This window comes from Vulpes vulpes, chromosome 14, assembly GCF_048418805.1.
Source record: "Vulpes vulpes isolate BD-2025 chromosome 14, VulVul3, whole genome shotgun sequence".
Lineage (NCBI taxonomy): Eukaryota > Metazoa > Chordata > Mammalia > Carnivora > Canidae > Vulpes > Vulpes vulpes.
This window is the reverse complement of record NC_132793.1, coordinates 46,504,565-46,642,500: the sequence shown is the minus strand read 5'-3', so window position 1 is coordinate 46,642,500 and position 137,936 is coordinate 46,504,565. Positions and strand designations below refer to the sequence as shown.

General features: G+C 44.4%; 1 protein-coding gene and 2 long non-coding RNA genes across 4 annotated transcripts; all 3 read left to right on the top strand.

Moving 5' to 3' along the window:
- Positions 1 to 19,072: 19,072 nt before the first annotated feature.
- FOXA2 (forkhead box A2) lies at positions 19,073 to 23,375 on the top strand. Of its 2 annotated transcripts, none has more exons than XM_072736530.1 (3): positions 19,073 to 19,267; positions 20,273 to 20,342; positions 21,353 to 23,375. In XM_072736530.1, exons 2-3 carry the CDS (start codon positions 20,274 to 20,276, stop codon positions 22,661 to 22,663), a joined length of 1,380 nt encoding a protein of 459 aa, XP_072592631.1. In that variant the 5' UTR covers positions 19,073 to 19,267; position 20,273; the 3' UTR covers positions 22,664 to 23,375. The 2 variants fall into 2 exon arrangements, with proteins under 2 accessions (XP_072592631.1, XP_072592630.1); XM_072736529.1 differs by lacking the exon at positions 19,073 to 19,267 and adding an exon at positions 19,324 to 19,513.
- Positions 23,376 to 25,821: 2,446 nt separating this feature from the next.
- LOC140595410 (uncharacterized) lies at positions 25,822 to 36,998 on the top strand. The gene is made up of 2 exons (XR_011996995.1): positions 25,822 to 26,030; positions 36,792 to 36,998. It is a non-coding gene; the product is annotated as an uncharacterized lncRNA (long non-coding RNA).
- Positions 36,999 to 38,749: 1,751 nt separating this feature from the next.
- LOC140595411 (uncharacterized) lies at positions 38,750 to 95,465 on the top strand. The gene is made up of 6 exons (XR_011996996.1): positions 38,750 to 53,289; positions 54,626 to 54,800; positions 82,341 to 83,291; positions 85,445 to 85,911; positions 93,440 to 93,563; positions 93,686 to 95,465. It is a non-coding gene; the product is annotated as an uncharacterized lncRNA (long non-coding RNA).
- The last annotated feature ends 42,471 nt before the right edge of the window (positions 95,466 to 137,936 follow it).

Here is a 137,936-nt window from a genome sequence, read left to right as displayed (position 1 = left end):
CTTTGCCTCATGGTAAAGCTTATGCTACAGTTTTAAGGTCTGAATGTGTCTATCCTCATTCTTGATATGTTGTAATTGAAGATTCTGGAGTTTAAAATATTTTTTGTCTTCGCCAAAAACTTGGCTTTCAAAATAATTCCCTTGCTCAAGAAAGAGAGCTTCAAGCCTCAAAGTGGGTTAATGTCCACTTTGTTCTTCACTTTTGAGGCTCCAAGACTGGTACTTGGAATGGTAGATAGGCACTGTCTGGGAACTTGTCAGAAATGCAGAAGCTCAGACCCCCATGGACCTTCTGAATTAGAATGAGCCTTCGAATCACCATTGACCCCCAAATGATTAGTGTCCATAGTAAAGTTTGAACAGCATTGGTCTAGGAAAATCTCTTCCCTCATGGAATCACTTTCATAGTGAATGTATTGAAAAAGCATGTAATTTACAAGGGAACCAAGAAGGCACTGGTTTAATATTTTTGATAATAAAAGTCCATTCTTAGTCATCATGAACAGGTATGTGCCTTTGTGAAAAAACAAACCTTTGGGAAGAGCCAAATTCTTTCTATACCTGAAAAATGGTAGCTGGTTTATGGGAGGAGTTCTCAGACCCTTTTAACTTGAACTTTTCCATGCCTCTGAGTACCAGTGTGTAGGGCAGAGACTGTATCCTATGAGCTCATGTCACCTGGACAGTCTCTGATCATGTGTGTCCTCTCGGGGTTAAACTCCCGAGGCTCAGTGAAATTAACCAATTCACTCAGGGTCATCCAGCCCCTAAGAGACAGAGCTGGAGGCAGAGCTGGGTCATTGCAGTTGGGCATACGTCCAATGTCTTTCCCAAGCCGCTGAGAAGAAGAGAGCCAGTAAAAACCTTGTCTATCTGGTGTTAGAAATAACCACACACACACACACACACACACACACACACACACACACACACACAAAAAACCATAAATGCTTCCCTGAATCAGAACAATTGGGTCTTCTATATTACCTTCTGTGAGAGAGTAGGATTTGGCTCCATGATACCAACCTCAGATATTAGGATCCCTGTATCCATATGATGACAAGGAGGAGGACAAGGAAGAGGAAGAGGAAGGGGACATAATAACTAGTTAAGTGTCCAGTACTGGCAGAGTTATAATAACAATCTTAAAACATACATATCTCTGCTATCTTTTTTTCCTCCTGGAACAGACACCTGAGAAGCAGGTAGGTAGCACGTGAGACACAAAGCAAGACCTGCAGCTGTCTTGGATAATGTCACCTCTTAAAGCTTTTCAAAAAGACTTTCTTGGGAAAAATGCAGCTTGTATTGTAAGTGAGACCACTTTCAAATTCACTCAAAATCCATCCAGCTATTTCCACAACCTGTGATTAGCATCATATAGAAAACTATTACTGTATTTTATAGATTAATATGATTAATACAGAGAGCCATTACTGGATGCATGAAAGCCATGATCTCCACAATGCTTAGATAAAGAAATAACCATTATCTTCCTTGAGAGATGAAGAAACAGAGTCTCAAGGGGGCTAAGTAACCTGTCCAAGGTTATCCACCTCATAAGTGGTAAAATCAGAGACTCAAGTGAAGTTATTATTGATTCTAAAGCTCATGGTCTTTTCCACTACTTTCCATCAATTTAACTCTTCAACCAATGAAAACCTTTGATCTAGACCATCTAGATTGTATGTTAAGCCTCAGGGAAGAGCAGTCACTGGCAGAACCCAGAGGGAAAAGAACACCCAGTAGGGGACTGATGAGGGATCAGTGAGGACAGAGAGGCCGGAATCCCCAGACATCAAAGATGGTGACTAACAGAGAAGGTCCTGCCCACCATGTTGACACAGTTGCAGAGAAAAGGTGGTGCTGATGAATAAGGTTAAGCTAAAGCAAAGCTGAGGTTTTTCCCAGCCCCCATTCCAGCTCCTTACACACTCCTTTGAGAAACTGTGGTTTCAATATGCACTAGTGGTGTGCTTTCACCTTTTCTTGTAAAATTTTAAATAAACTCAACCATAGCTATTCCAGGTACTGAGAGTACGCTGCAGTTTTAGCACAGACCACGGAATATTTTATTTTATTTTATTTTATTTTATTTTATTTAAGATTTGTTTATTCATTCATGAGAGACACAGACAGAGAGAGAGAGGCAGAGACACAGGCAGAGGGAGAAGAAGGCTCCTCGCAGGGAGCCCGATGCAGGACTCAATCCCAGATCCCGGGATCACGACCTGAGTCGAAGGCAGGCGCCCAACCTCCGAGCCACCCAGGCGTCCCCACGGAACATTTTAATGTAGAGTTTCCTACCTATATGATGGCCAAAGATCCCCTTCTCATTTCATTTTCCAGCGCATTTTCACGCAAGTAAAAGTGTTGATCCATGTAATTGCCTACATAGAATCAGGAAAGGGATACCTCTGGGTTTTCGAACTCTTAAGAAAGAGGGTGCTCCCTGATAAATTGTTTAAGGGAGGGAACCAATCCCGCCACCCATCCCTCAATGAGCCGCCCGCACACACACTTGCCCACCTGTTGGTGTAGCCTGTAGCCGCTCACCTCCTTTCCTGCCCTCCCAAGTCCAACCACGACCGAGGCCTCTGCTCTGGTGCCTCACGATTGGCTGCTGCTCGGCAATGGCGTCCAATCAGCACATGGAGAAAAGACAGACCCTGCAGCAGACGCCAACAATTGAGATGAATACCAATTTCCCTGCGAAGACCCCTGGAGAATTCATTATGTGGGTTGTTCCTCTGAATGCTCCTTTAAACATGCAAATCCCTTCAGCACTGCCGTACTCATGGTTGAATAGAATATGAATCAAAGGCTCAGTCCTTTCTTTTTATGCTGAGATCATAAAGTCTGAAGCATCTCAAGCTTGTGTGTGTGGATTTTTTTTTTTTAAACCAAAGGAAGTTAAAGCTTTACTTATTATTCAGAACTGTCCAAAACGAGATTAGGAATTGGGAAGTTAGTCCTTCAGATGTTATCCAGATTTAAAAATTAAAATGATTAATGTCTAGAACATAAAACTCAATTTTAAGAAAGACCATTGGGATAGTGATAAAAATAAAGAGAGGGTGGAATTTCCAGATAAATTCTGAAGAGTCTTGGGGCTGATGCAAGGTCCCATTAACCTCATGGGGATCTAATCAAAGACTTTCTGTTAAAAGTAAATCTGAGACTCAGGGAGTGAGAGTTCTTGCAAGGACAGGTGAAATTCCATCAGTACTTTGTGGAAATGGCCCTGAAAATGGGATGTCCCTTCTCACACATAGTGGGAATTATCACAGACCCGGTTTTTACACAGAAGTGCTTAGGGTCGAATTATAAGAGGTTTCCTCTGTGATCTATAGTCTATTTGAGTCCCCAGTACATTGTACTTTCTGGTGCAGGGTTTAGGAAGCAGCTAGAGATCCAACCTTCGCTATGAGGATTTTTCATGGTGAGATAATTTTATCTTGAGTCCCCATTTACTACAAGTGAATCATCTCACCAGGAAATGAGAGGCAAGGCAATAGTTTACCTTCTATTTAATAGGGAACAAAGTTCACCATTACTCAATACTTCATCTGACTCTTACACCACTGAGTGTTGGAAATGCAGTTTTAGAATGTTTCTGCTCAAACTTGGCATTTCTACCTGCTTTCCTTGAAGTAATGAAAAGACCTTGTGGTTCAGTGAGCACTGCAGTGGAGGCATAATCCTGTTAACTCTCTAGTTGACACTGATCCCACTGTTCCTAAATGGTATCCCTAAAAAATAGAGAAATCACATAACTGAGTTCTAGTTCTGAAGCACTTTTCTGAGGAGCACATTTCATAGTTCCAGTGCTTGTTGGCAGAATATCATTTTTGGTGAATGCAGGTATACAATGCAGTATACAATTTTGAAGATTCAAATTTGGAAGGTTGATCCTATCTTGAAAGAGCTGGAGGGGACTCCTGACCACTCCACTCTTGGGAATGCAGTGCTGGGGGCCAGAGCATGTGATAACTGTTACTATTATTATATGTCTACTTGTCTCTCCCTTCCCTATCAGCCATTCTTAAACATATCTTTTGATAACTAAAATCAAGTCACATTGAAAATATATAATGATGATGAAGCAAGAGCTTCATTATCCTTGCTCTATGACTAGGACAAGGCCTCTAAAATCTTGGCACTAGGAAATGGAGACAGTAGAACTTAAACAGATGATGCCAGAACCCCAAATATATCCCCCTAAGCCCACCCTCCATCTGCCAGCATATGTTGGCTGCAGAATCCTACTTTCCCCACACAGGACTGAAAGTGCCTAGCGAATTAAGACTGCCCAGTAGCAGCCACTGTCAATCAGTGACTGACAGGACTTGGTGCATAAATACCCCAGCTCCCTCTCCCCTTGATAGGAAGAACCCTGAGGTCTTTGTTCTATTGTGCCTCCCAGGGTCCCCAGCAAGATTAAGCCTCAGTAACCCTTAGCAGTAACTAACTCAATGACATGCCCCTTATTGGCCACCTTCTTTTCCCAAACTCACTTCTGCACACCTTTCCAAATGTTTCCTGGACCAAGACATCCTGTTTGTACTCAAATGCTTGGATCTACTTCTGGGGGAACCAAAATGAAACATAGAACTTTTAACTCCCAGTCCTAAATTTTCATTTCACCTGATGCTTTCCTAGCTTTTTCATAATTCTGGAGTTTTCTGGAGAGATCATCAGAGGCCAGAGGTAGATCTCTCCTTCCAGAACCAGGCCATATCCATTACTGCATAGTAGAAACCAGAAAAAAAGTTAGTCCCAGAAGTGCAGCCTCCCCACTCAAATTAGTGCTGAGGCCTCCTAAGTGGTTCCATCAGCTGAGCTGGCTGAAGGCAGCCTCTAAATTGGAGCTTAACATGTGCCACGGTTATGAAGCATCAGTGGGATCAATGCCTGGTGTGGGGAAAGGAGTTAGGAGTGGAAAGGGGAGATATTGTTCCACCCCATAGGGAGCTCCAGAGCTAGTGTGGCCCTCAGATTTGTCTGGAATTGGGTTAAGACGGCTGGACCGTGGTGTTGGATGTGGACCACCCCAGGAAGGGCTGTGACCTCAAGGGAAGTCATCTCTGCAGATAAGGTGACCCCAAAGGGACTGATGGTTGATTAACCTATCCTTCTTTGACAAGGGCCAGCTGAGTAGTGATCCTGGGTCCCACCTCACTTTACCTTACTGAGAGAACAACTATTCCAAATCCTCAGTGACTCCTCATCCTCAAAGAAAGAGGTCAAACTCCTTAGCCTTCAGGTCCTCTGGCAATCCTCCTGTCTCCCACCAGCAACCTGTTTCTCCTAGGATGCTCTCAGCACTCCCTGTTGAGCCATGCCCACATCCTTGCACTGGTATTTCCCTCCAACTAGTGGAGCCCTTGGTTCCTTTAAGCCTGGGGAACAAACTCTTCCTCTTCCCCCAGGATTTGACTTAAATATTACCCCCTCAGACAGGAGGCATCTCAGCCTTCCCATCCAAGGAAGAGCAAATTGCTCTGTTCTTGGAGGTACATGGCCTGCTGCTGCAGCAACACATCTCATTGTGTTCAGTTTACTTCTGGCCTACTCTCCGCCCTGTAAACTCCTTGAAAACATTTATGGTGCCCATGAGCTGTGAACCCACAGACAAACTGGGTTTCAGTACATGTTTGTCCAATGCATTTTGGTAGAGCTTCCCCCAAAGCATGGATAAATGTGCCTTTAAATGAGAGCTAAGACTCCTGTCACAGTTAGTGTAGAAAAAGAATGAGGGTCTCATCAGGAGCCTTGAAATCACAGAATTGCAAGCAAGAGATGGGGAATTAGGTTCCATCACTGCTATCTCTGGCTGCAATCTAAAAGGAAGAGGCTCAGAGTAGAGACACTTGAGGAGCCTCTTGACTAGAATTGCTAGTATCTAACTGGTGCTCTTGGAAATATTTTAGCATAAGTTAAATACAAAAACAACATGGATACATTCTTCTTGCAAAAAAATTAAAATATTACAAATAAGGGCAAAGTATTTTTAACACCCTCACCCCAGTTCACACTTTTTCCTCCTCTGAAAAGTATGGTATAGATATTTCCAGATCCTCCATGCACTAGAATAGCATAGTTTTGCATGCATAAACTGACATGTACAAGAATATTCATTGTGGTACTCTCTGTAATAGCAAAGTTTTCAATTCTCCTGTAACATATATTGTTGATTACCTAGCCAGCTTCTCTCTTTCCATTTTTGCCATTTGATGTGGGGCTTTCAGCAAGCTTTTGCACCCGCTGTTCCATCTGAGCCTGTCCTTGGGCTCCAAGAGCCACTTGGTATGCTCCCACAGAGTTCCAAGTGCCTGGAAATGACCCAACCCCAGGAAGTACCTTAACCAAAGATGGGTGCAGGAGTGCAAACTCATACACTATAAAGTCTCCTGTGGAGTCAGGCTGCAGCTCCTGCCTCCATGGCTTTGCCTGAGATGGTTCCTTGCTAGTCTTCTCCTCTTTCCTTCCTCCCTTATCTGGGACCAATAGCTTAATAAATCACATGCACATGAGCTCTAGCCCTCCAGGCTCTGTTTCTGGGGGAGCTCACCTGAGACACCAGCAGTAGTAGATTGACTAAAGATGGGATAGATATACAGGAGATATATATATATATATATATATATATATATATATATATATCATACTGTAGTGAAAAATAAGAAGGTGTTGTGTATGTGTTAACATGGGAGGATCCCATATCCCCAAGACATACCTTTGTGTGAGGAAAGCTAATTAGAATATAATATGGATGTGCATGCTAAAATACCATTTCAGGAAAAGAATAACGCTGAGTAATGCTATAAGAAAGTTAACAAAGGCATAATTCTCCCCTCACACACTACCATGTCCTCTTGCTTTCTTTTTACCAGCCTGACTTCTACTGTTTTTCCAAGCAATGAGTAAAGCAGTTGCTGATCATGAGGACTTCTGATCCCACTCACCACCCAACCAGGTCCCATGGAAAAGGGCAGAATTTTCCATTACTAAGAGCAAGGTTTCCATTTTTTTTATGGAACAGGTAGCTATGTGGGTCAGCTTAAGAGAATGAGTTCTTTCAAGTTACCCCAAAAGAATCCAATTAGAAGTTTTTGCGCCTTTTGTTGTTGTTGTTGTTGTTGTTGTTTTGGTTTGTTTCTTATCTAATGGGTGGAAGTTGGCAAATATTCTATTCTATTCCAGAGCAAGTTGCTCACGCTGACCTGAAGCAGCTGGTAGGGGAAGAGTGGCAGTCTGGCAGTCGCAGCTGAGGATCCTTCTGTAAAAACGAATAAAGGAGGCTTCTGCCAGATTTGGGTCACTCAGAAGAACATCACTTGGGTGGAAGATGGTTTTATGGGTGGGAGAACAGCGTAGTATAGAGATGAAAGGAATGGGAAGGGACTCAGAGAGAATGGTGAGCAATATATCACCAAGAAGGTAAAAAGGGGAGTTGCAAAATCATTGGGAACTGAGGCCTTCTGGACTTCAGGAAGAGGGCAGGAAGGAAAAGGGGATGGGTTTAGGAATGGTTGAGGTTACTGTATGCACAACAAAAGAGATGCGATATTCAGCCTTCAAAGGGAGGGAAATCCATGAAATTAAGCCACCTGAAGCTTCAGACTGCTTGTCAGCTGAGGCACGCTCTTCAGCTTCTAGTTCTTTGCTACAATGAGTCCCAAGAGGACAGAACCCATTTGCTAAACCTGGAGCTGTCCTTGGACCAAAGCTAAGCATAACATTTACATCAGAGTGATCATTTCAAACAGACGGTATCATTTTCAACAAATACAGTTTTCTTTTAAGAGGTTTTTTTTTTTTTTTAAAGGTTTTTATTTGTTTATTCGTGAGAGACACAGAGAGAGGGGGGGCAGAGAAACAGGCAAAGGGAGAAGCAGGCTCCATGCAGGGAGCCCGATGTAGGACTTGATCCTAGGACCCCAGGATCATACCCTGGGCTGAAGGCAGTTGCTTAACCACTGAGCCACCCAGGTGCCCCTTAAGAGGTTTCTTTTTTATTACAGTTGAGAGGAGAGATTGTAAAACATTGAACTCTTCCCCCAGTGTGTTGCTGAAAAACCGCACAGGAGGAAAAGCAACTCTAATTGGTGTTCCCGATATACCAGGCAGCTGGCTAAGATGTCATTATGTGCCTCAACTGATTTCATCCTCACCAGGGAGGTGGCTTCTGCTATTCTCCGAGTTTTCCAGATGAGGAATCTGAAGTTTCTTTGAAGGGAGAGTTCTCAGGCCCCAGTATACCCAGTTTTTCAGGTTCCTGGATGAGAGCCTGCAGTAAGAAATGTATTTTCTATCCTGAAACATATATACACACATCAATAATGGAAACAGGTTTTTCAAAAGAACACATGTCTTGGCTATGTGAGATGCACTGAAAGATTCTATTCTATTCCTTTCCTTTATTTAATGATAGATTTAATGGAATAAATTGCTATCACAGCGTATTAATGGGCCCTCAATTGAAATTTGAAAAGCACTCGACTAGGATTTGTTGTAATCTGATTTGATCCCTCCAAAACCAGTCTTCCCAGGTCAAGTATGAGTTTAAAATTAATGTTGCATAGCTTCAGTCCTCTATTCTTCCATCTACCATCCACCCATCCATCCAACCACCATCCATTCATCTACCCAATAAACACATGTAGAAATTCAACCAATCTCTAGATTCTCTATCATAGGAACTGATGCTATCTAATCAATGCTCAGCTCCCAAATGGAAAAACTCAAATCATCAACCCATGCAAAGAATCAGAAAATGGCAGATACACACTTTAGAAATGTCCAACACAACAATTATAGATGGTTCCAGAGTTTATGTCTTTGGGCACAACCCCTCCCCCCACTAAACAAGAAAATCTTCCCTCAGACAATCAGTCGCAAAGACAAAGAAAATGTGTGAAGAAGATAAGTGGAAACGCTCACTGTGGCATTCTGAGACATCACTATTGGAGGTCTCACGCAGCAAAGAACAAGGATCGGAGATGTGAAGGAAACTGAAATCACACCATTCCCACAGCTCCCTCATTCTTGCCTCTGAATTTGTTGTGAGTCCTGCTAACCATGACCACAGGCTGTTTAAAATTACACCGTTTGCCTTATTTAATTTTCTTCTGCAGTCATAAATATTAATTAAGCTAAACCACAGAGCGCCTACATTTCGATCCTTTCACTTCCTGAGGTCCATAAGCAATTAAGACCCACAGCCATTTAAGTACTAGCTGGTTCTTCAGTCTACTTCGTGAATCCACTTTTTAATTTTTTTAATTAGGTCAGATTTACAAATATTAGTGGTTTCTCTTTTCTACCTAACTTCTCTTGGTCTGTGGATGTTCCCAACTTGAATCTCTTCTTGCAAATAGGATCTTCCAACAAACATGTTCATTTTCTCTAAAACAAGATAAGAAAAGTGTAATAAGAACCAGAAATATTTGTGTGTGGCCTGTCAGCTATCCAGTGACAAAACCGCACTTTTCAAGGCTTGTTCACTTAATAGTATTTAGTGACAAAAACAGAAGAGATGATTGCAAAAAATAAGGAAATGTAAAGGGCACGTGAAGGTCTTGTCCCAAACATCCCCAAGGGCCCAACTTCCAAGGGTGTCATTGTTACCAGTTTTATGTGTGGCCTTCAAATCGTTTCTATGCACAGAGACACTCGGGGTTTATTTTCACCAAAACTAAAGTCACCCATATCCTGCAACTATTTAACCCTTTGCCATAAATGTATATATGTTTTACATGATTTTAGAGAGATTTAAGTCATTCTGTATAAGAGCTGCATAACATTCCACAATTAAGTTGGGTTGATGTTTATTTAACCATATTCTTCTAGACTTTTGAGATTCAGTGTGTTGCAGGCACACACATGGTACCAGTAACTGGACACTATACGTGTGAGCATTTTCTTTCCTCCCAAGTTTTTGAGAACTGTTCCATCTCCCTAAAGGAAGGTCCATGGGGAAGGAAGAGAACATGATACCAGGAAACAGTTGAGATCTAGGTCAGAGGGCCTCGGGGTGGATGGGAGGGCTGGGGGACCAGGAATTGGTCCTCGGCATCTCTCACTCCTGAGACCACAGTAACAACTCAGATTTCTATCCCACACAGGCCTGCGTGTGACCCCTGAGCCTGATGCAAACCTTTTCACATCCACTCTATTCTCCCAGATTCATATCTTGGTGGGGAGGGACTCCGGGAGGAAACATGTAGAAAAAATTCTATATTCCTAAATTCAACATGTCAAGAGAGGGAAAAGAAAGAAACAACGAGGAAGAGGAGAGAAGGCTTCTCCCTCCTATTTATACTGTAAGGATCTGGGAGTGGGTCTCAGGGGTGAGGCACACAGGACTCCCACCAAGACCAGATGTTCCCCACATTAGCATCTACTTAGCACTTTATTTTGAAGACTTAAAGGAATGAATTCACCAGATTTCTCTCTCTTAAAGGGAAGAACTAAACTCTCAGGATATCAAAGCTATAGACCCATGCATGTAGACTACCTTAAAGAATATTATGCAGCCCTTATATTTCTTTACATGATCTAAAACAACATATCTGAGGTCAGCATCACACATTCCCATCCTTCGGGTTGATAGAGGCAGGCCTTGCAGTGACCGAGTAGCTGGGTGTGAAAGAGACAGCTGCGAAGCCAGTTTGTATTATATATCCAGTTCCAAGCAGCTTTATACAGTTCCCTCAGCAGCCTCACCATCACAACCCACACTGCTTTAAAATCAAACCCAGATTAACTACTTGGTCTAAAATTCTTACTGTGTTGACATTCATTCTCCATGTGCTTTTATAAATATGAGAGAAATAAGAAGAATTTGCTCACATAAAAAATATGTTCCCTCCCTTGAGCAGTTCCTACTTGGAAGGAAGGAGTCCTTTTCAGAATGAATGCCTTATTTAGGTTCACACAAGGGAAAGGTGATCTAAGCGCTAATTGTGAGTGCATATTGCAAATAGAATACACATTAAAGAAACATCCTGAATTTTTAAATTCCTCTCACCTTTGAGACTCCAAGTTTAAGTCCTAAACATTTCCTTTTTTTAATAAAGATTTTATTTATTTGTGAGAAACAGAGAGAGGCAGAGACATAGGCAGAGGGAGAAGCAGGCTCCCTGTGGGGAGCCAGATGTGGGACTGGATCCCAGGACCCAGGGATCATGACCTGAGCCAAAGGCAGACACTCAACCTCTGAGCCACCCAGGTGGCTAAATGTTTCCTATTGTATTATGAACACACATGAGTGGCAAAGCAAGGGAAACAGTGTGTTTCTTAATAGGGGGGATCCCTTTGGTGGTGTCTGTGGGTTCGGCTTTAATTACTTCTGGTCTTGTTTTTCTCCTGTGCTGGAGAGAAGTGTCTTGTCAGCATCGGATCAAACTCCATGGAAGAAAATCCCTCCTCTCAGTTACCATCATGAGAAGCCAAGGTCTTTTCCAGAAGGAGGACCTGCAAACCTCACTGGAAACTCAAACAGGAATCTCCTGTCACTTTCTCTCTCTCTGTTTCTCTCTCACCTTTCCATTTTGCTTCGTTCAAAATGCACGTTGGGATCAGCAAAGAGGTTGTGGGGTATCTGGGAAAAGGTAGTCTTGTCCCTTTTCCCTTTTAGGGCAAGACTCATGCTAAAGATCCACAGGGAAGCAAGACCAGCCTGGGTCCCATGGGACATCTTCCTTAGGAGGAGAAGTTAAGGGGCCTCGGTGGGCATTTGCTTGGAAAAAGCACAGTTTCCACATTGCAAACTGATCATAGGCACAGGTCCCCTCTCCCTCCCAACCAAACAGAGAGGTCCCTGTCTCCGGAAGACGTGTCCAAGCAGAGGAGGTGTGGGATCTGCTGGGGGTGGAGGGAGCTCTGTTTTGCCTACCACCTGTAGATACATTCTGACTCCTGTGAGCGGGGAAGGTGGACTCCAGGCTGCAGGGAGGGTCAGTGTGGCCACAGCCCAGTGAGGAGAGAACCATCAGAAGGTGAAGAAGGACTTACCACTTGTCATTTTATCGAGTCACATCCCTCCATCCTCCTCAGGACAGACCGCAGCTGAGTGAGGAACAGGCTTGCTCCATCCGTGGTGTTGGAGGGGACCTGCAACATGGCTTCACAGGGAAGTCTGTGGGCACGCAGACTCGGAGACCCTCCTCAGACCTACAGAATCAGAATCTGCATTTTAACAAGATTTCCAGGGGATTCCTATGCACATAAAAATTTGAGGGGCGGTCCCAGGCCTGGTTAATTACCATTGCTAAATTATGTTACCCTTCCCTGTAAAATAAAGCACCCACCTTTCAGGAAGCTCCACCATCCTCCCTCTGGAATTACTTTTGGAAGTAAAATCGACAATGAATACAGACGCGTCTGTGACAAACGCTTGGAGGCTGAAAGCTCTCTGCACCAACTGCTGGTCTCACATCCACAGGACGATGTTCTCAAGGTAGCACCCACTGCCAGTAGGAGCATCTCCCTTCCGCCTGCTCCTTCCTTTTTTTTTTAATATATTTTTTAAATTTTTATTTATTTATGATAGTCACAGAGAGAGAGACAGAGACAGAGACACAGGCAGAGGGAGAAGCAGGCTTCATGCACTGGAAGCCCGACGTGGGATTCGATCCCAAGTCTCCAGGATCCGTGGGATTCAATCCCAGGTCTCCAGGATCGCGCCCTGGGCCAAAGGCAGGCCCCAAACTGCTGCGCCACCCAGGGATCCCCATCGCCTGCTCCTTCCTTCCAAAATTGGAACCCCCTAGGATCTCATATTCTAGATAGATTGTAAAAGGTGGATTCATAACAGGTAATTCGAGCAACACATGGCTCCCATCTGGCTGCACTGTGGCTAAATCCATTCTGCTGGCATCATGCCGACTACTTCAGAGGACCAAGCCCTTGGTTTTTCCATCAATTCTGGATCTACACAGGCAGAACAGTTCGCCTTGGGCATCCATCCCTGCCAGTAGATAGACTGTTTCTGAAGGGTGAAATGTAAATGCCCACTTGGGATGGGATATTGGCACTGGAAAACCCCTGGGCCACAGCTAAAAGGAGGCATGAAAACATAAGGAAAACGGGTTCTGCTAGAATCTGTTGCAGAAGCAGCAGGAGAAAGTTAAAGGAAACGATCTCTAGGAGCACATGGTGTTGCCTACCTTGTTCAGGACCACATCCTCGCCATCTGGAATATAGTAAGTACTCATTAAAATAGTTGCCAAATGGACCAACAGATATAAACACCCCCCTCATTGTCACTGCCTGATATTGGAGCAAGTTATGCACAATTCTTTTATGTTTAGGCAGGGCCCCTGTATTATCTTAAGATGAGACGAGAAGCAAGCAACTTGTTCTGTTTTTGTTTTGGTTTTTTTTAAGATTTTATTTATTTATTCATGAGATACACAGAGAGAGGCAGAGACATAGGCAGAAGGAGAAGCAGGCTCCCTGAAAGGAGCCCAATGTAGGACATGATCCCAGGACCCCAGGATCATGCCCTGAGCCAAAGGCAGATGTTCGTTCAACTGCTGAGCCACCCAGGCATCCCAAGCAACTAGTTCCTAAGCATGATACTCCAACGCTAGGCCTTGCTAAGAGCTATGGATCTCCACGACTGTCACGTCCTGTCATATGCTTCATCCTCTCATACTTCCTGGAAGTATATTTGTTAATCCATACAAGTAAGAAGTAGCTCATAGATCTAATTCATCATTATCACCCTGTGTAGACAGTAGCTTCTTTGACATCAGCCATAGCAACTTTTTTCCTAGATCTGTCTTCTGAAGCAAGGGAAACAAAAGCAAAAATAAACTATGGGAACAACATCAAAATAAACAGCTTCTGCACCATGAAGGAAACAAAAGCAACAAAACTAAAAGGCAGCCTACAGAATAGAAGATATTTGCAAGCAACCTATCTGATAAAGGGTTAGTATTGAAAATATATAAATAACTTATCAACTCAACACCCAAAAAGGGAATAATCCAATTAAAAATAGTCAAAGACATGAACAGATATTTTTTCCAAAGAAGACATCCAGATGGCCAACTGACACATGGAAAGATACTCAACGTCACTTGTCATCAGGGAAATGTGAATCAAAATGACAGTGACATACCACCTCATACCTGTCAGAATGGCTAAAATAAAAAAACACAAAAAATAGCAGGTGTTGTTGGCAAGGAACCCTCATGCGCTATTGGTAGGAATGCAAACTGGAGCAGCCACTCTGGAAGACAGCATGGAGTTTCCTCGAAAAGTTAAAAATAGAGCTATCCTAGATTACACTACTGGGTATTTAACCAAAGAATACAAGAACACTCATTCAGAGGGATATAAGTATTCCTATAATTACAGCAGCATTATTTACAATAGCCAAATTACGGAAGCAGCCCAAGTGTCTATCAACTGATGAATGGATGGAGAAGATGTGGTTATATGTATACAATGAAATATTATTCAGCCATAAAAAGAATGAAATATTGCCATTTGCGACTACATGATGGAGCTAAAGTGTATTATGCTAAGTGAAATAAGTCACCTGGAGAAAGACAAATACCATATGATTTCACTCATATATGGAATTTAAGAAACAAAACAAATGAGGAGGGGGGGGAAACAGAGGGAGGCAATCTAAGAAACAGACTCATGACTACAGAGAACAAGCTTATGGTTACCAGAGGGGAGGTGATGGGGTAATGGGTTAAATAGGTGATGAGGATTAGGAGGGCACCTGTTGTGATGAGCACTGGATGTTGTATGGAAGTGTGAATCACTAATTGTGCACTTGAAACTAATATAACACTCTATATTAACTAACTGGTCTATGTTAACTAACTGGAATTAAAAACTTTTTTAAAAAAGAAAAAAATTATCTTCCTGTGTAGCAAAGGATTTCAAAGAAGAAATGCTCACTTAAGGTCTGTGACCAGCTCTTCAGGTTACTGCTTGCCTTTTTGGCAGGGATAACTGAGACTGCCTCCAAGAATAACATTCAAATATATGAAATAGCTCCCAAGGCCACAGATACAGATGCATCTAATTTAGGCACACCCTCAAAAAGGAGTTTATGCTCACTCACATTGACATCCTATTATTGCTACTAAAAGTTGTCATTTCTTTATTTTTATCTCTTCCAAGTATGTTAATTACCTACTATAATAGTCTCACATACCAGAAATGTGCTCAAAACTCAAGAATGGTGGAGAGGATGCTAAGTATATATCAGAAATATGTGTCGAACCCTGGACCCAAAAGGCAGAGTGCAGGCCTTTTCCACAGACCCACACAGAAGGAAGCAAAGTTGACAACTGCTCAACCCAACCACTGAGAAATTTCTCACCCAGAAAAGAACAACCCATAACTACACCAACTTCCCAACAGCAATCAAATTCCATGTGCACAGAGAGAGATCCAGGTGCCAAATTCATTCTAGTAACACCCCAAGGACTGTCTTCTTTCTTCTCCTGTTCCAGGCTAGGAAGTCACCATCTGTGGTTGGCATGAATATTTCTTCTCTTGTTCCCTCAATTCAAGGAAGAGCACTACCCACTTTCTGACACAGGTAAGAAAAAATGATATGATTTTGATTTTTGGAACTCAAACCTTTGGTCCATTTGAATGGCGGCTTCATTCATCTCTTTTTAAGTGTGAGAATTAAATGAATAGCTGTAAGTTAGCTTGCTAAAGTTTCCTACATCAAATCTTTTTTTTTTTTAAGATTTATTTATTTATTATAGACATAGAGAGAGAGAGAAGCAGAGACACAGGAGGAGAGAGAAGCAGGCTCCATGCCAGGAGCCCGATGTGGTACTCGATCCTGGGACTCCGGGATAGCGCCCTGGGCCAAAGGCAAGCACTAAACCACTGAGCCACCCAGGGATCCCCTCCAACATCAAATCTAATATTCTTATTATATATTTCACTTTAAGATAATAAAAAGCAACTATTAATAAAATAATGATATATAATGATATAAAATGATACAATTTTTCTGCAAATAAAATGCAGAAAATGCGTAGATTGAATGGATGACTCTACCACTCAAACACATCGTATTAGTATCATAATTATTTCATTTAATTTTATCATTTTTATTATTGCTTATTTCCCATCTTTTCCTGTGAATCTTGCCCAGGAGAGCAAGATTACACTGTATCCAGGTGCATTGTGTATTAAACTTATATGTTGTATTATGCTTTTTCCCCACTTTCATCAGCATGTTTCTGTGTTTTTTTCAGAAGAGGGGGACATGCTTAATCTTTCACATACATCTCCTTGATAACATATTCTTAGCTCATTACCTTTCCAACTGACCTCTCCATAAACAACTGGTGTTTGGGCCATCAAAGAACTATGAAAGCCAGCAAAAGAGTATCTGAGGCTGTGTTCAATACCAAATAGACTTGTTTTGATGGTCAGGCTGTTTTTAAATAAAATTTCAGAAATAACAAGCCACCTGTAGAAAGTGAAATAATTATCGTAACCTTTGGCACAACTGTATGCCTTTATGAAAACCTAAGATTCATCCTGAAAATTCCACTCTGAGAATAAGAAAGGAATGGGCGTCTGATTTCTGCCAACTCAAAAACGTAGTTAAAAGTAAAATGTGTATTTCCAGAGGACGTTGCTGAATCACCTTGCCATTTCCTCCGTCTTAATCTCCCCTTGTAGACCTGCGTGATAATGCCTGGGAGCAAGGCCTGCCCTGGACTAGTATTCTGGGAAGGGTTTCAGGAGTTGGCGTACTGATGAGCCACACAGCATCCCCGCCCCCTGCCCCCGCCCTTGGTATTTTGCAGGTTATTTCTTAGGGGAGCTGAGCTCTGGTTATGGATGCCCCCCCCCCCCAGGCTATCCCAGAGGGAGCTCCGGGCTGAAGGGGTTTTGCCAAGGGGGCGCAGGACGGTAGCGTCCTCTCCCTGGCAAGAGCTGAGGAGGCCCTGGTTTGAGCCCAAGTCCAATCCGCTAGGGCAGCATCCAGAACGAACACAGCACGCTACCCCCAAGCACTGCGGCCTTGCGCGGACACGCAGCAGCGCCGAACCAAAAGAAAGGAAAGCAAGGAGGCCACGGGCAAAGGGCCGCTTTGCAGGTCTCGGTCGTATCGGGGGAAGCATCTGGTTTCCACCCGTTACCCCGCGCACTTCTTCCTGGAGAGAAGTTCCCGGAGCCATCTACAGCCTTCCAGCCTGCGGCTCTCGCGCCGTAGGCTCTGAATAAACCTTTGGAAACCTAAGGTGCCCGGGAGGGCCGGGCTGTGCGCGGGGAGGTGGCGCCTCCAGAGACGTCCGCGCCGGGGGCCGAAAGCGGACCCCAGGCCGCGGGAACCCTCCGGCTTCTCGCCGTCGCCGATGCCGAGAGCGTCCTGCAGGCCGCCCTGGCCCTCCTGCGAGCGGCCCCGACCCGAGCCCTCCGCGCCTGCGAGCGCCAGGAGGTGCTTGGGGTTTGCGCAGAACTCCGGGGAACTCCACAGGAACGGCCGCTGCGTTAGGAGAGGCCCGGGAGGAAAGGTGCCTGGGCGCGCGGCTTCTGGGTTAGGAGCGCGCAGGGGTGAAGAGGGTTGGGTCCCGCCCAAGGACAGCGCAGCCGACAGGGGGCGCCCCGTCACTGCGGGAGCCGGCGCCGAGCGCTCCCGGGCGAGCCCCCCCTCCCGCCCCCCCCCCCCCCCCGCCCCCGACCACCAATTGCGGCGAGCACCTGCGAGCCTCGCTCTCAAGCTCGCTCTTTGGGGAGGTCGCGCTCCTTCCTCCCGCGGACCTCCTCTCCCGGCTCCGCTCGTTCCTTTTGCCCAGGGAATGATTTCTAAAACCGTATTTTCGATCAGGAGCAAAAAGAGAAAGGGAGGTGGAACACATACATGTACAGATTGGGTTCGAGCCCATGCACACCAGAAAGTTGTCCGGCTGTCCCTTCACAGCTTTGTCTGTTTGGACGGCTCTTTGCTACTGAACACGAGGAGCGCCTCTTGGGGGGAGTGTGTGTGTGTGTGTGGTTGCATTTCTACTCTGGGTCTATGTAGAAAGCTTTGAAAAACTTACCTTTTGAGCGTCAGTGCATACCCCGCTTTCCCAAACCCTGGGGAGAAAGATTAAATTGCTCCCTTTGTATTCTGAGGCGAGATGAGATGAGATGAGTAAGATGAGAGTTCTGCCTTCCTGAGCATGCTCCCCAGCCCAGCATGCACTGAGTGTGCCTGCACCCCACATCAGACTTTCCGGGTGCACCGGGCGGCCTGCCTCTCAGGGAACTCTGCGCTGCGCTAGGCTTTCAAAGCCCCAGACTTTGGCTTTGGGGGATCCTGCCCTGGCACTCGTTAGGGGTGGGTTTATTAACCCACTCGCTATGAACGGGTCAGTTTGCGGTTCAGCGCTGGGGTTGCTGCCTGAGACTGCATCTGGTTCAAAGCGATTCAGGCCTGAGACACCTGGGGTGAAGAGAAGGGGTGGCTTCCCTACCTGGACTGCTCTTGCTCCCTGTACTTCTAGCCTGGCCCTCACACAGACCTTCTGTTCTTGGTGTTCAGCTCAGTGCCTGCCACCTCACCTCCGTTTTCTGACACCAGTCCCATAACTTTGGACAGGTGGGCCACATATTATTTCCTACTTCTTTAGCTCTGAGATGGGGGCCACGGGGCTGGATGCTCATGGCCCAGCATGTTTTTAGAACCAAGAGAAGAGGTTCACATCGAACACCTGTAATACCCCAAACCCTGCAATCTGGGATCCCTGGGGTATTAGTAGGCGGCCCAGGACGGACGAAAATCTGCACCCCGAAGCTGGAGCAAAAGTAAGAAGGAAGTATATGGTTGCGGAACTTGTGATTCTTCTAAAAGAGCCCCTCAAGAAAGCAGAGAACGGAGGCTCTCCCCAAGTAAATTCCATGTGTCCCATTATTGATTCCTTTTTCCCCCTCTCTCGCCCTGCCTCACCTCCCACCTCTTGCCCTGTTTGTTTTAGTTACGAAATGCTGTGGGCACCTCGGTTGTGACTGCAAAGTAACCTTGAAACACGGCGTCCTGAATGTCAGAGACAAATAGTCTCCCAACCGTCGAGTGCAGCTGGCGGGGCCGAGCGCGCCCCGCGCTCTGCGCCCCCCCGCCCCGCCCCCGTCGGTCGTGGGAGGCCCGGCCCGGAGGAGGCGAGACCCGCGGCTGCGGGACCCCGAGAGCCCCGCACGCCAGCCGGAGCCGCTCCGGGTCTGAACTGTAACGGGGAGGGGCCTCCCCGGAGCAGCGGCAGGCGAGTTCCAGGTGTGTACACAGCTTTTCTAAATACGACGGTGCTTTGCAAATTGGCTCCGTCACCGTCCTGTCGTTCTGACAGGGAATGAGCACTGAGAATGAAGAACCCCGGGATGAGAAAATGGGGCATCTCCAAGGCTCTGCAAAGGGGCCACCGGGCGCTCTGGGACCGGGCGGGGGTCAGGGCTCGGGCCGCTCGCGGGGAGGAAGCCACCCAGGTGCCTCCTGCCACCGGCTCTCCCGGCGCGCGCCAGGGTAAGGGGGCTGGGGCGGGGAGCCCGCGCGCCCGCTCGCCCCCTCGCTCGGCCCGGTCCCGGTCCCGGTGCGGGGCGCGGCGGCAGTGGGGCGGGCGCCGGGCGCGGAGGGGCAGGTGCCGGGCGCCGGCCGAGGCTCCCTCTCACCTAGGTGTGAGCTGATTATTCAAATGGGCTGCCCCGGGTCTGGGGATTGGAGGCCGGCGCCGGCGCGCCGCGCTATATCACCAGCCGCCCACGTCACTGCGGCACTTGTCCGCTCCGCGGTCCACACCTCCTCCTCCTCTCCTCCTCCACCTCCTCCACCTCCGCCACCTCCTCCTGCTCCTCCTCCTCCTCCTCCTCCTCTCCACCTCCTCCCTCGCCCCCCCACCCGCCCCCGCGCCGCGCGCTTCCCGCCGCCTCGGGGCAGCTCGGCACTGCCAACCTCGGCCTCCGCCCGGCAGCCAGCGAGCGCGGCGGCGGCGGGCGGCTGGCGGCGGGCGCTCCCTGCCGCGGGACTCGGGGCCGGACCTCCTCGGGTCTCCGGGCCCCCTCCTCCCGTAGCTGACCCCTCCGGCCCATTCCAACTACCGCCTGCGGCCGGCGGAGGGAGAGAGAGGGAGTGGAGCCGGGGAAAGGGAGTGCGAGGAGAGAAGGAGGGAGGGGACGGTGCCTTGGCTGACTTTTTTTTTTTTAAGAGGGTGGGGGTGGGGGGGGGTGATTGCTGGTCGTTTGTTGTGGCTGTTAAATTTTAAACTGCCATGCACTCGGCTTCCAGTATGCTGGGAGCGGTGAAGATGGAAGGGCACGAGCCGTCCGACTGGAGCAGCTACTATGCCGAGCCGGAGGTAGGCACCCGCCTTTTCCAGGGGGAAGCAGGGTGGCGGCGTTCGCAGTTTCCCAGCCTCAGGACCGCTCCTCTTGCGGGCACCCGCCCCCCACCCCCAGCCGCTCTGGGCAGCCGCCTTTTCCACCCTCCTTCGACTCAAATGGGTCTCTTTTTTATACGACACACTGTTAGCCTTGAGATAATATTAACTTTGTGATCAAATATTGACTTGCGGCGCCTCCAAATCCTCTTCGTGGCCGAGCCACGCACTATCCTAACAGAGTTATGTTTGGCAGCGCGCGGCTGGGGAGGGGTGGGAGGTCGGCCGGCGAGGGGGTGGGGAGCTGGAGAGAAGGTGGGTAGGAGCTGGGGGCCGAGGTGGAAGCGGAGTCAAAGACTAGGAACAAAGAGAAAGAAAGTTTGTGGCTGCAAAGCCCAGCCGCGTGTAGCCCAGTTCTTGGTCTCCTCCCTGCCCCTCCGCTCGGAGCCTCCAGCCGGCCCCAGACTCCGCCGGGCACTGGGTTTCGGCTCCCCCGGGGCCAGAGATGGGGTCCCGGGGCGGGGTGGGGGGGCGGGTGAGCGGAGAGGACACCGGGACGATCTCCGCTTGGGGCCGCCGGGGCGCCCTGGGCTGGGACCCTCAGGTCGTTCACTAGGGTCGGAGGTGGCGTCCGAGGCCACGGCGCGGATTCGGGGTGCCGGCCGCAGTCGCGGAGAGAAGATGCGTTCGAGGGGCCTGGCCTAGGGGTGCTCCGGGGAACCCTGGCTTCCGAGTCGAAGCAGGGCGCAGAAGGGCTGGGTTCCGGCCGCAGGCAAACAGCAGCAGCCTGCTTGCCGCCGCCTCCAGGGCGATCCCGGCGCTCTCCGAGGCTGCGGCCCCCACGGCCCCGACGCGGACCGGGAGGGAAGGCTTCCCGGAGGGCTGCCCGGAGGCGGGGGCCCGGGCGGGCCTGGCGGGGGGGCGGGCGGGAGCGCGCGCTCGCCGTGGTGCTAACGCTGTGCGCCTCCCTCCCCGGGCTCTGTCCGCAGGGCTACTCCTCCGTGAGCAACATGAACGCCAGCCTGGGGATGAACGGCATGAACACGTACATGAGCATGTCCGCGGCCGCCATGGGCAGCGGCTCCGGCAACATGAGCGCCGGCTCCATGAACATGTCCTCGTACGTGGGCGCGGGCATGAGCCCGTCCCTGGCCGGCATGTCCCCCGGGGCGGGCGCCATGGCGAGCATGGGGGGCTCCGCCGGGGCGGCCGGCGTGGCGGGCATGGGGCCGCACCTGAGTCCCAGCCTGAGCCCTCTCGGGGGGCAGGCGGCCGGGGCCATGGGCGGCCTCGCCCCCTACGCCAACATGAACTCCATGAGCCCCATGTACGGGCAGGCGGGCCTGAGCCGCGCGCGCGACCCCAAGACGTACCGGCGCAGCTACACGCACGCCAAGCCGCCCTACTCCTACATCTCGCTCATCACCATGGCCATCCAGCAGAGCCCCAACAAGATGCTGACGCTCAGCGAGATCTACCAGTGGATCATGGACCTCTTCCCCTTCTACCGGCAGAACCAGCAGCGCTGGCAGAACTCCATCCGCCACTCGCTGTCCTTCAACGACTGCTTCCTCAAGGTGCCGCGCTCGCCCGACAAGCCCGGCAAGGGCTCCTTCTGGACCCTGCACCCCGACTCGGGCAACATGTTCGAGAACGGCTGCTACCTGCGCCGCCAGAAGCGCTTCAAGTGCGAGAAGCAGCTGGCCCTGAAGGAAGCCTCGGGGGCCGCGGGCGGGGGCAAGAAGGCGACAGCGGCGGCCCAGGCCTCGCAGGGTCAGCTCGGGGAGGCCGCCGGGCCGGCCTCTGAGACTGCGGCGGGCACCGAGTCGCCCCACTCGAGCGCCTCTCCGTGCCAGGAGCACAAGCGAGGGGCCCTGGGAGAGCTGAAGGGGACGCCGGCCGCGGCCCTGAGCCCCCCGGAGCCGGCGCCCTCGCCGGGGCAGCAGCAGCAGCAGCAGGCGGCCGCCCACCTGCTGGGCCCTCCCCACCACCCCGGCCTGCCGCCGGAGGCCCACCTTAAGCCGGAGCACCACTACGCCTTCAACCACCCCTTCTCCATCAACAACCTCATGTCCTCGGAGCAGCAGCACCACCACAGCCACCACCACCATCAACCGCACAAAATGGACCTCAAGGCCTATGAACAGGTGATGCACTACCCTGGCTACGGTTCCCCGATGCCGGGTAGCCTGGCCATGGGCCCGGTCACGAACAAAGCCGGCCTGGACGCATCGCCCCTGGCCGCAGACACCTCCTACTACCAGGGGGTGTACTCCCGGCCCATAATGAACTCCTCTTAAGAAGACCCCGACAGCGGGCTAGCCTGAGACAGGGACAAGAGAGAGGAAATGGGGCGGAGAGTTTGAAGAAGGGGTGTTGGAGAGATCCAAGGAAGAAGAAAACCATTACATCCCCACCCCCAGGACAGCAGTCTCCCCTCACCCTCTGCAGCTCTCCCTCCCAAATAGATGGGCCACACTGATATTATTCTATATAAGGAGGGAAGGCAAGAAGATAAACAGTCAAAACAAAAAACAAAAAAGAGGAAGAAAAGAGCAAAAAGCCTCCGATCTCCACTGCTGTGTAGACGCCTGCTTCTTTTAAGCATTTGCGAGTTCTGATTTTTCATTGTCATCTTTTCCTCCATTGCTGCTGTTGCAGGGAAGTCTTACTTTATTAAAACAACAACAACAACAAAACAGAAAACAAAACAAAACAAAAAAAACCCCACAAACTTTTGTGAGTGACTCAGTGTAAAACCATGTAGTTTTAACAGAGAAACAGAGTTGTACTATTGTTTAAAAAGAAAAAAAAAAAAGATGTAAGGGTCTGTTGTAAATGACCAAGAAAAAGAAAAAAAATGCATTCCCATTCTTGACACGGTGAAATCCAGGTCTCGGGTCTGATTAATTTATGGTTTCTGCGTGTTTTATTTATGGCTTATAAATGTGTGTTCTGGCTGGAAGCGCCAGAGTTCCACAAATCTATATTAAAGTGTTATTGCCAGTTTTACACCTTGAATCTTCAAGATTTTTTTTCCCTTTGCCTCATTTAAAAAATAAACAAGTCTAGATATTATTTAATGTGTGTGTGTGTGGGGGGGGGATCCTGGCTGGTTGCAGGTTTCATTTTCTTTTGGTGAAGGGGGGCATGACAGTTGTTTTAACAACATTTTATTATTAAAACTTTCAGACATACTGAAGTTGAACAGGTTTTACAGAACACACACATGTACCCATTGCCCAGATCCTACAGTTATTGTTTCACTATACTTCCATTGGTCAATTCAGGTTATTTTTTCTAAATGCATTTCAGATGCAATCAGGTACATTCAAAGTAAATTTCAGACATCAGTATACTTCCCCCTAAACACTTCAGCAAGCTCATCATTAAATAGAATTCAATATTGTTTATGATTACTTTTGGAGTTTTGAGTTTATCTTTACACACAATGAAACACACAGATCGGAGGTGGACCATTTCCTGGATTTGATGGAGGTTTATCTGTAAAGTCAGGAGATAACTATGTATCTTAATTTCCCATCTGGGCCACCTGAAGGTGCACTGTGGTTGATCTCTCTTGGGATCCTGGGGTAGGGGGTGAGGGCTAAGGGGTGGGGGGGGGCACTGACTGCTCGGAGGTGAAGTCTGGATTTTACTGTATTTCCAATCTTAGGCTTCCCTTCAAGTCGGTGAGCTCAGATTGGATTTGCAAATTCCTGATGCAGGATTTTCATCTCTGCCTCTCCTGCACCCCGTTACCCTCCTGCGGACCTGGGAACTCTGCCTGGATCCATTAGCCTCAGGCCTCTGCCTACACTCCCCTCCGCAGACCCAGCTGTAGCCAGAGAGCATGGAGGCTTCTGGGACCACCTCCTTCCCCTCCAGCACCAGATCTGGAGAAGCAAGACTTTCTCCCGGAACTGGTGTTTAAAGGGATCGCTCAAGGTGATGGTCCAAATCTCCTTTCTAAAATAAGGTATATTTGGGGATGAGGTGGAGATAAGAGGGTGTCTTGCACTGCTTGTCAAGTGATCCTGGCCAGTGGTGAGAACCCAGGGTCTGTGGATGTGCTTACTCCGCCCTCACCACAAACACCGATGTCTTGGACACGCTCAGTGAGCCCAGGTTAGGAAGCTAGGATTGCAGGGCCAAGGGTATAAGGAGGTGTCCTGGGAGCCTCAAAAGAAAAATACAAAAGTATGAAGACTCAGAATAAATTCTTACAAATCTTGCTGTGTCTTCCCACAGATGGCATAGACGCCCTAAGTAGGCAGCGGCCCAACTGGAGACCCCAGAGGGGAAGCGCAGCCTGGGCGCACAAAAGGTCCCGGCTTTGGCTCTGCCTGGGGCTTGTGTGGGCCTACAGGCTGGAGGGGCGAGGGCAGGAGCCAGTGTCTCCGTAGACTTAGGGATGTAGGATGCACAGCGAAATTACAGTGGGCAATGACTCTCCGCAGGCTTCTGAAGCCAGGACTTTTTGTCTCAAAGTTGCACGGCTCAGGACCCTGTTTTCAGGGACTAGGTTTTTGGGCTTGTTGAGTGTCCCAGGTTCATCCCAACCCTGGGGATCCCTTCGGGCTTCACCCTCTGCCACCTTTCGAGGTGTCTGCCCCCTCAAGCCCTGGCCTTCCCATAGTTTGAGAGTGTTTGCCCTCCCCTGGCCCCCCTCCCCACCAACCGTCTCCAAATCCCTTTTTAAGATGCCACATTGTCCCTGGAACACAAGGAAGAGAAATTGGGGCGGGGTGGCGGGGAACCGGAGGCCGCGGCCAGCAATCAGGCCCGTCTCTCCCCCCTGGCAAGGACACACACGTCGTGAGCCCGGCCTGAAATGTGTTTCATTATCACATAAAAGGCTCCCGTGGCGAAGGAGCCGAGAGGCAGGGCCGGGGGCCGAGTGGGGGACAATGGAGGCTGAAAGCGCTGCCCTAACCTGCTATGTTTCGTATCGCACGCCCATTGTGCGAGGGTCGTTTTAAACTACTTAGCGCTCCCCCCTCCACTGATCCCGGCCGATAAGATATAGTTCTGTCCGAATACATAAAAAGGATGTCGGGGAGCGGGGCGCTTTCGGAGGCTTTTCTGTGCTTCTTGTGTCTTTCACACACATCACCCCCGCCCGCCGCAGACCCCTCCCCCAGCCCCGCAGCCGTCTCCCGGCTCCCAGAACCCTCCGCCCGCTCTCCCCAACTCCTAGGTATTGTAGGGTGCGCCGTTTCTTTTTTCCCATCTCTGTCTCTTTTGCTTCCTTTTCCCTGCGCCGTCCGCGCGTCAGTTTAAGCAACCGTGATCTGTGAATAAACAAAGTCAGTAAACAACCGAAAAAAACATTCTAGATCCGAATTCCAGGAGGGTAAACTTTCCATGCCACGTCACACTTCAGCAAATTTGCACAGATATTATATTGCCTCCCCCTCCTTTATTATTCTTTTTTTTTTTTTTTTGCTAGGATCCCATTGTACTTAACTGAATTTTATAACGCTGATCGATATCTTGGTAAAATATTCATTTTTAAACTAGCGGGCAGTGAAATCTTTGCTTTGTGTGCTAAAGTCAACAGTCGCTCGGTTTGAGCTCAAATAAATGCGGAGATGCCTCGGCTCGGAGCAGTCGGCCGCCTCCCTCTGCGCGCTGGACGCTCCGCCGCCAGCCCGCCGCACTCAGGTAGGGAGCGCGCCCACTCGGGTCCGTGCCCAGATCCCGGGACAGCGTCTGCCCCCCGGGCCTATCCGCGCGCCGCCCCTCCCCCAGCCAGTCCGGCTCCCTTCCGAGAGCTCCGACCAGAGGGGCTGGGGGAAGACAGTGAGAGAGAGCTAAGTCGGGCAGAGAGCCGGGTTTGGGAGGGGGCCTCTTTCGCGGGGATTTCTGAGAACGAATGGCGTGGGTGGGTGGGGGGGCGAAGAGTTGCAAGCCGGTTCACTCCGGGTTCTGAGCAGAGTTTGGCGGTGCCCCGAGCTACAGGAAGCCCGCACAGGCTCCTGCAGCCCCGCTGCTGGGGATTCGATCCGAGGGCCGTGGGTTTCCCAGGGACAGTGAGAGGATGGGGGTTGGGGGCATGACTTGGCCTCAGAGTCTAGGGTGGGGGTAGCGGAGAGCGGCGTGCTGGTAGAGGGGCAGGGGAAGAGGCCCGAGGTGGCGATGCCCTTCCTCCGAGTGCCCGGAGCGAACCGGCTCCCGTCTGGTCTAGGCGTGTGCCCCAAGCCCGTTAAGCCGGGCAGCAGTGGGGGTCGCCGCCATCAGGCAGCAGGGCAGGGACGCGGCCTTCCTAAGAAAGGAGTAAACTTTCGTTCTTGCTGCGACAAGTGGCCGGTGCTCTTTACGCACAGGCGTGCACCGGGGCAGACAGGTTCGTTAGCCTCGGGGGAAAGCAGCGGGTCCGGGGAGCTGGGGGCTCGTGGGGGTGACAGAACCGGCCACTGGGCAATTTATCCTCCTTCTCCCGGAGGCTGGCCCGGGACAGGGGCGCGCTGCGGGGCGGGAGAACGGGAGTTTGGAGGGCCGGACAGAACCAACCGCATCTTTCTGCCGCCGGTGGGAAGGACGCTCGGAGCACTTGAAGTTCCAAGCCTGCCAGCTGAAACTGCAGGAACCTCGGTTTCCAGGGCAGGCTGTAGGGTACTGCGGAGTCGTCTCTCTTCTGGGGTATACCAGGTATTCCCCGGAATCTGCATTTCTTTAACAGAGCTAGACATCCGGCCTCCGAAATCCGCGCGGATTTCTAGGTATTTCGCCTGGCGGGGAGAGGAGTGCCCTTCCCGTCTGCCCTGGAATCACCAGATCCCGAGCCCAAAAAATGGGTCCTGTGATTGAGAGGGTCAGTTATGTGGGTATCTCCGTGTAGGGACCGTGGGCCCCCTCGCCGCCTTCCCCGGTGCCGGTGCCCGGAGCCGCGCGCCTTTGCACACCTCCCCCGCGGCCGGCTGGGGAGCGCACCTGCCGCACTCCGAAACCCGGGTTCTGGCTCTCGGCTGGTTATCGTCCCTAAACAAGATGGAACGCCTGCAGGACACACGGCTCGGCTAATCGTTTTTAAATAATTAATGCCTCCCATTCCGCTGGTAATGCAGGGCCTCGAATCTGTCAATTACTTGTCATTAGACAAGTGTCGCCCCGCGGCCTTCCCCGGGGCCCTGGATGGCGCCCGGTCACCCGGCCCAGCCCACTCGCGGCCAAATGAAAAGGTGCCCGGTCTTTGGAGAGCCGGGTGTGGGGTAGCCGCGGCCCTCAATTCAGTGCGAGTTTTGAAAGAAAGACCGTCGCTGAAGAGATGTAATCTTCCAAATGGCCAATTTAAACGCCTGATCTTTATCGCCTGCCTTCTCCCGGCTTTATAAAGAAAAGCCGGTCCACAGTGCTTTGGGGGCCTTTTAATCTGGGGGTGGGGCGCGGGAAGCGAGAGATGAGGCTAAGAGGGCGTAGGGCAGGTGTCTGCTCTGGAAGGTAGCTGGAAGTACCTCGGGGCAACTGGTTTTTTCTGGGGGCAGCGCGTTCTCCTAAGCGTCGTCGGGGGCCCGGAGGTACTGCAGGCTTTGCAGGAAAGGTGCGCTGAGGCGAGTCTTCTGGAATGTACAAACCAGAACCGTCCTGAGAAAGCGGCTGGGCCTTTTCTGGCGGTGAATCTTCACCCTGCAGAGGCAATATGACAGGGAACATTCTGGGAGTCCCCCACCCACCGAGGGCTTGGACACAGCAGGACAGTGGTGCCGACTAATGCTCACTGACTTTGCAGACACCAAGTCCGTCCGCGCGGAAGAGGCTTCGCGCGCGCGCGCGCGCGCGCGCGCAAACACACACACACACACACACACACACACACACACCTTAGAGCCTCCAACCCCAGTTTGCTATCCCAGTCTTAGCTGAAGAGCAAGATTTCGGACCCCAGATGCCTTTGCTGGGTCAGGGCCGCTGTGGAGACCAGCCTTGGCCACAGCACCATGGCAAACCGCACCCCCCACACACACACCCCTGCCAGCCAAAGGGTGATGGAGTGAAATGAAAACAAAAACACAAACACAAGAAAAAAATTTCCCCCACAGTCTGCAACTTGACTTAATTACATTTCTGCTGCTCCTTTCCCCCTTAAAAGTTCTTCTTACAGTAAATAAATATCTGAGTTTCTCAGAACCTCTCGCGTCCTCTTTGAACAAAAACTGTTCTGTACCTGCTCTGCGCCTCTCTCTGCTTTAGAGTTCAGATCACAAGTTTCTCATAGCTTCTATGCCCAGGACTGGTTTTCCTCTGAGAAGATGAGAAAAGAAGACAAGAGGGATGGAGAAAATAAGAATTACAAGGAGAGGGGGAGAAACTTTAAAAAGAAATGGATGGGGACAAGGTAACTGGAACATGCCCATGTGCCTGGTTGCCCTCAGGGCCCTGAGGTTAGCGAGCTTTAGGCCTTCAGCTTCAGACTCACATTCTTTCTAGGGCATGCCACAATTGTTTTTTAAAAAAAAAAAAAAAAAAACTAAACTCCTTTAAGATGAGATTCACCAGATATGGGCAGGATGTTGCAGGCACCTCCAGAGACAAGCAAACAAAAATTGCACAGAATAGATACTGGTCCCCAGTGGGGTCCAGGGAGGTCCCCACCTCCAGAAGGCTTCTCCCTTTGACAAAACTCCCAGGGAGTGCCCAACCCCAGAGTACTCCAGGGGTTGCCTCGGAAGCCTAAATCCTGGGGCATCTTCCCCATTCAGTTCACAGCCTTCCTGCCCACTCTCTTATCCTTTTTTCTCCTTTCTTCTTTAAAACAATCATGTGTGTCCCCCTTCACCCCCTCCCGCCATTGTATTTGTTGATGACCTAACACGCTCACACCAAAAGCCACACACAGAAAACCAACAACGTGGGATGGGAGGAGAGACCAATTATGATTGAGGCTAACAAGCGGGGAACACCCAAGTTGAGGCCGGCTGTCTCCTGGGAGACTGATGGAGGCTTACTTTACAAGCTGTCATTCTGTCCTGGTCCCTATTGCCAGACTGGAGGTGATTCCTATTCTCCCCTCCCCCTCAGCCCCTGCACCCATGGGGTTTCTTCCAGATTCTTTGTATATTCTCTGCTGAAGAAGCTGCCACTGAGATCCCTCTCCTGCACAGGTAGAGAGACCAGGGTTGTTTTAGCAACACTGTCCTCCCAACAGTATGCTTATTTCTCACAGCAGTGGCTGTTCCTCAGAGCTCTGAGCTCACTGCCAGCAAGACATGGACTGGTCTCACACATGCCTGTCTTCCTCACTAGGTTCCCCGTTAAAAGTCATCGATGACTTACCCTTTACACTTCTTCCTTCTTCCTCTTCCTTTTACCCTTCTTCCTATTCCCTTTTTTTCTCCTTCCTCCTCTCCTCCTCTTCCTCCTTCTTCTCCCTCTTCTCCTCCTCTTCCTCTCCTTTTCTTATCTCCCCCCCACCACCAAAGAAGGGGGAATATTTCACTGTCAGATAACACAACCGATAGCTGGATTGCTAAAAGAAGCAACACAAATTAAGCTGTTGTCATTCATGTAAAAATAGAGGTCTCACTTTCTCATTGGAGTAAGTGTTTGAGGTTTACCCCCCTCTTGAAGCTAATTAGAAGCAGTAATACTCCCTCCGATGTCAGGACACCATGCCAGCAACATCATGTTTATTTAACTTTAATACATCAAGCTAACTGAGAGGAAAAATTTCAGCATCAACAACATGTGTGAGGAAGAAACACCAGAGTATTTCTAGCCATTAGAACTTCGGAATGAGAAATTGTTTGCTGTGGTTCAGTTCTCAAAGAAAGGATTCTGCTTCTGCTTGCTTAAAAGGTTGAGGACTAGACTTCCTGCATAGGTAAATCAGCTTTTCTCTTGTTTCATTTATCTGAAAAGAATAAAACCACAGGGCTCAAGAATCAGCGGGAATGTTTTTGGACTGGGTTTGGTAATGACCCCAGCAAATCAAAACAGGATTGGGTGCGTGTGAGGTTTGACTTGTTATTTCATTAGAAAGATGATCTCAATTCATTATCCCTTCTTTTTTCACAAAGCAGCCATAATTATCAAATGGATTTCATTGGGAAATTTTTGATCATGTGAAAAAAAGCACACACTGCTAATTTGAAGACATGGTTCTTAAAAGCATATTACTTGGAAGTGGAAATATAATATTGAGAAGTGTTTGGAGGAGAAAGCTTGAGAGGAGTTAAGGCATGAAGTGGATGGCTGGAGAACAGGGAAGGGCAGAGGATGATTACATGTCATTTTCTATGAAGGAACAGGGTGACATGTCAGCTAGGGCAGGACCTGGGTCATAGGGAGTCCTGTATGGAGGCCAGAGGCATCTTTAGCAAAGAAATCAGAATGCTAACATGTGGAGTCCCTGGTATGAAACATAGACCGTCTGCTCCAGCTCTCTGCTTGCCTTGACTTCTAGACCCCAATCCAAAAAATTTAAGACAAAAAAGACCAATCCATTATCTTTTATCTTTTTCATTTATCCCACAACTCTGAGTTACATTAAATTGAGCTGTTTGTTTGCAGAAAGAAGTTGTATCTTCAACCACTTGCTGGCTGAGATAATTCACCTTCTACACAGAAAAGTGAGTTAATTCATAGCAAAACTTGGGTCCTTTGTCCTAGCATCTTGGTATTTCTCAGCTTCCGCAACCCCCACACATCCCTCTCTCTCTTTTCTTTATCATGATTTTGTTCACTTCAGCACCAATGAGTGGGGTCCCTCATGTGCCAGACACTGTGCAAGGTGTCTTCATGAACATGACCTCCTTTGAGCTCCCCCCCCCCCCCCCACTGGTAGATGTCAGAATTTATGGGTTGTGGAGCTGGGGAGGAGACAAGTTAGGGAACCTGCTCTGATTTCAGAGCTCAGCATTAAACTCAAGTCTTGCAACTCTATGTTCTTTCAACTTCCGTTGGCCTCCTCTGACCCTGAGCACAGAACCCTCTGATTTCTATGAAGTAGGAAATCTGCCTTCTCCGGAATATAGTGAGCTGCCATTGGTAGAGGGGAAGCCTGAAATGTTAGGAGAAGTCTGGAAAGAAACTCTTTCCAGCCTTCGAAGATCTGCAGAAGAAGGAGAAGTGGGTATTCCTTGCAAGGACAGCAAAAACCTCATCTGCTGTCCTAGAAGAGATTAGAATGTATTATGTCTGAGATCACGCTGGATTATTTTCCCTTTTGAAGCAACATGATATTCCTATGTGACCATGGTTTCTCAAAGCCGGCCAGAGGCTTAGTCAGACCAGGCTATGGCTGCACCCCTCTGAAGCTGCTGGAGAACTCTGGCTAATGTTGGAGGGGAGGAGACTGGGAGGGAATCGGCAGCTAGGTGGCTCTTAGGGTATTTTTTTTTTTTAAGATTTTATTTATTTATTCATGAGAGACACAGAGAGAGAGAGGTAGAGACACAGGCAGAGGGAGAAGCAGGCTCCATGCAGGGAGCCTGACATGGGACTGGATCTCAGGTCTCCAAGATCACTCCCCAGGCCTAAGGCAGGTGCCAAACCGCTGAGCCACCCGGGAATCCCCTGGCTCTTAGGGTTTGATTAGAGAGAGAAAATGCCAGGGAAGAGAGAAAATTATTAGGGGCAGAAAGAGTGACCTGACATGGGTTTAAACAATTCACCTAGCCAGATAATTTCTGGAGATGTAGCCTGCCAGCCGTATTCCTTGCTGGGGACTCTGGAGCAGGGGCCGGGAATGTTCTGAGAGATTCTTGCCTCTGACCTCCCCCTGACCCACACCTGGTGGCCAGACCGCACAGGTGACAGCACAGCTGGAATGCACACACCGCCCACAGCTGGGCTCCAGTGCTGCCCTGGCCCCAGCCCTAGCTGCAGGAACAGGAGGTCCCAGCCCCCACAGCAGGCCTCCCCCTCACATATATACAAATGCAGATCCGGATAAATACTGGCCTCAGAGGTTTGCCCCTGAATAGGATGTTGGCCCAGGAGAACTGGCCTGCTTCCATCAAAGAGGGAGGATAGGATGTGGCCCAGCACTCAGTAGGCCTGTGGTTTGCAAGAGAAGCGCCACCCAAGCCGAGCGTTCACGTAGGAGCTGCGCGTGGCACATGCTGTGTGCAGGGGATGGTGGCTGACACCTGCTCGCACCAGGCCCTGGAGACACAGTGTGGAATAAGCAGGGCCCTCATGGAAACAGGCTTGGAGTAGACCTCCTTTTCTTTTTGGCTTATCGGAAGATAAGTTTTTAGTGGTATGGGGTTTCCTGCAGACTTAGCATCTTCCATCTGGGGATTTGGGGGAAGGCTCTGGGCAACTGGATTCTAAGGCCAGTGCCACACACAGGAATGTCTAGGGCACTGAAAGTGCATGGAGTTCTAGATTAGAGCACACTCCTACTCTAAACTGGATACTTGTGGTGTTAGGTTGAGGCAGAGAGAATGCATCCAGAGTGACATTCACCCACAAGCAGGTTGAGTGCTGAGCCTCCTCAAGACTGCCAGAAAAGGGGTGAATGCAATCTTCTGGTGGTTTACAGGGACAAGCAAGGGGCAGACATCCAATCTATATTTGTGCACTCTCCATTTAATGACCACTCCCCTCCCACCAGCGGTTTGCCAATTAAAGGCCAATCTCTCTTGATTTCTTTGCTTTAAAAGGACATTTCGATTCACCCAGCCAAACAATTAAATCCCCCTCTCGCCTCTCCCTTCACAGAGCTCAGGAACAAGATGCTTCCCTATCTCTTGCCAGCATCGAGCAGTGGGAAGGAGCTGATCTCAGGTGCTAACCTGCAGTTATCAGAATGCCAGACTCATTTAGGGAGCTCAACTCTGGAACCCGAGGCGATCCCCTCATTGATTGTGGAAAGTGCTGTTTAGATTTTGTCCTGGCTCAGTAAACAACTAACAGTAACTGCGGGATTTCTTCCTTACAGTCAGCTGAATCCCTCTCTCTTTCTCGCTCTGATACACAGGCTAGCGCTTGCACACACACACACCCACACACACACACACACACCACATACACTCCTCCCCTCCCTCAGGCACCTGATAATCAGGAAGGGGTGTCAGACCACCATTCTTTTGTAACATCCTCAACTAACTCCTCTCCCCATCTCCAGTAGCTGGGTCTTTTGGGGTGGTGGGGCTATGTCTTCCTCCAAGAACTCACATGTCTCCCAAAGGACATGGCCTCCCAAGTTCCTAAATCTGTAGGGAAAGCTCTTGAGAAAGGGTTGTGCTTTGGGCTCCTTATGGTACCAACTCTGAAAGTCCCCACCTGGCTGAAATACTTGCCAGGGACTTCCTTGGGCTATTCCTTCTCAGCCTCCCTTCCCCCACCCCAGTGCTTCCCAAGATCCATTGTCTTTAATAAGCTTGTTGCAGCTCAGACCCAGCTGAACAAAGTTGGGGGTGAGGGGCGGATTCCCGGTCTGCAATGCTGGACTGGGCAGCAAGGTCCTAGATACAGATCTCTTTTTTGGGGGGCGGGGGGGGGGGGTAAATGTGAATTAAATTGGCAAATTTACTCTGATGATCAAACTTTTGAGGTTCTTAGCAAGATCCCCATTTACTCCTCAATTACTGGTAGAAAAAGAGAAAGATGCTTCCTATTGTCCACAATTTGCAATTCCCTGAATAGACCATTTGTTTTAATTAGGTCCCCCTCATTTAGCTGTATCTGCAGGAACAGGTTTGCTCTGAAGTGATTGTGTTGAATGTGTGCACTCTCCCATCTATTTGTGTAAAATAAATAGAAAGACATAATTGCCAGTCATCACAACATCACAATATAAAAGATTGTGCAAATCCTAAACAATGATCATTTAAAATTCAATAATTCTTAGAAAAAGGAGCCAAATAATAAATAAAGCACAGTTTCCCTGAAGGTATTAGACACAATCAGCCTGCAGCGAGTGTGCTTTTAAAAATTAAGCAACTTTCTCTTTCCAAGTTGGTCCTATTTCAAATGGAATTCTTCCCTTGTTTGTTTAAGTGTCTTTTACATGAAAAAAAAAAAAAAACTCAATTTAGATCACTTGAACTTCACATACAGTTCTTCAATATCAGCCAGCCTCAAGCAGAAAAGATTTCTTAAAGTCTTGCAGATCTAATTCCTGGTTCTATTCTTCCCCAAATGCCAAAACTCTAATATCTTTAATTTTTTTTAAGTTCTTAATCTTGTAAAAAAAAAAATAAATAAAAGTTCTTAATCTTGTCCATGAGCTCTACAATTTTAGAAAAATAATTTTAAAAATGGCAGATATTGTAATGTATAAATTCTTAGGACTTCAGATAGAGATGTATTTCACAGTATCGAGTGTTTCACAATAAAATACATTTAGCAATTTTTTAAATGAGGGATAGTTCTTGCAATTAGATTGCTATTTCATTATATAAGCAATAACTTATATAAAGCAGTAACTTAGGCCATTTCTTAGAACCCCTTCCCTTTTTTTAGTACAATTTTGTGAAGGAGGACGCGCCTGGGGTTTTGATATATTTATTATGTGCCGAGCCATCTGCATATTTGACGAGGCTCAATTTCTCTGCACCATGTACAATCTTTGCTGTGTCCTGAGGAAACGGAAGAATAACAGTGCCGTCCGCTCCACCACTTGTGTTGCAGTCTTGGGTGTAGCCGTTCACATGCAGCTCATAGCATTCTAGCTTCGTTGTCATCGATAGTGCTATTTTGTTAAATATCAGCTTGGCTATGACTAGAGCTAATTACCCAATTGCACTTCATATTTGCCTCTAAATTTTATGCTTGATAAAATAGCTCAATGAAGCCAATTAAATCTCTCCTTTCAAAGATGATTTCTTTGTATTTCTCAAGGCTCGTCTTTCTAGCTATGAGATTTGTACTGAAAATATTTCTGGGGGTAGAAGATATATTGACCACGTTTGGATTAAGACTATTAACAACAACAACAAAAAAGACCATTAACAAAATGTATTTTTAAATGTCTCTGGGTAAAAATGGAATAGATTCCATGTAGGAGAGGAATTTGTTCTATTTACCTTTTCCTTTGTGCAATGTTTGTGCAGACCTCCCCACACCTCGGGAGTAGCTTAGATATTTTGTAATAGTTCACCATCTCCGGAGCCCAGGCAAAGCCACGCTAAGTTCTGGAAGATAATTCAGGAGAAACTCGCAGATATTGGGGCACAGGGTGTAACCTCCCGTGGCTCTCCGAAACAAGCGACGTTCTGTTTCGTCCAAGGGGCGAAAAACGCGACCTAACCGTGTTTACATGTGTACTCAGCCATGAAATTGAAAATTATCAAAGTCGAAAAATGCAAATCGAATTAAAACTGGGAAAATTGTCTTTGGAATTACAGCGGCCTGGAGCCCCCAAGTGTTTGCTTAAATTGAAACGTTTAGAAAATTACAAACCCTAAATTGCTCCCTTCCGTCCGCCCCCAGCCCACTTCGCCGCCGTTTGAGATGCTCTTTACCTCTCCTAGAAACGCACTGAGGCTCAGCAAGCATCGCCCGCCCCAGGCCCCAATCACGCCGAAACAGAACTTTTCCTTAAAAACGGGCTCCCTTTCCTGCACGATCCTGAAGCCGGGCGCGCTTCGGGGCCGAGCGGCAGCGCTGTCCTCGGTTCTGGCTTGAGGCCCCGCCGGCCGCCCCGGGGCCGAGGGAGGCCGCACCCGGGCCCGCACCGGCCCCGCACCGGCCCCGCACCCCGCGCCGCGCAGCCGCCCGCCCGGCCCGGCCCGGAGCCTCCCCGGGCGTCGGTCCCGGTGTCCCACGAGGTGTGGCTCTTGGCTTCGCCCCCTCGTGCTCACTGCAGCGGCGCAGGACTCCGGCCGGCGGGGGAGGCCGGAGAAGGACAGTGTCGGGGCGTCTGTGTTTTAGACGACGAGGCGAGAGCTCTGAAAAGCAACGGGCGGCGCGGAGCGGGGGTGGGGGGGGGGGGACGGGGCGAATCGCCCTTGCGCTCCCCAAGCCCCGAAGCGGCCGACCCGCCAGACCCAGCCAAGGGCGCCCGGAGTGGCCCGCGGCCGCCCCCTCCGCCCGCCCGCCCGCCCGGCCCGCGCCCGCAGGGAGCCGGCGCCGCCGCGGTCCAGCAGGTGCCCTGCGTGGACGCGGCCCGGGGTGGGGTCGGGCTGGCTGCGGGCCCGCGGGCGGGGCAGGACCCAGGCAGGGCGCGGGCCGCGGCCGGAGGTGCTGGGCCTGGCCGAGGCGCCCACCCCCTGCGCCCCGCAGCCGCGCCGCCTGCAGCCGGACCCCGCGCGCCCAGCGTGCTCAGGCCGTGGTGGCCACGAGGGTCGCGTTGTCCCCGGGCACGAGAGGCCGCTGGTGGCCCCGCGCCGCGGCGTCCTCCCCCGCCCTTGCAGATGAGGGGCCAGACCCTGTTCCAGAGACGCAGGAGGTCCAGTCCCGGCACCCCGAGAGGGGCGAGGGGCAGGCAGGGAAGCCGGTTTGTGTCTGAAACTTGCTCCTTTATTTCCTCTCCAGGAGCCCCAGGATCAAGACTAGCTCAACCATGGCTGAGCGAACAGCCAGAGTTCCCCAGAGTCTTAGACCGACGCATGAGTTAGGGTCGTGTTTTGGAGATTCGGACCCAACTTCGAAGGGGAGTTGTGGGGCGCATGTTTCTGTTTGTTATTTTCAAAACCAAGTAAAGGAAGCAGCAGCCAATTAAAATGAAATATTTTTATTTGCCTCCAGCGTTGTCAGTGATTTGCCCCCGGGGATCCACAATTTTCCCAAGCCTGTTAACGGGTGACAATGAATGAGTGCCTCGTGTAATTTAATTTTCCTGTCACACTAAATAGAGCTACATTGTAAACCTTAGATCTACTCTTACTGATAGGATCGCCTTGTTTTGCCATTTGCACCATAAAGACCCCCAAAAGGGACACTGTATTGTGACCTACACTCTTGAATTATTCAAGAACTTAATGACATTTTCCATTTTAAAAAGGGAGCTAATTGCCATGGATGTAAAGCATGTGACCTTCTCTGGGTGCCCAGTATGAGAATGTATGTACCATCTGTATGTGCGTCCAGGAACTGCAGAAAGTGGGCAAAAACACAAGAAGGATGTGACCATAAATGAGCTCCAAATGGACATGGAATTAACCACATTATTTAATTCCACCCCAATCCATGACATAGTTTTCCAGAAAGTTCTCTTACCTTACCTAATTTTTAAATAAAATCTCCCATCAACCCAGGCCTATTTTTGGGGGCATGGCATAACTTTTTAGCTTGCACAGTGACATTTGAATTTGTGAAATCCAGTATGTTTTCATTAATGTGAAACTATTTTGTGTGACGTTAAGCAAAATATCTAATAATCTGCTCCCCTTCGTCTTTTCTTTTCTGGCCTTTCTTAATTTCATCATTTTTTATGCAATAGGAAAAAGAAAGAACTATAAAGAAATTGCACCTCAGTATCTGCTCTTTGAATCCGGCTTAAGTTTCCAGGAAAGCCAGCACTGAAATCCTTGAGGACCAGGATTTTCACTCTTCTAATTCCTTGAAAATGGACCCTTATCTTTTCTCAAAGTCCTAAGACTCCCAGTGTATTTCCTACTGTCCCTTACTCTTTCCCTAACTCTTAGAAGAAAGCTTCATGATTTTACAATCAATGTGCAAAGATGCTCTGATGCTTTTCCCAATTTTTCTAGGAAGTCCACAGCCAATGTTAACCATTCTAAAAGGGAGAGTAAATTGGGAAGTAAAACACAATCCATCCAGGGCTGGGTTGCAAATACTTCTTTTGAACTTCTAAGTGATGCTTTCAACAAGGAATCTTCATTTGGTCAGAGAACAGACAGTTCCTTTTTAAAAAAACACACCATAGCTTCACTGAAAACTAAATCACTCTCTCCGTTAGGCTGTGTGAATCCACATCTCTATTTTGTAGAATTTGTGGAAAAGAAAATACATTTGAACACCTAACTCAATTCTAATGGATCCCACATTAGATTAATCTATTTGACACAATTGCTGCCATTGCAGCCTGAAGTCATGTGCAAAACAGAGCGTCCGACATTCCATCTGTGGAATAATATTATTTTAAAGAAGTTTGTCATAAAGCCATTATTACTCACATTGTGTAACAGAACAACTGCTTTCATATTTCTTCAGAAGAAACTTGTTTCCCTACTTGGTATTATGTCCTCTTTGTGTACAGTAACATGGCAGAAAAAAAAAATGAGTAAGGACAAATAGTCTTCATGGTTAAATAATAAGGATATACTTAAGGAATAAAGTTTAAAACTCTTTCAAATCAAGAAAACTTGCAACAGATTCGGGATGAACAGAGATCCACCTCCTGGCAAGTTACCTGTGCAAAAAGCACCATGTGATGGGGCAAATGTTGATTTCATTTCACTGATTTTTTTACTTAGTTCTCCACATTAAAAATTGTTTTGAACAGCTTGATGTAGACGAGAAGACAGAGAGGCAATTACATGGGTCTCTCGCTGCATGTCGAGATGCCGTCTTGCATTCTATAGCATTGTAATCCAGTAATTTTCCTGCAGTGACAGTGTGTGTTCAATGTGAAAATTTGATTTACCTTCCAAACTGTCAATGTGGATAAGCTGCAGTTATTTTTTTCTTTTCATCTTAAAAAACAACTTTCTTGAAGGAAATTTTAAGTACTGGGGCAAGTTTATGGCTTCTTTAGAGCACAGCAGAACCCTCTCCTGCCTCTCTTTCTAGATTGTTCCCTCTTCAGAATGGATTTCTGTGTTGACGATTCAGAGAGCCAGGAGGGATTTTATCTTCACTGAGTTTGAGTGGATGGTTCTGGAGGGGTGTGTAAGAGATTCTGAGTGAGGGCCACATTTCACCCAGTACTCATCCCCACCTCCCCCTGCCCTCCGAAAACCAAAAGCAAAAACAACAGCTTTGAAAAGCATTCCTGGCTTGGCTTTTTGGTGAAGGGTAAACTAAATGCCTTTCCCAGAGGGCAAGGACGGCATTTTAGCTCCTCATCTGTAAAATGGGTTCCTTATTTCTTCATCAATCTATGTCCCTAGAGTGAAGGGACATAGTGAGGCTCTGCACTGTGTCTCCTGGCATTGATGGAGATTAAGAACACTGTGTACTCTGGTTATTTTTCAAGATGTTGTGTACACACTGAAAGGGAAAAACAAGACAATTATTGAAGGAAAAATAAGGTAGCTTATGATACAAAAGCAGATATACTGTCAAACCAGGCTGCCCTTATGCATATGTAATTTTTTTCCATTTTTCAGGTCCTGGTAGGCTTTCCATGGCTGCAGTGTGCCAACAGCCTGGGAGGGGGCTTGTCTTTTTCCATTTTTACCCCCGTCAGGATGACCAACGTGTACATGTTTTCACCCTCAATCCTTTTTTTTTTTTTTAAGATTTTATTTATTTACTCCTGAGACACACAGAGAGAGGCAGAGACACAGGCAGAGGGAGAAAGAGGCTCCTGCCAGGGACCCCGATGTAAGACCCGATCCCTGGATCCAGAGATCACGACCTGAGCCAAAGGCAGACACTCAACCGCTGAGCCACCCAGGCATCCGTCCCTCACCCTCATTCCTGAATTTGTTTACACCATCTGTCTCCTCCTCGAAAGATTTTAAACTGTTGATATATGGCTTTTAAAATGTCAGAGGTAGCAAAAGTTGATGCCAACTTTGACTTATTCTATTTATCTGAATGTATGCACTTACGTATATTTGCTGGACTTCTGACCAGCCATTCTTCTTCAGCTGGAATTAACATCAAGATAGTTCAACTCTGACCCAATTACTAAAAATACCTTTTAAAACAACTCCACTCCTTCTGTTTAGTAAATATTTATCTTATGAACATGGATTGTGGTCTGACTCTCCGTTAGGTTCTGCCTTCGCGTGGAGCCTTGTCCCTGAGAAGGTGACTATAAAATCACTCAGCAATAACATTTTCCAGCACGAGCAAGCGTGGCTGTGGATGTAGGAACCCCTGGCTCTCGTGTGTTCGCTTTCCTCATGGAGCTCAGGGGGTACAAAACTCTGAAAGGATTTTCTGTAAGATAGATGAAGCTCAGGTGTTATACTGGTTCTCTGTGATGCTCATTAAGTGTTTGAATCAGGGAGTGATTAAAACATGTATAAAATATATCTTCAGTGAGGCCGAATATTCTAGCCATAGAGGGCATCACTTTTCTAGCGAGAATATAGAGACTTCAAAACACACCATCAGGATGCAGTTCACTTTTCAAACAAAATGCAAATGACTGCCTGACTCTCCTTGGCCACATTCTTACATTTTCTCTAGACGTGTTATTCCCAGCTACCAGAGCAAAAAGATGAGAGGGAGGAAACACGCTGTTTTCCTAAGGGCCCCACGTGACAGAAAGCACATGAGCTTCTCCGCAAGCTGAACTCTGACCAACACAAGAGTGTCCCCAAAAGGCCATAACTTTGCTGTCAGATTCAGATTGCTCCTGGATGCTTTTCTCTGAGTTTTCAATGAATATCAACTGAGGAATGAGACACAAAAGCAGACTGTCCGTAGAGAGGCGATAGTCCAAGTCCAGATGGGTGCTGTGAATGCATATGGAGCGAGATTTCAGGATAAAGGGAAGGGGGCACAGGGCACATGAGAATCGAGACTTGCAGCCTTGTACCAAACCACCAGACCAACAAGGCATCAGAAGATGTCAACCCAAGATGCTAAAATGAGAAAGTGCTGATTTGCCCTGCAGTGCAAATGGAAGTTGTGACAGGTCGCCTAAGTAGACGTTTAATCTTGAAGTCACTAAGCTTACCGTGACTGAATACTGACCAGTGGCCAATTTTTGTAAATTCCTGTCCTGAAAGTAGGTGACTATCTTGAGACATTATTACTTTCCAATGACCAGAAAAAATCCACAGACACGGAGTGATTGCTTGTGGTGAAAAGTGCTCTAGTACCCTTCTCTTGTGAGCCTATCTTTGGGGGCTGATAAAATTCTCAGCCTCATGGAAAGCAGAGTGCAGCCAGCCTGTCAACAGGCCCCTTGAGCGCCCCCCTGGGGTAGGCAGAGCTTGCACAGCTTCCCCCAGTGAGCCCTGGACTTGGTCGGTGGGGGGGGGGGGGGGGGCACCAGCAGCCCAGGACACACAAACCAGTGCCTCTGCCACCTGCCCACCAGAGCACATGTGTGCAGTGCTGATGGCCACACATTCCAAAAGAAAGGGGATCACGGGTCTCGGGGGTCCCAGGATGGGGAGAGTTGTACTTCGTGCCATTTTCAATTATTGGGGTGAGGGAGGGTATAAAAGGCACAGAGTTCAACCTGTCTTAAGTGAAAAAAAATGTCAACCCCAATACCCCCAGATCACCTCTCCTTTCCTTTTGAAGACTGAGTGTCTTTCACAAGCTGGCCATTTACTGCACGGGGGTTTCTAACATAATGTGATTTTTTAGTGTGCTTTGTCTCTGTGGAGAGGCTTCAGAAAGCCCTTGAAGTCCTCAGCCTTAAATCCATGTTAATAGAGGAAGTCCTTTTTTTTTTTTTTTTTTAGGTGGGGAGATTTGGTTGGGAGAAACATTGACCCAGACTGCACTCTGGGCTCTGGGTAAACTAGGGCAAAAGACCTGATATCGTCTGCTGGGTACTTATTAACCACTGCTCATTTGTGGGATCAATATTTCAAGCAAAGGAGTCAACACGCAAGATACCCCGCCATGTACATCTCGTTTTGTTCCTTGACACACAATTTCTTTTATAAATGCATCTTCTGGAGAAGAAAAGGCAGTAGGAAGGACTGTGTCTTTTATCTGCAGGATATGCAAAGCACATTTATTTTCAGCTTTTATCTCCGGAATTGTATGTTGATCCCATACATATAGATTGATTTTGTTCAGGTAGATAATGAAAAGTCAAGTGGAAAATTACACAATGGCACTCACGATCCTAGTCTTATATCAGTATATAAATTGGTTTATTATTTCATTCTATTAAAGAGGCTTTTTTTTTATACCAGGAAAACTTCAAAATGCATCCTGTTGTCAGCCTCCCTGAATTTTCATTTGGGGGAGGAGGTAGGGAAGGGGAGCAGAAGGATGTGATTTATTCTGCTCCCTTTGCTAATTGCATTGGCAACATGAGCTTCCAGGGTAGAGTATCCTTGCAGGTCCTCCCCCCATCCGCCCCCCGGGCCCACTTCAGGGTCACACACACAGTTTCTGTAACTCTGGGACCTTTCTGGGCCTAAACAAAGATGTTCACCATCCATGTCCTTTTCCATAAGTGGCTATTTTTTCCACTCCAGTCAATTCTAAATTTGGTCACGATGACTGCAAAAGGCAAGTCCCAAGAGGCCAGGGGCAGCAGGGTGGTAGCCGGATAAAGGCCACCACCGAGGACAGCTTGGAACCAGAATCTTGGAGGAAACGTTATTAATAAACATCTTCTGGACATTTGGTAGCCCATGGAGCTTGCTCCAGCTTAAAGCAATTAATTCAGGACACTGACATAAACTCTCCAGGTCTTTGACAGCTTGGAGCCGAAATAAAAATGCTAGTTCTCCCGGGAAGAGAAGAGGCTGGCTAGCTCTTTTCTGGACTGTTTGCTTATAGGCCCAGAGAGCAACCTTCCTTGCAGAATGAAATGCAAGGGCACAAACAATGTACCAGGGAGAGAATAGAAGATGGGAATGAACAGTTTGAACTATTTGCTCAGCAGAAGGGCACCACAATGCTGGGGTACTGGGTTTCCCATGCATCCACTGTCCCTTCTTTGGGGTCTTTTGTTGTTCCCTGTCTCCTTTGGCCAGATAAGAGCACAGCTGCAGCATCGCAGCTAAGTAAGGCTGTACTTATCCCCCTAAATCTCGGGGTGCCTGTACTGTAGGGGGTTAGGCTCAGCTCTCCTTTATTGTACAAGGGGATGGAGAGGGAGAGAATGGAATGACAGAGTGGAAGACGGGCCTGGAGGAGCTAGGACTGTGACATGGCTTGTATCCAATTCATGATTTTTCCCTTTCTTTCTTAAATCTGAGCAGAGATCAGATATAATCTTTGCAGGGCATTTCTATAAAAGGGTTCAGCGATTTGTCCTGCTTGCTAGACCGAAATGCTTTTTGGGGAAAAGGAGCCGGAGGAGGTATGCATATAGTGATTGGAGGTGGGAGGGGGGCTTTTAAGGCAGAATTTTTGGTTTAAATAATCAGAGTTCTCTGGCTGCTGGAAAGAGGGGAAAGTTTTGTTTTGTTTTGTTTATTTTTTTATAAATTTATTTTTATTGGTGTTGAATTTGTCAACATATAGAATAACACCCAGTGCTCATCCCGTCAAGTGCCCACCTCAGTGCCTGTCACCCAGTCACCGCCACCCTCCGCCCACCTCCCCTACCACCACCCCTAGTTCGTTTCCCAGAGTTAGGAGTCTTTATTTATGTTCAGTCTCCCTTTCTGATATTTTCCACTCATTTTTTTCTCCTGAGGGGAAAGTTTTGAGTTGGCAATTTAAAAACTGTGTTTGGTGATGATCTGACACTTCTAAAAATCATTTTGGACTCCTCCTTTTCAAACTTATATTGCTCAGGATAGTAATGGATAGAGGTTGCTGGAATCAGAGTTAAAAACAGGGTGATCTGGAGATGAACATAAAATGTACTTTTGTAATTGCCATAAATTACCCCTCTAATCAGAGTAAATGTCACCTAAAATATAATCAAATGTTCTTTCACATTTGCTCTTTTAAAGTCAGAGCCCATTTTAAATGCCATAAGAGACAGTAGACATGGTAATAATATAAAAATAAGCACAAAATTTGGTTTACATTAAATTCATTTTAAAGTCAAAATCTGACATGGGTTTGCACTGTCGTGTGTGTGTGTGTGTGTGTGTGTGTTCCAACTCAGTGGGTTTTGCCACCAATGTTGGTTTTGGGAGCCAGGCCACAATGCTTAATTCTATTGTAATAAGGTTTATTTAGCCTGAATGGTTTTATAAGGTGAAAAGGCAAAAAGTTTAACACTAATGAAAATTCACAGCTTACTATGATTGCATTAATTGTTCACAGGCCAGAAGCCCACCTGCGGGAAGTACAAAGTTTCAATGCTGTTTTGTTTTTTTTCACACTGACAAAACTCACAGGAAAAAGAAAAAACAAAACCTTCTGTATATTTTTCCTGCTGGGTGGTCAGAAGGAAAGGCCATGGAGCCAAAGGCCTCCCATGGAGACAGTGCTCTGTGAGAGGGGCCTCACGTGCCGCAGCCGCAGGAGACGAGAGCACCTGTCGGGCCTCTGCCACTCCACGGTGAGCTCTGTGTGTGCCACCTGCGCGTGCGGGGGACAGCCACGCACCACTCCTGGTGGGCACAGGGCCTCCCTGCCCGGAGACGCCTGCCCCATGTGCCCAAGTCCGGCTCAAGGCATCCTGGAAAATGTCGTGTGCCCATTGTCCAGTAGAGCTGCTAGGTAGTTTTAAAGCCAGTGAGTATTAAATTTGGTCTAAAAGATGTGTGTGTGTGTGTGTGTGTGTGTGTGTGTGTGTGTGTGTGTTCTGCCCTGCAGGGAAGAAGCAATAGAAGATGGGGGGAGGGAGAATTCTATTTAGACATTTGCAAATGTGTGTTGGGACCATGAAAAAAAGGATTCCTTAAAATATGTTACTTTTGCTATGTTTTTGTGTAAACATGGAGGATGGAATAACCTTTTTTTTATCTGTAAGGATCGCAATAAAACTGTCAAGTACAAGATGTTATGCATCTCTTTTGCAAGCACAGATTTTAAAATACTGTATTTAGTACAGAAACGTTAGCACATAATAAAGGACAAACACACTTGCTTTTCTGATCAGGTGCTTAGATTAAATGTATGCCACCTTTATGAAAACTGGGGCCAGGTGAAGGAATCGTAGTCTGCTTGGGTAAATGAATTTCTTTTCTCCTCCCTAACTCTTGACATGAAGAAAAACTTGCCCAGGGAAATTTTTCTCACACATCATTTTAAGAGTGATCTGAAAATTATATTGAATTGTTGTGGGTAACTCAGGGAAATTACTTTTCTCCTTTTGAGATCATGGATTTCCACAAGAGGGGAAATGTTTTTTTATTGCCAATTTCTGCGAAGAATGCACATGTGACTGGTATGCTGCACAAAGCTGCACACGCTGGGAGGCCTCTGAGGAGGAAGGAATGCCACAGTGGAAGGCAAGGACACAAATAATGAATCAAGTTTAAAGGACTGTGGTCAGAAGCAAGGAGCAAGTGATACTGATCTTATATGAGACGGGCTTGGACATCACACCAGCTGCCACGGGGTTTGATTAATGAGGCATTAAGGAGATCGAGTGACACTTACAGCTAGTTACTTATGGTGCTAATTTCAAAACACTTTGCAATAGACAAAGAGACTCTGCTCATAATGCAAAGTAATTTGTGGTTTGTTCCTGGTGAATGCATTTAGCGAAGCAAATATAGTTATGCAGAATTTAAATTAAGGTTGACACTAATGTAAACAGAACCCAAGAACCACTGTCCAATAATTTGATGAGGACACAGGTTTTAATCAAGCCTCTTCCACTAAAATAGCAATTTAAATCCCCATCGTTTAAACTGGATAAAATGCTTAACCATGAAGGTTAGGGGAAAAGAAATTTACTGGAAAAGATAAAAGAAACACAGTATCTCTGGGGAAACTGTGACTATACTTTGAACCAACAGAGGTTTACCATACTGATTTAAATATCAGGTTGATTGTAGGGCCAGAGTCTAGGAATTTGAGGGCGTTTGCCATGTATCTTTTTTTGTTGTTGTGAAATTGTGGCTTAACACATTCTGGTACTATTGACTTCAGAATAAAAATGATCCTGTAACAAGGAAATGGAGACTCCAAACTGATTCAGAATCCCCAGAAGTATTTATTTTATTTATTAGAAGGAGAAATACCCCCTGCCACCCCACAACTGATTTGTTTGAACTGAAATTTTCCATATTGACTGGGGTTGGTGAGGATGGAGACAGCCTGGTAAGGAAGCTGGCCTGCCTACCCAGGTGAGTACCTTTTCCAGAAAGAACCCACACACTCATACATGGCTTTTCTCCAGTTTGCTAGTTTATTTCGCCTTACTAAAAATCATTAGGGGAGGAAGGTGGTCAGTCCAGGCATTAACATTAATTAAAATGCTAGCCACCCATGTTCTAGGGCCTGGGATGTCTTGTGTATCAGAAACAAAACAAAACAAAATAGCAGCTTACTCTGCTACAGTTCCTGGAAAGAAAAATCCGTGAAGGCTAGAAACCACATATCCTCGGGTCTCAGGACTTTACTGTTGGCAGTGGAGTAGGAAGGCTGGGGCACCCTAAATTCTCTGAATTGTGACCCAACAGTTCCAGATCACATTAATGATGTATCTTCTGAGGAAGACTTTGTGCAGGGGTAGGGTTTTAAATACTTATTCCAGAGAAAAGGCCCAAAATGATGTAGGAAAAAGATGTGTTAAATGTAAAGCATTCTGAAATGTTCCTAGCAGTAATTCTCAAGGTCACCCACCTTATGGAAGTTGGTCAAGGGCAGAGACTCAAATTTTGAAGAGGACGGCATTTACCTTGATCTTGGCACCATCTATATGGCAACTGGTCTTGTGTTTGGCAAATAAATCATGCTCCTAAGATCCCTCGGGCAGAAGGGGAGGACCAGCCTGCACTGATCCTGGAGCCCACGTGCCCTGCTGTGGGCCTTGGCCCCACGAGGGATGTGTCCTCCTGGGAAGGAGCCACTGCCCATTTCTCTGCTTCCCCCTCCTCCGTGGTGGACTGTCAGCGCTGCTCTGTGAAGACACTCCTTTAGGTGTGTGACCTGCGGAAAACCCATGGCTCAGACTCCCTTCCTCTAAACATGTTTAGGAGGGGAAGGGACCTCTGGAGTTACAGAGAAGGAACTGAGAATGCATCTGTGTGAATTACAGCTGCAAAGATGGGGATTCTGAGAGTAAAGAGGTCTGCCTCCTCTGTGTCCAAGACAGATAGGTGCTTTGGCATCCTGAGGTCGGGAGCCCAGACGCAGAGGTGAGAGGGGACAGGCTGGGAGGTGGCTCAGAAACCACCTGGCTGAGGCTCACACGGGGGTGCAGCCTGTAGGTGCTTCCTCTCTCCTGCTGGAGGAGAAGCCACAGAGATCTTAGAGGGATGGTGACCGGGGAGGAGAGAAGTATGCAGGGCCAACATGGCCTGTTAGAGCGCCTTCCAGAATGACATGAGGAAAATGATTCGTGGGTGATGACTCTGGGGGCCTCTCTGGTTTGGGGGCATAAGGGCTCCTTTTGGATCCTGATTCATAGACTCATCACCTCTGTAGAGAGCAGTCCCTACGGGCTGGGATGCACTTGGCATTGACATAGAATGTTGATTTTTGCCCTTGCAGGCATGACCCCTCCCAGCCTGCTCCTGGTAGTTGCAAGCTTCAGGGGACAGGGTAGGTGCTACTCCTCTGGGGGCAGGTCTGATGAGCATTCCACTCAGCTCTTGGGGGGATGACAGTGAGCAGCCCCATGGTGCTCCTCTTCCTCCTTGCCTCCTCTTCCTCTCTCCCTCACCCCTACTTCCTGCAGTCCCCTTCCCAGGAGGCCCACTCATGACCTCCCACTTTCAGCTGAAAGAGTTGTCCTCCACTTATCTCCCTGTGCTCGCTGGGGCTGGCCTGTCGGTGTGCCCTGGAGGTGCCACCGGGAGAACCATTGCACTCTCCCCTTCACTTTATCCTTCTAACCACAAATCCGGAGCCTCATGCCTCTGAGCTCACTTGCCACACACTCTCAGAAGCATCTTTTTCTTCTTTACACTGATGCACTGATGCTGAAGGGACTGGGGTGGTTGCATGTCATCCTCGGCTCCTGGGAAGTAACATGGGTGAAGGCTTGGAAATGCCAACGTATCTGTTGTCCTCAGCCTCTCTCTCTCTCTTGTCAGAAGATAAAATAAAATAATTTCCCAGACCATTGTAAAAAAAAAATGTTGGCTTTGCAAATTTCCCTGGACATAAATGATGCTGGTGATGCATTTGGGACTCATTTCTGGTTATGGAAACAAGGGGCGCAATTTGGTGTGAGCCGTCAGCTCCCGATCCTTGCTGAGAAGGACTCGCATTCTTTTGCCTGCTCTGTGAAAGAAATCCAAACCTGTTTCTCCTGCCCTACCTCTCGATTTGGAATCCCAGTGCAAATCCCAACATCAACAAGGTTGCTATGTTTTTTTTTTTTTTTTTATGATTATCTTAAGAATTTGTCTCAAGTGAGGCTCGAGTACTGCCAAGGAAAGGTGCCGAGATCACACTCCGCTCAGCACACATTCCTCACTTTCTTCCTTCCTGTCTACTGTGCTGCAAACACCACCTCCGGCCACACAAAGCTTGCTTTCTTACAAGAACCATCATCTGCCATGAACCTCTGGCCTCAGAGCCCTCCACTGATTTCCACTTAGAGATGACATGACAAAGTTCTTCACATCACCTTTAAAGCAGTCTCTGTTCCCAAGAATCCCTGACTCCCTCTGTGGCCCACCATAGGGATGCCCCCCACTGATGGAGCCCAAGGCCCTTCCATGGCAGGAGGCCCCTGAGAGGCTGTGGTTGCCTGTGGAAGGCTCTTTCCAGATACCAGCAAGCCTGCACAGCCATCCCGAAGGACACCTGATTCCCATGTGGACTGTTCCTTGTCAAATGCCAGTGTCGGTGTTGGATCTCTTTTTTGTGAGGTAGCTGGAGGGGTGAGATCCTTAACTGCACCAAAGGTAATTTTGCACCAATGTGGGTATAAATGGGTTGGCAGACAGGCTTTTTTTGGTCTGAGAATACCCACTGACAAATAGGTTCTGTGATGGGGGACTTTTCCATTGAAAGTCTAAACCAGGGGCACCTGGGTGGCTTGGATGGTTAGGCATCTGCCTTTGGCTCGGGTCATGATCCCAGAGTCCTGGGATAGAACCCCACATCGGGCTTTCCTCTCAGCAGGAGTCTGCTTCTCCCTCTCCCTCTGTGTTGTCCCTTGCTCTCTCTCAAATAAAGAAATAAAATTTTTTTTAAGATAGTCTAAACTAAACTCCTGAGATTTACTATAATATACTGCTTCTAATAAGCATTTTGGGGACCAGTTCCAGGATCGAGTTGTTTCTCTCGGATCTTTTTTCTAGGTTTCACTGTCTGTTCTCTTCTTTCCTTCTTCCTTTCCTCCAGGACCCTGGGGTAGGCCCCTGATGTGTCTCCTGACCCTTGCCAGTGCTCAAGCTTCTGGCGCCCCCAGCTCTGCGGATCATTAATGATATTGACTACATGGCAGAAAGAATAATTCTGACTTATTCTACAGAATTTTTCATATGTGCAGGGGTGTTGCAGCTTCCCCTGTGTATTTACTTAACCAATTCATTACATAGGGACTGAAGCATCTGAATATTTCCAGATGAATGAGTCAATATTTTATTTCCTTAAAATGCACATGACTCAGCATTTTAGGATATCTCTGAGCAATGGGTCTATTTGTTGTTTATTAGCACTTTTCTAAGAAATATCTAGAGATGAAAGGGTGGATTCTGATGGTTTGGGGACATTTCTGAGGTTATCTGAGCACACCAGTTATCTGTGAAGTTGGAGCAATAGCAGTTGGGATGTCCATTGGCCTAAACCAGCAGGACAGTTTTCATGCTCTTGTGAAATTTCCAAATCGCATTCCTTTGTTACTTGAGAGTCAGTTGGTCAAGGTATTGGCAATGTTTCAACTCTCCCTTTCTTTAATTATTTACCAAATCCTGTTAATTCTTCTTTCGTAATGCACATTTATCACTGCTTTTCCATTCTCCCTGCCAGCACCTTCATATAGGCCCCTATGACAAGGAAAACCTGCTTTCTGTACCACCTGTGTTGTTACCAATAGTGGGTTTCCAGAAGTTTGTGCCCAGGCCCACAGAGAGGGACAGTTTGAACAAGCTGCTTACATCCAATTGTCATTATACATTTTTTAAAGATTTTATTTATTTGAAAGAGAGAATGAGAGCGAGAGAGAGCACATGCAGAAGAGAGAGGGAGAAGCAGGCTCCCTGCCAAGGAGGGAGCCCAATTTGGGGCTCCATCCCAGGACCCTGAGATCATGACCTGAGCCGAAGGCAGACGCTTAACCAACTGAGCCACTGAGGCACCGCTATCACTGTGCTTTTTATGAGGGATTCTATACCTATCATTTCAATGTCAGTGACAGATCACATTCTGAACTTTGCTTTTATCTTAAAGAAATCAACTATAGTTTATCATGGATATGAATATACATTTTTTATTAAAGGAATATCGATTTTTATATGTATTGACCTACTATGTGTAGAGTCTTGAATTTTTTGCTGATCAAAATAGATCAGATTTTCTGTAAGAAAGTAAGAACTTGTATCTCCCTGCCAATGTGAAAAGTATTGGAGATTCATCCTAGATGGGTGAGGTAGATGGCTATGGACCTACACATCAATCTGAACATCACAAAAAGAGATGTCACAAGACATTTGTACCTACCAATGTGATACAATGGAAAACACACAAAATTTTTTGACAAAAATCAAACATGAACCACATCAAACTGCTGGATCTAACTGAAATCTAGAGAACCGAAGAAACTGAATGCTATTGTTTGAGTGTTGTCAGTAAAATCCAGATGGTGGGAAATAGGATATATTAGACATAATACCTTGTTTCTTCAACAAATAATCATTAAGAAAAAGAGACAGGGAGAACTAACAGATTCAAACATATAGAAAACATATATTAGCCAATTGCCACCTGTAGATTTTTAGATCTTATTTCAAAAAACAACTTCCTCCTTCACCTCCCCCAGCCCTGTAATAGTATGAGATAATTAGAGAAATCTAAACATGTATGGCCTATTCAGGAATTATTGTCAACTTTTTATAGGTAGCAATGGCATGTGACTATACTTTTTAAAGTTTGTACCTTTTAGAGTAACATTCAAAAATTTATCTAAGGAAGGCATGATTTAATATGGGTTAATTCTAATTAACCTTCCAATGAAGCAGCTGGGGTATATAGTGGGTGGAGTAAATGTAAATTAAGACTGACTATGGGTTGGTAATTCTGGGAGTGGAGTGATGTGATATACCATTGTCTCTAATGTATTTGAAAATTTCCTAAATAACAAGTGAAAAAATTGGGGTTCACACTACTTAAGCTGTTTGTCCCCTAAATCTCTCAGCAGTTTCATGTTAGAGATAGACTGGAGTCTGGGTGACCATCTTCCTGTCTACTGAAGCCACATGGGCTTCTCCTCGACTCTTGTCAAGGCCTTTCCTAGTGCTGACTGCTGACGTAGTCAAAGAAGTCGTCTGTAGGTGATGCTGTGACTAGCTTACTCCTTTTGTTCTTTTTTAACTCCCCACTGTTTAGTCTGTTATCAGAATACACACCGCATTTCAACCCTGGAATCACAGACCCAACAGCCATCTCTCTGTGAGCATGGCAGTGGAAGACACCATTCATTAGCATTTCCTTCTTGAAACTCTTTTCCTTGTTTTCCATGATGATGCAGCTATGGGTTTTCTTCTGATGTTGTAATAATCATTTCCTTAACCAACTGCTCATCATTCTCCTATTCATCCATGGAAGCCCCTCTGAGGCTCCAAGGTTCAGCTCTCTGCTTTTCTTTCTTTTGACTCTTCCATCTAAGAGCTACACCTACTCCCCATCACCTTTGTGTAGAGGACCTCCACCCAGCCTCTAGCCTCATCTCCCTCCTGAGTTCTTTAATCTAACCTCTTTAGATGCTTGTCAGACATTTCTTCTGATGGCCCTAGATATCACTTGCTCCTACCCAGCGTTTTGACAAAATGAGTTACTTCTCTCATCCTCCCCTTCCATGTTTTTGAGGCACCATATTTACTGTTGGCTCTTGTTTGTAATGTCTCACCTCCCATGTTCATCTCCTTTTCCAACCTCACCTCCAACATCCATGTCCAGGCCCCTCTGTTTTACCTCCTTTCTGGGTTTCCTGGCATCTTTCACTCTATGGCCTGGCATCTGGAAAGTATCCCCAAACCTCTCTGTTCCTATGCTCACTAAGGCCATCAGAGAATTCCTGTTTCTTACAAGATGAAATTCTTTCTCTCTCTTTTTAAAAGATTTTATTTATTTATTCATGAGAGACACACAGAGAGAGGCAGAGACAGAGGCAGAGGGAGAAGCAGGTTCCATGCAGGGAGCCCGATGTGGGACTTGATACCTGTTCTCTGGGGTCACACCCTGATGAAGGCAGTTGCTCAACTGCTGAGCCACTCAGGTGCCCCAAGATGAAATTCTCAATTTATTTCTTCACTATCCTCTAATGATTTCAATTGCTAGTTCAATGACCAGAATCAACACTAGCCTCCTCAAAAACAACATCTCCCTCCAATTCTGAACCTTCTCATTTCCCTCCTCCTTGGGGTGAAGCAAGGCAAAGGTGAGTCCCACCTTTGTTTCAAGACTGAGTTTACTGGAAATCATAGATGGGGTCTCCATAGTCTGAAATTGTTACCTTGGCTTACTTGACCTTAGCTTGGCATGTAATGGAAAGACTACTCTAAGCTGGCTGGTCCCCTAATGCTTGTGGCCTTAAACCATTGTTCAACCTCTCTTGTCCATTTAAAAATGAAGATAAACCCAACTTGGTTACCTAACTTCCTGAATAAAGTTGGGCGCTGTGCTGGGCCCTTGGAACCTATAAAAACTGACTGGTTAATTTCATCTATAGATATTTTCCCCTTTCTTGGAAGAGAATACAGATATTTTAGGGTTGAGGCTGTCTCATTCATCTCATGACTGTCAGTCCTCAACACAGTGGAGAACAGAAAGTGTTCAATAAAGATGATTGAGTAAATGAATCATTCATGACCTTCTTCCCCTCACCCAATCCTAAACCCAACCCCCTCTTCACAGGCACAGGTATAAAGATGCCTGCATACCTGCGTGTGTCAGCAGATTTTCTGGGAGATGCCCATTTTTAAACAGTCTTCCAGTTTTTTTCCTAGTAAGTGCACTTGTCAGATCATGTACTTGCATTTCTTTCTTTTCTTTTTTTATAACTGGAAGTTTGTACTTCTTAATGCCCTTTGCCTATTTACCTGTCCCTTCCCCTTTTGATAACTACCTGTTTATTCCCTATATCTATGAGTCTATTTCTGTTTGTTTTGTTTTCAGATTCTGTGTAAAAGTATATGTCTTTCCCTGTCTGACTTATTTCACTTAGCCTAAAGCCCTCTCTTTTTGTGACTGAGTAATATTCCACAGAAATTCACCACATCTTTTTTATCCATTTGTCTATTGGTGGACACTTGAGTTGCTTCCAAATCTTGGCTTTTGTAACTAATACTACAGTGGACGTAGGGGTGCATATATCTCTTTGATTGGTGTTTCTGTTTTCTTTAGAGAAATACTCAGAGGTGGAATTGCTAGGTAGTATAGTCATGCTATTTTCATTTTTTGAGGACCCTCCAGACCATCTTCCATAGCTGCTGCATCCATGTACATTCCCACCAACAGTGCACAAGGGTTTTCCTTTTCTCTACGTCTCCAACAACACTTTTTTTTTTATTGGAGTGCAATTTGCCAACATATAACATAACACCCAGGGCTCATCCAGCCAAGTGCCCCTCTCAGTGCCTGTCACCTAGTCACCCCCATCTCCCGCCCACCTCCCTTTCCACCACCCCTGTTCATTTCCCAGAGTTAGGAGTCTCTCATGTTCTGTCTCCCTCTGTGATATTTCCCACTCATCTCCTCTCCTTTCCCCTTTATTCCCTTTCACTATTGTTTATGTTCCCCAAATGAATGAGATAATATGTTTGTCCTTCTCTGATTGATTTATTTCACTCAGCATAATACCCTCCAGTTCCATCCACATCGAAGCAAATGGTGGGTATTTGTCGTTTCTAATGGCTGAGGAATATTCCGTTCAATAACACTTGTTACCTTTGTCTTTTTGATAATAGCCTATCTGACAGATGTGAGGTGATGTCTCATTATGGTTTTGATTTGCATTTCCCTGGTAAAGAGTGATATTAAGTATATTTTTGTGTTATGTACTTGTATTTCTTGATTTAAAAAATATCACTAAGTGGTATATACTTTTGGTTTGCATGTTACTGGAACTCTCAGTGGCTTAGGTGACTTGTGGTGGGTGTGGAGGGCAATAGGGAGAAATGAATAGGTGGGTGGCAGGAGAATGTGTGGATCTTTGCATATAAATACCCAAATCTAAGCCATCTACCTGTTACTTCTCCAACACATCTCACTGAAGCTGCCTTTCCCCTTCCCATATCTGCTCTGAAAGGTAATTTCTTTTCTTTTCTTTTCTTTTTTTTAAGATTTTATTTATTTATTTATTCATGAGAGACACAGAGAGAGATGCAGAGACACAGGCACAGGGAGAAGCAGGCTCCATGTAAGGAGCCTGATGTGGGACTCGATCCCGGGACTCCAGGATCCCACCCTGGGCTGAAGGCAAGATGCTCAACCACTGAGCCAACCAGGGATTCCCAGGTAATTTCTTTTCTTTAAGATTTATTTATTTATTTTGTGAGAGAAAAGAGTGAGTAGGGAGAGGGGCAGATAGAGAGAGCAGTCTCCACGGTCAGTCAGAGCCAGACTCAAGGCTCAATCTCATGACCCCAAGATCAAGGCCTGAGTGGAAACCAAGAGTTGGCCGCTCAACCATCTGAGCTACCCAGGTGTCCCTGAAAGATAATTTTGAAACCTATTTTATGTATATGTTAAACATTGAAATTGAAAGAAACCTTTCAGTACTCCAAAGTTTTTTTTTTATAAAACTTTAGGTATTTTTATAAAACGTATCTGGATACTCACCCTGGTTGTGTCGGTGGTACTACTCTCTGTTCTTGAATCCAGGTAGACAGTGAGATTGGTTTATCCATCTTGCTTCCTGCTGTGTTCATAAAATCCAGAGCAGTGCTTGGCATGAAGTAGTCACTCAGTAAATACTTGTGAATGTTGAACAAAGGCATCTCTGTGTCCGGTGGGGACTGGCTGTAGGAAGAGTCATTGTCTACTCTTGGTTTTCACATTGTCGACCTGATGCCACATTCTCTTTTTCTGCTTCTGCTTGCCATCCCCCCCAGGCAAGATTCTCATTACTGAAACAGGACAGTAGCCCCATAAGTAATCTCTCCGTGTCATATGTGTGCTCACTTGATTTGTCCCAGCCACTGCTGTAAACTTGGTATTCCTGAAGAACAGTTAGAACACATTCTTTCTCTCCTTAAAAGCCATCAGTGACTCCCCTGTACCTGATGTGCTGGTATGTACCAATGCATCTTGGTTTTCTTTGGACTTACCACTATATAACCACTCAACATTTTTAACTTCATAACTTACATCTTAATCTCTATATATTCTATGCTCTAGCAAAATGGAAATATTTCCTGTCCTCAGAGCATATGTTCTACTTTGCCACCTTCAACTTTTTCTTTGTATGGTTCCCAGGATGTGAAAACTCTCCTTTCAAGCACAACTGTTGAGATCTGCCTATCTCTGAAGGTCAATCTTGAGCACTACCACATCCCTGAGTCTTTTCAAGCCTTCTCAACACTTTGTGTAATTCTTATGATATTTAACATTTTTATCTTGGAATCTTAATCTCTGTATCCATGTTTCCAGCCTGGGGCCTTGAACAGAGTAAGCATTCTAGATATGTATGGCACTGAACTCAACACCAGTTATGTTTCAAGCCCTCTGTTAGATTCAGAGGATACTGCAAGGGTGACCTTCTGAGGATGATACAAGAGAAAGTACGAGGAGTTATTCTGTAAACCTAGAAGCAGTACACACATCTGAATAGTACAAAGATGATGATGATGAAGATGCTGTTGATGATGGTGAGCATGCAGGATATTTGCATTCCCTCTCTGGGTCTACTCTCTACCTTTGTCATCCCACTCTGCCCCTGGGAGACACATATGGACTGCATCAGCCAGGCTCCCTTGCCTTTTCCTTTCCTGTTGGGTTCAGCCAATAGAAAACAAGACTGGAAAATCAGAGTGAGAAGGGAGTTTGGGAATTTATTCCACCAGCTGGGTTTGCTGGGCTTCAGTCTGACAGTGGTTGCCTTCTAGAGGTCACGATCTCTTTCAGCTAATCCCCTACCCTGTAGTTAGAGCTCTTGCCAGACTCTAGTCACCATTCCCCACCGTGCCTCTTGAGGCCTAGGATGGTAGTGTCCCTCCATTGTTGTCAGTCCCAGGTAAACTAATAAGTTTGCTTAACCTTACCCTAATGACCTTTAAAAACTCTCCATAGTTTCCTCTTTTCAGTATGACATCTGTGTTTCTTGCCAAGACCCTGACTCACACAATAACTGATGAGGATGGCAGTACTAAGAATGGCTGTGGTAATTTTTTTTCTCGCAGCTGGTGCTCTGAGAATCCTGACAAACAGCCTGATGTTCACTATATTGCTGCACAGGTTTCTGCCAAACCTAGTGGCTTAAGGCAATAATGATGATTTATTATTTCTTATCATTTTTGTGGGTCAGGAATTTACCCAGTTATAGCAGGATGGCTTATTTCTACTGTATCATGTCTAAGACCTGCCCTAGAAGGTTGGCTGAAGGCTCACTCACTTACAGGTCTGGCAGTTGCTCCTGGCTGTTGGCTTCAGAACTAGGTGGGGCTGTTAGCTGGAGCATCCACATGTGTCTTCTCCATGTGGCTTGGGCTTCCTTACAACATGGCATCTGGAGCCCAAGCATTAACATTCAAAGACAGAGAGTGAGCCAAGCCACAGCTATATTGCCTTTTACAACCCTGCTTTGGAAGTCCTGCAGCATCACTTCCACCATGTACCACTGGAAGAGGTAGTTAATAAAGGTCCAGCCAGTTTCAAGGGAAGGAAATATAGCCCATCTCTTGATGGAGGAGTGTCAATGTCTGCGATTGATTGTGGATTGTATGATGTGGACTGAAGTGATGTAAGCTACTTCTGGACCTATGCATAAATATCCACATGCCACCCACTCCTTCTTCTCATGCAGTGACATCTGTGCAGGATGCATGTTGAAGATGATGATGAGCTAAAGTCAAGGAGCACCCCCCAACCCATATCAACCATTGTAAGTGTGATAATTACACTTTTAGTGTGTTAATCCTCTGAGATTTGGCAATTGCTCAGGAATTTTACCCATATGCCTGAACTTCATCTGAGCCACTATATTCCTCTTCCTGTCTTATCAGCACATCTATCAGACCACACATCTACATTGAAAGCAAGGAACTGGGAATAGTTTCTTCTTCTTCCCTGTTATGTGTGCACCTCCCTTCATTCCAAGTTGTAGTATGCAGTGAAATGACCAGGAAGGAGAAAAAGGAGGTTATGGGACTGCTTAAATCTTTGAACAACAGGATCACTGACTGTGTCCAAAAAGGTCTTAGCCAAGCCAAGCAGTGGAAAAGGTGAAATGTTAACATGAATGCAGTAAATATTCAGTCCCTATTTGGAGGATCTTGGGGAAAAAGGAGAGTGTTGTGTTGGGAATGACTGGCAGGTAAATGTCTTCAGGGGCCTACCACATCACAGAAGACTATGTCTGGAGGAAAACGTATGCCTGACATCCTTTCCAATAAAAACCCTGGGAAAAACATCCGTCAAGTGATATTTAGAACTGACATTTTCATAAGGATCCAGTCTATAGAGGGTTTTTGCAGGGCTTGGAAAACCACGTTTTTCATTCTTCCTTCTCCTCATCTTCTGTAATTAAACAGTGTTTACAGTGTTAAATGTATATTTAAAAATGACATGCTTTAAGGACTACATTTTAGAAAGCTTTTTATTTGGGAATAATTTTGACAATAATAATGATCATTTCAAAAAGTAATATATATTTCCTGAACCTTTTGAGAGTAAGTTAGGTGCACATCTCATGGCTCTTTACTCCTAAATGTTTCCTATTTCCTCCTAAAGGTACCACAAGCTGGGGTCTTAGAGGGAGGCTCAATATCTGGCACTGAGTTTTGGGAAATGGAAGCCCAGATTCTCCATTTATTCTCCAGCAATTAGGATATTCCTGAAGAGGCATGTTGGCTGAAAGATGCTCACATAGAATGACATAGAGAGATGTCAGCTCCATTGCCAGAGGCACTGCTCTGTCTAATGTTTTCACATTCTGCTTGGATGAAGAAATAGAAGGGACGTTGGCCCTAGTGTTCAGGGATCCTTATTGGGCAGAGGTGGCTAACACAGTCTCCAGGTCAGAAAAGATCTTGATAGCCTGGACCTTTACTGGATTGCATATAGCATGTACATTATAGGGGTGCCTGGATGGCTCAGTCAGTTAAGCATCTGCCTTTGCCTCAGATCACAATCTCGGGGTCTTGGGATCGAGCCTTGTGTTGGGCTTTCTACTCAGCAGGGAGTCTGCTTCTCCCTCTCTCTCTCTGTGCTCTCTCCTCCCTATTTTGAGTAAATAAATAAAATCTGTAAAAAAAAAAAAATAAAGTGTACATTATAGAAGCACAAAATTACTACTGTATTATTTCCTTGGTTCTAAGAGACTTTTCACTGCTTTTTCTTGTTTCTGAACTTTAGATGTCCCTAAAATCTATGTCAAAGGCAACTAACAGTGTAATAGTTAAGGGAGTTGTAAATAGAAAGCCAACCTGCACGGAAGTGCAGGTCCAATTGATTTTGCCACCTAGATTTTCTCCATCATTGGTTGCAACATACAGGAATACATTTCTTTCGAGGTATACGTACACTAAGGTGTATCCTTCTTATTGTGCAGTTCTAGGAGTTTCAACAAATACAATCATGTGACTGATACCAAAATCAACACACGAACAGCTACATCCCTAAAAGTTTCCCTTGTAGCAAACCTTTATAGCCAAATCTCTCCCATGCACTTTGTTTTGTATCCAGTTAGTTTGGTCTTTTCCAGAATGCCATAGAAATGCAAAATATAAATATTTAATTATATTGTATATAGACTTCCTGAGTCTGGATTCTTTTACTTAGGGGATGCATGTGAAATTAACCCACACTCTTGTATGTATTAATAGTCTGCTCCTTTTTATTGCTGAGTTGTATTCCGTTGCACAGACGTCTTGTACAATGTTCACCTGTTCAACATTTAGTGGACATGTATCCTAATTTCAGGTTTTAGTTATTATGAGTAAAACCATTATCAACATTCACGTCCAAGTTTTTGTGTGAACACATGTTTTCATTTCTCCTGGGTAAATTGTTAGCCATATAATAGTATGTTTAGGGCAGCCCAGGTGGCTCAGCGGTTTAGCGCTGCCTTTAGTCCAGGTTCTGATCCTGAAGACCTGGGATCGAGTCCCACGTCGGGCTCCCTGCATGGTGTCTGCTTCTCCCTCTCCCTGTGTCTCTGCCTCTCTCTCTCTCTCTCTGTGTCTCTCATGAATAAATAAATGAAATCTTAGAAAAAAAGAGTATGTTTAATGTTTTAGGAAACTGCTCAATTGTTTTCTAAAGTTGCTGTGCTGGTTTGCACTCAGGCAGCAATGCATGAGAGTTCTGCATTTTGATATTGCCAGGATATTTTACACATTTGAATATGGGCATATTGGTATCTCATGGTGGTTTGAATTTGTATTTCTTTATTGATAAATGATGTTTGGCATCTTATCATATGCTGATTTGTCCATAAATCATCATCTTTGGTGAAATATGGGCTCAATTTTTTTTATCGGATTGTTTTCTTTTTATTACATTTTAAAGTTTTTAAAACATATTCTGAATAAGTTCTTTATGTGTTCTGCAAATATTTTCCCCAAATTTGTTGCTTCCCTTCATTTTCTTAACAGTACATTTTAAGAACAGTCTTTCATTCTGATGAAGCCCACTTTATCAGTTTTTTCTTTCATGTGTTATAGTTTTGGTGTCATAGGTAAGAAATACTTGTCTATTTCAAGATGACAGTAATTGTGATGTTTTCTTCTAGAGGTGTTATAATTTTATATTTAGGTCTATGATCCATTTTGAGTTTGTTTTTAAGATTTTGTTTATTTATTCATGAGATACACAGAGAGAGAGAGAGAGAGGCAGAGACACAGGCAGAGGAAGAAGCAGGCTCCATGCTGGGAGCCCCACGTTGGACTTGATACCGGGTCTCCAGGATCATGCCCCAGGCTGAAGGTGGTGCTAAAACGCTGAGCCCTCTGGGCTAACCCCCCCCCCCACTTTTTTTAAAAAAAGATTTTCATTTTTAATTTATTTTTATATATGGCACGAGGTATGAATTGAAGTTGTGTACATTTGCCATGGTGACCTTTCTGTTTGTTTTTAACAAAGATAATATTGAACCAAAGATGTATGTTATCAGTAACAGAGTGTTCAACTGAAATAAATGCAAGACTGACGCATTTATTTAATGCAGCCTGGCTTAGTTTTTATAAGAAAGACCTAAGTGGACAGTGTATCTCAGCTGTTTAAATAAGTCAAAATTATGCCATCCAGGTCAAAGGAGGCACTAGTCCTATTGTTTTCCATACTGCTCAGCTATGTTTGCATTGCTCTTGTTTTTTTTTTTTTGCTCTTAAGTTTTTGTGTAGTTTTTCTTTTTTTTTAAGATTTATTTATTTATTTATTTATTCATGGGAGACACAGAGAGAGTGAGAGGCAGAGACACAGGCAGAGGGAGAAGCAGGCTCCATGCAGGGAGCCCAACGTGGGACTCGATCCGGGGTCTCCAGGATCAGACCCTGGGCTGAAAGCAGCGCTAAACCGCTGAGCCATCCGGGCTGCCCCTGTGTAGTTTTTAAGAGAGAGGAACTGATATAGGAATGAAGGATGCGCATGATCTTGGTGTGTTTGGCTTCGGGTGAGAGGGACAGGAAGGTGAGGGAAGCAAGAAACTGAATAAACATAATGTCTGAGAAGCAATGAAAATCTTTACTCTTTGGAACGGCAGAGTCAGGTTCAGAACTCAAACTCTGATGCCAGCCAAACTGGTTTAAAATCTCTATCTTTTATCATTCTAGCTATGGGCTTGAAGTGACTTGCTTAACTTCTCTGATTTTTGTTTCCACATACATAAAATGTGGATAAGAAAACTCCCTACTTCATTGTTTTTTTAATTTTTTAATTCTTAAGAGCAAATAAAGTGAGAAAATCCATGCCAAATACCTAGCTCAATGCCTGGTGTTGTATGTGCTCAGAAAATGCTAGCTATTTTTCTTGCCACTTATTATTTATCTACTCAAAGAGCTCATTCATTGGGCTCTTACTGTGTATCAATCATCAGGGTATCAAAATAAGACAATAGGCTCTCAAGAGGCTTAGCCTAGTAGATTTGGAAATTGGACCAAGGTAGCCTGGCTAGAGAGATGAACTTAGTTAGTTGTTTGTATGGGAGTTATCTTGTCTGTGCACATATGGTATACAGTGTGTAAGATATGATTGAAGATGTGTACATTTGGCATGGTGGGATTTTTGACTTCCTGAAAAGATAATGTTAAGTTGAGGATGGATTCTATAAAAATGATGGAACCTTAACTGAAAGAAGTATGATATGCAAAGGAATAATGAGTCAGCATGGAGACCAGAGGCCAACCATGGATTTCCAGAAGGGTGAACCTTAAACTGTGGAAGGAGCCTCGGTGTCCATCAAAAGATGAATTGATAAAGAAGATGTGGTTTATGTATACAATGGGATAATGGGATATTACTCAGCCATTAGAAACGACCATTTGCTTCAATGTGGATGGAACTGGAGGGTATTATGCTGAGTGAAATAAGTCAGTCGGAGAAGGACAAACATTATATGGTCTCATTCATTTGGGGAATATAAAAAATAGTGGAAGGGAATAAAGGGGAAAGGAGAAAAAATGAGTGGGAAATATCAGAAAGGGAGACAGAACATGAGAGACTCCTAACTCGGGGAAACCAACAAGGGGTGGTGGAAAGGGAGGTGGGCAGGGGGTGGGGGTGCCTGGGTGACAGGCACTGAGGGGGGCACTTGATGGGATGAGCACTGGGTGTTATGCTATATGTTGGCAGATTGAACTCCAATTAAAAAATAAATATACATGGGATCCCTGGGTGGCGCAGCGGTTTAACCCCTGCCTGTGGCCCAGGGCGGGATCCTGGAGACCCAGGATCAAATCCCACGTCGGGCTGCCGGTGCATGGAGCCTGCTTCTCCCTCTGCCTATGTCTCTGCCTCTCTCTCTCTCTCTCTCTCTGTGACTATCATAAATAATAAATAAAAAAAAAGGAGCGACTGGCTCTTTAAAAAAAAAATAAAAAAATAAATATATATGTAAAATAAAATAAAACCTAAAGGAATCAGCCAACCTAGAGTTGGGTGGGTGGACATAGAAGATGGCCCACACTGAGTGGTCAGTCAAGTTCACTAGAATATGGTGGTGAAGAGCATAGACAGACCTAATTTTGAAAACTTTGGGCAAGTGACAGCCTTCTTGAAATCCAGTTGCCTCACTTGCGAAGCATCCATAATTTCTTCATCCCAAGTAATTGTAAGGATTATAAGAAACATTTGTGTATCCCCTGGTGAGCACTGCTGCTCAGCACTGTTTTCACAGTTATCCTCATCCTCAAGCCAGCCAGTTAGTCCAGAACAGAAGGTAAAAGCAGGGGATGGTGGGGGATGAAACTGGGGAGGCAGCAGAACAGAAGAAGGTGGCTGGGGTTTCATGCTGAAGAATGCAAGTGCTATCACTAAGGTAATAATTAGCCAGGGAAAGGTCATAAGCCTGGAGTATGGGATTTTAGAAGACTAGACAGGACAACAAATTGCAGGAGGTCCAACTGGAGACAAGGAGAGGAGTTAGGAGATTTGTAGAAATCCAGGGGAGGAATGAAGGCGGTAGGAAGTGCGGCAATGGCAGAAGGGATGGAGTAGAGGGCAGAGGTGAGGAACATTCAAGAGACAGTGCCAGCACCTGTTTGATTGTAAGAAGCAGGTGACTTCCCAGCATCTGACTTGGGTGAGATGAGAGAAGACAGGATGGAATGGATAAGTTCACAGTCATCTTGAGATAGCTGCAGGCCATCAACCAAAGAAACCCTGTGAAGAGCTCATGTTGGGATCTAGAGCCTAAAAGAAGAATCTTTCCTGGAGAGGCCCACGTGGCAGATGCCAACAGATTGGCAGACAGAACTTTTGGCAGGGATAGAATCACTCAGAGACAGACTACTCCAGAGACAGCGAGTCAGTCTATGTTTGCGTGCTTTCTCAGACTGATCTACCTTGGGCACATTTCCTAACTATTCTGAGCCTCAGTTTCCTCATCTGTAAACTAAAAGTCAAGTACATGTGGCCTTACTTGAGAATGAGATGGATACATGTATGCCAAGTGCTTAAAGTAGTGTCTGACATAGAGTATTTGGCAGTCTTCTCTGCTACCATTTGTACAAAAAAGGCAGAGGGCTGAAGGAAGCAACAGGGAGTAGCCACAGGTGTTATCACCCCAGGAATGGCTGGGGAAGAGAGGACATGACAGATACTGAGAAATCTTTCAAAAAAAAAAAAAATAGAGAGACTTCCCAGAACATAGTGATATAGAAACCATGTGAACAGATTCTTTGATGAAAGAGAAGGTGCTGAACCATTTCCAAAGTTTCAAAGAGAAGCTGAGAAGAGTCCACTGGATTAGACAGCCAAGAGGCTGTTGACATCTTTGGAGGGAGAGGAAGGCTGGTGGCAGAAGGTGGAGTGGGGGAGGGAGAGCTAACGGAGTAGAGTCAAATGAGTGTTTAGCTTAGTCAAGGTAAGATCTGTGCTGATAACTATTGAAAACAGCAATACAGGGCAAAACATGCCATTTCATGTGATATAGAACATCCAGATGGGTATCATCATTCTCATTTTATAGCTGGGAAAACTGAGTCTCAGAGAGGTTGAAAGACTTATTCAAGGTCACATAACTGTTAAGAATGGAGTCTTATCTCAGACCGACTTGGGCTTAAACTCTAATGTAATAGGTTGAAATAGAAGGGAGGACACATGAGCTCAAAATTGGAAAAGACATTAGGAATTATTAACACCTGATGATGGACTAAATGCTATCACAAAGGGAGCCCCCTGTCATGGGGATGTACAGTCATAGCCTGGATGAATAGCCTTCAGGAGGAATGATCAGCTCATGTTTTATGTATACGTATATGTGCTTGTATCCCTCGCTGAAGGATGAGTTTCTTGAGGTTCTATTAATTTTTTAAAATATCCTGACTTGCTATAAAGCCTGGGATATAATGGGAAGTCAGTAAGGTTTTTTGGCCAGGTGGATTTAAAAGGGCTTCTTATACTAAGAGTTTAGACACAATATCTGTGCTCTGTGATCCTTCCCTGGTCTAAGTCTCTGAATTCTCTGAGCTATAATCATGAAATCTCCAATGGAAGTCAGCTCTGAGCACTGGAGGCCAGAAATGGGAGCCAAACAATCGTCAGCAAGACAAGAAGGAACAAGGCCAGGAGTCCAGTTCAGGGACAAGAACCAGAGGAAAATGTGCGTGGGGGAAGTAGAGACTCAGCACATAAAGATGTTTACTGGAAACATCTTCCTTAACAGCAAGTCCCAAAATGGAACAGAGGCACAGCACACAGTACACAGAAGATGGTTGACTTTGACTCTATCAAGCTCTTGGTTTCTGCTTTTTGGGGTAAGCTGGTCAGTGGTTTGGACTCCAAGGGGTCGGGCCATGTTGGCAGTTACTCTTAAGAATCCTGAGTGACCCAAAGTACTAGTTGCCTGGGGATGCTGGGAAGGAATTGGAAAACCCATACTCATCTACCTGGATAAGACAAGACACGAGTGCCTTTGAGAATCATTTCAGAAATGCTTTCGAAATGAAGGGTCAGAAACAAGGCTTGTTTTATACATTATATGACTTTGTGCTCACAGCCAAGAATCAAGATCTGTTCAATGATCCTAACATATATGGAAATGATTGGAAGCCCCGAGAGATTGAGCATCTACTCTGGGATCACACAGCAAGGAAATGGGGAGCTTGCATCAAGCCCTCCTAGAGGTAGGAAAAGGGAAGAAGGCTTCTTAGGTCATAGAACTTAAAATTCCTGTCTTCTCCACAGAGATATCAACATCGAAGAAAAGACATCGATTTATAATCAAGGGAATTTTTTTGTTGTTGTTGGGGAATTCATTTAGAGGGGAAGAAAGATTTTTGTCTGTTGGATCTTGTTCCTTGATTCTAAATTCTAATAACTCCATTGCATCTCTGAGTGTGATTAAATTACTCCCAGAAGTCAGAGTAACGTTTGTAATCATCGGGGGGAACATGTCTCAAAATGATGGGATGGTGGTGAAGGTGATGTGTGTATACATGTGAGTGTATGTGCTGGCAGCATTATTCTCGAAGGGTGCCAGGGAGAACTCCTGGGGCAAGTTTGGAGAGCATCATAAGGTAGGATCCTCAGGGGAGCTGGTACAAGCTGCAGGTTCCATTCTGGTTAGCTTTCCAGGCATTGGACCTGCAGAATAAACTCAAGTCCCTGGAGAGTGCCTTATTCTTTACTCCCTGCCCCCATTGGCCTTTGTTCCTGGCCCAGCTAATTTGGCTCAGTGGTTGATTAGCAGGTCCCAAAGTTAAGGAGAACAATGGCAGAAGTACTGGTGGTTTCCTCCCCCGGCTTCTCATTTTTTAAGAGGTGGGTAATTGTGGCTGGGGGTCGTGCATGATCAGCCACTCTTCCAAGCAATTTCCTTAGTCACATGGTATGCTGACTCCTTCTAAACTTACCTGTTAGTGCAGTGACAGCCTCAGCACAACCATGGAATTTTCCTGTGACCACCAGGATTCCTCTGTGAGAAAGCTAAGTTTTTTTTCTCCTTTTTTCCTGGGAGAGAAATTGCATTTCTCTGTGGCTGTGGAGGAGGGAGGAGGCCAGCAGGGTATACCAGATACCCCATGATAATATCTTTTATCTCAGAATGTCCCCAAAAGTTGGTGTGGTGGGGCCCGGGCTTGTCCAAGAGCAGGAATATGAATGCATGTTGTCAGGTTTCCAAGCTTTGTGCTACACTCACACAAATCATCAATCTGAAAAAAGTCCATTGTGATCTTTACCAACTGGGGCATGGCCCCTTCCCCAGAACTACCTCTGAAGGTCACCCAGGCTTGTTTATTTGTGGATTCTTGATAATAGGAAAGGCTCTTAGAGATTGTTTAGTTTAAGTATCATCCATTCTTACCTTGAGGTTCAGGAAGGCCAAGAAATGCATTAGAGTTCACAACTGAGTAACTGGGAGCCTGATCCCCTACGATTTGTAGCAGAAACCCAGCCAGCCTTGGCCAACTGACACCTGTAGATATGCAGAGTGGATGCAGGAACCTTAGGCAAATCCACCTCTCATCCTCCACCGCCTCCCTTAAATCTCTAGTGTGTGTCTGGAGCCTGGTTTCACCCACATTAATCTGCACTGAGTGACCAGGGACACTCCACTCCACTCTTACAAGGCCGTAGACTATGGAGGTTAAGATGGAGGTGTGGGATCATACAGAAAGCTGGGAGCCCCTATTTACCATTCACCAGCTGTAGGATAATTGGCTCCATCCAGTGACCTGTTTGTGCCTCAGTTTCTTCATCTATAAGTAAAAGAACCTAATTTTCAGGTTGTCCTGCAAATTAAATGAGCTACTATGTGTAAAATGTATAAATTAATGAATTTTCATTATCTGTGTCTTTCAAAAGACAAGCAAACAAAGAGGATGCTAGTGGTATAATTCCAAGGGCTTTGGTCCCTGAGAGTAAAACCTGTGGATCAGTGGCTTTCTGGATCCTTTGTGGTCAAAGATCATTTCAAGGTGCAATATACCGTAACTGGCCACTTGTGAATCTCATTTTCTGTTTTGTTTTTCTTTTTCTTTCTCCACTGGCATAATCCCTAGATGTTTTGTCTCTCTAAGGTGATAATCAGCTAATATCACTGACTACTCAATTTTAACAGGATTTTTTTAAGAGTAAGAATAACCAAACATCATATAGGAACCTATGATGGTCCATTGTGCATTTCTCTCCCTGTAGCATGCAGTCTCTAAGATGACCTCCAGTGACCCACCTCCTGATATTCATCTCTTCCCCTTGAATAACTTGCCTCTGACAGAGTGTGGGCACAGTGAGGGCATGTCTCTTCCATGACTAAGTTACATCAGATTGTGACTCCAACTTGCCAGCAGTCTCTCTGTGTTGTTGCTTTGGTGGGTCAAGCCAGCATTGTGGAGACAGCCGCGCGTGGTGAGGAACTGGAGGTGGCCTCTGGGCCACCAGCCAGAGAGGAACCAAGACCCTAAAGAAACTGAATCCCATCAACTACCACACACGTGAGCTTGCAAGCAGATCTTTTTCCAGCTGAGCTTTCAGATGAGACCTCAAATCTAGCCAACACCTCAATTGTAGTCTTATAAGAGACTGTGAAGCCAGGAATCCAGCTATGCAAGCCTTGCTTTCCTAGTAGCAGAAACCATGGGATAAGTGTATATTGATTGAACTACTAAGTTTGGGGATGATTTATTGGACAGCAGGAGGTAACTCATAACACACACCAGATTATCTCATTTCATCTTTGCATCATTTCTCAGAAAGGTGAAGTAACACCTGGCAGACCACAAAGCTAGGAAGGCAGAGACCGGATTCTTGAAACCACATCATCACTACTTCTCAGAAGTGGCTGCAGTATGCAGTGGCCCAGAATGCCCTCTATGATTTCCTTTATCTATTTTAGCTCTGGTTTTCAAGACTGATCCCCCTGCTTTCATTGACTGATGTGGGGAAGGAACTGATGCTCACTGACTGTCAATCTTACCAGGCACTCTGCATATGTTAGCAGACTCAGTCCTCCCAGCTTGGTCCAGGGGGACAAGTACCAAAGTATTGGCTTTCCCATAATGGGTTTTGCAGGCACTGATCCCTCAAGGTGCTCTGGGAAAAGTATTCCATGTTTGAGAAAACCATGCCCCTGTCTTGGAAACTTACTATGCACATGAGTCCATTAAGGGTAGAGAGGAATTGTACCAGGGAAGACTACTGAATGTTTTCTGACATCATGTGTCCTAATCCCATCAGACCACATGGCTCTTATCTAGCTCATGGCTCACAACCTGAGGAACATTCCACAAAATACACCTTGGGGAGTGCTGGCTTACAGGAAATTGTCACACTTGCATTTTTTTCAACCATACTTCACAACAATTTTTTAACAACAGAGAAACGTTTCCCATTTTACAGATAGGAAGACTGAGAGCAGGGAACTGTGAAATCATCATCAAGTAGTATTTATCCTTGGGTGGTGGCTGATCTCTGCCATATTTGCTGCAGTTAGCTAATCCTTTCTTTCTTTCTTTCTTTCTTTCTTTCTTTCTTTCTTTCTTTCTTTCTTTCTTCCTTCCTTCCTTCCTTCCTTCCTTCCTTCCTTCCTTCCTTCCTTCCTTTTATTTTTCCCAAGATCAGAGGAGATATGTATCTTTAAATTATTTAAAAATAAAATAAATTAGGGGCACCTGTGGAGCACAGTCAGTTAAGCACCCAACTTTTGATTTCAGCTCAGGTCATGATCTCAGGGTTGTATCAAAATAAAAAAAAATGTTCCTACTTTTTGATTCTGTAAATCAACCTCTGAGAACTCAGGCTAGGGAAATAATATAACATGTGAAACATGCTTTAGACCAAGAGATGTCCATCACAATGTATTTATAACAAAGGATGTTCTAAAAATAGGATAATGGTCCATTAATGACCATCTCCTGGAAGGAATACATTGAAGTGATGAATATAAAAATGATGTAGCTTGGACCTGCTACATATTTTAAGTGATAGGAACACAAAAGAGACAAATTGTCATATGTTGTATTATTGCATCTGCTAAATGGTGGGGAGAAAGCAAAGAAAAAGCACCCAAAGGCATCACTTTGAGTAGATTAGGGCACTGAAGTTACAGGAGATGACTTTTCTTGAATTAAGGAGCATTCTGTAGTTTGTTTATATTGTTTTAATAATGATGAAATATTTATATACATTTAAAATAAAATACATACAAATATATATATTTAATCTGAAAATTTCAAATAAATAAAGTATTTTATACTCTGAAACCTTGATCTGACAATTCTGAAAAACTCACATTGGAGTAGCAAACTTCCCAAACATTTGGAAAGGTGTACTTGCCTCCCTGTCCAAAGTTAATGATGCCTGTGGCATCTATCACCAGAGATGTCAATGAGAGAGGCAGCCTTGAGGGCAGAGGTGGCTAAGACCCCGGGCTCTGGAGCTAGACTACCTGTGCCTACTTCCCTGTGCCTCAGTTTCCTTCTTCATAAAATGTAGATAGTCATGATACCATGCAGCTGGCACCATAATGTCACAGAACTGTTGTGGGGAATAAATGAGTTAATATAGGCAAGTCCCTAGAAGAGTTCTTGGTAAGTAGTAAAGCCTAACAAATAACAAATATTAGTTATTATTATTTTTAAAAATATTAGTTATTATTATTGCATGGCCTATATCTCTATGAATTCCTTGAGGTCCAGAATGGATCTGATTTATATTTAGCACCTTCGCTCCTCATATATAGAAGTTCTTCAAGAAATACTGTTGTTGCCTCATTGAGCTGAATGGCCTGGAAAAAATCTTCAGGTTCTCAAACAAAATGGTCACCCGGGACCTTTCCCCAAATGGCTGGGGCCGTAGCCAAGACTCTGGGAATTTGAGGCCATTGGCAACACACCCAGGAGTGAGGCAGAGGTGGAATTCCAGGTCTGTGACCGGACAAAGTGTACAGCGCAATGTTGCCCTTGCATTGTGACCTTTCAGCCTTGCCCAGCCCTGGTTGGGAAACCAGGAGCTTTAGATGTGATCTTCTCAGATGTGACCCTGATTCTTGCTGCTTAAGAACAAAAGGCAATTATGGCTCTTTTGTGAGAGGCAGTTTAAGTGGAAGCCAAGGGGCTGGTTCACCAAAGGCTGGCCTGATCACGGGCTTGATTTCAGAAATAAAGGTCCTGCCTGTGCCCAGTGTCCTTTCAGTAACACTCCAGCCCATGATCTTCAGCATTTCCTGACACATTTTTGGGCCATCATGTTGATTTGGGGGGATCACTTTGGAACATCTTGTTCCCCACCCCCAAATCTGGCTGCCACATAAACTCCAAGCTCTGAGAAAACAGGCTCTGTGGACCTGACTTCAAAGCTTGGCGACATGGCCTCCTTGCAGAAGTACTGGAAGCAACAATGGACTTGAACCAGGACTGGGTAGGGCTGCCCAGCGGGCGCCCCTTAACCTGGCAACTATTGTGTTCAAAGTCATTGATGTACTTACAGGTGAACAATGCATTTGGCAACCCAATGGGTCTTCTTTCAATACGAAGTTACTCTTGCCAGCAGGGCTAAGTGGAGGGCCCTGGTATAAAAGCCTCCGTTTCTTTCTTTCTTTCTTTCTTTCTTTCTTTCTTTCTTTCTTTCTTTCTTTCAAATAATTACACTAAATGGCACTAATAAAAAATGTCTTTTATTCTTTTTTTTAAAAAAATAGAGGTAGTATCACCACATCAAAGGAAAAAGATTCATAAAGAAAGTTTTATTGGGGTCCTCAGCCCCCTTACCAGTTACGGTGATCTGTTGAGTGCCTCTACTTCTAGTCTTTCTGTTTTCTTTTTTATTTCACCTGATAGTGATGAGCATGTGAGAGTTTTGCCTTTCTGTTGCTTGTTTTACTTAGCATTATAGGAGCAGAAAGCTGCTATATCATCTTTTATTGTTTTAATGGGTGTAAAGCATTCCCTCAAAGTAACAATATCAAATTTAAACACTTTTCTTGTTTTGGAGAATGATGTGCTATTATAAATAAGATTGTAATGAATATCCGGGAACTATGGCATGTTTGCTTGGTCAGAATTTATGGCTTTTTTGTTTTGTTCTGCATTTAATAACATCATCAGTTTTTTTCCTTCTTTCCCTCACTCCCTCCTTCCCTTCCTTCCTTCTTCCTTCCTTCCCATTTCTTTTCTTTTCCTCAGAATGGAAATTCTAAATTCATTGACTTTAGACATGTATGAGACTGTAGTTTTAAGTTAGAATTTTTAAAAATTTTTAATGTCAACATTTTGTTATAAAAATTTTCAAACATACAGAAAAGTTAAAAGAAATTTATCCATATCTGTATCCATATCCATATACTGATTCAGGATGACTTTTGAGCAGAAATATGATATTTTTCAAATATGTTTGAAGATGATGAACATAAATTAACTAGTAGATAGAGAAATGTGTGTCGTTTTCCAGCTAGTGGTCCTTGGACATGATAACCATGGCAATATATCATAATATTTTACAGTCTTTGGTATTTTTCAAAATATCTTCAGGTCCATTTTCTTGCTGGATCATCAACATCCTTGAGGTATAGCCAAGGCAAGTGTTACCAGGTGTTATTTGTATATTGATACATGAGGAAACACATGATCAGAGAAGTTAGGGGGATTACCCAACATCACACAGCAGGAAAGGTGCCACTGCAATACCAATCCTGAGCTCTTAGTCCAACCACATTCCTATAGAAATGTTTCCCTCTAATTAATTAACAAGTTAGTTAATTACAGGTTTTCTGTGGCCCTGTCAGCTCCTTAATTCTGGTTGCCTGTGACTTTGGATCTTTTTAGGTTATAAATGCAGGAGCATGTGCCCGCCGTAGTCTAGCCACCAGAAACACCAACATGAGGATTACCAACCAGCTATAAGCAGGTTCAAAAGCTCCACCTAATTCCAACACTTTTCTTTCTTTTTGTTTAAAAAAATTCATTTAAATTCAATTTGCCAACATACAGTGTAACACCCCATGTTACAGATCACCTCATCAGGTGACCTCCTCAGTGCCCATCACCCAGTTCCAACACTTTTTCTAAAGACAGAATTTCCCCTTGTCTATAAAAGTAGAGCTAATTTAGACAATAATTAGACCCAAAAAGCAAGTGTATGCATATGCTGTGTTTCTCCCTGGAGAGAAGAATCCAGGAAGAATCTGGATAGTTTGGGAGTCCAGGGATTCGTTCTGGAAACATAACCACCAACACCATCCTTCCAAGTTTCATGCCAGAGACTAGCAAAGACCAACATCCTTGCCTGCACCTCAAATGTGGATTTTCAGCATTTATGGTGATTTCTCCCAAACACCTCAGCGCTCTGGGTTTCAATTTCCCATCTTGGGAACGCAGGCTTTAACGTTTAAGAGCATGACCAGAGGGTGGACCTGACGCTCCCATCTGACATGGCAAAGTGCTTGTGGGAGCAGGAGGCATCTTCACAGGATCTCACAGACTGCTCCATCCTTGCTCGAGTACCACATTTCACCCACACAGAGAGCCCAATGCCGCCAGGGGCACCATTAATCTGCTTTGTGGATGAAGAAGCTGAGCCTCAGAAAAACGAACAGTGACCATCTCAGGGGAGATGGACTCATTTCAGAAGTGAACTAGCTGGGCCAGAACCTACTCCTGCTCTGAAGCCCTTGCCTCTTTTATGGGTCACAGGTCTCACATTATGCACATGAGGGGAGGCTAGGCTATGCCGGTGCAGTTTCCCCTCCTCCAGTCTGGTGCTGTTTTGGACTTCGGGGCTGCTCTCATTTTGTGGGGACAGAGCTATCCTGGTCACAGCATTTTTATGCTGGTGCAGAAAAACATACCAGAAGTCAGAGCCAGAGGTCCACCAGATATAGGAGCTCATAGAGCGGCTGCACTCTGAGCATGAGCTTTGCAAAATGGCTATTAACTAGTCAGTTTTGTTTTTTGTTTTGTTTTTTTTTTTTTACAGAAAAATGCCCTCTGCTTTCTGCATATTTCATAGTAGCTAAACTTAGGGTGTATATGTGTGTTTCTTTTTAGCCTCCATAAGAGCATCTATTCAATGTAAAGTATAAAGAGCAAGTATTGGTAAACCATTGGGGAGACCTTTTTTAATGGGAACATCTGCTTGTACTTGCCCTTTGGAAAAATCGATGAATTTGATTTTTGGACAGTCAGTTCCTTAAGCCTGAAAAAATTCATTGGAACACTACGAGTGAACAAAGTCCACCCTCCAGCTCTCATCAATTTCTCTGAAGTTGGCCAGATGTTTCGCAACTTCCCCATAACAGGCCTTCGGAAGGTCTGTAGGGAGAACAGCACCCGGGAGCTTGCGTGAAGCAGCAGTGAGTGGCTGCAGATAGGATAGTTATTACAGGCAGATAATTTTTTAAGATGATAATATCTCTTCCAGAAAGAAATGCAAATCCTATAACAAAAGCCACCAGGCTAGTGGAAATCCAGCAGCAGTGCCTTCATAATGTGGAATTTCATAACTTGTGACTTACTATCTTGTCCCAAACTAAATGATGGAGAAGCTTTCCAAATGGAATCGATTATGAAATCTATTGCCAAGTTGGCCTCCTTCTGGGGCTAGTGGGCTGAAAAGTGCCATCAATCTTATGGGTTTGAGGAGACCCCAAGAAATGAACTGGAACACTAGAGACGGGAGAATTTTGTCCAAAGCAAGTGTCATGAAGGCCCGCAGAAAATCTAGCACCTCCCCAGAGAATCAGGTGCAATTTTACTCTTTGCAGAGAAGGATCCAGGAGCCCTGAGTGCTGGTCTATTTCTCTTTACACTGTGACTTGTTAGCCTCTTCCTTCAGCCAATGGCCTCAACTTTGTTTTCCCCACATTGTCATTTTTGTGGCCCAGACATGCCAATGAGACAACATCATTTTTAGGAGAATTTTATTTCATGGTTAGGATTACAAGAAAATAACATAACAGCTTTCTGCTCACCAAGGAATCTCTGGCAGAGGGGAATAAAACCTGATAATCCGGGGAAGGGGGAAGGGCATTCACTTTTATTGCACTCCTCCTAAATCCAGGTACTTTACATAGTTTATCTCAGATAAGTTCATCCTAGGCAACAGCTCTATGAGGATTGTCATTCAACAAAGAGATTTAAGAGGGTTGAAAAAGTTACCCAAGACTTTAAGACCAGAGCTTAAAGGCAGGCAGACACAGGACCAAAGTCTAGAATCTTTTTATTTACAAAGCACCACCTTTGAATACAGACCTGTAACTCTTAGACCAACTCCTAAGGCCTGGAGACCAGCAGGTAAAGGAGGGATGGCAGTCACCTAGTGTCTTGGGTCTGGGAAGAGGTCCACATGGGAGCCCTGAAAGAACTGGAACCACCACTGAGGGGCTAGTCTTCCTACTCCAAAATGCAGCTCTTGCTTTGTGCAGTGAGAAATAACAATCTGAAGAGTGCATGACACAACCTTGCCTTCAGTCCAGGGCTGTAGCTCCAAGTTCCCACTTGGAATGATCCAAGCCCTCACCTAGCTATCCAGGTAAGTCGGGCTGACTTGTCACCTTTAGCCTGCACCAGGGTGAATGGCCAGATGGCATTCAGGCTGATTCTGTGCCTCTGGCTGACAAATCTCCACAGGTACAAGAGTCAACAGAAGCCTTGGGGACACCATATGTCCCTGACTCATCGTACTTGCTGGAGTCACCATCATTCTATATGACATATGCTTTCCTGGGCCACAGTGGGGGTGGCTCAGAGGAAACTTGTCTTATAGTTGAGGGCAGAATGATTAAAAAGATAAAGATATGTAGGGAGTGTCCATCTGTTAGTCATATCCTAAATGACATTTATTTTTTAAATGTGCTTTGTTTTACTAGACAATGTCAACTCCTATCACTTCTTCTAGGGCCCAACACAGCGCTGGCCATCATAGGCACTCAGGGATGTGAACTGAATCAAAGGGTCGCATTCCTAATCGGTGTTCTTTATCAGTCTGCAACTTCACCCTGAGATGAAAATGAAATCAACCCTAGTTTAAAGATCTCCTGTTGACATGGGGAATTGCCACCCAAGAGGCTGCCCCTTTTATTCTACACACTACAGACTCAATCCATCAAGACATCCCATTAGTTCTACCTCAAAAGTTCAGGACTGTGCATTGAGAATCGTGCTACGTTCCACCACTTGCATTGTTACCAAAGTGACCCTCCACAACCTTGCTCCTGGATTATTGCAGGAACCTCCTCACTGGTATCATGCTGGCTCATCCACAGTCTATTTTCAATAAACCAGGAAGAGTCATCCTCTAAAAATGTAAAGTGGTTGAAACTACATGCCACTTTAACAATTGCCAGCAACATCCCCATCTCCCTGAGATTCAAGTAAAATTTCCTACATGCTCAGCCCCACTACCTCACTGAGACCACCTACTGCTCTCCCCTTGGTCATCTGCTCTTGCTCCACAGACCTCCAGTCCATCTGGAATGTTCTCCAGCATGGCAGACATCCTTGACCCACTTCATGTCTTTGCTCCAATACGACCTGGTTACTGAAAACATCACATTTACTATAGTAATCCATTTGCCTACACCTTCCTCCTTCCTTCCCTTGCTTCACTTCCTTTTTTCCCCTGTAGTACTCATTAACTTTGAGCATGCTCTAAAATTCTAAAATTCACTATTTCTTATTTTTATTGCTTACTCACTGCCTCTCCTCATGAGAAGATATAGTGGAAGAGAACTGAGTGCCAGGAGCAGTGTCTGGCATACAGAAGAAGGTGGTTAGTAGCTTTTACCAACTAAATAAATCAATAAATGGGTACAATTGCTTTGAAATGGCTTGAATGTCACCTTAGGTTTCTAAAAACTGATTGCAAATGACATGCCTCAGAAACACAGTCTCTTATTAAAATCCTGGTTTAAATGGCCTTTTCAGGGGATCCCTGGGTGGTGCAGCAGTTTGGCACCTGCCTTTGGCCCAGGGTGTGATCCTGGAGACCCGGGATCGAATCCCACATCGGGCTCCCTGCATGGAGCCTGCTTTTCCCTCTGCCTGTGTCTCTGCCTCTCTCTCTCTCTCTCTGTGTGTGACTATCATGAACAAATAAATAAAATCTTTTAAAAAAAATAAATAAAAATAAATGGCCTTTTCATTGAACAAAGAAATATAAATATTTGATACTTACTGATAAGTACAGAGAGATTTATACAATCAGCCAAATTCTAAAAATATGATTAACCTTTAGAAAATAAAAAGAAACAGGTAAAATTAAGAATATTTTATTTGACCTGATATATATAAATATTATGTTAGTGGTTAATCAACATAAACATGCATTTTAATGAGATATTTTACATTATTTTTTGCATATCAAATCATCAAAATCTAGTGTGTATTTTACATTCAGAGCACATCTCAATTTGGACCAGCACCTTTCAAGTGCTTAATGTGGGTCACATGTGGGTCACAGCTACCATATTGAACATCATAGGTCTAAACAGTTCCCAATTAGGTAAAGGTCTTGTCTGAAAGATTGACTTTGTTTGCTTGCCTTTGTAATGAACGACTAATTGGAAATATACACTAAGTTCTAGTGTTATACATGAGTTAGTTTTCAGAGCAGCCCACATAAATCCTGTTAATGACTCATACATCTGACTATTAGTTCTTAATCACACTTAACCACTGCTATCAATTTGATGTCTATCTATCACCAGAGTCCAGGCTTGTAGCAGGCTTGAGTCAGCAGAGTTGAGACTCCTTTAATATTTTTGCATAAGAACTCATCTGTCTAGGTCAGACACCCTGCTCCCCTGGCACCATAGTTTCAAAGCTGAGAAGCAATGTATGAGGAAAAGGATTTTCCTTGATTACTCTTTACTGTAGGAGTAAAGAGTTAAGTGTAAGTGTGCATGCTTCATTGATTAAGAACTATTGTTATTAACCTGGAAAATTTCCTGATAGCTTGGGTCAAACAATTGTACCTCTTTTCCATATTTACTTTTCATTGTCAAATTGTGAGCAATATAGATGAACTAGGAGAGGTCATGTGTTATCATGGCTTTAAGAAGTTGATACATTGATTACCTGTTTTTGTTTTTTGGATGTTTCTTTCCCCACACCCAGGGAAGTGGTCCTGAACTGGCCATGGTGCTAGGCATTTGGTTCTTTTAACAAGTCAATGGGTTAAAGGAATGTGAGGCCTAAATAGTTGTGACTCTTTTGCCTTATTTAATGAGGACTTACTATGTGTTAGGTCCCATAGTGCATTATTTTATTGACTCTCCCCAGACCCAAAGAAGGAGGTTCCCATATTTTCCCCATTGTGCTGATGAGGTTTGTGAAGGGTAAAGAATTTAGTGAGATCTCTCTGATCCTGACTTCAATTCTCAAATTTTTTTGAAAATCATAGTGAATGGAAATATAGACAAATGATAACAATAATATTAAGTTGATCATTTTTGCTAACACTTTTATGTGCATTTTAAAAATCATTTTTCTGAGATTCTGGCCAAATGGAGAACTAATGAACTGGAGATCAATTTTAAACATGGTGAGCCACAGATGGAAGGCAGAAAGTTGTTGGTTCTCTTAGTGAATCAGGGAGCAGCAACCTAGGGGCAGAGGGCCAGGTACCAAATGGAAGTTGGTTGGGGTTTCCCCATCATGTGTTTTTCTTTCTCCAATACTTCCTCAGGAAGGATCATTGCTTGCCCCATCATCTTTTTTTTTTTTTTTTTTTTAAGATTTTATTTATTTATTTATTTATTTATTTATTTATTTATTTATTTATTCATGATAGACACAGAGAGAGAAAGAGAGGCAGAGACACAGGCAGAGGGAAAGCGGGCTCCATGCCGGGAGCCTGATGCAGGACTTGATCCCAGGGCTCCAGGATCACGCCCTGGGCCAAAGGCAGGCGCTAAACCACTGAGCCACCAGGGATCCCCTGCCCCATCATCTTGATGGGGAACCAATCCCACCAGCCTGGGGTTGGTTAGCCCAGCACCAGCTGGTGCACAGAGTCCATTACAGAAGACAGCACACTGGCTGGTTCCCAAGCACACACCCTCTCCAGTTTATACCTAGGTCAAGTGCAAGACAATTTCAAAGGAAGCAACTATGGAAACAGCACTGGGCCCCAGGAACTCTCCAGAACACCTCAATTCCCTGGCATGGGGTGGGTGACTCTGAGATGGTCTGGTTGACTATAAGCATCAAAGTCCACCACTCTGACATCATTCCTGACCTGTGTCCTCACCAGAAAGCAGGGTAAGTCTGGGCCTGGGCCTTGTTCCACCTTCAAGGGACAACTGACCCACCAAGGCAGCTGGTGCTCCCTACTGCAGGTGGGCTCACAAGGAAAATAAAAAGATTTATCAGGAGCATCCCTGATAACTAAGTGACCTCCACTGGATAACATATCACTGGTAGGCCAGAAGTTTAATAAATATCCTCAGAGATATCAGGAAGCACAAAACAGGAATACACAGACATAAACTTCAATTGTTGAAATAAAGAGCTCACTAGAGGGACTGAATAGCAGGATGGATATAGTAGAAGAACAAATTCGGGAGCAGAAGATCAGATTAAGAACCTCTGCAGACCTCGGGAAACTAAAGAGATGACAAATACAGAAGAAAAGTTAAGAATATGGAGGATGGAAGTGTCTGTATTCATAAAACAGGAACACCCAAAAGAGACAAAATAAACAGGGGTGGAAATATATGTAACTTCAGATACCAAGGTCTCATAGGTAGACAATTTAGCAGGAGATGCCAATATATCTTTAATATAAAAACTATCTGGAGGCACTTGGGTGGCTCAGTAAGTTAAACATCTGCCTTTGGCTCACGTCAAGATCTCAAGATCCTGGGATTGAGTCCCACATTGGGCTCCCTGCTTAGTGGGGAGACAGTTTCTCCCTCTCCCTTTGCCCTCTCATGCTCTCTCTCTCAAATAAATAATAAATAAAATCTTTAAAAATAATAAAAATAAAAACTATTTGATTAAGGAGACAAAAATTAGCAAACATTGGAAATGTGTGAAAAGCAGTTATAAGCATAATTTAATGCTGTGTTGTCCAACATGGTAGAAGAAAACCACATGTGGCTCTTCAATATTTGAAAGATGGGTAAGGCAAGTGAGGCACTGAATTTTTATTCAATTTTTAAATATTTCTTAAAATCTTTTTTTAATTGAAATACAATTGACATACAATGTTATATTAATTTAAGATGTACATAACATATAGATTCAACCATTCTATACATTACTCAGGGCTCACCATGATAAGTTTAGTCACCATTGTCACTATACACCATTATTAACAATATTATTGACTATATTCTTTATGCTGTACTTTCCATCTCTGTCCCTTATTTTTTTTCTAACTGGAAGTTTGTACCTCTTAATCTCCTTTACCTATTTCTCCCAATTTCCCATCCATCTCCCCACTGGCAACCACCAGTTTGTTCTCTATATTTGAGTCTGTTTGTTTTTTGTTTATTTGTTCTTTTGTTTTCTTTTCAGATTCCACATATAAATGAAATCATATGATATTTGTCTTTCTCTGACTTATTTCACTTAACATAATACACTTTAGGTCCATCCAAATTGTCTCAAATGGCAATATTTCATTCTTTTTTATGGATGATATTCCATTGCATACATATATCATATCTTTTTTATCCATTTTTCTATCAGTGGATGCTTGGGATGCTTCCATATCTTGGTTATTGTTAATAATGTTGCAATAAACACAGAGATCTATATATCTTTTTGAATAAGTGTTTTAATTTCCTTTGAGTATATACCCAGTAGTGGAATTATTGGATATGTCATTTCTATTTTTAATTTTTTGAGGAACCTCCATACTGTTTCCTACAGTGGCTGTACCAGTTTACGTTCCCACCAACACTGTACAAGGGTTCCTTTTTCTGCACATCCTCACCAATGCCTGTTGTTTGTTATCTTTTTTATTCTAGCCATTTGGACAGATATAAAGCGATATCTCATTGTGGTTTTGATATGCATTTCCTGATGATAAGTGATGTTGAGTATCTTTTTGTGACTCCTGGCCATCTGGATTACTTCTTTGGAAATTCAGCTCCTCTGTCCTTTTTTTTTTTTTCTGTCCATTTTTTAAATCAGATTGTTTGTTTGTTTGTTTGGGGTATTGAGATATGTGAGTTCTTTTTGAGTTTTATTTTGGTGTAGTCCTGATAGTTTATTTTTGGTTTTGTTTCCCTTGTCTTAGGAAACATATCCATAAATGTGTTGGGAAGGCCAATGTTCAAGAGATTACTACCTATGTTTTCTCTTAGAAGCTTTGTGATTTCAGGTCTCACATAATTTTAAGTAATTTAAATTAAGAACATTTGATTCAAGTATTACAAAACTTTTAAGTATGTTTGTTTGGAAAAACTTGGGTATGAGCCCACTCTTCCAATTATAAATTGAAACCTAAATATACATCAAGTGTATCTGATGTGAATTTATTTATTTATTTATTTATTTATTTATTTATTTATTTATTTATATAAATTTACTCATGAGAGACAGAGAGAGGCAGAGACATAGGTAGAGGGAGAAACAGGCTCCATGCAGGGAGCCCGATGTGGGACTTGATTACAGGACCCTGGGATTAAGACCTGAGCCAAGGCAGATGCTCAACTGCTGAGCTACCCAGGTGTCCCGAATTTCATGTTTCTATTGAGATATACCTTAAGTGTAAAGTTCACTGCAGATTTCTAATACTTAATACAAACAAAAAATAATGTGAAATGTCTCACTAATAGTTTTATATTGATTATGTGATGAAATTATGCTATTTTGGATCTATTGTGTTAAATAAAATAAACAATTATAATGAATTTCACCTATATATATTTACTTTGTTAATATGGCTGCTGGCAAATCTATAAAATTATATATTCCTGGGACCTGACCTGCCTTGGGCTCAAATAAATAAATAAATAAATAAGTAAATAAATAAATAAATCATTTTTTAAAAAGTGAGATGACAAAAAGATGTGTATGACATTCCATAATGCGTATTGACACCGGGTTAAATGGACAATGGCAGGGATCCCTGGGTGGCTCAGTGATTGAGCTCCTGCCTTCGGCCCAGGGTGTGATCCTGGAGTCCCAGGATCGAGTCCCACATCCAGCTCCCTGCGTAGAGCCTGCTTCTCCCTCTGCCTGTGTCTCTGCCTCTCTCTCTCTTTCTGTGCCTCTCATGAATAAATAAGATCTTAAAAAAAAAATGAACAATATTGTGGGGAAAAATAGAGATCCTTTACTGGAGAAATCCATGGAAAGAAGTTGACATGAAATCAACAGATGTCCTTCAACTCTCAAACAAGCACTGTCAAAAGAGAGAGCCCCACACCAGCCTTCAGGGGTCTGCCCAGACTTCAACCTGCATGTGAAATACATTTGGGTGGTGCCTTTGCGAGCAAGTGGTTTGGGAGCCAGAATACAGAGGGTCAAGAGGAAATAACAAAGGAAGATAAATCAACAGAGGGGCCTTGTGTGAACATCATGTGCTCTGGCCTCACCTGAGTGTTCTTTTTATTTCAGTTGTCTGCACTTAAGATGTACAAAGTTCCTTTAAATGCTGTAAAGATTTTTGGGTTGCTCTTCTCAGCCCATGCTTTTCTCCTTTCTTGAATTCCAAAAATGTGGTGACAAAATTTAGCAATGCATTTCCCACTGGGGGCTCCTGTCCTGCAGTTTCTAAATGGAAAGCTCTTTAGAAATGAAACAGATATCTGATCACTCTGATCATGAGATCAGTAGTGTTTCGTGGCTGGTGATTGGCTCTTCAGGACAGCACCTGAGGGCCGAGTATGCATGTATGTGCGGGTGACAGAGACAGAAACAGAGAGAGACTGAAGAGGGGGTAACTTTTTCCTGGCTTTTTCTTTGATTCTGTAGATGTAGTCATAGGGTTAATTTTAGGGCTTACCCACTGGGTGCAGTACCTTCAATTTTATAACTGGAATGATCTAATTTTGTCTGAGGAGGCTGCCGAAAGCAAATAGGGCACTTGTTGGGTGAGATGGGGTGCCCATACACTACTTATAAAAGAAGAGAAAGCCATCTGAGCTGTCAGAAATACTCATTTGATCAAGGCATCACTTTTTTCCTGACATACCCAGATTAAGGCTGTAACCCCTGGGGTTTGGGGCTGTAGGCACAGCCACCCAGCCAGCCTCTTTGCCTCACATCGTCTCTCTTTGTCTGCAAATAGCACGGAGGAGCAGCAGGTTGGAGGCCCAGCTTCAACAGCTGACCGAGCCAGGTGTGTTTCCATTGGCTGCAGGGGCCAGGGTGAGCTCTATTTTCTTCTGTACATAAAGATAAGAAGCCAAGGGCCCCCTTCCGAAAGCAAACACATTTAATTTGAACCACCACCTCCCCATGATTCACCGGATGGAATTTACGATGGTGTTTACCCTTTTCCACAAAAGTAGCAAATGAATCAGTCCTAATAGGAAATATAAATCCTTAGCAGATGCATTTAGAAGCTCACAGGGGAGATTTTGCTGAGGAGACCACCGGGAGTCCAGAGTGTCCCCTCCCCAGAACTATAAAGACTGGTCCAGTTCTCTGGAGGAGAAGCAACTCCAATGACGAGCAAAACAAGTCTTTGCATGTGCCAAGTTCTGCTTGGCCCCTCTTAGCAGCGGGAATCCAGACAAAACTCCAGGAATGCTTTGCTGGGCAGCTGTGGTACATTCAAAGCGGAGAAACAGCCTTAATCTTTGCAAAACCAACAAAGATAAGCAGTTGCTTTAGCTGGGTTGAAATTAGCCAACGCACTGCTACACAATGTCCTTGTGACCATTATCCAGGCTCTGACCGCCGAATGGCACTGCTCAAGTATGCTGGCAATGTTTAACAAACCATCTGTCTTGTACCTGTTCCCACTGAACAGGAGCCTTTGTCTGAGCCCTGGCCCCATCCAGCATGTCTGCTGTCTGCTCGCCGACAAGTGACACCACACCTTCTCTTTGCATCATATCAGTTTCTCAACACTCTTGATGATGGTTTGTCCTTCTACGGAAAGAGGACAGTTTTGAAAGGGGATATGGATTTTCCGTCTGTCCACCCATTACATTACATTATCACTGTGTGTAAAAGCCTTACTTGCCTATTTGATTTTTCTTCTTTTAGGAGGAATTTCCGTATTCATTCAAATGTAAGTATTGCCGATTTAATTTTCTTTCTTGGTTAATTGTTTCCTTTTTTTTGGTTTTTGAAGACTTTATTTATTTATTCATGAGAGACACAGACAGAGATTCAGAGACACAGGGAGAGGGAGAAGCAGGCTCCATACAGGGAGCCTGATGTGGGACTCGATCCCAGGACCCCAGGATCACGACCTGAGCTGAAGGCAGACCCCAACCATTGAGCCACCCAGGCATCCCAGTTAATTGTTCTTAAATTAGACCCACACCCTCAATATATTTTTTATACCCCAGTAAAAGGTTTTCTGCTTAAATATTACACTTTTCTGATTATGTTACCTAAGGGCTAGGTTGAACTATTTGAACTTTACACTTTTGTAGGCCTAATGCAGTCAGATATTGGCATCTTCATATGGCTCCACATATATAGATTTCCTTGTCAGCTTGCCCATTATGCTTTAGAGTAACAGCATAAGAAGATAATTAAAGCAGTTCATGGATTTTATTTTGTAAACAAAAATTTTTAATCAAGCAAAATAATCTTTTTAGAATTGATTTCTCCTGCTCTGCCTTGCCCTGCTCAGAAGTAATATGTCCCCATGTTCGTTTTCCACATATCACAATGTAGACACACAGTTGATCCCTGGACAACATGATTTGAACTGTGAAGATACACTTGTATGTGGATTTTTAAAAATAAAAACAGTATGGGACTATAAATGTATTTTCTCTTCTTTATGATTTCCTTAATATATTTTTTTGTCTCTAGCTTACTCTATTGTAAGAAGACAATGCATAATACACACAATGTGCACAATATTATTAATCAATGGTTTGTGTGATCAGTAAGGCTTCCAGTCACAGGAGACTATTAATTGTTAAGTTTTAGAGGAGTCAGAGTCATAAGTGGGGGGGGGTGTCCTTTACCCCCACATTGTTCCAAGATCATACTGTTGGCTACAGCTGTCTCTGGTATGTCTTCACAATGGTAACCATAGAAATCAGCTTCATGGTGATGCTGTCCTTGAAACTCACCCTTCAAGCCCTCACCCCAGCTGTGCGACCTCAGGCCTGGATGCCAAGCACCACCTAGCTGCCTTATCTCCAGCCCTCACTTGGACTTTCAGGACATGCTTCTTACCTATCCAGGGGACTGGGTTTGATAAGGGGTAAACAAAAAGTTAGATGCACAGGGGCTCCAAGAAGCATAGAGTATGGAGTTGAAAATAGCTCTGTGTTTGAAGACCTTTAAACATATGTGTCCACACTCATGATCTAGCACCCAGAGATCCCCACCTTTATTTCATTATGCTCATGGGCATGTCCTAAACTCAGAGCACACAGATCAAGTTGAAGGAATCCAAATGCCCACGCTGTCTTTCTAGAGGAAATTTGGAAAACAAATCAGTTGCTTTAAAACCAGCAGCACAACAAATCTTGTCCTTAAATCTAAATCTTCACTGAAGGCAGAAAGGAAAGCAAAGATAGAGGGTGGGAAATCTCTTCAGATTTTAACTTCTGGAATATCTTGGTGAAGAGAAGCAATTGTGGGAGCAGTCTAACAGATTGGTGGTCCCCACTGGGGGCTCAAGGAAAGAGGAATTCCTTTATATTTTTAATCTCATCCTTCAGTTTCAAGTTTGGTGTATGTTCTATGCTTTGTAAGGTAATCTAATATTAGATTTAATTTAACTTTGAATTGACCTGTTGAATTAATATATTTTACTATCATATATGTATTAGTAACTAAACAGTTAAATGTACTTATGCACTATATATATAAACATATATATATATATAAATTCATTCATGAATGTATCCATTCATCTGACATCTGGACTGTTTTCACCTTTTGGCTATGGTGAATAATGCTGCTATGAACAGGCCAGTACATGTATTTGGGTATCCGTTTTCAGTTTTGGGGGCATATACCTTGGAGTGAAATTGCTGAGTCATATGAGAATTCTGTGCTAAAATTTTTGAAGAGCCACCAAACTGCCCTCCAGAGCAGCTATACCATTTTATTTTCCCACCAGCCACATACAAAAGTTATAGTTTCTCCACCTCTTTGCCAAAACTTATATTCTTTTTTCTAAAAATAATTATGGCTTTCTTAGGGGATATGAAGTAGTATCTCATTGTGGTTTTGATTTGCACATTCCAGGAGTCATCTTTGTCCACATGATACCAGGATGCATACTCTGGTATTTGTCATCTGGAATGATCTTTGGATCATTGGCCCTCCACGGACACCTCCTGGCATGTCCCAAAACCACCAAAAGGCTGCATGTGCTGATACCTCAACAGGATCCCCCTTTCTCAAAGGACATTATTGCCACCAGGAGTGGGAGTGGCATGTACCTGACAATGAGGGGGATAAAAAAGAGGTTTTCGCTCCAGGCTGAGAGGAGTAGGGTCCTGACATCTGCACAGTGGGGGTGAGCAGGCTTTTGGAAGTCAGAGAATATTGTGAAGCAGACGACCCCATGTTGGGCCAGAATCCTGGAGCCTTAGCTGGACCAGAGAGCACAGAAGTGTGTGTCCTGAGTCTCCAGGCAAATGGGAGCATCCTGATGCAAGAGCAGGTGGGCAGACATGGAGCCCAGTGACATCTCAGGTACGGAGGAGCAGGTGAGTAATGTGGGATCAGGACAGGAAGAGTCAGGGTCTTGGAGTCCAAATACACGGCTGGTTTGCAGAGAAACAAATCCAAGAGCAATCCCTGCTTATGAGCCTACTGCTTTCTGTCCCCTCTCTAGGGTTTGAATGGTGATACTCACTCTGGCTGCACATCAGAATCACCCAGAGGCTTTGAAAACTCCCAATGCCCAGGCCAAGAAATCAGACTCATTGCATGGGGGACGCATGGCCAGGATTTCAGCATTCCTCAAGTGATCTGAATGGGTAGCCAAGGCTGAAAAAAGTAGAATTTTAGATTTAAAACAGGGTTAAAAATAGACTTTATCAGATTGCTGTTTTTATTATAAAAGAAATATGGGCACATTATAGAAGTTTGGATGGAGCAAGGATGTTGGGGGAGGATGTCACCCCCTAGTTGCCCCATGGCCTCGGGGCTGCTATATAGATAGTGCATCTGTGCCCTATTTGGGTCTCCATTCCCAGAAGGGTGGATGAGGGCTGGCCGCCAGGGCAGGGCTATACGGTGGAGGACACACAGGATGTAATGTATTTTCTGTGTCTGCATCCCTGTGTGGGCACAGTGAGGGCTGCACTCAATAAATGTTTGTAGGATGAGTGAATGGAAGCAGGAAGGCATGAATTCATGAAAAGCAGCCGAAGACACGGTCCCTGCCCTCTAGGAACTTACAAAGGGGCAGTTGAATAGACATTATAATGACAATAATCGGATGGCAATAACAGTTCCTGCATCAGTGGCTGTGTGTGTCTGTGCACGCAGCCCTGCAGCCAGGGAAACCAGGGGAAAGTTTTTGAAAACTCTGTTTTGTAGCTAGGGCCTCTCTTATCTTTATTAATGCCCTGCAAGGCCCTGACACACTGCCCCCTTCTTGACAAAACAGGTACACAGGAGCAGAGCAAAAGCCAAGGAGGCAGGTTGCCTGTGGTACCCAGAGCCCACCTGAATGGTCACTGAGAGGGCAGTGAGAGTGGAGAAAACTCGGCCTCTCTGATATGGAGTTATTCTGTTGATTGTTTGTTCTTTGCTTGTTTGGCCAAAGTTCCCCAAGCACTCTGGCCTACAGAGGAATTAAGTAAGCTGATAAACCTCAAGCTCCTTGTCAGTTAAGGCTTCCTCAGAAATGGTGGTCATGGTGTAAAGAACACTAATAGGACATGGGAAAGCTAGGGACTTGTCTTGTTTTATTGTCAACTATCCAGATGACCTTAGCAAATTTCCATACCTTCTCTGACCTGCAGAGCAAGCAGCAGTTTCTGTTTGCTTTCCTTGCCTGGTGGCTGCACACATTCAGCAAGATGGAATGATTGCCCTAAAAGGCACCCTTGAATCCTTAGTTGCTCTTAGCCTCCTGTTACTTACTGTGCAGGGGGTCCACAGGTCCCTTCTGTCCCAGGGCTGGCCCACAGGCTGGGTGTACTGACTTTGGCAGGGCTGCTGTCACACCCCCCTGCCACCTCTTATACACGCGGGGGGAATGTGGGCGATGCCAGGAACCAGTAGGTACTAGACTTCTACAAGCATGCTGAAGAGTTACTTATACACACAGCCTTATTAGTCACCACTGGTATAATTTCTCTTCCCATTTCCCTGTTAGTCCCTGGCACCCCTCTCCTGTTCAGAGGCAAAATGACCTTTTCCCCCATGGCCCATTCTGCTTGTTGTTGTGGTGGTGGTTAATAAATCTGGATCAAAATGTGTTTGGGTGGCCTTAGGTGACCAGTGAGGGTGAGTTGGTGAGGACCCTGGGAACATTGACCCCTGCCAGTCTAGATCCCTTCTATCAGAGAGCACTGACAAATGTGTACTTTGAGCCTACTGGGTGGCTCTCCCCAGAGTAGTTCACCTGTGCTGGTCATCTCGTGTCAGGCTGACAAAAGCCGAGTGACAGCCAGCTTGCCTACATGCTGTTTGAAGAGCTGGAATGTCAGTTAGCTTTTACAATTTTTTAAAAGTTATTTAATTTTATTTTATTTAAGATTTTATTTATTGATGGTTAGCCATGCCACAGAGCTTCTCTGTGTACTTTCACTTCAGAAGTGAATTAGAAATTCCAACTTATTTCTGAGCTTCTTAAAGGGAGAGAAGCAGTAAAGTAAAATAAAAGCCTTAGTGGACGTAGAAGAGAAGATGCCACACTTTTCTCAGCTTTGCTGATGAACTGCTCTATGGCTAACTAATTCTCCTCTGTGGGCCTCATTTTTCTCTTCTGTACAATGGGAAGTTTGGATGACTCCTACGTTTCTCAAGATTTCTTCAGAAAAATAAGTGGCCCTATTTTCAAATAACTTTGTTTTGTTTTGTTTTGTTTTAGATTTTATTTATTTATTCATGAAAGACAAACACACACACACACACACACACACACACACACACACACACACAGAGGCAGACACAGGCAGAGGGAGAAGCAGGCTGTATGCAGGGAGCCCAACGCAGGACTCAATCCTGGGACTCCAGGATCACGCCCTGGGTGGAAGACAGATGCTAAACCACTGAGCCACCCAGGGATTCTCACAAATAACTTTGTATGGCACAGACCTCAATCTGTAAAACTCAAAAAGGAGATATTTTACTAGTTTAATGACTAGCTGGTATACTAATTCTAGTTTAAATTGGTAGCATTTGCTTATCCTAAAATCACCTATGATAATTTTATGGTTAACATATAGCTTTTATCATATAAAAAGGTAAATCATATCAAATTCAGCATGCTATTTTTAAGAACAATTTTATTGGTTGCACAGCCTATGTAACATTTTGAATCACAGCACTGAGCAGTTGTAAGTGCTACCTTTCTTTAAATTTTATTATTATTTTTAAGATTTTATTCATTTGAAAGAGAGAGAGAGAGAGATAGAGAGCACAAAAGGAGGTCAGGGAGAGGGAGAAGCAGTCTCTTAGCTGAGTAGGGAGCCTGATGTGGGGCTTGATCCCAGAACCTCAGGATCATGACCTGTCTGAAGACAGACACTTGACCAAATGACCACCCAGGTGCCCCTAAGTGCCATCTTTCAAGGCACAATCTACCTATAATCTCCACTTCTTTCTCTGTGACAGGAAAGGGCAGGTGAAGCTGTCTTTTGAGGCTGGGGCCAATGTCTTCAGGCGGTGGGGAGTGTGCATGCCATTTCTTTTTAAAGATTTTATTTGTTTATTTATTTATTCATGAGAGACACAGAGAGAGAGAGAGAGAGGCAGAAACACAGGTATATGGAGAAGTAGGTTCCATATAGGGAGCCTGACGGGGGACTCGATCCTGAGTCTCTAGGATCACACCCTGGGCTGAAGGCAGTGCTAAACCACTGAGCCACCCGGGCTGCCTGTGCATGCCATTTGTAATTCCAATCTCAAAATCATTTCCAGAATATTAAAAAAAAATCCAAACAAATGTTTTCTGGCCACTCAAACATATATTAGGGAAGCAAGATAAACAGAACATGTTTAAACCCCTGAGCTGCCCTCAATAGCCAGCCTAGACAGCAAACATCTGGGTGGAAATATGAAAATACTTTGACATTGATACTTTCTCTTCAAATTACACAGAAAGCATTAAGACAGTGATTTTTTTTTTTTGTAATCCCACATTTGTTAGGATCACGTAATATAACCCTGTAGACCTACTTCTGTTAAGAGACCCCTGAGCCTTCAACAAATCAGCACAGAAGTGATTGTGTCCTCTATCATCTTGCTTGGGAGGTTCACTCTCCCTCATGCTATCAGGAAAAGGAAACTTCATTAAATAGCTTGACTGGGTCCTCATACACATGAGTGTTCAGAACCACATGCTTGGTCCAAAAAATGCTTACCTGTTGCCACTTTCCTGCTCCCTGCAATCTCTACTTGCTAACACTTCTATTCACAGTGATTTGAAATAAGGGGCATCATCTTGTTTTGAGGCTGTGAGAGGCACTGCCTGCTTTCTCACCAAGAGACACTCTCCACCTGGTAAGGGGTGGGGCTGGAGGCAGGAAGGAATTAAAGGGCAGAGCTTCCTCTGCATTGCAAACGTTGCCCTTGCGGACCACCTAGCAGTGCAGACTAGGGAAATCTGGCCCAGTGGCCTGGCAGGAGTTTGGTTCTGGGAGGCAGGGATGTATGGTATGGAGTGATTATGTTTATACACAGGTAGCTGGCACAGCAACACTCTGGCGCCTACCCCATAGGTGCACTTAATGCCCACGGATCCTACTCTGTAGGTCAAGAGACAGCCAGCAGGTCCTGCTTGTGCATAGCTGCCGTCCCACCGCGGGAGAAGGGCTGCCTGTGAACTCTTCTGCTCCCTTGGTTTGGGTCCTGCCTGTTTCTCTGAGCATGAGTAAGATTCTTGTGTTCTCACAAATGAATACTGCAACTCCAGCCAATACTTCACCAGCTGCTTGTGTAAGGAAATAGCCATTTTTTTTTTCTGCTGCTGGAAGAGAAACGGATGCTGGAGGTTTGCCCATACCAAGATGCAATATGGCATCATCTTTCTGAATAATTTCAGAGATTTTTCAGGGGTTACTTTCAACCATATTTGTGCCCTACACATCAACGATAGAATTCACAAGCTATGGCTCTCCTATGTTCGGAACAGATGCAAGCCAGTGCCCAAGAGGTGCCAAGAGGGTCATCAGCATATTCAATACAAGGTGCTGCCTGCAGGTGCTTTCTGTCTCCTCACTGAGACTGTGAGAACATTTTTAGCTGGTTTAATACAGATGGTTTCGTTCTGCCTAGGATGCAGCATGAAATAGAGCCCTGCTTCTATGCACACGTGTACATACAAATGTGTAAGACACCTACAAACCATTAACACACATATGTTAACCAGGTAATTGGAAGCCTAGGGATGAACCTGGCTAATTACAAGAATTTCTGTAGAATTCTCCATCCCTAAACCTCTGCTTAGTGAAAAACAAAAGGCAATGTGGGATGTGGGAGGGTGGTTTCAAACACTTGTGTGTCCAGTATTGCTTATGATGGGGTAAAATGTCAGTGTCTAGGGCAGCATGGTCAATAGAACTGTCCGTGAGGATGTTGTACGTCTGCCCTGTCTAGTACCATAGCCTGCAGCCACCCACGTGTGGCCTCTGAGCACCTGACATGTGGTTTGTGTCACAGAGCAGATTCAAGGGCTTGAATTCCAGTGATTGTGCAGCATGGCTTTATAATCACCTCTATCCGAAATTTCCTACCTTTTCACCAACGTGGAGTTCCCAGACAATCTCTAACTCACATCAGGACTCTGACTTATGCCAACATTCCCGTGTTTGAATTTGGAACTCCCCTTTCCATACTTGGCCCATAGATGGCTCCTGGCAGGGAGAGCCACCCCATACCTTTGTGGGGACTGAACCCCGAACCCCTGCTGTCAAGCAAATTCCAAACAGGAATGACACTGTGAACCTCAAGATGTTCAGGTACAATTTTTTAAAAAATATTTTATTTATTTATTTGAGAGAGAGAGAGAGAGAGAGAGAGAGAGAAGGAGCAGGGGGAAAGGGAGAAGCAGACTCCCTGCTGAGCAGAGCCTGACATGGGGCTGGATCCTAGGACCCTAGGATCATGATCTGAGCTGAAGGAAGATGTCTAACCAACTGAGCTCCCCAGGCACCCCTAATTTCATGCTTTAAAACTTGGGAATAAGATAATTGTGGTATTGCTTCCAAACAATCTGGCCTCCTGAAACATACCAGATCATGGGAATGATGCAAATGGTCCCTGGACAGAGCCCAGTGCCCTGAGGACCAAAGTCTGGCTTCTTTAGCAAGACCTGTGAATTCTTTACTGGGTGGCCCTGCCTTCTAGATCTGTGTCCTCTCTGATCACTCTCCTCTGTGTGCTGGGCAAGCCAAACTCTTGCTTGTTTCCCCAGACATCTGCACCTCTTTTATGTCATCCCCTGCTGGGCTGGGCTCCCTTTCCTTACCCAGGTGCCTCCTCTGGGTTCAGAGCCTTGTTCACCCCCAACCCAGCATCTGCTGTCAGTCTCCCCAGGAGACAGGTGGCTCTATCCTACACTCCACAGAGGCCTACTTTGGGGTTCCCCTGTCTCCCAGCTGGCACACCAAGCAGGAATCAGGACAAACGTTGGTTGTTAAATTCAAAATGGGAATTTCAAAGGCTGCCTCAGTTTCCTGAATGGCTTTGAGTAGAAGTTTCCTCACTCTGCCCCTACCCCCACTCCCACCCCACCACATAACAAAGAAAAAGAATGACTTCTTTGTTCTTCTGGGGCAAACTTTTTTTTTTTTTTTAAATCTTGCTAGGCCTGCCCCTATAAAAGGCTTATCTTCACTGCTGGTAGGAGACATTTTAATTCCTTCCTGTTTGCTGATCCTTGCTCCTCAAGGTCCCTCTGCAGGCACCAGGTAACGTCACCAAGGAGTTGTTGGAGTCCATCTGTCACCTGACACACTATATTTATAGTCATGACAGCTTGGGTGCTGGCCACCCAGACCCTGGGAGTCACTTCTAGCAACACTTCCAGAGAGTAGCCCCACCTCTCCTCTCAAAACCCACCTCCTAACCTCGCAAGAAGGTATCTTCTTGATCATTTGACTTTGCAACTCCTCTAGCTTCATTTCCTGTTGGCCATCTCTTTTTCCAACCTTTTAGGCTTAGAGTGGAGTTATGGTAATTATCATTTTAGAATTTTGCAACATGGCTTGACATTTATGGAGATCCTGCAGGGGTGTCAGAAATTATTAACCCCTTCTGGGAGTCCCTGATTTAGGCTTTAGCCATCAGCTTTGTTTTGCCATGTTGATCACCCTGAAGGTTTCAGAAAAGAAGGTGTTGAGAAATGTCTGTGCTGGTTTGGGGAAAGGACTCTTACATTTAAAAAAAAAAATTGAGACAAATAAGATGAAGCTTTCTATTATAAAAATGGTGTAACTGAATAAAAGGATCTTTGGTACCTGGGGTCCTGTCATGTTCTTTACTCGTTTCCCATTTCCTGGTCCTGGGAAGCCTGAACTATGAGTATCACAAGGATGTGGCATTGAGGAGGAAGAAAAGATATGGTGAATGTTAAAGGAGAAGAGACTTATGAAAGGAATTGGACTTTTTTTTCTACTGCCCATAGTTGGAGGAGTGAAGATTTGGAACGGGGTTTTGGAAGACCAAAGTAGTATGTATCACTAACCAGTCAATCTCAGAAGACAAGCACAACCTACCATAGAAGATGGACCATGATGGGGGAGCTTGGAGGTAGATCTATGGGAAGCTATTTCGTCAGTGTAGCTACCACTATTGATGTCCAATTCAGTTCTTGGTCAGCAGGGCAGAGGGTCAAGAAAATGAACTAGATGCAGAGCAGAGAAGAACCAGGACAGGTTGACTCCCACCAGGTACTTCTACCTCTCTCCATCATTGTATCCAACCACTTGGCCATCCCTTGAGGGTAATGGTCACACCTTTGCTTCTGCAGTCCAAAACTTGTATTAATTCCTCTTTTGATCAGTGCTAACCCAGAACAATACAGAAAAGGGGATTCTGGAAAATTTTTTTTCTCAGGTTAACTAAGTTGACACAGCATAAACCACCGCGGATGTGTTGAATCAGGAGAACTGTCACCCAAACAGCAGAGCTGGAGTGAAAAAGAGCCATTGCTGAGTGGAGCCACTTCCGAGTGGAGAAGGTGAGAATGTGGTGCAGAGCACCAGCCGGCAGTGCAGGGAAGCCAGGTGGAAACAGGAGGGGGATCGGGGCTGAAAGAGCAGTGCAAAGCCAAGGCCATGAGTGTGTGCCTTTGTGTTTCAGAATGGAGCATGTTGAGCACTGTGATGAAGGTGACAGCTTGAAGGTATGTGCCTTGAGCTGGTGATAGGTGGTTTCTATAGTGAGATGAATCCTTGGTCTCTTGGGGGTGTGACTATGGAAGGTTACCCCTAGGAATAGCAGATCCTAATGATCCCATTCTTCTAGTCCCCAACGTTTTACCCTCGATCTCTACATCTGAACCACAGGCACCTAACTCCCAACTAAATTGCATAGGCGGCATTTGTGCTGGTTGTTATGATTAGGTCTATAATTTTTGAGGTGGTTAAAGAGGAAAAGTCAGTAACTTTCCCAAGACATTGGACACTAGCATAGATGGAACTCAAACCCACATGTCCTGATTCAAAGTCTAATGCTCTGTTCATTTCACCTGGTAAAAAGGAGACAGCGGTTTTGTTCTGTCTGTTGTACCCCAAGCAACAATATATATTCAAGATATATTCAACAATCTATAGACATCCCATATAGAGAGCATGATTTTGGAGTTGGTTTTTCAGTGCTGAGGATGGAGGATCATAAGCTCACTCATATTTTTCTCATAATGGCCATTTCAGATTGGCCGATGATAGCACTCACACAAGTAATAGAAGGCCTTTGGGGCTGAATTAATTGTCTCCTGTAAACTGTCAAGCCAGCACCTAGATATAGCCCAGCCTCCTGGGTCCACTGACCCTAAGTAGAGAGCATGGGGTCTCTGGGTGGGTGTAAAGTAGGTAGTGATGAAAAGAAGCAACAAGGACCCCAAAGAGGGAATGGGAGGAAGGCTTGTTCATGGTACGGGAGAAAAATTGTGGTCATTTCAGAGGGTAATTTAAGAGGAGTGATGATTTGGAGCCCCTCACCATCATCCCTGTACACCTTTTCACTCTCTTTACATTCCTTCCCTTCTGAAATATTCCCTATCTGCGTCTTCTGTGTCCCTGTATTCTATGAACCTCTGTGATCACAGATGAAGCACGTTCACATCGAAGCCTTAGAGATAGGCAGTTTTTGTGGGTAAAATAGACAACTGTAAATATAAGACAAAAATGTCAAATTGAGGTGATTCAAGTTTCCCAGAATTTCTTTCAGTTTCCTTCAGTGGCAAGGACGATCCTCTAAGATCCCTTTACCGTGTAAAGGGGAAGGCAGGGGCTACCCATGCTGGGTTAGCTGGGGCTTCTCAAAGGTTACTGCTGAATTGCAGGAGGCTGCAGACTTTGGTCACTGTCAAAATCACATCCTTGCCTTTACTTTCTCTGGTGTTCTGCTGGGAAAACTTTTGGCAAACAAAAAACTGGGGATAGGACACCAAGGAAGGGTATCAGATCTGAAGGGTATTCCAGATTCAAGCTGTTGTTTGCAGAAGAAATGTGTTCTTAGAAGCAAGTAGCCCATTGGACAGCTGTTTGCAAGTCCTTAAAAAAAAAAAAAAAGGAAAGAAAAACGCTGTGCCTGTAAAAAACAGCATTGGCAAAACATCTGCTGAATACACAGAGGGCTCCTGGTCCCTGGTAGGGGGGTGGGGGATGAGGAGGTCTGTAAACAAGATCTGAAGCAGGTGTGCCCCAAACAGCCGCTGTTGTCCCTTGTCCTTACTCACACCAACCCACGTTCTAGATGAGGACAAGCGAGTCACGTGGGAGAGGCAGCTGCTGCCATCAAAAGGGAGAGGTGCCCATCAGATTGCCCAAGCACAGCACCTGTGGGCTTGCTCTAAAGATGGGCAAGGTTATGAAGCATCATGGTTGGGAGCTTCCTGCAGCTGAGGGAACAAATAGGGGAAGAGGATCCTCAGGGCAGGGGTGGTGGTGGTGTGGGGGTGGGGGGCGGTTGGGGGGGTGTTGGGAGGACCTATTTGCAGGGAGGTGTTTCTTATAGATCCTGTCAGCATTTCATTGTCAGGGCCATCTGCCTGTGAAACCATTACTCACACTGGCAAAAGGTCTGAGGCTTTTTTAACTACACAGTGTGACCAACAGCCAACTATTACCCTTTGGTATAGAGGAACTTCCACGGTGTCATGGCCCAGGACACTCTCAGCTGATGAAAGAGCACCCTCTCTTCTCCAGAACAGATGAGAAATATAACAACAACAGTTTCTGATGTTTGTAGAGTGATTTTCATTTTCCAAAACATGTTCACATCCATTACTGCATCACACTGAATCTTCCCAGCGCCTCTATTCAGTAGCCCCCACTTGTATTGCAGAGCAAGACCAGAAGCTGAGCTTGGCACATGTGTGGCCTGGCCAAGAGGGCTAGAGTTAGTAGAGCTCTACTCAGCACACAGGGTGGCTACATGCCACTGGGTACTTCTCACCTCTAAGGGTCTCAGGTTTTTGTCTGTCTGGGAGCTGATAATCACTCCCACTTCATAGGGTTTTTCTCACACTTTCACAATTCAGTGGAAAGTTTGTAGAGTAGTGCTTGGCACCAAGTAAGAGCTCAATACATACTGGCAGTCTTTACTCTCAGCATATCCTTCACTATTCCCCACCAAGCTTTTCAGGGACACTGTCCCCACCATGCCACCTCCACTCCTTCTCACTTATGTCAACCTGTGTCTAAGGCTCTCTTAGTCATGGCCTTCCTTAATCACTGGCTACAGCCAGCAACTTTTGGAATTTACTGTTATGGCATTTCTGGCAATCAACACAACTAGCATCACCTCCATGATACTGGACCTCCTCTGTCCGTCCCCTCTCTTTACCCCTGGGCCCTAGCCTGTCCATGGTGGATGCCACTTCGGGACATGTGTTCACACCGCCACCTTATAGAAACAAAGAATGGAGATTTTGAATGACTTACCAATGGGGCTAAATAGTAAGAGATTTTAAAGCCACTTAGTGAGAGCTGGTGTTTAGAATCAGCCTGAATCTTGGAAGTTAATTCAGAACAATGATATATTAGTCTGCTTGGGCTGCTGTAACAATATATCAGACGTCTGTTTCTCACAGTTCTTGAGGCTAGAAAATCTAAGGCCAAGGTTCTGGCAGATTCTGTGTTTGATTAAGGCAGTCATCCTGGCTTGAGTCCTCACATGGCAGAGATAGAAAGAGAGAGAGACAGAGAGAGAGAGAGAGAGAGAGAGAGCTCTCTTCTTTTAAGGACGCTAATTCCATCACGAGAGCTCCATCCTCAGGACCTCATCTAAACCTAATTATCTCCCAAAGTCCCCACCTGCAAATGCCATCCCCTTGAGAGTTAGGGTGAATTTGGGGAGAAACAGATATTCAGTCCATAATAAATAAGAATTTTTTTCTTTTAATAATAGTCCATGAGCTTGCTCCACTAAGCATTCTCATCATTAGAGGCAGAGTGATGCATACTCTGTACATGCCCACAGGTTCTGAAGAGCCTCCCTATTTGCACCAGGACTCAAAATAATTGAGTTTGAGGAATAACCCAGTACATCCTAAATAGATGCAAAACTTGGTTCTGGTACAAACCAAACAGTGCTACTTAAGTATATTCTTACAAAATATTCTCAAAATTCTCCTCTTGCTCGTGTAAAGGTCTCCAAAGACCCCTGTGTACAAGAAATTAACTTTTTAAAGTTTATTTTTTTTTTTAAGAATTTCCTACACCTTTCTTTTTAAATTTTTATTTATTTATGATAGTCACAGAGAGAGAGAGAGAGAGAGAGAGAGAGGCAGAGACATAGGCAGAGGGAGAAGCAGGCTCCATGCACCGGGAGCCCGATGTGGGATTCGATCCCAGGTCTCCAGGATCGCGCCCTGGGCCAAAGGCAAGCGCCAAACCACTGCGCCACCCAGGGATCCCCTAAAGTTTATTTTTTATTAATCTCTATACCCAACGTGGGGTGCCAGCTTATGACCTTGAGATCAAAAGCCACAAGCTCCTCTGACTAAGCCAGTCAGGTATTCCCAAGAAATTAATATTTGCCATCATGGCTTAGGAATTGGGGTCACCACGAGGGGAGGGTGAGTTCAGGAATGGGAAAGGGCTAAATAAATTTTTAATGGTTTCCCTCAGGATTACATAATGAAGAATTTCAAACACATAAAAAGTCAGATGCCTTGTTCACTGAACAGCCACCCAGGGGTGCCTGAATGGCTCAGTCAGCTTAGTGCCTGACTCTTGGTTTCACCTCAGATCAAAATCCCATGGGTCATGAGATCGAGTTCTTCTTTGGGCTCTGAGTTTGTTGGGGAGTCTGCTTGGAATTCTTTCTCTCTCGGTCCTCTCCTACCCTTCCCTCTCTCTCTCTCTAATACATGAATACATCTTTAATTAAAAAAAACACTCAGATTCTATAATCATTAACATTTCCCTTTACTTATGTTCTCATGCACCACTCTACCCATCCCTCATTGTTTCTGGTAGATTCTAAAGTACGTTTTACACATTCATGCATTTCACATCTGAACACAGCAGTATGCATTTTATTATCAACTAGGGTTCAATAAATGTTTGCAGTTTTTAAGGTAAAAAGTTATATATAGTAAAATGCACTCACTTTTTATTTACGATTCACTGAATTTTGATAAATGTGGACACCTCTGAGATCTAAGTCCTTGTCATGATAAAACATTTCTATTACCCCAGAAAATTATCTCCTGCCCTTCTTAATTTGTTTTGTTGTGCTTTCCTTTTTTACCATAGTTTAATTTTAATTGTTTTAGAACTTTATATAAATTGAATCATACAGCACATTGTTTGAACCTGATTTCTTTCACCAAGCATAATGTTTCTGAGATTCATCCATGTTACTAGATGTATCAAAAGTTCAACCTGTTTCATTGCTAAGTAGTATTCCATTGTTTTGATGTCCCATAGTTTATCCTTTCATCTGTGATGGACACTTGCACTGTTTTCAGTTTGGTGTTATGAATGGATTAAACTTCTCAGGTTTATCGTAAGACTCCTAAATGGTTGAGTCATCCCTCAAGCCCATCACAGGTAAACTTTGGATGTGGCATGAAATTATCCAGAATGTATGCTTTATGTTTGAAGCATTACTTTAGGGACAGAGTGGGGTAGGGAAATGGGAAATTATTCTCTATTTGATTATCGAGGGAGAAAATGAGTGTCCTAGGAAAAAAAATCCTTTTGTGGGGAAGGTGATTGTAATAACAAAAGGCACATATGCATATTTGTGCTTAAAAAAAAAAAACTAGGGAAAATGAAGTTTTTACTTTTTGGCTGATTTTTTTTTTGAATAAGAATAGAAAAGCAGATGATTTTCCAATAGCTCATCCAAAATAGTAAATGGAGATCAAGATACTCCAGGGTCCCTCCTCTGTGAGGGTCAGTCCCAAAGTCAACAGACAAGGCAAACTCCACCATGTTGGACATTGGGATATGTCTCAGGGACTCCCTTTCAAGGCTGAAGGCCGTACATCCACGTGGCTGAAGAATTCCCACAGGCATCTCCTACCCAGAGCCTGTTCAACTGAGATCAAGGCTCAGTTTCCTTGCCTCAAGTAGGAACTGCCCTGAAGTCCAGCGCAGCTCCAGAACTCCCCATAGGATTGGCTAAGTCTTTCTTTGGGACTCCCTCTCCTGATCTGCTTCCTTCCCTTTGATCTCCCAGCTGGAGATCTCATTCCCTGATTAAACATCCTGCTAGTTTCCATTTCAGTGTCTGCTTGCCATGGAACCCAACCTGCAACATCTGTTTAGTAGATTTTATTCTTAAAAATCTTATCAGAAGGGGCCATGCTGGAGATGAACATTGCTCCTTTTGTGGGTGCCAGGGGCCAGCATTCCCTCCAATCAGAACAGACAATGGGGCATTCAGTTGAACTAGAACAGCAGAAGCAGCATTGGGTTTGCTCTTAGGAGCAGTTGTATAGACAAAGACACCCAAGGGTAAGATGGCTATGTCCTGAGAGGCACGCAGGAGGGTGAGCAGGAGAATGTGGAGTCAGTAGATTGTGGCTGGTGGGGAAGGAAAGTGGGATGTATGCCCTGCAACTCTGTCACCAGCTCCTTCTTCACTGTACTGAGCATGTTGTTGAACTTCCTTGGTTTCCGTGCCATTCTACATGAAGAACGACTTTTCTCAACTAGTCTCCTGAGGTCAAGATTGGTCCAAAGAGAAGAGAAAATATCATCCTACAAGAAACAGACCCAGAGGGAAAGGCGGTTTCAAAAGCTTTACCTGTTGTGACAGTCAGATGTAGGGCATCCCGAGTGCCTGTGTTTCTGTGCATTTGCTATTAGCACATTTTGTAAAAATTTGAGATGTGTCAATAGAATCAAGGGAATCTCCCCTCCTTCTGGAAAGGTGTTATTAACCTGATACTGTATAAGGAGGGGGCAGCTCAGTTGGTTAAGTGAACTCTTGGTTTCAGGTCATGATCTTATGGTTGTGAGATCCAGCCCCGAGTTGGGCTCTGTGCTCAGTGGGGTGTCTGCTTGAGATTCTTCTGTCTCTCTCTTTCTCTCTCTTTCTCTATTTCTCTCTTTCTCTCTTCTCATTCTCATTCTCTCTCTCAAAACCTGAGGAGTAAGAAAAAAATAAAATGAAGGAATAAGGTAAAATATATATACATACAAAACTGAGAATAAGGGCAGATAAGACATGGCGGCAGAGGTTCTCCAAGTGGAGTCAGTCGCCAAGAGGTTCTTGCTCCTTAGTGCACCTCAGGATCTCCTGGAGGAGTTGTTAAAACCCAGATTCCTGAGATCTACTGCAAGGGTTTCTGAACAAGCAGGCAGATTCTGAGATGTTGTATTGCTAATGAATTTCTAGGTACAATTGATGCTGCCCGTCTAGGGATCACACTTTGGGAATCAATGATTTAAGGCATGAGTTAAAGTAAGAAGTGTGGCTTCATTGAATTGAACATATAAAATGGTTTTGTACAATGATAGAGACATTCGGATGTTAAGCATGCTACAGACATGAAGCAGTAAATGCATTTAGTACACTTCCTGGTTCTTTATGATCACAGCCTATCCACCTAGCTCCCCGGGCTATTAGGAAGATGGGCTCCCATGAGGAACCGCATGGCCCACATGGGACATTTGCAAATCCTTTGTAGTGGAACCTCCCAGAGCTCATGACAGCTTTCTTCTGCTTTTACAATAAGCCCACTGGACAGCTGCAGTCTCTGGCCCTGGTGGGAGCCTGTTTCTCCAGGCTAGAGTATGATTGTATGGCAAATGGAAAACACCAGGGAGAACTATGGTTGTCCAAGAAGCAGCCTCTTGCTATCTTATGGTTAGACGTTTCCATGACTAGGGCTCTCATTTGGAGCTGTGTAAACAAGTGTTCACCTTCTTGCTCTTCCCCTCCCCCACTTCTGCTTCAGTGAAGTATGTTGTGTGTGATGCTGTTCATGCCCTGCCCATATCTTCCTGGCCCTCCTGAGGTCATCTGCAGAAAGTTTCCCTGACATTGAATGCTTTGTCTGTGAAAGGGCCTTCTCTGAACACAGGAATGCATGCCCCAGTGGGTCAATCGCTCAGAGACCTTGAGTGTTTACACCCCCAGAAGAAACCCTCAATCCATGAAGGACAGGAGTTGGTAGGAAAATAGCCCAGGTTCCCTTCCCCTTGTGGGACAGTCCGGGACTGGGTTCCACATGCTTTCTCGCTGGGTGCCCTGTAGGTTAGGCTCCAGTCTTACACTGGTAGCCTGAGAAGTAACCCACCCTTTGTGGCTCTCCTCCCTTCTTTCTCTCTCTTTTTTTTTCCTTTTTAATTTTTATTTTACTTATGATAGGCACACAGTGAGAGAGAGAGAGGCAGAGACACAGGCAGAGGGAGGAGCAGGCTCCATGCACCGGGAGCCCGACGTGGGATTCGATCCCGGATCTCCAGGATCGCGCCCTGGGCCAAAGGCAGGCGCTAAACCGCTGCGCCACCCAGGGATCCCCCTTCTTTCTCTCTTGTGGCTCTCACCCTGTTTCCTGGGATCATGTTCCAAGTAAACAATCTGTACTCAAGTTCTTTACTTAGTGGTTGTGCCAGTGGTATCCCAAACTAAGACTTCTCTGTCTTTGCCCTCAGGAAATGAGACTATGCACAGAACAGATCCATTTCTCTTTTGATTCAACCCACTTTAGCAGTTACAGGAGAATGTCAATATCAATTAATATCCATATATCAATTTGACCTCCATTATCTGGCCCAAATGGTCATTTTAATTGCTGGTTAAATCTTAAGAAGGAGTAATTCAGATAATCCCCTACCCCCCAAAATCACAGAATAGTTTTCTCTTCTGTCCCTTGGAGGTGGTGAAATATATTTGTCTAAACACATGTTTAGTCAACAGCTTTGCCCCCTTTCAAAGCCAATGCAGAGAAACAAAGATGGATTTTTTTTTTTTATAGTAGAGTCAACTTTAGCTTTCTACACAAATGTGCGCTCGATGAGCCCAGATGAAATGAACTATGCAGGGTATAGACTTTGGTCATGCTCCCTGTATGGAAAGCATTTTGAAAAGTCGAGGCTGATTTACCACAGACTGTGCTCATTATGTTAAAACTGATAATGTTATTTGAATTGGATACTTTCCACATTCTAACATCCAGGCATTCTGAAATCATCAGCTTTTCCTCCCTCTGGAGAGTTTTCAGATCTGGGACAAAGCTCTACCAGGATGTAAATACTATAGCATTTCTTCATGTGACAGATAAATGCAGAGCACACTTCCTTTAGATGCTGTATTTATTTGTGGTACCTGTCTTATCTCTTGAGCTGCTGCTCCAGGATAGGAACCATGTTGTCTCTGTCTTTATTCCCTCCAGAACTGAGTGCTCTCTAGTACATAGTAGATGACTAATAAACTGGAGGGAGGCTGAGCAATTTCCTTAAGAATAAAACCAAGCAAGGACACAACATTCAATAATAAGCATCGCATCTGTCCTAAAGCACCGGTCACACAATCCAATCCTTCTGTGATTCTAATCATCTGTCTGTTGTTAGGGTTCCAAGAGGATGAAGCAAGCCAGCCAGCCAACTTTTACTTCCTCATCTGTTAAAAAAAAAAAAAAGGCAATAAAATTTGTCATCACCCCAGATGCCCTTGTTGTTGTAAAGGTCAATTGGGTAAAATCTTTAAGGTATTCTGACTCTGGCCAACGGGAGATATATGAATATACCTACTACCGTGTTTTGTATGTAGTATCTTTATTGACAATGTCTTCATACACAATCAACATCACCTGCAAAATTTTCATGTGCTCAATGCCTAGAAAAAACCCTTCTCTTTAAGTAGCTCAAAAAATTTAAATGTCTGTCCTTTATAAGCCAGGCTTCAATGATGTACTTCTTATTTGCTTATTTTCAACTACTCTTAAAGGACAATGGGATACTCACAGTTTATATCTTGACAGCCAGTTTGTGTGTTCAAGGGGGCTGTGGTAACGGGGCAGCACAAATCGAAAGCACATCGTCCGTGAGCCGGAGGTGAAAGCATCAGTTCGGAGGTCCTGGCTATCTTGTTTGTGGGAGTGGAGCAGCTTCACAGAGTCCAATAAAAGAACAGTTAGCAATGGGTTCCCATTTACCCTGGATGCAGTCTCTTGACACACAAGCTACTTTCTGTGAAGGCTGGTAAGGTGGTATTTAAAAAGAAGCAGTCAGGGAAATGTGCGTTTTAGGTGCTGAGATGCAAGAATCCGAGTCGTTTGCCTATGGGTGAAACTCTAAATTTTGGGAAGACACTAGCCTATTGCTGTTTGAGCAGAATGGTCCACTCTTGGTACACATTTAAGAAAACAACAACAGCAACAAACATATTCAGTTTTGCTTTGCTTTTGGAATTTTTTAACTTTGTCTTTAATCTTTCTTTTTCTGGTAGGGGCAAATAAACACCTGGGGGAGGATGGCCAGGGTCATGCATATGCAGCCTTGCTACGGGCTCAGGCAGATGATGCGCAGAAACGCACCAGGCCGAGCTGAGGGGACCTTGGGGGGCGAGGCGGGCGGGGGCGGTGGCTCTGGGGCGGGACTGGGGAGGCAGCACTGGGGAGGCAGCGCCCAGGCCAGCCCCGGCCCCGCCCCCGCCCCGGAGCGCGAGCCAAGGCCCGCCAGTACCTGGGCGCGCAGCCGCCCCACCGCAAATACCGGCTATCGAGGCGCTGTCAGCACTGCTGAATGGGACAAAGAAAAGGCGCATTAATGATTAACTCCGCTAAAAGCTGCGGCTTTTGTATTCCCATGGTGCCCGGCCTATCTGGCTGCCATGTGACCGGCCCGGGCCATTTTCTCGCAGATTGGGGAAAGCTGGTGAGCAAACACAGGTGGCGGCGCGGCGCTGTCAGGGACGACCGCGGGCAGCCCCAGCTATGCCCCAGCTATGCCCCAGCTGTGCCCCAGCGAGCCGCGGGCTGCCGCCGGGTCTCCGGCGCCCCGCTCCTAAGTCGAACGTCAGTTCGCGCCCGTGTCCGACTACCCACAAGGGCTTGGGGACAGGGGGAGAGGCCCCCGAGAACGGGAAAGGTAGACACAAGCATCCTGGGCTGTGGACCCCGCAGCGACGTTAGGAGGCCAAGCGCAAAGGTCTCCTAAACCTCTCGGGTCTTCAGCCCCTGGCCAGAGCACATGTCTTCTTCTCAGAGGGGCTTGTTTCACTGATCCATGATAATAACGTCACAAGGCCCCCAGAGTGGACCCTGGGCTGGGCATCCTGAGGTGGGCTCTGGCAAGGGCTGGCTCCTTGAAACTGGCCGTGGCCGTGGTGGCCACCTACAGTAGCGCAAGGGGAGGGTGACCTTGCCTAGCCCTGGTGGAGAGTCAAGGTCCCTCTAGTGGCATTATTTGTTTAAATGCATTTCTTCTTTGGTCTATATCAGACAGACTTTCTTTTTCCTGTTCAAATATTTATATGTATTATTGCTCGCTGCTGCTTCAACTGCTCCCAATCACACCAGCAGCCATAAAGCACAGATTATCAGGGTCAGGTGATAAAGGCCCTTTGAATCAACACCAGAAATGAACAGAAAATGAAATAAAGTTATAAAGAGAGGACAGCATAAATGTCTACAAAGAGCAGAGCAGTTTGAAGATATTCCAGCAATTAGCTACAACGGGACTTTTTTTTTTTTTTTTTACTTATGATAGTCACAGAGAGAGAGAGAGAGGCAGAGACACAGGCAGAGGGAGAAGCAGGCTCCATGCACCGGGAGCCCGACGTGGGATTCGATCCCAGGTCTCCAGGCCAAAGGCAGGCGCTAAACCGCTGCGCCACCCAGGGATCCCGACTTTTTTTTTTTTTTTTTTAAGATTTTATTTATTTACTCATGAGACACACAGAGAAGCAGGCTCCCTGCGGGGAGCCCAATGTGGAACTCGATCCCAGGACCTGAGCCAAAGGCAGATGCTCAAACACTGAGCCACCCAGGTGTCCCCAGGAAAGACATTTTATTCAAACTAACAGTACCGCTGAACTGATTACCAGTGGTTGATATTTAAATATAGCATTCTGCTGAACTCCCATGTTAAGAAACAAAATGAAACCAAACGAAACAACGAAACACAGCCCAGCAGAGGTCTTTCTACTCAAATGCAGTTCAGAGCTGGTGAATGTTAGATCAAACACAGCTGTGGTGTGTGGGATCCAGCTGATGCTGACCTAGAATCAACGTGAGCAGCCTCTAGCCCTCACGGCCAATCAAGGCTACTGTCATCTAGGGTGGTGTTTGATGGAAGGGGTTGCGGAAGTGTTTATTCCGTATATTTCCCCATTGCTCCTAAACTTTGATTTTTTTCTGATGAAGATGACACAGTTGCAAGTCCCAGCTCCAGGGGGACTTGGTCACCAGTCAGTACAGGCACCCAGTGTCAGCAAATAACTTTAGCAGATAATTAATTTTTTCAGGTGATACATAATTGGTTTTCCTTTGCAAAGGCTTGCAGACAGGTGATATCCATGTTGCCTGTACTCAGAACAGGAAATCACAGTTAAATAAGCATCCTCTAGTAGCCAAACCAGAAATAAATGACTGTGAGGAGCACAATTATGAAACTGGCATAAAGGAACATTCTTATGGGGCTGAACTGAAAAATCAGCTATTGGTATATCCCAAAAGGCTCTTCTTCCCCTTTTGGGTTATTTTACATTCTAAACAGATTTTGTTGCATTCCTTAAATTCTTTAAATTTACAGGTACAGAGAAAGTATCCTATAGCATCCACTGATAAAATGCAATTATGGCTAAAGTAATAATTCTTGATTATCTTTTTTTAGAAGACTACTCTATCACATGTCTGTAGCTGTTTTCAAGTTATTCTTTTTTGAAAAATTCAATACAAAAATACGGAACAAGATTACACAAAGAAACAAAAAGACTGAAAACTATCACATGTAAACTTTTCTTTTGCCCTTCAAATTTCAAATAATTTGGCAAAAATGAAAGATTGTCAATATTTGTCTACATTAAAAAAAGAAGATATAAAATCAAAATCCAGGCGGTGCCTGGGTAGCTCAGTTGGCTAAGCGTCTGTCTTCAGCTCAGATCATGATCCCAAGGTCCTGGGATTGAGCCCCATGTCGGGTTCCCTGCTCAGCAGGGAATCTGCTTCTCCCTCTCCCTCTGTCCCCACTTGTGCTCTTTCTTCTTTCTGTAAGCTAAATTTAAAGAAATCAGAAGAAAGCAAAAGATTAGGATTACGGTGAAGATAAATAAGATAGTGAATAGAAAAAAAAATGGAGAAAAGAAACAAAGTCCAAAGTTGTTTCTATGAAAAGATCAATAAAACTGAGAGTCTTCAGTTAGACTGACCAAGAAAAAAGAAAGATTAAACAGCCCCATCAATCAACTGGATCTCTTCAACATTTATAGAACACTAGCCACCAACAGTGGAATACACATGATTTCCAAATGACTGTGAAACATGTACCAATTTTGACTACATCCTGGGCCATCAAAAAGTCTCCATAATTTTATAAGACTTGATATCACACAGACTGTATTCTCAGGCCACAGTGAAGTCAAAGTAGGAATCAGCAACAGATAAGAAGAAAATCTCTAAAGACTTGGCAACTCAACAGATGGTCCTAAATATGTGAGTCAGAGGAAGTCTCAAGTCCCCAGGCAGACAAAATGCTGAACTAAATAGAAATGAAAATACATTTGTGTGCACAGCTAAAGCAGTGCTGTGAGGGCAATTTATAGTATTAAATGTACATATTAAAAAAGAGTCTCAAATCCATAATATAAGCACTCACCTAAAAAGCCTAGAGAAAGGAGAGAAAATGGTCCAAAGCAAGCAAAAAGAAGAAAATAATAAAGATAAGAAACCAATGACATTTAAAACATAAAAAAATAAAGAAAATCAATGAAACAGAGTGGGTTCTTTGAAATGAACAATAAAACTGATAAGCCTTTAGCAAGATTACAAAGAAAATAAAGAGAAGACACATTGCTAGCATAAGAAGTGAAAGGGGCAGTATCATGGTACACCACACAAACAACAAAATAGTAATAAGGAAATACTACAAACAACTAGATGCACATAAACTTGACAACTTAAATGAAATGGATACATTTATTGAAGACCATAAACTGTCAGGATCCACTCAATATGAAATAGATTGAGTAGCCCTGTTACTATGAAGGAAATTGAATTGGTAATTTAATAATACCCCTCAAAAAGCCCCCCCAGTCCCAGATGGAGATGCTGGAGAATGTTTCCAAATATGTAAAGAAGAGTTAACACTAATTCTAAACAGTCTCTTTCAGAAGACAAAAGTAATGCTTTCTAATTCATTTTATAAAGCTAGCATTACTCGGATACCAAAACCAAAGACATTGAACAGAAAACCATAGATCAATATCCCTCCTAAATACAGTCACACAGACACACATGCAGACACACAGAAACACATATATACAGACAAATCCTTAAAACATTAGAATAGAATGCAGTAATATATAAACACAATTATATACCATGACCAGTTTGGATATATTCCAGAGATGCAAGGCTGGTCCAATTAGAAAATCCGTGAATGTCATTAACCATACAGTCCACAGAGTAAAAAAAAACACATGATTGTATCAATCTATACAGAAAAAGCAATTGACAAAATTCAATACCGACTCAGGATAAAAACTGTCAGAATAGAGGAATACATCTCCAACATGATAAAGACCATTTACATAAACCCACATCTAACATTATACTCACTTCTCTTGAGATTGGAAGTAAGAGAGGCTATTCACTTTCACTAGTCTTATTCAACATAGTGCTGGAATCTCTAGCATTTGCAATAAGGCAAGGAAAGTAAATAAAAGGCATACATATCAGAAAGAAAGAGGGCAACCCCGGTGGCCCAGCAGTTTAGCGCCGCCTGCAGTCCAGGGTGTGATCCTGGAGACCCGGGATCGAGTCCCATGTTAGGCTCCCTGTGTGGAGCCTGCTTCTCACTCTGCCTACGTCTCTGTCTCTGTCTCTGTCTGTCTGTCTCTCTCTCTGTGTCTCATTAAATAAATAAAATCTTTAAAAAAGAAAGGAAAGAAATAGAAGAAAGAAAGAAAGAGAAAGAAAGAAAGAAAGAAAGAAAGAAAGAAAGAAAGAAAGAAAGAAAGAAAACTATCTCTATTTGGAGATAGTCTTGTCTACATAAAAAAATCCCAAGAAATCTACAAAAAGATCTATTGGAACTAATAAGTGAATTTAGCAAGTTTGTAGGATATAAGAGAAACACACACGCAAAAAAATCATTGTGTTTTTATATACTAACAAGGGACAATAAAATGTAATACCATTAATTGTTTTAAAAAAATAATTGCTTAGGTATAAATCTAACAAAATATATACAGGGCTTATATGCTGATGACTGTAATTCTGTTGAAAGAATCACTGAAGATCTAAATAAATGAAGTGCTGTGTTCATGGGCTGGAAAATGCAATATGGTCAGGATGTAAATTCTCCCTAAATTCACATACAGGTTTAATGAAATTCCTATCAAAATTCCAACAAAAATTTGATTAGATATAAGCAAGATCCTCCTAACATTTATATGGAAAGGCAAAGGGATTAAAATAGCTTAAACAATTTTGAAAAAGAAGAAGAAAGTGGAAGGAAAACAGTTTGTTGGACTTTAAGACCCATTTGTAGCTCCAGTAATCAATACTGTGTGGACCTGGCAGAGGAATGGATCACAGAACGGAGAATCTGAAATAAGCTTACTATAAATTTGCCCAAAAGAGTTTTGACAGAGTTGCAAAAGTCATCCACAGGAGCAAGGAGAGCCTTTTCAATAAGGTAATTGGATATCCATAGGCAAAATATGAACCTTGACCCCAGTCTCAAACCTTAGACAAAAATTAACTTGAAATGGATTATGGGCTTAAATGCGAATATAAAACTATAAAACTTTTGGAAGAAAACATTTATGATGAAGGAAAGGCTTTTATACTTGACACCAAACACATGATCCATAAAAGAAAAATTTTTAGAAAGTGGACTTTGTCAAAATTAAAAATTTTGCTTTATGGAAAACATTGTTAAGAGAATGAGACAAGCCACAGACTGGAAGACTGCACATACTAGCAAACCACTTATCAAAAGAGGACTAGTGTATAGAATATGTTAAAACTTTCAAAACTCAATGCCAAAAGCCATACAATCCTATTTAAAAATGGGCATGAAGAGACATTTCATGGGAGAGGATATACAGATTGCAATTAATCACATGGAAATTAATTAGAGATTAGGGAGATCATTACCCATTAGAGAAATGAAATTTGAAACCACAATAAGGAATAGTGACAATATGGAAAAAAAAAAAAAGGTTAGGATGCAAAGAAACTGAATCCCTCTTATATTTCTGGTGGAAGGTAAAATCCATAGCCACTGTGGGAAACAATTGACTGGTTTCTTTCAAAACAAAAGATGCTACTACCATAGGGCCCAGCAGCTGCAGTCCTGCACATTGTCCCGGGGCAGTGAAGACATGCTCACTGAAACAACTTTGATGTCCCTCAGTGAGTGAACTGTTAAATATAATGTGGTATATCCATTTCATGGCATACTACTCAGCAATAAAAAGGAGCAAATTATTGATACATGCAAGAACCTGCATGAATTCTAGAGAATTACATTGAAGGGAAAAATTAAATCTCCAAAAATAGCATAATGTGTCATTCCATTTATAAAACATTCTTGAAATGACAAAATATAGATTATAGAAGTGGAGCACAAATCAGTGGTTGCCAAGGGTGAAGCAAAGGGTAGGATAAGAAAGACACAGGTTTGCCTGTAAAAGGACAGCATGAGGGAGGCTTGTGGTGAGGCAATTTTTTTTTTAAGATTTTACTTATTTGTTCATGAGAGACACACAGAGAGAGAGAGAGACAGACAGACAGACAGACAGACAGACACAGGCAGAGGGAGAAGCAGGCCCCATGCAGGAAGCCCGATTTGGGACTCGATCCCGGGTCTCCCGGGATCACGCCTGGGACTGAAGGCGGCGCTAAACTGCTGAGCCACCCGGGCTGCCCTAAATGTTTTGAACTCGATGCTTTCAGTGTTGATATCCCAGTTGTGATATTATCCATTAATTTTACAAAGTGTTACCAGAGGCTAAGGAGTACATGGAATTGCTTTGAATTAATTCTCACAATTACATATGAATCTACAATTATTGCAAAATTAAAGGTTGAAAACAAAAAATAAAAAAGTCTGTGCCAAGTTTTTAACAAGGGTGACTTTTAAGTTTTTTGTTTTTTTTGTTTTTTTTATTTATGATAGTCACAGAGAGAGAGAGGCAGAGACACAGGCGGAGGGAGAAGCAGGCTCCATGCACCGGGAGCCTGATGTGGGATTCGATCCCGGGTCTCCAGGATCGCGCCCTGGGCCAAAGGCAGGCGCCAAACCGCTGCGCCACCCAGGGATCCCGACTTTTAAGTTTTTAAGCCAGAATATATCTGCAGAAAAACACGAAGAGGCAATTGCAGCCAATGATCCTAATGTCACACCCGCCCGCTCTCCAGGGACTTGTGAGTATAGCCCCAAAGCCTTCCTTCCACATCAGTTCCCTTAAAGGATGGACGGACAACCAAGGTTCTCTCCAGAACCCAAAAGGAAAATAAGAAACTTAAATTTAATGTCACAATAATTTGTCTGGAAAACAGTAGGTCAGGTTAGATTAGTCACAGTATATAATTAGTCATGAATTAACCCCCTTAAACTATGTTTAACTAAAATATCCTTCTCAAGATGTATAATTGTAGTTTCAAAATAGAGATGATTTAATTCACCAGTATATAGCTCAAAAAACCACATTATTAGCTACAGGAATTGAATATCAATAGAAAAAACAAAGATCAGAGAGAGAGAGTTGGTGGTGAATCAGTATGTATTTATCCATCTTTTTATAATTTATACCTCACAGACTTCTAGATAGAAACGAGGCACCCTCAAATATTAAAACACACCATAGCTACTCATTAATCTGTCTTCTGTAAATTGCAAGTCAAGACAATGTTGCTGGTTTCTCTCTAGCCCTGCCTTTCCATCACTGGCAAAAATAGAAAAACAAACAAAAAAAAATACAAAAACAAAACAGAACTTCAAAAAATGGAAGGTTTACTTGCAGCCAGTTTTCCAGGCCATGAATAATGTAGATATTTTTAGGAGGGATCCTGCACTTGGGCAATGCTACTTTCCATAGCTTTTATGCATCATATGGTGGATTCCACATCCACTCTGTAGCAACCATTTTGATCCCTGATTGGCTCCCCACTACCTCCCCAGGAAGAGCATCACAAATACTCAAACCTACTCTGGAATATGGTTACTGGCCTCTCCTTGGCAGAGGGGATCCCACATTTTCTTGTAACCCACAGTGCTTCATAGCCACAGGAGCACGTGGGGTCTCCTGAGCCCCACAAAGGTTTGAGGTCCCAAGGGGAGTCTGCTCCCTTTGTGAAAGTGTGAGGAGGGAAGTGATACGGTGTTAATCAATACACCCAGTGATAAATGTTTATCTTGAGCAGAAAGCAAATAAAGGCAGGTTAGCCAGCCCTTTATTGTCTACAGAGTGGTCAGATCCACTGTCAGCGGCTGGAGCCTTTTCTAGGTTATGTGGCTTAAAGTTTATCAACCTTTTTTTTTTTTTTTTTTTTTTTGCTAGATAACAAGTAGCAAAATCTGCTAAAAAGATTGGCAAAATCTGGTATTTATGTATTTTTAAGATTTTTCACAAATATATGGTTGTGTGCTTTGTTTGTTTTTTCCCAAAGGCACAGGACCAACACTGGAAAACCTCCTTGTATTAAGATAAGCCTCCAAATGCTGACTGCACATGGGATAGGTTGGGGGTGGGGGATTTAAGACTACTGCAAGATTCTCAAGGAAGGCTCTCCTGTATATCCTTTGGGTTCCTCTTGAGCAGTGATTCTCAAATTTTACAGGACGCGTGTTGAGAGCTGGTTAAAACATATTGTTGAACCCTATTCTCAGAGTTTACGATTCAATACTTTTGGATTGGACCCCAAGAATTCACATTTCTGACAGGTTTCCAGCTTTTGCTGATGCTCGTGGTCAACGAATGATACTTTGAGAACCACTATTCTGACCTACTCTTCTCAGGTTTCCCATATTTTACTTCAGTGATTCAACTGATGTTCTGAGAATAAACACATTAAATCTCTGGGCTTTTTATTTTTTATTTTTTTTCCTGAGTGAGGCAGAATTTCTGGGCCTGGAGGAAAAGGTGGGAAAATGATCCAATACTTGGAAGCAATTGGAGTAGCCATCCAAGGTCAAGGTCACTAACATAGTTAGTGTGGCTATTAACTAAAGAAAAAAGTTGGCCACCACAAGAAAAATCAGAGCCCTCAGTGTAGTGAAGCTGTTTTGAATATTCCTTTTGAGAATTCCCTGAACTTTGCAAAGTGTAGTAAGAAAGCCAAAGCCATGTCCTTGACCATTTATTTGGGAGTAAATTCTACCTTAGCCTGGGGCATCCATGAAGTAGGCAGAAGGGTGTTGAAAAGCTAACAATTTAATCCATATCTTGATGTTATTGAAGAGGAAGTTGACTCAGCCAGCATCGCACGCACTGCTTGTATGGCAGAACCAAGATGGAGCTCAGGTACCAGATGCCCATTCTCTTCCATACAGCATGTTCTCTTTAAAGATTATAATCACCCAGTGGGCATCTGCTCCACATGGATAAGTCACTGCATGTGAGGATCCTGGGAGAAAAGGCATGGCCTTGGGTCAGAAGGCTCTCTGTCCCTGAAGCAATAAAATTAATCATTATGGAACTGAGTTCTGTCAAAGGGACGTGGTGTTGCTGCAGATTGATTTCACATGTTCCAAAAGGACTTCGTTCAACATGGCAATTAAGAGTTGGCCTCAGATTTAGTTCTATCTCTGGAATAAGCAAGCTGAGGAGTAAAAGCAATTCCTTCTGGACTTAAACAAAGAGGAAATAGAAATAATTCTTATTGAAATTAGCCATACTCACACAACTTTAGAAATTACTGTAGGTGCTTGTGACAGAGACTGTTTTTATTCCCTGAGATCCATTCATCCCTTGTCCACAGTAATATACTTCCAGTTTTTAGCATGGCCCTTGGCTACTCGTGTAAAAAAGACTACACTTCCCAGCCTCCCATGGGGCTGAGCACGGCCCTGAGGGTCAAGCCAATAAGATACAAGCAGATGTGTGGGGCCGCTCTGTGGATCCTTCCTTCAAAGACAACTGACCCAGCCTCCTGCTTGAAAAGGGACTACAGGGACGCCTGGGTGGCTCAGTGAGTGGGAGTCTGCCTTTGGCTGGGGGTGTGATCCTGGAGTTCCCAGAGAGAGTCCCACACTGGGCTCCCTGCGGGGAGCCTGCTTCTCTCTCTGCCTATGTCTCTACCTCTCATGAATAAATAAATAAAATATTTTTAAAAAAAGGTATATATATATTTTTAAAGTATAATTTACCATCTTAGAATCATGAAGACCAGGATCAGAGCTTAGAGATAGCTGATTAGTGAGCTGTAAGGAATTTACAGAGCAGATTTGAATTTTTTGTGTGAGAAAAATGAATTTCTTTCTTGTTTCAGTCACCACTGTGGATCTCTGTTACTTGTGGTCAAACCTAGTCCTAATGCAAACATATAAATGTTTGACAGGTTTGAACCATGATTTTTGTGTTTATTTTTGGTCATGAGAATGGCCTGTTCCAAACATAGTGTGTGCACACACAATTACAGAAGTTAGTGATCTTTAATCATCATTTGAATGACTCATTTCTTCTTTCAGACTTTTAGATGCCTATATTAATTTTTTTTTGCTGTATCTAGCAAAAATTTTGGGAAAAAATCCATCATCATTTATATGTTAATTTCATTTAAATAAATGACACTTATGAACAAAGTACATGTCCGCAGTGCATGGAAAACATATGGGTAGTAGTCTACAAGGGGTTATTAACTTTACACTTCCCATCTGGAACCCATAAAGGATCTGTTCTCTGAGACAGTAAAGAGCCAAGGTCACACTATAACATCACATTTGTAGTGAATAAGACGGCCGTCTGATGTTTGAAATTAGGAGTTACCACTCCTATAATAATTCTGAAAAGACACAATACTGCCTCCTAGGCTCACATGACCACAATCTGTGTATATAAGGAAATTCTAACATGGGTTATGATGCCTAAAAGCCATTTTAAAAATCACTGAGATCCAGAGGGTTGTGTTTAATCTTCATAATCTTATCAGCGATATGCTAATTAGTTCCCTGTTATTAGGAAGTCAAGTGTCAGAAGTAAACTGTAGTAAATTACCTATCGGCCACCCTGCTACACCAACAGTTGATTTTGAATGGCAGCACACTTTGAATTTTAATATTTATAGCAACCATCCTGGTGAATAGAAGTATTCCTACAAAAGAACAAAATCTGAGGGGAAAAAAAGACCATAAATCTTAGGTTTTAAGAAAATTTGTAACAACGTGAAAGTAGATGGATTGGAAGAGAAGCTAAGTGACCTTGCTTTGGAACTTGCTAGGTTGGTTCACATTCTGCTTTACCACTTAGCAGCTGAAGTAGATATAGATGCCACTGCTACTGCATTCAGACCACTTTGGCCACCTTCTCTCTTTCTGTGTCCTGTCGCCCAGCCTTGGTGTGCTTCTTTCAACAGCCCCAAATATATGACTCCTGTTTGGTGGCTAGTTCCTGAGCAGAAGCCACTTTGCCCTTATGGCAGAGAGCCAGAAATGCCTGGTAGTTTTACATGCTCCCAGAATGGTCCATAGCCAGCCAACTAAGCTGGCGAGAGAACAAATCCCACTTCCTGTTCAGAGAAACCGAGAGTTAACTTACACTTTGGATTTCCCTTGCCAGATCAAGAGAAAGCACCCCCGGATTTTTCCCTAAATCTCATGAGTTTGTCATTTCTCCTGGGAGTATTTCCTTAATAAATTGCTTGCTCATGATTCCTTGTGTCAGGGTTTGTTTCTGGGGAGCCTAAAACAGTGGTTCTGTGATGTTTGGACAAATTATTTCTCTTTGTTTCTTCCTCGGCAAGCTGTAGGCAGTAGCTATCCTCACTTCATGGGGCTTTTGTGAGCTTTACAGATCACGTGTGTAGCACGTTGCCTGCCTCTGGCATGTGTTGGGAATACAGTCAATGTTATCCAAAAGAGGTGCTTGTAGAGGAAGGTGTACCATTCTGGATCACCATTTTGTTCATCTCTATCTCACCCCTTCCCTTTTCCCTTTAAAGCATGATATGGCCACTGGTGAAGTATGCTCAAAGGCATTTTGTTCATGTCCTTCACTGGGTTGGAAACTCTTCAGGGCAGAGACTGTACCTAGGATATGCCATGATTCCAGTTTGTCTGGTACTGTCTTAGTGTTAGCACTGAAAATCCTGTACCCCTGGAAAACTGTCTTGGCTAAATCAGGATGGTTGTCACCTTATACCTCTTTTGTTTCTAATTGTGTCTTACCATCTAAGCACAGTGATAGGCGTAGAGTAGATGTTCAATAGATGCTTGATGAATGAAGTACTGATGTCTGAGTACAATCTACCATCACATTTTATGACATACTTATTGGTCTGTTTTCTCTAAAAAGGTGTTTGTGGGAGCTCAACATAATCACAAGAGTCCTTAAACAGAAGAGGAAGTCAGAAATGAGGAGTTCAGAAGAAGATGTCACTATCGAAGACAGGCACAGAGGCAGGACTCAAAACCCCACCCCTGCCTTGCTGGCTTTGAAGATGGACAAAGAGGCTGCCTCTTGAAGTTGGAATAGGCAGAAAAAACAAAATAAACAAACAAAAACCAAACAGATTCTCCTCAGACAGTGGTCCTCTAGAACCTCCAGAGGGACAGTGACTCTGCCCATATCTTGATGTTAGCCCCATGAGACCAATGTTGGACTTCTAATGTAGCAAAATATCAGAAAAGAAATTTGTGTTTTTAAGCCATTGTGGTCATTGGTTGTGGTAGCCATAGGAAATGAACATGACCCCTTTCAGAATCTGCTGAAAGTGACATGTACTTCTTGCAAAGGAAAAAAAAAAATGGATTCAATTTTAGGAATTTCCAGATGATGGACTCCAGGTAAAGGATTTCAGTTCTGATGTCCAGGTCTATATTCCAGATGAGAAAAAACATGCAGTGAACTCCAAGAAAGATGCAACACTGCTGGCCTTGGGACACATGATTACTGCATAGGCACTGCAATTTTGAAAAGCAAGAGTCTGGGGTGAATGCTACGTGCCACACCTGGCACGAAGGTGCTATGCTCCAGCAGCAGAGCACTGGCAGGGGGAAGGGATAGGCTGCATAAGCTTCAGTTTCTCTCCCGTGTAATATGAGGGCAAGACTTTCCAGTTCAGAATTTCAAGTTTCAACTCTGAGAAGAACACTGCTCTAGGCATGGAGGGGCTAACAAAGATGGACCGGATCAGATTTTCTGGAGGTCTGACACTCTGATAGGGACCAGCACAGCAGAGGCTCTGCATTCTGTCTGGAATGGGTAAATTCAGACTGCAAGGGTCTGAGAAATCTTGACAGGGTCATGGGATATTATAGGCACAGATTGCAGTTAGAACAGAGGCCCAGAGTAGGAAGGAAACAAAAATTGGAATAATATACTGTGAATATATTCTGGAAGTGATGAGACCACTATGTAAAAAAATGAATGCAACAATATATAAATATAAACCTGAGTAGATGATATCCTTTCAGTGCTTCTGTGTGTGGAATGCTCACTGGCCCCACGCGTGGTCCTTCTATGGGACATGGGGTTTCCTCCCTGAACAGGCTTTGGGGCATCCAGCTCAAGTCTTCTTGCCACACTTTAATTTTGACTGTAGAAGCTTTTAACCATTTCTTCTTTGCTTTCTCAAACAATTGCCTCTGATTCATTTTAAACATTTAAACATATGAAGAGTCCTGTCATTTTTTTTTTTTAAGAAGGATCATAGGCTCTATGGTAAATTTTATAACCAAAGGTTTTTTTTTTTTTTAAGACGTATTTATTTATTTGACAGAGAGAGATAGAGAGAGAGAGAGAGAGAGAGAGAGAGAGAGAGAGAATGCACAAGCAGGGGGAGGGGCAGCGAGGAGAGAGAGAGAGTCTCAAGCAGACTCCCAGCTGAGTGTGGAACCTGACACAGGGCTCAATCTCATGACCCTGAGATCATGACCTGAGCCAAAACCAAAAGTCCGACATTTAACCTGACTGAGCCACCCCGGTACCCCCCAAAGATTGTTTTGAATAATATTGACCCTACTTGAATAGAAGATAGCCCCTCAAGTTATTGCTTTTCTGAAACTAACAACCATCTTACTGCAAAAGTTCTCCCTGCTTATTTAAGAACAGAACAAGTGATTGCACCTGTGGAATACAATAAATAAAATGATTAAAACTACTTTGTAAATTACTTAATAGCCTCACAAATGCTAACTCTGTGGTTAGGGTTTATGGTTAAATGAAAGCAGATTATAAAAAAGTCTACTCTAATTATGAAGTTAAATTTGCATATGTGTACGTAAAAGTCTAAAAATGTTAATAGTAGTCATTCCTGGGTGTCGGCATGATTTTTATTTTGTTATTTTTTCTTGTAATTTCTCAGTTTCTTCAGTAAATATTTTTATGCACCTGAAAGTTTTTCCAAAAATCCCCCAGAGATTGATGCTCCTCTATAGTTTCTTCTCATGCTTTCTTCTGGGAAGATTTTGGGTGATATTTAGTGGTTTTGTGTCAGCCCACGTGGTGACATTTTTCTAGGGGCTGCCTGGCATGCAGTCCCTGCATGACTCTTGGCATGTGGGTTAGATGACAGAGATTCTCATCATGGAAGGAAACGAAGAGCTTGTCATATCTGCCCCCGCTATGCCAGCACTCTGTTCTCTAGTACAGAGACCTAGCCGGGCATACCCTGTGAGAAGAGATTAAGTGGGGTCCCAGGAGCAGGCCTGGTCACCGTAGAGTGACAAAACACAGGGAAGGTTTGCAGTGTCCAAGATGACGGTTCATGTGCAAGAAATAATGTATTAAACAGGTATTCCCAGGGATGGAGAGCAGGTGGGAGAAGTAGGGCAAGACGGCAGGAAGCCAAGCAAGTGTGTGATCTCAAAATTGTGCAGAAGATAGCTTTAGCCTGACTACACGGGGAATCTGGTGCATCTTGTGTGCCTTAGAATTCTCCCACCCCAAGGCAAGGTGGCTCCTTGAACACTATCAGTCACTGGCCTGCCCCACATGTGGGTGTGTGTGTGTAAACTCCCAGGCACTTCTACTGTGTGCAGGGGTGGCAGAGGGTTTCTGGTAGCTGAAGGCAGAGCCCCAAAGAGAGCCTTGATGCTGCTATTCCTCCTTGGAAATGAACATGTCAATCCTTTCTAATTCCATGCACCATCTATTCCAGACATCACCCTGGGGCCTGTGCACACGGTATCAGCCCTAGGGGATTCAAATCCATGCAGACTTTGAGCCTCTTGGCTCCTTAATTTGATAGTAAACAACAACGCAGAGTAATATAACACATAAGATGCTGTTCAAAAAGACGGTGCCCTCCTATTATCTTGGCCAATCATTGTCCTTGTTATAATGCAGTGTCATAGACTTGAAATAAGGAACACCCTGAATCTCTTGCAAACAAGAGGCATCAGAAAGTTTAAATTCAACTCAGACTGCTTGATCCGACGGTGTTCTTGCCAAGAATTCTGAGGCTAGGTGTGAATTCAGAGGGCAAGACGGGTCTGATCGATTAGCAATGTCTGCCAGATGTGAGTTTTGAGAAAATGAGTGTGATCAATTAGTCATGTCTGCCAGGAGTTTGGGAAAAGGCCAAGCAAGCCCTTGGATCAGTTAGACCCATCCCTGCTTTCATCTGGTCAAAGCTCCTCAGGGCAAATACACCTTATAGTCGGCATCTTTAGTTTAACATGTTGGTCAAGAACACATTTCCTTTTCCTTTTTTTTTTTTCTTTAAAAAAAAAAAAAAAACCCTCTCTTTCCCTCTTAGTCTCTCCCCTCCCCATTTTATCTCATTTTGGTGCTTATAGGTTTTTATTCTATAAACACTTTGCAGTCTTTGTGACATGGACTCATTCAGGACATGTTTACAGTACTTAATGACATCTCCCTGAGAAATAATGAGAATGCCTTTAAAGGTTGTCTCCTCCTGTGCGTGCAGAGGGACGGCTCGCCAGGCCTGCAAGATGAGAGTGGAGGGTCTGGCAGGGGGAAAATTGACTTAATTTCTTTTCACCACATGAAATGGAGTGTCTGGGTGATCTGACCTAAATGCATGGCCTAAAAACCAATTAATTCTGAATTGTGAATTTGTGAGCACATCAAGCTGTGTGTGGAATTCCCGATGAGGCAGACAACGCATACCTGGCTTATTTGCAAAATGTGAAGATTTTTCCACATAAATATACCTAATGGTTGGTTATTAAAGTGCAGCCTCGGTCACATGGCACTTCAGTTCCAAGCCCTGAAGCAGCTTCCCGCGATTTTTCGATAGAAACTCAAGTTCTGGTCGGCTTGGCCAGCCCTCAGCAGCCCCAGCCTCCCTTCCATTTAGTTGAACATCCCCTCTGGGTCCTGCAGGCTTCCAGCAGAGGGACCTTTGAGCCCCAGACCCAATGCCCAGAGGTTCCGTTTTTGCCACCAGGGTTCCAAGGTCAAGATGTGCCTCATGGTGGAGATACACTCAGAAAGGTGATGAGTCAGTCCTTGCCATCGCAGAGTTAACAAAACTCACCTTCCCTACAGTGCCTATGGAGTCCCCACTGCTATGCATTTACTTGTTCTATGTTCTCCACCTGTTAAATTAACTCCAATTTTATCACATTCAGTTTAAATTCACCTAGTGTTCACTGAGGTCACTGTGCCTGTGACACTGATTTGTTTTGGGGAACAAAAATTAACCAGACATAGATTCTGCTTCTAAGGACCAAATAAGAAAAAGTTGGGAAGGAATATAAGTAACTATAACACAAAGACAAATGTGGTAACCAGTAACAGAGCTGTAGCTAAAACAGTTCAAGAACACACAGGGGAGCTGCTGGTGTCTGTGTGTGGCATGGTATATGCATGCACAGGTTGTGGTGGTGCATGGGATGTGTGTGTGTGGTGTATATTATATTGTGTGTGTGATATGTGTGTGGGGGCCAGGAGGTGTGTAATGTGTATGTGTGGTAGGTATATATGTGTATTTTATATGCGTGTGGTATGTGGGCCAGTGTGAGGGGTTTGTGTGTGGGCATAGGGAGGATGTGAGGGGTGTGTACTGTGGTATTTATGTGTGTAATATGCATGTGTGTGGTATTGTATGCGAGGTGTGTGGTGTGTGTGTGTACCTGTGTGGTGGGTGTTGTGTGTTGTGTATGTGTGTGGTGTGTGTGGTGAATGAGGGGTCTGTGTGTATAGTGTGTGGAGGGATCTGAGGAGTGCACGGTGTGATGTGTAGGTGTATATTATATGTGTGTTTTGGGTTTGTGTGTGGTGGGCGTATGTGGTGTGTATATATGCAGTATGTGTGTGGTGTGTGTGTGTTTGTATGGTTTTGGGGGGTGGAAAGCAGTCTTAGATGGCTTCATGGGGAGGTGGAGCCTGCAAAATAGGTAGGATCTCTCAGTGATGGTGGTGGTAGGGAAAGGCTGTGCAGGTGAGGGGGGCTGTGTGCTGGAGGCCTCAAATTGGGAAGGTACCTACGAGTTGCCAGGGAAGGAGCTGGGGAATAGGTAAGAAGAGCTGGCTCCACACTGTGACGGGCTCCTGCTGAGAGGCAGAAGTTGGGGGTCATCCTGAGGGAAGCGTGGTACCTGGGGTGTCTGAGAATCTAAGCAGAGGTGGCTGCTCAGGCACAAGCAAGGAGGGGGGCTGGAGGGGCAGGAGGGGAGAGTGAGGGGATGGGGGAGAGGGTCACAGCATTCCTCCAGGGGTGTCCCATCTTGAATCAGGGCTGCAGGAGTGAAAGGGGGGTTGGGAGGGGCCCACAAAACCATAGCCTCCTCACCTAGAGCAAAAGAACTTTTGCCCCAGGGCACCTCTCAGCATGAAGGAGGGTCTGTACATAAGGGAGTCCTTTGGAGGACAGATCCTGAGGACATTCACAGACCCCAGGGGGATACCTGCAGCAGTAACACTCAGTGGGGTCCTGCATTTCCTTCTTTTATGTCTCACTATCCTCCCTCCTGCACTCCAGCTTTCTGGGATTACCTCTCCAGTAAGTAGAGGCACCAAGTCCTTGTCTCTGGCTCAGCTTTGGAGAAGTGTCCAGTCAGCCATGAGTGCAGAGTCTGGAAGAGGGAGTGATGACAGTTAACACAGGTGTGGAACAGCTCTTTCCCATTGGAGGGCAAACTCCTGTCCCTATGTAGCACTCTGGAGGGTCATGAAGGCATTGAGCCTCCGTTGGCCACGGTGGAGGGTGTGAACCCAAGTTTTCCAACTCCAGGGTTCAAGTTGTTCAATCTAGGTAAGTTAGGCTCCAGTGTTCTGAATGAGTCTGTGAACACACTCACTCATTCAGTTCACTCCTCTACTCATTCAGTTACTCAATCTGTGACAACGCACGTGAACGAACACGAAGGCAGAGATGGCGATGATGTCTCTATAGGCCAAGGGATAGCAAATGTTGCCAGCAAACCACCAGAAGCTAGGAGGGAGGCATGGAACAAATCCCTTCCTCTTGGCCCTCAGAGGGAACCAACTGTACCCACACTTTGATTTTAGACTTATAGCCTCCAAATTGTGAGACATTAAATTTACGTTGTTTAAACCACCCAGTTTGGATCTCTGGGGCTCAGTGGTTTTGTGCCTGCCTTTAGCCCAGGGCATGATTCTGGAGTCCCAGGATCGAGTCCCACATCGGGCTCCCTGCATGGAGCCTGCTTCTCCCTCTGCCTGTGTCTCTGCCTCTGTCTCTCTCTCTCTGTGTCTTTCATGAATAAATAAAATCTTTAAAAAAATAAAAAAATAAACCACCCAGTTTGTGTCACTTGTCATAGCAGCTCTAGCAAATGGATATACCCAATTTCTAAGAGTCCTTTCATTTACATCTGGTAGAGTTAGCCTTTGTAAATTCCCAGGAAAAAAAATGCAAATTCCAAGACTCCTGGAGGTTGAGATTAAGACCTCTTTCATATATTTCAAGCATTAAAATGTCACCTTTCTTGTTAAAACAATAAAACAAAACTGTCATAGATCCACCTGCCTTCTGCAGACATTCTGTGCTAATCTTTTCATGGAGCTGGAAATGCAGACCTGGGGACAGATGCTGGGAATAGGGATAGCAGGAACCGAAGCAGCAGCCTTTGCTTCTTCTGATACACCCTCCCTGTCTCCCAACCAGCTCTCAGAGTGCTTCTTGCTTGTTCTCAACAGCCCATGAAGGAGAGGACAGTTGGCTGAATCCCAGCTCATGACCTCCGTTGGGTGAACTGCCAGGCTGGTATGTGGCCTTGACCAAGGCATTGTAGAAAGGGCAAAAAGAAAGAAGAACCAGAGCAAGTGGCCAGAACACACTGTGAACCTCAAACTATGGTGTGGGTTTGTTTTGTTTGTAGCTGCTGTTGAAATCCCAAGCACCTTTATTTGCAACAGGTAAACTCAATAGCACCCCTCTCCCCCCACCTGACCTATACCCCAGAGCCAAGCTGGCTGAAGGTCATTTTGACTCTCACCTATTTTCTTGCTCCAGAAAAACACTTTTCTTGGCAGGGCGGGGGTTGGGGATTGGTTTTCTGGTTTGAGCTTCACTGACCCTTCTCTGCCTCCTCCCTGCTCTGTTTCTTTTAGGAGAAAAAACCATTTCAGAGCTTTGCTGAATTTACCCATGGAGACTCAACCAATAAATTCCTAACTCAAAAGATTAAAGACATTTATGTACAACATACAAAAAGAAAAGTATTCCTTACATCAGAGTCCTGATGTTTGTATAGCTTAACCAAACAGAGGATAATGTTTGAAAGACAAGGACTGACACAGACATTTCTTGTTTTCTAAAACTAGGCTCAATTACTCAAAAAATGTTGCCTACTTTGTTGTTTTTAAATGCTTTTATCTCTTTCTGATTTGTGGCTGTGCTCTCTATAGAAGTAGATCTCTACTTAACCACCTTAGGCAGGTGTATCCCTTGAAGCACAATCCCCAAGAACTAGGATTCATCCATCAACTGTGCTCGCTAGAAGCCAGAAGTGTTCATGAATAATTTTTTTTCTCTGTGACTGGTCTATTTTATTATTCAATTCAAAATGACAACCAAGGACAATGAAAAAAAGGAAATTTGGTAGAGAATGACTGGGATTGGAATTCAGAGAAAGGGGAAAGGAGCTAATATTTATTAAATACTTACTTGGGAACCAGCAGTGAAAGACAAAACTTCTGGTGTTTTCTTGATTCTTGAAAAAAATAAGTGTGACTTTTGGCAAATTTTTGAAACTCTTTTTAAAAAAATTGTCTATGAGAGATGGATGCACTAAAACAATCCAAACAACCAGTTATCTCATATAGCATCATTTTTAAAAATTTTTTTGCATTATTTTATATTTATTAAGTGATTGTGATTTGGGGGGTCATGTTTCCCATGATTTGCATTTTGAAATATTTGTTTGAAATTCTTCTGCCCCATTACTTAGCATATACTTGGAATTTTTATTTGTCAAATAAATAAATGCATGAATAAATTACAAAAAAAATTATGATTAGTGAGACATTGTGGTAACCCCAGCATATGAAACTGGACAAATAGGCTCCTGTTTTTTCATGAGGAATAGAAATAGCTTTAAAAAAAACAATTTTGCTATTTTTTAAATCAACAAATCATGTGCATCATTTTACATATAATTTAAATGCTTTATAAATGTGCAATGGATAAACCATTACATAGAAAAAATAAAACATCAATCACATAGATAGTGGTACACAGGATATGGCTGAAAATAAAAGTAACACAATGCTCTAAACATACTTTTTATCATCTGATACCAAAGACAAGTATTCTTCAGGAATTGCCAAAGAAGGTGGGTGTCCTCTTGTACTCAGCATAGACTGTGTTAGCTATTTTCCTGGTGAGTGTTCTGGAGCAAGACTGCCTAAGGGAAGCAACTTCTTGGCATTTCCAATTTTAAGAAATAGGAGTAGCTGGTTTGACAGTAGACCAACATCAATGGCCATCATCGACAACACTGCCTTTTCAGATTGTGATTATTAACTGCTCTGGAATTTCTAAGCTTGAGCATCTCTTTTACAATCGGGAACTTTTCAAGAGCCTTTGAGCCTTATCCAATTATTTATAGAAAACAATTTATAGGAGCATATAGGTGGGTGTTCCTACCTGCAGGGCCTGACAGGTGCATGCAGCGTCTTGCCAGAGCATCCTTCAGCTCCAACTCATCCACATCAAGGAATCCAAACAGATGCAGAAAGTGTCTAAGACATATCTTCTGGTGTGGTTTTGTTTCTTCATTATTTCCTGCAGAGCAGGGTTGGGGACTTTCACTTGCTTTGTCTACTCTGTTAGATAGCTCCAAAATGTTGTAGTGATCAAGAAATCCTGTTTGAGGAGATGGACCCCACAGGAAGCATATGTCAAGCAGGATTTGACATATGTCTGCCCCTCCTTGATGCAATTGCCTAATCTCAGAAGTCCCTTACTTAAAAGAGCAAGGGGCTCTTAGGAGAAGATTTGGTAAGACTAAGTCCTTGCCCCAGTAGACAGACTTGCTGGAGTCCATGGAAGATCTTTTGATCAAGGGATTAAGCTTGGAGCTTGACTGACACACTGGTGTGGAAAGCCTTCCAGAATTCCTCAAAGATTCCTGTAACATCTTGACTTTCTTGTGATTGATATTGATGAATAGATCTAGGTAGACCAAAGGTTCTGCCTTTCCCCATAAAACTAAGTTCATGAGAACTTAGTACTTCACAAACTTTTTGTCCTGGAACCTCATCATATTCTTAAAAATTACTGAGGACCCCAAAGAGTCTTGATTTACATGGGCTACATCTAGTGATACTTATAGTCACCATATTAGAACTTGAAACAGAAAAATAAAACTATTCGTTAGTTCATCTTGAAAGAATAATAGTAAAGCCATTGAATGCTAACATGGCTAATAAAAATAACTATATTTTCCTAAACAAAAAAAAAAAAAAAGAGAGAAGAGGGGTATTTTTTACACTTTTGTGGATCTCCTTAACATTTGGGTTGATAAAGATAACTGGGTTCTCATATCTGCTTCTGCATTTGATCTCTTGGGTTATGTTACTTGGGTTGAAGTATATAAAGAAAAGCTATCTTTATATAATGGTTTTTGGGAAAGGAAGAGGTGTTTTAATAGCCTTTTCAGATAACTGTGGATGTTTGTATTTTTTTGATGCTGAAGCAAAGCCCAATAAGGTAATTTCTTAGAAGTTAGTTGCAATGTAACTTCCAGAACACTTGTCATATTTTGACACTTATAAAATGTCCTGATTAAATAAAGGAGGGGACCTTCTTCTATTGTGATTAGTTTTAAGGGGTGGGAGTTAGTTGGATTGGCACTAGGTAGCATGAAGACCCTGTCTACCACTGCTTGGCTCAGTGTCTCACTCTGCCTCACCAAACTTGAATTCTATTAGGTGCTTCACTGACTAAAATGTGATGTGGAATCAGATGGGAAGGAACCCAAGCCTTGCCAGCCTTCTCACCTCATTTGTACAATAGTTTATAAAATGTCAGGGCAAAGCCTTTCAGAGTCAACCAGGTGGCTGCGTGTGCTGGCTTCCCTAATTCTGAAAGAGGTTACTGATGCCCAGTAGGGGCAGAATGAAGAATGAATCCCCGTTATGTAAAATAAAATGTTCACTGGGTAATAATGGGGCATGTGAATAACGCTCAGAAGACATTAAAGGTAAATGTAATTGTACAGTAAACACAGTGGTTTTAATATGAACTTTCTTTGTGTGTGAGACAGCTGTCCTCTGAGCACCTGCCCAGGACTCTCATTTACAACAGTCTCCAGCTTTTGCCAGCATGCTGCTTCACACAATGGGGACTGGTACTGTATTCCCATTCCCCTCCCTCCCATTTCCTCTCCCTCTTGTCTTTGCATTATTGTGTCTCAACATTTGTGACTGTGTATAGATCTGTGTGCTCAGGGATATGAGCTCAATTACCACACTATTGAGATTTGTCTGAAGCAGCCTCATGAACCTGAAAAAAAATTCATGAGTGGCCCATCCATCCTTCCTCAGAACATGGCGTATCATTTCACCCATCCACAGGTCCTAGGAAACAAGCAAACCTTGGCACACGCAGGCTCCCATTGGCTTGATCTCACATCTTCATCTATGTGAGAAGCTTCATATAGAGCCACTGCTCATTGAAAGTTTTTAGCAATTTCTCCAGTTCTTTTCCCACCTTCAGTGCCTGTACCCCCTTCGACATTTAGCAGAGTTCTTATGGTGCTTTTTCCTATGGACGTAAGCAATATGGCTTATCAGGGCATCTTTATTTTTCCATGGACCCCAGAAGCTATACTTTGAATTTCATTGCAGAGTATTTTTCCTTGTTCTGTTTTTTTCCAGGAAGGACATGTCTGTTTATATGGTTTTAGTTCTGGGGGGACATGCGTGCACTGCCCAGGAGGTAGACCTCCTATTAGGGAGAAAATGACTAACCCCTGAAGGGCTGAACCCCTGAAGCGCTCAGCATCTCTTTGCTACCGCTGAACTAGTGCATATTTGCAAGAGACACATATACTTTAAAATGCAATGAACACAAGCCCATTTACTTTGGGTTTGGGCCAAGAAATTAATCTGACTTATTTGCAGGTGAAATAACTTCAAGTTTAGACAAATGAGACCCATTTTAAGCACTTTTGTTCTTTGAACTGTAGAGAAGTGACTTAGTGTTGCTTTGCTTGGATACTTTAAGCCTGAGGAGGCCACTTTGCCAGTGGAAGTGCCTGAGGAAAAGGAAATAGCTCCCAGGTCATCAGGGTCAGGGTCCAATGGCAAAATGCAAGCTCTGACTCTTGAGGGTTAGAGTTTACTGTCCATTGTATGCTAGGATCCACCTGTCCCCTGTGGTTTGGGAAATGATCCCTACTGGTAATTAACATCCCCTCCCCAACAGATATTTACAGGAAAAACAACTAATATTGAGCAATGGAGGCTGGCCTAAATCCTAAAGGTTGTTTTTTTCTGTGCTTTTCTGAGAAGAGCCAAATGGTCAATAGAACTGTCCCCAGAGAACCCTAATCAATATGTCCTCCAAAGGAGGGATGATCCTGATCAGAAGGTGAGGGCAGGGCAGATGGAAGCTGGAGAGATGCTTCTTCAGAGGGCTCTGGGAGGACATAGGGAGTCTCAGGTTTCCCTGCTTACAGTTGCCTGTTATCTAGAGATGCATCATTTTAATTTGTTAATGAACAACCCTGAGCATCTTCTATGTGTTAGGAGAAGCTAGGAAAAGACTTCTGACCCAAACTCAAGTGTTGTATGGAAGGGGTGGGGGTGGGGAGGTCAAGGAAAGATTCTCGGAACAGGTAACTTCTAAGTTGAGTACTAAAGAACGAATGTTAGCTAGCACTTTCAGCAGTGCCTGGGTTTTGGTTTTCCCCAAAAGCAGACTCTCAAACAAGGAAATGAGGACAAGATGTTTGTTTGGGAGGTGATCCTGGGAAGGACCGTGGGGGTGGCGGGGATGGGGAAAGGAGTCAGGGAAAGCAAGGGAAGGCAGCTAACACTGTTTGTCTTCATCAGGTTTAGATGACACCATCCTGCTGAAGGCCTCTGGGAGGGTGTGGGGAACGTGCTTCAGAGTCATCCCACCTGTGGAAATGGAGGTGGGTTCCTATCCACCAACAGCCATCAGCCATCCCTGAGATTATTCTCCAAGGCGCTAATTTCCTGGAACTCAGATTTTGCCTTGTGGGTGGGCCTGAGCTCTGAGCACCGGAGCCTCACAGATTGGTGGTGTTGGAAGATGTCACATGAGCACATGCAGGAATGGCTACTTGCTGGCTCAGGACAGGTGGGCATCCCCTGGAGGGACTCAGGGGGTGCACATTCCCAGAGACAGTGGGCATAAGGGACTTAGATGACTAGCAACAACCAAGCTGGATGGCTTCCCCACTTGGAGAGCTGAGTGCCATCCTGCCGTTTTCCTGCTGCAGCTCTCAGAAGTCCCTGAGGAAAGCTCTGTAACTGATCTAAGAACTTAGCCCAGGATTTCTGCAGCACCTCCCATCAGTGCATTTGCCTCTGCCTTAGCGTTTGGATATTTATGTCAGATCCTTGGAAAAAGTAATGGGATTTTAGGAGCAACTGGCTTTTCTTCTAGAGCGAAACAGTACACCTGGCTTCAGATGAAGGGTTGGCATTCCTGCCAGCTAGCTGCTCCTGCTCCCTAGATTTTCATGGTAGAACTCTATATGCCAGTTGGCCTCCTGCCCTCCCACCTGCCTTTTGAATGAGTGGTAATCCACCCCAGGGCCTTTGCCTCCACTATCCTTTCTTCCATAATATCCTGTGCCAGATTATTCATTGATGGCTCCTGCTTCTCCGCCCATTGTAAAGGCCACCACAAAAATCTCTTGCCTGATTTTGGATTTATCTTCCCGTTGATAATCGCATCCTTTCATTTAATTTCCTTCCTCAGCTTGTAACATATGTAAAGATTTCCCTTTCTCTTGTAGTTTTCCTTTCTTTCCTTGCCTTTGTTCTGGAGCGCTCAGGGCTCCCTCCCTCCAGTAAGCTGTCAAGAGGAGACACATACTGGGCAGTGTTGATTGATGCCAGGTGAGCAATTCCCAGTGATTTTGTGTGCCTGTGTTTGTTTAGCAGGCTGAAGTTTCATTTAATCCTGAGGGAAGGTCCTGGATTCGGACTGGAGATTCACAGACCCAAAAAGGGACTGGAGCCTTGGTTTGCTTTTGGTAAGCACTAAAACCTTAGAGTCTTATTTAAACTGGTTGGGCCCACCCACCCAGCCTGTTCCTTTCTCCTCTTTTTCTTTTCCTTGTTATTTATTAAATTTTATTTCATTTATTTTTATAAATTTATTTTTTATTGGTGTTCAATTTGCCAACATATAGAATAACAACCAGTGCTCATCCCGTCGATTGTCCCCCTCAGTGCCCGTCACCCACTCACCCCCACCCCCCGCCCTCCTCCCCTTCCACCACCCCCAGTTCGTTTCCCTGAGTTAGGAGTCTTCCATGTTCTGTCTCCCTTTCTGATATTTCCCACTTATTTTTTCTCCTTTCCCCTTTATTCCCTAAACTTTATTTCATTTAAATTTAATTTGCCAACATATAGTATAACACCCAGTGCTCATCTCAACATGTGCCCTCCTCGGTGCCTGTCACACAGTCCCCCCATCCCCCCACCACCTCCCCTTCTGCAGCCCTTTGTTTCCCAGAATTAAGAGTCTCTCTTGGTTTGTCTTATTTCTAAATTGCTCCTTTCTCTTCTTAGAGATGTAGTCAAGCTCCCTTAGTGTCTGTTCACCTCTCACTGGCCCTGCCAGCAGCTCCTCCCCGCAGCTGCCTCCTGCCCACTGGAAAACAAGTACACCTGGCAGGTCCACCGTGAGCTTCTCCTCTCGCTTCCCACCCAGGGTGTCTTGCAAAGGGGCGGCATGGTCCCCTGCCCTGAAGATGATCAAATACCCCCCTCCCCCAGCCTTTGTTAGTAACTGAAATGCCCCATACCAGGTGACAGTGAACAGAGGGTACCTGGGTACAGACCTCACAGGAGGTTTCAAGAAAAATAGTCATGTCTGCTTCGTGGGCAACTATCTTGATTGCTAAAGGCAAAAATTTTTTTTTTTTGAGTTCGATATGCCAACATATAGCATAACATCCAGTGCTCATCCCATCAAGTGCCCCCAACTCAGTGCTGGTCACCCAGTCACCCCGTTCCCCCCACCCTCCTTTCCACTACCCCTTGTTCATTTCCCAGAGTTAGGAGTCTCTCATGGTCTGTTACCCTCTCTGATATTTCCCACTCATTTTCTCTCCTTTCCCCTTTATTCCTTTTCACTTTTTTTTTATATTCCCCAAATGAATGAGACCATATAATGTTTGTCCTTCTCCGATTGACTTACTTCACTCAGCATAATACCCTCCAGTTCCATCCACGTTGAAGCAAATGGTGGGTATTTGTCGTTTCTAATTGCTGAGTAATATTCCATTGTATACCTAGACCACATCTTATTTATCCATTCATCTTTCGATGGACACCGAGGCTCCTTCCACAGTTTGGCTATTGTGGACATTGCTGCTAGAAACATCGGGGTGCAGGTGTCCCGGCATTTCACTGCATCTGTATCTTTGGGGTAAATCCCCAGCAGTGCAATTGCTGGGTCGTAGGGCAGGTCTATTTTTAACTCTCTGAGGAACCTCCACACAGTTTTCCAGAGTGGCTGCACCAGTTCACATTCCCACCAACAGTGCAGGAGGGTTCCCCTTTCTCCGCATCCTCTCCAACACTTGTGGTTTCCTGCCTTGTTAATGTTCCCCATTCTCACTGGTGTGAGGTGGGATCTCATTGTGGTTTAGATTTGTATTTCCCTGATGGCAAGTGATGCAGAGCATTTTCTCATGTGCTTCTTGGCCATGTGTAGGTTTTCTTTGGTGAGATTTCTGTTCATGTCTTCTGCCCATTTCATGATTGGATTGTTTGTTTCTTTGCTGTTGAGTTTAATAAGTTCTTTATAGATCTTGGAAACTAGCCCTTTATCTGATACGTCATTTGCAAATATCTTCTCCCATTCTGTAGGTTGTCTTTGAGTTTTGTTGACTGTATCTTTTGCTGTGCAGAAGCTTCTTATCTTGATGAAGTCCCAATAATTCATTTTTGCTTTTGTTTCCCTTGTAAAGGCAACAATTAATTCAAGTTTTAGAAGTTATACACAGGCTGATGGACATGTCAGCAGGCCTCCAGCCCCTGACTTGGAAAGCCTGCCCTGTCACCTCTCGATGTAGTTTTGCTTCAAGTATAACTTACTGTTTAATTTTCTTTTTGATCAAGAAAAGTAATGTTCTCATAGAAAACTTCTTGTGCAGACAAAAATAGAATAAACCGAAGTCTCCCATAGATCTCCCGTTTAGAGGGAAACCACCACCTTAGAGTCATTGGCTCTAATCTCACATGGAAGCACTCTTAGGCATCCCTTGTTGTGAATTCCCATTTGATGGCTGTCTAAGGTGCAGAAATAATCATCAGTTTTGTGCATTTGCAGAACAAATTCCCCTAAGATGTGTTAAGGGTGAATGGTAAGTGAAGGAGGTTATAGAAGGAGAAGCTAGCTTCAGTGGTAAGGAAGAAGGGCCAGGTGAGGAAGCCTTCCGTATGTGAGAGGTTGAGGGGTGGGTGGACAGGACACACCAGAGCAGAGATGGGCCACTGGACTTCAGCCTTGTCCACTTGCTTGTGGGCGTTCTGTGACCATGGGTTCCATCAGGCTTCCATTAGCTCTGGGAGTGCAAGAGTGTATATTTGCCAATCCAAGGAGCCCCTCATGTGACAGCACATAGGTGGGCAATTCCGACTTCCAGGTCTAGGAAAGCATCCATGGGTACTTTTAATCACTGTCAAATATCAAATTATTTTCTTAAATGTTGGTACCCTTCCACCACTGGCAACTAAACACATGCTCAATTTGCATTTTGGATAACTCCACCCTGGGGGTGGTATAGGATGGGGCATATTTCAAGGCAAGAAGAGCTTTCAAGTAAAATAGTGTAGTTATCCATGCTATATATTCGTGTTATAGGAAAAATGGTCATTTATCCCACAACAACCTTCCATTAAATCCATTGGATCATTGGGAAATTCCATTGGTTCTGCTCTGCCAAAATGGATGGTGTGTGCAGGTTTAGACCTGGAAACAATTGAATTTCCTTGTTCAATAGAATGAAGAGAATGTGGATTTCTGGGACAATATACAAGAGAAGAAAAAATGAACTAAGATGGCAGAAAGCTGGCTGCCACATGGGGGACAGGATCATGAGAATCAGTGATACTAGGAGAGGAACGGTTAAAAAATACTTTCACCTTCTTAGTTTGGGGGCACAGTACGACACCCCTGTTTGGTGTCTAAATATACACTGAAATGTAAGTATCATGAAGGGCTTCCTGCAGTGGGTTTTTAAAATATGTACACAGACAAAGGGGACACATCACAATATTGGGATGAAATTTGGAAACACACACAAGGAGTCAGAGGTAGAGCCTGGAAGCAGAAGTCCTTCAGAAATATACAGAAATATCAGGAAGGCTTTGGATTTCCCTGGGGTCTGAGATAAAGACTTAGGGTGATTTGACTTGTGTTCCAGAGACACAACCTGACATTAGCCTTTGAGATAACCGCAGTTCATAGTATAGGTAGCTGGTAATTAATGAAAAGTGAAATGTGCTCTTTCTCGATATGGAAGCTGATATCCATGCGTCACTCAAACTAGTGTTACTTGTGCAGGGAAAGCAGAGATGAGGAGAAACCCAAATGCACACAGAGTAAAGCAAAAGTCAGCCTTGATTATATCAAGATAGTGATTTAAGAGTAGCCTTGCACTTTGTAAATCAAGAGCACTACTTGCCTCTTTTCAAAGTTCAAATCTGAGAATCACTGAGTCTGAGCAGAAGTGAGTGATGAGAATTTGCATATGGAGGAGGTCTTTGGTACGGTGGTTGTCTCAAACATTTTTTGGCCAAATTCTCTGTAAGTTACAAGAAGGGCATGTACCCTAACACATGTAAAATATATTTGTTTACCTGTTGTATGTAATATGAGTATATTATTATATCACAAATAGTATAAAGTGTATACAAATTTGACTTTTAAAAATGATGAAATAAACCTTCTTATGAATGTAAATTTTAATGTTTTTCTTCCCACATCTGTGGATCTGCTGCTGCTCCCTAGGGAGAGTGCAGCACTTGGAATATTCCAAAGAACTGCAGAATCTGTTTTTGGAACAGACACATAGGTCACCTTATGGGATATTTGGGCTGGGCCAGAAGGATGCATGTAGGGCTGAAGGGATAGGTGAATATCAGGAATATGGAGAATTCTTTTTAGTGCCATTTGCATATTGTCACGAAGTGTTCCAGTACAGTAACTCGAGGTATGTGTATTTATGTGTTGAAAGTTGAGGTATTTCTCCTTCAGAAGTTAGTTTCCTAGTTGGGTATTTACTTTTCAGTCAGGCTAGTCATAGATGTGGGCGACTGTTTGGTATGTAGGGGACTGGTTTACTGTCTTCCATCACTTTTGTCAATAAAGGAAGACAGGGATGCTTCCCAGATGTCTGGTACCAGGTGTAGGCACAATGTTCCCCTATAGCCTTCTGCTACGTGTTTAGGAAAAGAAAGTTCCCCATAGCATAACTGGACTGATTTTAACTCTGCTTTTAAGACAATAATAAGGGACATTGATAACTGTTATTCTTGTTTCCTTACAACATCTACTGGCATAGACTCCTGAGGGCTGAGAGCAGCATGCCACCCCCTCCTGCTTAGCCACAGGTTTTGATGAAGTTACAGCCTTTGTGAGGTTTGAGCATCATTATGACCAATAATGTTTGAAGCTCTTCCTGGCACTGCCAGTTACCAAGTGACATATAAGCACAAAAGTATGGCCCATTGTTCAAAGAGCTTGAGATAGGAAATTACCAGTACCTGTGTGCATGATCTGTTTAGGAACACTCTATAAGACTTTGGTGAAACACTTACTGTTGTAAGGTGGGCATAATTACTATGGAGATTCCAAGAATGGGAAGTGAGGAACCCCGGGTTTCCTGGGCACAGAGTGCTCTACATATGCTGTCTTGTTTCACTCTAAACCACACTGAGAGGAGACTGTTTTCAGGTTCATTTCACAGAAGAGAAATAGTGGTTCAGAGCAGCTCCATTTACTTCCCTGATGCCACCTCATAAGCAGTGGGGTTTAGAAGGAGAAGCCACATATTAGTAGCAGAGCTCACGTGCTACAGCAGAAGTTACCAAGACACACCACAGACAGACTATGCAGAGAAGGGGTTTTGTTTTTTGGGGTCTTGATACACCTAAGGTTGAGCTAAATTTAGTGGAGTGGGTTGGTGTAACATGATGATGAGGATGTGGACATCACTGCCTGACTGCCTGGAACAGGTTGGGTAAGATGGTAAAGGCAAAACAAAAACAGAACTGGCTGAAAAATATATTCAAATAAAAACTGAATTACTGTGCAGAAGATTTTATTTTAATGGAGTCCCAATAGTTTATTTTTACTTTTGTTTCCCTCGCCTCAGAAGACAGATCTAGATCTTGTTACAGGCAATGTCAGAGAAATGACTGCCTGTCCTCTATTTTAGGATTTTTATGGTTTTAGGTCTCACATTTAGGTCAGGTGGCTAAAATAAAAAAAACACAAGAAACAACATATGGTAAAGATGGGGAGAAAAGGAACCCTTGTGCACTGTTGGTGGGAATGCAAACGGGGGTAGCCATGTGGAAAACAGTATGGAGGTTCCTCAAAAAATTAAAGATAGATCTACCATTTGATTACTGCGTAATTACACTACTGAGTCTTTACTCCAAGAATAGGAAAACATCAATTCAAAAGGACATATGCACCCCAAGTTTACACAGCAGCATCATTTACAATAACCAAGAGAGCAGCCCAAGTGTCCATTGAGTGGTGAATCGAGAAAGAAGATATGATTACATATATATATTATATATATAATGGAATATTACTCAGCCATAAAGAGAATGAAATCTTGCCCTTTGCAATGACATGGATGGAGCCAGAGTGTATTATGCTAAGCAAAATAAGTTAGCCAAAAAAGACAAATTGTTGTGCCCAAGATTGCGAATCCGAGAAACCACCAAGGAGCCGACACTGATGCAAACACACGAGGGTTGATTTACAAACTCGAGCTTGGGTCCAAGTACACCCGACACAGCGGAGCAGGGACTTGGACCCCGAGGTGGGTTTCAGCTTAGTTTTAAGGGCTGGTCTAGGGGACCTCCAGAAACGGGGGGGGGGGGGGGGGGGGGGGGGGGGGGGGGGGGGAGGAATTTCTCAAGTTCTGTTTACATTCTGATATGGGGCTTTCAAGGGCACTGAGCTCTGTTCTTATTCTAATATGGGGCTTCCTAGGACGTTAAGCTGTAAGCTGTTTTCTTCCTGTAACTGAAGCAAGGTAAAGTTCAGCTCTTATTCACAGGGGCCTGGGATGGCTGGACTTGTGCTAAGGCTGAACTTAAAGTGGAATGGCCTTAATTTTCTCCACACAAATACCATATGATTTCACTCTTATGTGGAATTTAAGAAACAAAGCAGTGAACAAAGGAAAGAAAAGAGAGAGAGAGAGAGAGAAACCAAAAAACAAACTCTTAACTATAGAGAATGAACAGATGGCTACCAGAGAGGAGGAGGATGGGGGGATGGGTGAACTAGGTGAAGGGGAGTAAGAGTACACATAACTTGATGAGCACTGAGTCATATATAGAACTGCTGAATAACAATATTGTACATCTGAAACAAATATAACACTGTATATTAACTATGCTGGAATTAAAATAAAATAATCATATCACAATAAAAACCCCAAAACTGAATTATAGGGATGATTCCCTGAAATGATAACTATCTAGAACTATATTTATACCAATATTTTGTATTTCCATTGTTCCAAAAGAACATTTATAGGTGCTAAATACAAAATATAAGGAATAATATAGTTAAACACAAGTTCAAAAAATATGCAGAATAAAGAGCCTGTGGACACTCTATAATCAGGCTAAAGTTGGAAACAATTCTGGCTTAAACAATTATTAGATACACACTGACAATATTAAAAAGCATAAAAATTTGGAAAAAACTAGACTAAAATTCTCTATAGATCCCTGACCCCTGGTAGCCACTGTGGAAGGAGAAACTGTAAAATGTATCACTTCCCAGGTGGTAAAAAGGAATTATGACACTTTTTCAAGAGTTCATGAGTTTTATCTGACCCAATTCTTTAAAAATTTTCTATCATGCACATCTTTACACATAGGACAGTGCAAACATTGAAATGGATCAGGTTCTCAGCAGAAGTTTTTTTTTTTCCTGAGGCTCTGGGCCCCTCATGGGGCAATGAAGTTGCAGGGACCATGTGTCAGTGCACCTGACACCGAGATGCGGGGCACAGCTTCCCTTTCGTGTGAGAGTCCTCTGTCCAGCTAAAAGGACTGGGGTCAGCAGTCCAGACACGCCCCAGCGTCTGAGCTTTTCGAGGGAGGCCCCAGCCAACAGCCGAGCAAGACAGTGGTTCAAAGGCCTGGCGACTTGAAGAAGGGCTGTGCCATTCTTCAAACAAGCATAAGACTTTTGCAGGTCATGCTATGGTTGGATGGCCCCCACCCTCACTGCCTCCCATTTCCCTATTCGTGGTTATCCCCCTAACTTCCACTGTGTGTCTGCTTCCCAGAGAAGCCAACCTGTAAGAGTGACATTAATTCCTAATATCATTTATGAGGAATGGGTGGAAAGTGGTCCTTTCCATGACCCTAGGTTTTAGGTACTTGCCTATTTAGAAATTGCAGCTAGTGCCAGCAGTTTCATCAGGTCACAGGGTGACACTTGTCACTTATAGACTCCCTAATGAAACTTTATAAAACAGGGCAAAATGACTTGCATCCTTTTTACCTTGCCTTTCTCTTGACAGAGCATTTTCCTTTGAACTATTTCCAGTTGCAGATTACATATTTGATATCTGATATTTGTTCCTAAATGTCCCACTTTTATGTGTTTTCCTGACCTTGGGAAGTTATCATTTGATTTCGTACTCATGAGTTCACCGATCCCCTGGGAAGTTTGCGGGAGGAGACTCACAGAGCTCAGGAGACTTGTCCAAATCCTTGCTCATAGATGTTTGAAGATAGAGATTGGAAACTAGTTCTTTCAACGCCAAACCCTGAACCCCAAAATCCTTGTCGACATGAGTCCTTTGGATCTTGCTCAGGATAATTTGAAATTGAGCTGAGGCCTGAAAAGTATGGCCACAGGCAGCCTCTGGTTAAAATGGGGCTGCTCCACCTCCGGAAAATGCACTTCAGCCCACTTTAGCCCCTTCGTCATTATGAAGAAAAGGGTACCTAGAGATGGCTTTGGGTTTCCCTTCTTCCTGGAGACTGCTGTTGGATGCCACTCAGACGGACTCACACACCTTGATCTTGTGCTCTAGTTGGCCTCATCCCAGAGCATGAGGACCCTTCCCCATTTATTCGTAGGAGGTGCCTCCCTCCACCCTTCACAGAGCAACCATTTCTTTGCCAGTCGTACTTCTGCATGGAGAGCATGTAAAAGTCAGGACCATCTCGTTTCAGACAGAGCCTCCCCTCCCCCATCCTGAGAGACACACACTCTCACTCACAAAACCGAGGCTGACGTGCACTGGGGACCTCGTTCCAGAATAGGGATAGGAACAGGGAATACGCTGACTTGCTTGGCCTTTTAACTGACACAATGAGGGGCTTGTGGGAGTCTCAGCAGGAGCCCAAAGAGAGAGGGGGCTCCTTAAGCTGACAGGCCACCACGGGGGCATTGCGTCTAATTTAACCTGACAATGTAGTCATTACAAGCCTTCTCTAACTTGCTGGCCTGCAGGAACAAAGGGAAATTCTCCCCCAAGAATGTCAAGGAGCTGGATAGAAAGATCCCCCTGACCCTGTGCTTTCTCCCACCCTCATCCTAAGCAAGAGAAATAGAGATGTGTGTTCATATATTCACGCACAAAGACTGGGAATGAGGTGGCTGGAATAGAATGATTTTCCTTTTCCCCTGAGAAGAAAATTGCAAATGCGTCACTGTGGCTCAAGCAAAAGC

Coding starts and splice junctions, on each gene's coding strand:
- FOXA2 (XM_072736529.1), top strand. CDS start 19,344: ATGAGCACTGAGAATGAAGAACCCCGGGATGAGAAAATGGGGCATCTC. Junction 19,514..20,272: donor CTCTCCCGGCGCGCGCCAGG/GTAAGGGGGCTG, acceptor CTCGGCTTCCAG/TATGCTGGGAGCGGTGAAGA. Junction 20,343..21,352: donor GCTACTATGCCGAGCCGGAG/GTAGGCACCCGC, acceptor CTCTGTCCGCAG/GGCTACTCCTCCGTGAGCAA.